Source organism: Telmatherina bonti (genome assembly GCF_933228915.1).
Source record: "Telmatherina bonti genome assembly, chromosome: 14".
NCBI lineage: Eukaryota > Metazoa > Chordata > Actinopteri > Atheriniformes > Telmatherinidae > Telmatherina > Telmatherina bonti.
Window position 1 is genome coordinate 34,437,128 of NC_136612.1, and position 142,866 is coordinate 34,579,993.

Here is a 142,866-nt window from a genome sequence, read left to right on the forward strand (position 1 = left end):
CCACTGTGAGATTAAATAAAGTCTAAGTCTACACTTTCCTTCATGCTAAGCTGCACAAGGAGACAGTGGAGAGGAAAACCTCCATCAGCATCAGGAAGGATGCCCATCTGCCTGGGCTGAATCGGCAGGGGCGGACTTAGGCAAAACTAGGTGGTTGCTGAGGGCCACCATTTCTTTAGAGCCCCATAATACTTGTCATACACTTCTGGTTATTTATTACTTACTTATTACTAACGAAAATCATGTTTTTGATTAAAATTCTTTCGCTAAACTGTCAGCTGAAAGATTATATTATGTGTGCCTCGGGGCCCCCCTTCTGGTATTTAGGGCCGTGCACTAATACCTAATGTGATCTGTGTGTGTGTGTGTGTGTGTGTGTGATGTGGTTAGTGAGTTGATCTGTAACAAAAATGACTCGTCACAATAAATGATCAGTTCGCACCATCGAGTGAAATAACCCTTCTTTGTCATTATACACGGTCCTCTGAGTCATTAAAGAGACTTTTACACTGACTGTTTGTTAGCAATGCAAATAATATACAGTAGTGGAGTAGAAAGTGCAATATTTACCCTAGGGCCCCATGCCTGCCTTTGCCTGGGGCCCCAAATCTCTTAAATCCGCCACTGTGAATCAGGGTGAGCAGGACAGTAAAGAGGGGTCAACAACCACTATAACAATGCCAGTTTCATATATTCCTACACTGACTGAAAAAGAAGAGAAAAGTGCAGGGCAAAGCTCAGTGCCTTAATTTAATTTTGTGTATATACAATAAAAAAAAAACAACAACTGGATTTTACTAGTTAGTTTTGACCAGTCAGTGTGTTTTTACATCACAGGTTAAATTCACCCACTCGCACTGCAGTTTATGTATTCAGTGCTTCTTATCTGTTAAACATGCATTGATACACACATGAACACATCAAAGTCAGTTTAGCATTTTTGTAAATACTCTTTTCACTTTTTTTTTTAATCTGGAGACATGTCAGCAGATTTTTTTTTTATAATATAAAAAACATAAAACTTTTAACATTTTTAATATGATTTAATATGGTTTTAATATGTCCTATGGTCGTGAGCTGTGGGTCGTGACCAAAAGAACAAGATCTCGTATACAGGCGGCTGAAATGAGTTTCCTCCGTAGGGTGGCCGGGCTCTCCCTTAGAGATAAGGTGAGGAGCTCGGTCGTCCGGGAGGAGATCAGAGTAGAGCCGCTGCTCCTCCACATCGAGAGGAACCAGTTGAGGTGGCTCGGGCATCTGGTCAGGATGCCTCCTGGACCCCTCCCTGGTGAGGTGTTCCAGGCACGTCCCTCTGGGAGGAGACCCCGGGGAAGAGACCCCGAGGAAGATCGAGGACACACTGGAGGGATTATATCTCTCGGCTGGCCTGGGAACGCCTTGGGATCCCCCCCGCAGAATTGGCAAATGTTGCTGGGGAGAGGGAAGTCTGGACTTTCCTGCTTAGGCTCTGCCCCCGCGACCCGACCCCGGATAAGAAGATGGATGGATGGATGGATGGATATTTTAAATAAATTTTCTTTAAACATTGTTTTTGTGTCTACTGCTTTACAATTTCAGACAAATTGATTCTTGTTGACATGGTGGAACTTAAACCGAGATCATTTTTATAGATAAAAACACATTTTAAATCGTTATATAACAAATGATGAGAGATAAGACATCAAATTTGAAAATAAATCTGTGTATTTTCCGGATTTAACCGGTTTGTTGTGAGTTTCCGGTCCGTTCCTGTCGCTTTAAATCTAAGCCCCGCCTCTTCTCTGAGCCGCGTCATCGGAAATCTCAAACAAGCATGGCGGTGCCCGGCTCAGCCGCAGCCTGCCTGGGACTTTTCTCGCTGTTTGTTCCGCTGTTAGTCGCGTATATGGCGACAGGCTCGGATGTAACGTGGCCGGTTGTCTGCCTGACTCTGGTGGCCGTGTTCGTGTCGCTGTGGTGGCGGAAGCTGCGGCACCGGGACGCGGACACGGACCGGCGGGTGTGCGTGCTGGTGCTGGGGGACATCGGTCGCAGTCCTCGGATGCAGTATCACGCCTTGTCCCTCAGCAAACACGGATATCTCGTCACGTTTGTTGGATTTTTAGGTAAAAAAAAAAGAAGCATTTTTCAGTTATTTCTCATCCTCGAAATGTGATAAATTTGTTTTTATGAAGAGTTTAATCAAAGTAAAACCTGCTTCAGAGATTCTTGTTTTGTCTGAAAAGGAGAAGAAAGATTGGAAATAACCACAAAGACTTCCTAAAAACCAGAAAGAAATGCAAATTAGCCCTCCATATACTGTACATCATTTAAGTCAAGAACCACAGAAGAAGAAGCAAAACGACCAGAGAGTTAAAAAAAAAAAATCTACCATGAAAATCTTTTTTTTTTTCCTTAAGAAAAAGGAAAACAACTGCTCGGATATGTAATGTCTCTTTGAGGTGAGACTAAAAACAGCAACAAACTGCTGCAGAATAACAGATGTAAGATGAACGCAGCGATGCTTAAAAACAAGCTAAAAAATGACCCATTTCGCCGAAGTTAAGCCAGACAGACAGAAAGTGGTTCATGCCTGACTTTATCGTATTCCGGTTGTTTATAATAATAATCATAATAATGCATTTTATTTATGCAGCACCTTTTCAGCAGCAGGTTTACAGAATGAAAGTCGGGTAAAAACAAAGCAAAAACACAACAAGCACATAAAAGAACATTGAAATAAAACACAGAATATAAAAATGATCATGTTTAAAAAGTTACGTGTTTAAAGCAGAACAGGTGAGGTTTTCAGTTCGGATCTGAAGCAGGATCTGTGGTGTCTTGTTTTGAAAGGTTGAGGCATTAACAGAAAGACAGGAACCCCCGCCCCTCTCCGCTAATCCCATGTTTGGTCCTGGATGACCAGGATGTTGCCAACGAAGGCTACATGCAGGGATGAAGGGGTAAGCATGTCTCAGGTAGATGGAAGCCTGGTTGTGGAGGCTTTATGAGTCAATAGGAGGGTTTTTGGACTTGATGCTGTATGGCACAGGGACCCAGCGGAGGTTGTGGAGGACAGGTGGGATGTAGTCCCGGGAACAGGTGTGGATGAGGAGGCGAGCGGAGGAGGTTGGTGATTGTGCCATAAAGACAGCTGTTGCAATAAGCGAAGCGAGATGTTATGAAGACATGAAGGAGGGATTCAGCTGCTGGGAGGGGGAGAGGAGCGGAAACGATGGAAAGCTGGTTCTGTGACCAGTTTAATGTGTCGCATGTTGCTGCATGTGTTCTCTGAGATAACACCAAGCCGGCAGCAGGAGGGAGAAGGTGACAGAGGGGAGTTGTCAGATGAAAGGTGGAAATCTGTGACTGGATCCGGACCAGTGATGAGAATCTCAGTTTTACTGGAGTTTAATTTGAGAAAATGGTTTTATATCCAGATCCTGAAAGCAGAGACAGTGTGATAGTAGGATTGTTTATCCTGCTGTCAGACATCGTTAGGATGGAAGGAGCAAAGATGCTCTGAAGCATGAGATGAGGGAGGATGTAGGAAGGATGCAAGGAGCAAGGAAGGATGGTCAGAAGATGGAAGGATGTAAGAATAAGGAAAGGTGGAATGAGGAAGAGTGCTTGTAAGGATGGGAGGAGGAAGGAAGTTTTATAACATCGTTTATTCATTTATAACTAATTAATTTAATTTCTTTTTTGTTTTGTTTTTTCCTTTCAGACTCCAAACCTCATCCCGACGTGCTGACGGAGGACAGAATCCGGATCGACGCCATCGCCGAGGTGAAAGGCATCAGAGGTAAAACACACCCGGCTTTCTCAGCTTCAATGTGTCTGAAAAGCAAACCGAACGTGTTTCTGTGTTCCAGCCGGACCGAAACTCCTCGCCTACGTGACGAAGACGATGGTTCAGTCGTTGCAGCTCCTCGGTGTCCTGCTGACGACGCAGCTCCAGTCAATCATCCTGATGCAGGTTGGTTCCCTCGCTGCGTTCACATCATCACGTTTCCTAACGCATGTCGGCAAGCACAGACATACAAACCTTACGTCCCCGCCCATTGCTACAACTCATCGATGTCATTTCCTTTTCTCCAGAAACTTCACAATAAAAGATTCACAAAATAAATTAAATAAAAAAACAGAAAACAAAACGGGTTTCTGTCTCTAAACACCAGCTGGAATAACGTCTGGAATAATGGCTGCGCTTCCAGCTTCAGAATATCCTTTCCTTCGCCAAATAGGTTATGTTTTTACCAGCTTTATCTGTTTGTATGTTTGTTTGTTTGTGTTCAAGATAACAACAAAAAAAAAATATGGAGTTGCTGGAAATGTGAAAAGGAAGAACTGATTTTACTCTAGATCATCGTTTGGATCCAGGAACTTTTTAAAGGCTTTGGCTTTGGTGTGCGCTCTCCGAATTAGTTTTCTAGTTTGTTTTAAACTGAATCAAATGTGGAAATGTTGGAGCTTTTATTTTGGAAAAAAATGCTTTTGTATGTTTTTCCCAAAACATCTACACAGCAGCTCATGTATGGTAAAAGCACCAAATACTATAAAGTGGGGATGTTCCGATACCATTTCTACCAGTTCTGATACCGGGGTTTCTGCTGATACAGAGTACTGAGGAATGCCTGTCTGTCTGTCTGTCAGTCTGTCTGTCTTTTAGTTAGTTAGTTAGTTAGTTAAACAAACGGGCAGATAATTGTAAATAAAATATATATAGCATACATTCAACAAATAAATTTGATATTTTTACCAGGAATGTAAAACAATTCTACTAGAAAAGCACTCAGAGAGCACAAACCTCCACCAAGAGCCACAGTTCTAAATAAAAACAAACACATAAACGCTGGTAAAAAACAAAAAAAAACAAAAACAACTTAATAATGTGAAGATGAATGAAATTAGTATGTTTAATTCTTTTCACACATGAACACATGAACAATGTTAGTAAAAATGTCATATTAAAAATGTGAATTCAACGTCATGGCTGGAAGAGAAGCTGGTTTTGGGCATGTAGAGATGATGTCACAACGGTGAACCAAATCCACCAGAAATCTCTTTTTCCTCCTAACTTATGAAGATCTGACAGTTTTCCAGCCTCACAAACTTCAATATTTTTTTTTTGTAACTTTTTATTTGTAAACATATTCATTTATGAAAAACAAAACACAGAAGAGGTCAGGGGGTATCTAATACAATAATTGGCACGTACAAAAAAAAAGTTTACATAAGATTAACCCTTTTTTTTGTTTTAGGTACTGTCACAGTTCAGCCATTTTCTCCAGCGTCTTGTTCCTAGGTCTTGTTGAAGGCGCAAAGTATAAGTCATGAGTTCCATAACTTTAATGTTTTCAATGATGGAAATAAAGAGTCATTGTAGGAGGCTGTTTCTTTAGCCAGCATTTTGTGATAGCCGCCTTTGCTGATGTGGACAGGATTTTGAGGAGATACATATCATCTGTAGTCAGCTCATCTGGACTACATCCAAGGTATAGTAGTGTGAAAGAGCAGCTGACGTTATAACCTAGCACTTTGGAGATTACATTTGTCACCTCTGCCCAGAAGGGTTGAATAACTGGACATAACCAAAATATATGCCCGTGGTCCGCTGCTGTTTCACCACATTCCCTCCAACAGTGTGCAGAGCCCATACTAAACTTAGATTTTTGTTTAGGTGTAATAAAAAAGCGAATAAGTGTTTTCCAACAAAAAACCCTCCAAGTGTTGGAGTTGGTGGATGAAAACTGAATCTCCCAAGCCCCCGTCCACATGTCCTCTGTAATTGCAGTATGCATTTCTTTTTCCCATTTTTGCTTTATGTAAGTTGTTGAATCTGTTTTAAGTATGATCAAACTACGGTATAGCTTACTAATAAGACTTTTGAGACTTGCTGATTTATATGCACTGATAAAGATGTTAACAAATAATGAAAACTCTTCAACAGTGGTATTCTGTATTCTTTTAGTAATATAATTGCGAAGCTGTAAGTATCTAAAAAAATCGTGTTTTTCCAAACCGTACAACTCACATAAAGCATCAAAAGACATCAGATTTGCTTTCTTGTATACTGTGCAAACAGCAGTTAGGCCATATAATGTCCAATGTTTAAATCTGGTATCTTGTAAAGCAGGTAAGAAGTCAGGATCGTATGCTGGCCATCTAAGAATTTTAACCTCCTCCTGGACTTTCAATTTTTTTAACCTCTGACTTCCAAATTTTAAGTGTCAAATTAATCCATTGGCTGGTTGTCAAATAGTTTCCACTTTCAGCAGTAATATGGCCTAATCTTGACTGAATTGGCACATTAGATAGAGACGACTCAATTACCTTCCATTTCGCATCATAAGATGGGTTACACCAACAGACCAGTGGCCTCAACTGTGATGATACATAATAGTCTCGTAAAGAGGGTAGGGCCTGCCCCCCTCTTTCCCTCGGCAACTGCAATGTGCAAAATTTGACTCTTGGTCTCTTTTTAAGCCAAACAAACCTTTAAATGTGTTTATTCCATTCCCTAAACTGTTTATCAGAGATGGGTATTGGCAAAGACAAAAAAAGATATAATAGTTTAGGAAGTATGTTCATCTTGACTGTCTGTATTCTGTTGCCAATGTCAAGTGGAAGCAGGCTCCAGCTGTCCAGGTCACTGGGCACCCTTGTCTACACCCGCGCTGTAGCTGTATGGGATTGGATAGGCTTCCGTTTATTTTGATTCTAGCACTGGGAGAGGTGTAAAGCACCTGAATACATTTTATAAAATCACTGCAGAATCCAAATCTTTCCATTGCTAAATATAGAAAGTCCCACCGGACCGAATCAAAAGCTTTTTCAGCGTCAAGACTAAGAACCATAGCATTTAATTTTCTGTTTTGAATCTGTTCAATAATGTGGAGAGTTCTCCTAATATTGTCCTGGGTTTGTCTGTTTTTTAGAAAACCTGTTTGGTCTTCATCAATCAGTGAGGGCATCACTGTGTCCATTCGTCTCGCCAGAATAGTTGTGTACAATTTGTAATCAGTGTTTAGAACACTTATTGGTCGATATGATTTACAGTCAGTTTTATCTTTTCCCTCTTTTGGAATCACAGATATGACGGCCTCTTTCCAAGATTGGGGGTACAGAGCCACCTTTCAAAATATAATTAAAACTGGTCTCGAGTTGGGGTATTAGGCCCTCTCTCATTTTCTTGTACCATTCAGGTGGGAACCTGTCCGTACCAGGAGATTTACTCGGTTTGAGACTTGAAATGGCTTTATCAATTTCTTGACGTGTTATTAATGACATTAATTTATTATTTGCATCTCTGCCGAGTGAGGGAAGGTCCAAAGAATCCAAAAAGGTTTTTATTATATTTTTGTCAGCCAAAACAGGTTGACTATATAAAGTTTTATAATATGTTTCAAATGATTTTTGAATACTATCTGGGTCAGTTACAATCTTACGGCTTTCAGGGTCTTTTATTTTATGAATTGAATTTTCAGCTCGTTGTTTTCTGAGCTTCCATGCTAGGAGTTTAGATGTTTTAGGCCCCACCTCGTAATATCTCTGCTTCATGTACCGTATATTTTTTTCAACTGCTTCACCTAATATTCTATCTATTTCTTGTTTAATCTGTCTCATTTGAAGTTCCACTGTGGAACTTTTTTCTTTCAGGTACCTTTCCTCCAAAAGTTTCAGTCTTTCCTGCAATTGGGACATTTCTAAAGTTTTTTGTTTTTTAAGCCTGGCAGATTTAGCAATTATTTTCCCGCGAAGAACAGCTTTAGCTGCATCCCATACAATGCTAGGGTTTGTCTCCCCATTGTTGTTGTCCTGTAGATACAGGTTTAATTCTGTTGTCATTGTCTGTATAAACGCTGGATCATTTAGCATACCAGTGCTTAATTTCCATAACGTGTTTCTATGTCTGGCATCCAAATGAAGACTTAAATAAATTCCAGAATGGTCAGAGAAGTCTCTTTGACCAAGTCTGCATTCTTTTATTCTGTTTAGATCAGTTTTATACGTTAAAATATAATCTATCCTTGAGTGGAGGGAGTGGCGTGCAGAATAAAATGTGAATCCTGGGACTGATCCATGCACAGACCTCCACACATCCATAAGGCCTAAGTCTAAAAGCATTTTGTTTACACGTTTTTCTATAGGAGTACGCTTTCTTCCTGTATTTGTAGTATCCAGTTGTGGATTTAATAACAGATTAAAATCTCCTGCACAAATCAAACACCCATGAGATTCTGTGATAATGAGATCAAACACCTTTTTGTAGAAACCCATACTGCTCCCAGGTGGTGCGTACACGTTCAACAACATAGCATCTTTTTGGTCCATTTTACATTCCACTAGTATAAATCTACCTTCATTATCCCTTAATTCAGATATGAATTCAAATTTGACTCTGTTTGAGATTAAGATAGCCACTCCTCGTTTTTTTCCACTTCTATGAGACGAGTAATAAGTATTTTTGAACCCCATTCTTTTTAGTTTGTCGTGTTCCATGTTAGACAGATGAGTTTCCTGCCAGTATGCTATATCTACTTTTTCTTTTTTCATTTTTACAACCAATTTGCTCCTTTTAAGAGGATTATTTAACCCATTAACATTTAATGACAGTACGTTATATTTCTTAAAAGACATAAGTAAACAATTGAGACCTAAATGTCACCCCTGACCTCAAAATAACAACATTAAAACGTGAACTCATTGAACAAAAAAAACAATAGAACACAGAACTGGGTTTCCACTACGGAGGATGCAATATTGTCCTACGTAGGTGAGGGGGCAGGCCACAAGGTGGGGCCCCTCATTTGGGTAAATGTCAGAGAGAAAAAAGAAAAGAAAAAAGAAAAATGGGTAAACAGGGATACAAAAAAATGGAGACCTCCAATCTGAGAATAGAGGCACGAGCCCATTAACGATGTGTAGTCTGCGTCTCCCACGGCAGGAGTTGCTTCAGCGTCTCCTCAGTCACGGCCTGTGCGGTGCTGGTCTTCGCGACGGTGATCCGGTCCACGGCGATGCCTCTTTTCTGCAGGTCATCCGCAGCTTGAGTGGCACTATTGTAGAGGATGCTTCCAGAGTCAAAGAAAACGTGCATCTTGCTGAGTGGGGTCTGGAAACGTATCCCCTTAGCCTTCAGTGCTCTTTTGATAGGGATGTATTCTTTTCTTCTCTTCTGCACATCCAATGCATAGTCATGATCGAAGTACACTTGCTTGTTGTTGATGTGTATTGGCCTCTTCCATGGTCTTTCTTTCACGGTGAAGCGGAGGAAGTAGACGACTATAGACCGAGGGGGGGCTGTCGCGGGGGGCTTCAAGCCTAACACCCGGTGGGCGCGTTCAATGCCGAGATTATAATCCTGGCCCAGGTCGTTCTCAAATTCGCTTTTAATCAGATTTTCAATAAAGGCAATCATAGATGTGCCCTCCGAGTCCTCCGCCACTCCGTAGATCCGGATATTGTTGCGCCTGGCACGCCCCTCCATCTCGGAGACCTTCTCTTGCAGTTTATGTTGGTTTTGCATCAGCTGAATAAGTGCATCCTTCACTCCAATATCCCATCGCTCAGTTTCCGCCATGTTGTTCTTGATCTGTTTCATGCGTGCCTCAGCGTGATCCACTCGCTTAGCGGACTCCTGCAACTTTAGATGTACCTCTTTAGTGAACTCGTCCATTTGTCTTTTCATATCCTCATGAAATGCTGAGCGAAAATCTTGCAAGTCAGTCTTTAACTCAGCTCGGAGAGTGGCCATTTCAGCAGTCATGACCTCGCTCATGGCACCTCGGATCAGATCTAGGCTAACCGCGTGGTCGCCATGTTGCTCTGATGTTAGCTCCGTTGTGTTAGCCGACGCTTCTTTTTCCATTTCACTGCCGGGATTGTTTCGTAGTCCGTATTTTGCTTTCTTAGTTTTATCCCCACTCATTACTGCTGCGGGTTAACACTATTTTTGCAGGATTTAATTCTCGAGTCTGGGGGAAATCGAAGGCTAGTGCCGGAGCTCAGTTCTTATGCATGCATGTCTGGGAACGGCCACCGGAAAACCACAAACTTCAATATTAACATTTATTTAGTCCATTAGGTCGTCGGTGATCCGCTGCAGCTCCACACCTGATCTGAACCAGAGCTCGGTCGTCTGCAAAATAACACAAACCTCATTATGTTCTTACTTTGGAAACGTCAGAGGACCGAAAATGGATCCCTGCGGTGCCTCACATGTTATATTAGACCTATAGATCTATGCCGGTTTATGTGTACATGTTGTTTGTATCCCAGAATCCTCCTGGGCTGCCCGGCATTGCAGTGGCGTGGCTCGTCTGCGTCCTGCGAGGGAGCAGATTCATCATCGACTGGCACAACTACGGCTACACCATCATGGCGCTGAGCCACGGAGCGTCCCATCCGGTGGTCCGTCTGGCGAAGTGGTGGGTGGTGCTGCAACAGAAATCCTCATTCTGAACTTTTTTTTGCAGCCGCCTCCAACAATCCGGCGTTTTCCGTCTCTTCCTGCAGGTACGAGCAGTTCTTCGGGCCTCTGGCGGCTCACAACCTGTGTGTCACCAACGCCATGAAGGATGACTTGCAGAAAAACTGGGGCATCAGGTGAGGTTTGACCCTCATTTCTGGTTTTGGAATCAGCATCAGATGAGCTCGACGTAAAAAGAACGGACTTAAGATACTAAAAATATCAAAGAAAGCAGAGAAACAGATTAAATGCCTGCATTTACCTGGCTTGTAATTTCTTTACCTGGCCACATGGGGGCAGTGTTGAACTGCTGGACACAGTGATGGAGGTGTGACCCATGCTGGGGCCATGAGCACCCCCTAGTGGGCTCCAAGAACATTGTGTATTATGACACTTTTAATGCTTTGACTCTTCAGGGCCACTGTACAATACATCATTCTCATCCACAAGAAGCTCAGTTCCAATGCAGCGTTTTACCAAGTCTTCATGTTCTATCCGTCCGTCTGTCCTTCTATCCATCCATCAGGTTTAATCACATAATCACAGATCAATATTTGGCCCAAAAAGCTGAATCTTTCAACAGGGATCTTGAATATCACTACTTATACCACCAAAGACACGCGTGTGAGGTCTAAAGCCATCCCTAGGAGTGAATGTGGGCATAGAGGGTTGCTTGTTTCTCTGTGTGGCCCTGCGATGGACTGGCCACCTGTCCGAGTGTTCCTGCTGTTGTGGAATTTATCTGATGAGAAATTGATCTATAGACCAACCATGCTCTGTCCAGTTTATTGACCATGTACAGATGTTGCGAGCGAGAGGTCTCCAGGTCTTCTGAACTACTCTAAACTATGCAGATAGAAAGTATCAGTGTAACATGTAAGAAGGTAAACTTTATTAAGCGTGTGAACTCAGTGTCCAGGAAGCAGAAAAGAAAATATCGTAGTCCTCATCCATCATTTCCAGACAAATAAAATCTGCTGCTGTCTTCCAGCTTCACAGCCTGCACCGCAGCCAGCAGTGGAAACGTACCAGTAGGAGGATGAAAGGTTAGAAACCTGCAGGAGCATCTTGTTGACTGTTTGATCTTTTCAGGGCAACGACGCTGTACGACCGACCCGCCTCCATCTTCAGAGAGACTCCTCTGAAGCTGCAGCACGAGCTCTTCATGAGGCTGGCAGGGACTCATCCTCAGTTCCAGCATGCAGGGTGAGAAACGACCCAGAACCGTCAGCACAGAACCCTGCAGAGGCTTTAAACCACCACGGTATTCCCACAGAGAGGCAGGACACACCTACAGGGACTCGTTAAGCAAGCAGACTTTCATATAAATACACTGTTACAACACAGGGACGCATGTTTCTGAGGTTTCTGCCTTGTTGTTCTGTTCTCACCTGTTGGTGCGTCTGCACAGGTCTCATCCACCTGCACAGGTCTCATGCACCTGAACAGGTCTCATGCTCCTGCACAGGTCTCATCCACCTGAACAGGTCTCATGCTCCTGCACAGGTCTCATCCACCTGCACAGGTCTCATGCTCCTGCACAGGTCTCATGCTCCTGCACAGGTCTCATGCACCTGCACAGGTCTCATGCACCTGCACAGGTCTCATGCACCTGCACAGGTCTCATGCTCCTGCACAGGTCTCATGCTCCTGAACAGGTCTCATGCTCCTGCACAGGTCTCATCCACCTGCACAGGTCTCATCCACCTGCACAGGTCTCATGCACCTGCACAGGTCTCATGCTCCTGAACAGGTCTCATGCTCCTGCACAGGTCTCATTCTCCTGCACAGGTCTCATGTTCCTGAACAGGTCTCATGCACCTGCACAGGTCTCATGCTCCTGCACAGGTCTCATGCTCATGAACAGGTCTCATGTTCCTGAACAGGTCTCATGCACCTGCACAGGTCTCATGCTCCTGCACAGGTCTCATGCTCCTGAACAGGTCTCATCCACCTGCACAGGTCTCATGCACCTGCACAGGTCTCATGCTCCTGAACAGGTCTCATGCTCCTGAACAGGTCTCATGCTCCTGCACAGGTCTCATGCTCCTGCACAGGTCTCATGCACCTGCACAGGTCTCATGCACCTGCACAGGTCTCATGCTCCTGAACAGGTCTCATGCACCTGCACAGGTCTCATGCACCTGCACAGGTGTCCTGCGTCTACACAGGTCTCATGCTCCTGCACAGGTCTCATGCTCCTGCACAGGTCTCATGCACCTGCACAGGTCTCATGCACCTGCACAGGTCTCGTGCTCCTGAACAGGTCTCATGCACCTGAACAGGTCTCATGCTCCTGCACAGGTCTCATCCACCTGCACAGGTCTCATGCTCCTGCACAGGTCTCATGCTCCTGCACAGGTCTCATGCACCTGCACAGGTCTCATGCACCTGCACAGGTCTCATGCACCTGCACAGGTCTCATGCTCCTGCACAGGTCTCATGCTCCTGAACAGGTCTCATGCTCCTGCACAGGTCTCATCCACCTGCACAGGTCTCATCCACCTGCACAGGTCTCATGCACCTGCACAGGTCTCATGCTCCTGAACAGGTCTCATGCTCCTGCACAGGTCTCATTCTCCTGCACAGGTCTCATGTTCCTGAACAGGTCTCATGCACCTGCACAGGTCTCATGCTCCTGCACAGGTCTCATGCTCATGAACAGGTCTCATGTTCCTGAACAGGTCTCATGCACCTGCACAGGTCTCATGCACCTGAACAGGTCTCATGCTCCTGCACAGGTCTCATGCACCTGCACAGGTCTCATGCACCTGCACAGGTCTCGTGCTCCTGAACAGGTCTCATGCACCTGCACAGGTGTCCTGCGTCTACACAGGTCTCATGCTCCTGCACAGGTCTCATGCTCCTGCACAGGTCTCATGCACCTGCACAGGTCTCATGCACCTGCACAGGTCTCGTGCTCCTGAACAGGTCTCATGCACCTGCACAGGTCTCATGCTCCTGCACAGGTGTCCTGCGTCTACACAGGTCTCATGGACCTGAACAGGTCTCATGCACCTGCACAGGTGTCCTGCGTCTGCACAGATCTCATGCACCTGCACAGGTCTCATGCTCCTGCACAGGTCTCATGCTCCTGCACAGGTCTCATGCACCTGCACAGGTGTCCTGCGTCTACACAGGTCTCATGGACCTGCACAGGTCTCATGCACCTGCACAGGTCTCATGCACCTGCACAGATCTCATGCACCTGCACAGGTCTCATGCACCTGCACAGATCTCATGCACCTGCACAGGTCTCATGCACCTGCACAGGTCTCATGCACCTGCACAGGTCTCATGCTCCTCCACAGGTCTCATGCACCTGCACAGGTCTCATGCTCTTCCACAGGTCTCATGCACCTGCATAGATCTCATGCTCCTGCACAGGTCTCATGCTCCTGCACAGGTCTCATGCACCTGCACAGGTCTCATGCACCTGCACAGGTGTCCTGCGTCTACACAGGTCTCATGGACCTGCACAGGTCTCATGCTCCTGCACAGGTCTCATGCTCCTGCACAGATCTCATGCACCTGCACAGGTCTCATGCACCTGCACAGGTCTCATGCACCTGCACAGGTCTCATGCACCTGCACAGGTGTCCTGCGTCTACACAGGTCTCATGCTCCTGCACAGGTCTCATGCTCCTGCACAGGTCTCATGCACCTGCACAGGTCTCATGCACCTGCACAGGTCTCATGCTCCTGAACAGGTCTCATGCACCTGCACAGGTCTCATGCACCTGCACAGGTCTCATGCTCCTGCACAGGTCTCATGCACCTGCACAGGTCTCATGCACCTGCACAGGTCTCATGCACCTGCACAGGTCTCATGCTCCTGCACAGGTCTCATGCTCCTGCACAGGTGTCCTGCGTCTACACAGGTCTCATGGACCTGAACAGGTCTCATGCACCTGCACAGGTCTCATGCTCCTGCACAGATCTCATGCACCTGCACAGGTCTCATGCACCTGCACAGGTCTCATGCTCCTGCACAGGTCTCATGCACCTGCACAGGTGTCCTGCGTCTACACAGGTCTCATGGACCTGCACAGGTCTCATGCACCTGCACAGGTCTCATGCACCTGCACAGGTCTCATGCACCTGCACAGATCTCATGCACCTGCACAGGTCTCATGCACCTGCACAGGTCTCATGCACCTGCACAGGTCTCATGCTCCTCCACAGGTCTCATGCACCTGCACAGGTCTCATGCTCTTCCACAGGTCTCATGCACCTGCATAGATCTCATGCTCCTGCACAGGTCTCATGCTCCTGCACAGGTCTCATGCACCTGCACAGGTCTCATGCACCTGCACAGGTGTCCTGCGTCTACACAGGTCTCATGGACCTGCACAGGTCTCATGCTCCTGCACAGGTCTCATGCTCCTGCACAGGTCTCATGCACCTGAACAGATCTCATGCTCCTGAACAGGTCTCATGCACCTGCACAGGTCTCATGCTCCTGCACAGGTGTCCTGCGTCTACACAGGTCTCATGGACCTGAACAGGTCTCATGCTCCTGCACAGATCTCATGCACCTGCACAGGTCTCATGCTCCTGCACAGGTCTCATGCTCCTGCACAGGTCTCATGCACCTGCACAGGTGTCCTGCGTCTACACAGGTCTCATGGACCTGCACAGGTCTCATGCACCTGCACAGGTCTCATGCACCTGCACAGGTCTCATGCACCTGCACAGGTCTCATGCTCCTCCACAGGTCTCATGCACCTGCACAGGTCTCATGCTCTTCCACAGGTCTCATGCACCTGCATAGATCTCATGCTCCTGCACAGGTCTCATGCTCCTGCACAGGTCTCATGCACCTGCACAGGTGTCCTGCGTCTACACAGGTCTCATGGACCTGCACAGGTCTCATGCTCCTGCACAGGTCTCATGCTCCTGCACAGGTCTCATGCACCTGCACAGGTCTCATGCACCTGCACAGGTCTCATGCTCCTGCACAGGTCTCATGCACCTGCACAGGTCTCATGCTCCTGCACAGGTCTCATGCACCTGCACAGGTCTCATGGACCTGCACAGGTCTCATGGACCTGCACAGGTCTCATGCTCCTGCACAGGTCTCATGCTCCTGCACAGGTCTCATGCTCCTGCACAGGTCTCATGCTCCTGCACAGGTCTCATGCACCTGCACAGATCTCATGCTCCTGCACAGGTCTCATGCTCCTGCACAGGTCTCATGCACCTGCACAGGTCTCATGCACCTGCACAGGTCTCATGCACCTGCACAGATCTCATGCTCCTGCACAGATCTCATGCACCTGCACAGGTCTCATGCACCTGCACAGGTCTCATGCTCCTGCACAGGTCTCATGCACCTGCACAGGTGTCCTGCGTCTGCACAGGTCTCATGCACCTGCACAGGTCTCATGCACCTGCACAGGTCTCATGCTCCTGCACAGGTCTCATGCACCTGCACAGGTCTCATGCACCTGCACAGGTCTCATGCACCTGCACAGGTCTCATGCACCTGCGCAGATCTCATGCTCCTGCACAGGTCTCATGCACCTGCACAGGTCTCATCCACCTGCACAGGTCTCATGCTCCTGCACAGGTCTCATGCTCCTGCACAGGTCTCATGCACCTGCACAGGTCTCATGCACCTGCACAGGTCTCATGCACCTGAACAGGTATCATGCACCTGCACAGGTGTCCTGCGTCTACACAGGTCTCATGCACCTGCACAGGTCTCATGCACCTGCACAGGTCTCATGCACCTGCACAGGTCTCATGCTCCTGCACAGGTCTCATGCTCCTGCACAGGTCTCATGCACCTGCACAGGTCTCATGCTCCTGCACAGGTGTCCTGCGTCTACACAGGTCTCATGGACCTGAACAGGTCTCATGCACCTGCACAGGTGTCCTGCGTCTGCACAGATCTCATGCACCTGCACAGGTCTCATGCTCCTGCACAGGTCTCATGCTCCTGCACAGGTCTCATGCACCTGCACAGGTGTCCTGCGTCTACACAGGTCTCATGGACCTGCACAGGTCTCATGCACCTGCACAGGTCTCATGCACCTGCACAGATCTCATGCACCTGCACAGGTCTCATGCACCTGCACAGGTCTCATGCACCTGCACAGGTCTCATGCTCCTCCACAGGTCTCATGCACCTGCACAGGTCTCATGCTCTTCCACAGGTCTCATGCACCTGCATAGATCTCATGCTCCTGCACAGGTCTCATGCTCCTGCACAGGTCTCATGCACCTGCACAGGTCTCATGCACCTGCACAGGTGTCCTGCGTCTACACAGGTCTCATGGACCTGCACAGGTCTCATGCTCCTGCACAGGTCTCATGCTCCTGCACAGATCTCATGCACCTGCACAGGTCTCATGCTCCTGCACAGGTCTCATGCACCTGCACAGGTGTCCTGCGTCTACACAGGTCTCATGCTCCTGCACAGGTCTCATGCTCCTGCACAGGTCTCATGCTCCTGCACAGGTCTCATGCACCTGCACAGGTCTCATGCTCCTGAACAGGTCTCATGCACCTGCACAGGTCTCATGCACCTGCACAGGTCTCATGCTCCTGCACAGGTCTCATGCACCTGCACAGGTCTCATGCACCTGCACAGGTCTCATGCACCTGCACAGGTCTCATGCACCTGCACAGGTCTCATGCTCCTGCACAGGTCTCATGCTCCTGCACAGGTGTCCTGCGTCTACACAGGTCTCATGGACCTGAACAGGTCTCATGCACCTGCACAGGTCTCATGCTCCTGCACAGATCTCATGCTCCTGCACAGATCTCATGCACCTGCACAGGTCTCATGCTCCTGCACAGGTCTCATGCACCTGCACAGGTGTCCTGCGTCTACACAGGTCTCATGGACCTGCACAGGTCTCATGCACCTGCACAGGTCTCATGCACCTGCACAGGTCTCATGCACCTGCACAGATCTCATGCACCTGCACAGGTCTCATGCACCTGCACAGGTCTCATGCACCTGCACAGGTCTCATGCTCCTCCACAGGTCTCATGCACCTGCACAGGTCTCATGCTCTTCCACAGGTCTCATGCACCTGCATAGATCTCATGCTCCTGCACAGGTCTCATGCTCCTGCACAGGTCTCATGCACCTGCACAGGTCTCATGCACCTGCACAGGTGTCCTGCGTCTACACAGGTCTCATGGACCTGCACAGGTCTCATGCTCCTGCACAGGTCTCATGCACCTGAACAGATCTCATGCTCCTGAACAGGTCTCATGCACCTGCACAGGTCTCATGCACCTGCACAGGTCTCATGCTCCTGCACAGGTGTCCTGCGTCTACACAGGTCTCATGGACCTGAACAGGTCTCATGCACCTGCACAGGTCTCATGCTCCTGCACAGATCTCATGCACCTGCACAGGTCTCATGCTCCTGCACAGGTCTCATGCTCCTGCACAGGTCTCATGCACCTGCACAGGTGTCCTGCGTCTACACAGGTCTCATGGACCTGCACAGGTCTCATGCACCTGCACAGGTCTCATGCACCTGCACAGATCTCATGCACCTGCACAGGTCTCATGCACCTGCACAGGTCTCATGCACCTGCACAGGTCTCATGCTCCTCCACAGGTCTCAAGCACCTGCACAGGTCTCATGCTCTTCCACAGGTCTCATGCACCTGCATAGATCTCATGCTCCTGCACAGGTCTCATGCTCCTGCACAGGTCTCATGCACCTGCACAGGTCTCATGCACCTGCACAGGTGTCCTGCGTCTACACAGGTCTCATGGACCTGCACAGGTCTCATGCTCCTGCACAGGTCTCATGCTCCTGCACAGGTCTCATGCTCCTGCACAGGTCTCATGCACCTGCACAGGTCTCATGCACCTGCACAGGTCTCATGCTCCTGCACAGGTCTCATGCACCTGCACAGGTCTCATGCTCCTGCACAGGTCTCATGCACCTGCACAGGTCTCATGGACCTGCACAGGTCTCATGGACCTGCACAGGTCTCATGCTCCTGCACAGGTCTCATGCTCCTGCACAGGTCTCATGCTCCTGCACAGGTCTCATGCACCTGCACAGATCTCATGCTCCTGCACAGGTCTCATGCTCCTGCACAGGTCTCATGCACCTGCACAGATCTCATGCTCCTGCACAGATCTCATGCACCTGCACAGGTCTCATGCACCTGCACAGGTCTCATGCTCCTGCACAGGTCTCATGCACCTGCACAGGTGTCCTGCGTCTGCACAGGTCTCATGCACCTGCACAGGTCTCATGCTCCTGCACAGGTCTCATGCTCCTGCACAGGTCTCATGCACCTGCACAGGTCTCATGCACCTGCACAGGTCTCATGCACCTGCGCAGATCTCATGCTCCTGCACAGGTCTCATGCACCTGCACAGGTCTCATCCACCTGCACAGGTCTCATGCTCCTGCACAGGTCTCATGCTCCTGCACAGGTCTCATGCTCCTGCACAGGTCTCATGCACCTGCACAGGTCTCATGCACCTGAACAGGTATCATGCACCTGCACAGGTGTCCTGCGTCTACACAGGTCTCATGCACCTGCACAGGTCTCATGCACCTGCACAGGTCTCATGCACCTGCACAGGTCTCATGCTCCTGCACAGGTCTCATGCTCCTGCACAGGTCTCATGCACCTGCACAGGTCTCATGCACCTGCACAGATCTCATGCACCTGCACAGGTCTCATGCTCCTGCACAGGTCTCATGCTCCTGCACAGGTCTCATGCACCTGCACAGGTCTCATGCACCTGCACAGGTCTCATGCTCCTGCACAGGTCTCATGGACCTGCACAGGTCTCATGGACCTGCACAGGTCTCATGGACCTGCACAGGTCTCATGCTCCTGCACAGATCTCATGCTCCTGCACAGGTCTCATGCTCCTGCACAGGTCTCATGCACCTGCACAGGTCTCATGCACCTGCACAGGTCTCATGCACCTGCACAGGTCTCATGCTCCTGCACAGGTCTCATGCTCCTGCACAGGTCTCATATTCCTGCACAGGTCTCATGCTCCTGCACAGGTCTCATGGACCTGCACAGGTCTCATGGACCTGCACAGGTGTCCTGCGTCTACACAGATCTCATGGACCTGCACAGGTCTCATGCACCTGCACAGATCTCATGCTCCTGCACAGATCTCATGCACCTGCACAGGTCTCATGCACCTGCACAGATCTCATGCTCCTGCACAGATCTCATGCACCTGCACAGGTCTCATGCACCTGCACAGGTCTCATGCTCCTGCACAGGTCTCATGCGTCTGTGGAAGTGTGGTGCTCCTGTGTGGGTCTTATTTGACCATGTAACCACATCTAGACTGTTGCAGCTTTGAATTATTTAAATGTTATTTAACATGATTTTATGATGATTTTTGCACCACTTCAGTGTCTTTTTGATTTTTTCTCTGCAGCCTGCTGTAATGCTGTTAATATTGTAAGTGAAGCACTTTTCTCGTACATGAAATGTGATTCGCTGATGTATTCTCAGGTCCAACGGTGTGGACGGAGACGTGGACATGGAGAGGACGGCTTTGACTGTCCGTGACCGAACTGATGGCGCTGTGACTCTGAGTGTGAAGCGACCGGCGCTGCTGCTCAGCAGTACCAGCTGGACAGGTGCATCTGTTACTATGGCAACGCGACATACACATCCTTTCGTATGATGAATGAATCTTTAACAACATTTTAACAATTCATCATTTTCTGAATAAAACCAGAGGATGAAGACTTCTCCATCCTGCTGGCGGCTCTGGAAGGTACCGAACGTCTCAGGCTGAGATTAAAACCAAACTGTTGACGTGTTTCCACGTTTACAACCGTTTGTCGTTGACAGCTTATGAAGGTTTCATCAGAGGCGGAGCTTCGTTGCCAGATTTACTCTGCGTGATCACAGGTAAACACCTGCTTTCATCTCTATCTGACCCAGTCAGCATCTGCTGAACCATCCTGAAGGACGACACGCTGGTTTTAGGTAAACACCTGGAACCGTGTCATCATCAGGAGTCAGACTTGTCTCTCTGTCCAGGTAAAGGTCCTCAGAAGGAACACTACAGGAAGCTGATCGACACTCTGCATCTGGAACACGTGAAGATCTGCACGCCCTGGCTGGAGGCCAAAGACTACCCGCTCTTATTAGGTTGGTTTTTATGTAACAGGAGAAAAAATCTAACCAATCACAGGCTGCGACAGTCATCCTGATTGGCTGCTTCGCTGCATCGAAGGAAAGGAACTGTTCCTGATGCACCGCGATGCAGGTATGTTGTCCACGGTCTGAAGGGACAGCAGTCATGTCATGGAGGACATGTCTTGTCATGGAGGACATGTCTTGGTGGAGACGGTGGACATGTCGGCGCTGCAGAACAGAGCTGTTGCCTGGAACCCGGTGAGTTTATAAAACCTCTGTGTTTGTTGCAGGTTCAGCAGATCTGGGTGTTTGTCTCCACAAGTCGTCCAGCGGTCTGGATCTGCCCATGAAGGTGGTGGACATGTTCGGCTGCTGTCTCCCCGTCTGCGCCATCCACTTCAACTGGTAAGAACCTGTTCCCAGATTTCCCCGTCCAGTTTAATCCTCCAACTGGAACCAAACCGCTGATGAATGTGTCCGATACGAGTTCACTGCCCAGCTTTCCACAGATGTGTCCATGCAGAACTATGGTGCAGCGGGACTTGGGATTCAGACCCCCGTCCTCCTGGAAAGCCAGCTTGTTGTTGCAGTAAAACCTCTTTTAACCAGAAATAGAAACTAAAACATGCAGCTGTGTTTCTTCCAGTCTGCACGAGCTGGTGAAGCACGAGGAGAACGGACTGATCTTCAGAGACTCTGCAGAGCTCGCCCAGCAGCTCCGGGTGAGACCAACAGCCAGTCAGATGCTGATCTGTCCGGGGGTGGGGGGGGGGGGGGGGGGGGGGGCAGGCTGGGAAAAGGGAGGATGGGCAAAGGAAGTTTTCTTTTTTTTGTAAATAATGAACTGATTATTAAATCTAAAATGGTCTGATGTGAAAGCAAACATTCATATATTTAATTAGAATTAACCTGCATGTAAGACTTTAATCACTGCTGCACAAACTCTTGCAATTAGTCATATATGTTCTGTATATATGTTATGTCATATGTTATGTATATATGCTCATAGTACCATTTGTAAATTACTGACATGATATTCTACTGTTGGTTAAGATCTATTTTATCTACACTTGCTGCTTTTTGCCGTTGTGGTTAGATGCTGAACTGCACTGTGTTGCCCTGTGCAGATGTAATGTTTACTTTTACCTGATGTTGTCATGGTGATGATCTAAAACATGGTGATGTAGATGTAAAACCACATGTAGAACTACATTACATGAAGCCTTCACTTGCATCCAGGTAATCGTCCATTCAGACCAAGTATGTTAGAATTTTTCATGGGTGGCGCCAGGAGGGCCAATGGGATTTTAGGCATGGTCCATAACCCCCCCACCCCCTTATTTTTATTTTAATTTGTACAGTTTTATCTCTGTTTTTTTCTTTGTTGGCTTAAATTTCTCTGAATTAGCGCCATTATTCACTTTATGTTTCTTCCTTCTGTGTTCCCAGTCCCTCCTCTCTGAGTTTCCCAGTTCAGACGGTAGACTGGGAGAGTTCAGGAAGAACCTCCGCACCAGCAGGGGGCAGCGCTGGGATGACAACTGGGACCAGAATGTTCTGCCTCTGATCGCCGCTCAATGATGAACCAAAGTGTGACGCTGCCACATTACCAGGACCTCCTGCAGTACTGCAACAAAAGCCCCCACTCAGGGTTTAAACGTCCCACAGGGACACTGATGAGCCTGAGATGTGGACTACGTAAAGCTGCAGAATAAGACACATGATTCCTGTGAAACAATCATGAAGTTACAGAAGAATAGACGTTTAATCATTGGTTTTTCCAGAGTTTTCGGAGTTAGGGGCTTCTTTCCATTCCTTGAGCCTTTCTATGTTACTTGAAGATATAAAGGACGCTTTGATACGATTTGTAAATAAAAATCTTTATTGTGCAAGTTTTGTCACCTGAACAGTTTAATGAGCTCTATAGCAGCGAGTCTGTTGTAGGGAAACACCTGGCTGACGGGTCCTGTCATCACTTCCTGCCTGATTCCTGCATTTTCTGCAAAAGCGAAAACTTTGTTTAGTCAAGGAAGGAAGTTGTTTTTATAACAGTTGACTGTGTTTTAACAGCATGTTAGCTTCATTAGCTATGTCTGATTTAAATGTCACCACCCTGATGTTAGCAGGGTTGTTAGCCAACACATCCATCAGAGGGCAGTGCAGATTTCAGTCTTCAGCTCTGGGTCTGACGTCATGTTCAGACAACAATAAACATGGTGACGACAAAGCAGATCATCATGTTCATTTGCAGAAAAAGATATAAAACAAGAGCCATATGGGCTCCTGTATTACCAGCTAATGCTAAGACTGAACTCCTCATCTGGTGAATAAAGACAGGACTATTTCAAATAGTGTATTTAAGAAGATTGTCAGATCAGATTTATCTGGTAATCTGATTACTCTTAGATATATTATGCTCATGTAAACGTGGACAGTGTTTTATAAAAGTAGTTACCTGAGAAAAAAGGTTTTGTTTAACAAACATCTGTAAAGGATTCAAATCTAATCGGATTAAATGGAAATGAATCAGGCTGCTGTGAATTAGTGATGATATCCAGCGCTGAAGCGGAGTGTTTCCTTCAGGGATTCTTACTGAGCTGCAGTTTAAAGTTGCTGTACGTCTCTGGGTTTCTCACGGTGGAGCAGATGAAGATCTCTGGTTGGACCTGGACAGAACAGCAGCTCAGGATCTTGGACAGCAGCTTCACCAGACTTTCAGCAACGTCTGGATCGTAAACCACGTCTGCAGAGCAGGAAAGAAACATCACTGATGAGCTGGTTTGCAAACTTCTACAATGTTTAATGTCATGTAACACAGGAAGCAAGACTGGACAGAGGTCACATGGTCTGTGGTGGACTTTATGGACAAACTGGTTCATTAAAAGTTTTCTGAAGGTAATTTTATTAAAAACTGAAATGATAAAAAACTGGTCTACAAAGAATATTACATACTAAACTTATAAGGTTTGTATACCTTTTTTTTTAGAAGAATTTCCAACTTAAAAAGATGGGAAATGTGCAACGACGTGTAATAAACTTTAATAGAGTAGAAATGGCAGATTGGAAGAATAACTAAGAACAAAGCTAAACATTTTCAGTTTTGTTAAATTATTTTTCCATCAGTTTGTTCGAGTTTGTCAAGCAGAAAATAGTGTAGTTGCACAGAAATGGTGTCTATTTATGATGTGTTCAGGTTAATTCCAATAATTAAAAACAAGTTTGAAACAGTATTTCATGGAATACAGACGAGGAATTAAAGATATTAACATACAAAGTGAACAGAGGAGGCTCTAAAATGGAGCCCTGGGGGACGCCATCAGTTGTGGATTGAGGTTTGTTTACGTAAAGTTACATGGATGACGATGACAAACTAATATAGTGCTACGCTGCAAATACAGTCATGTTGCTATTGATCATATATTTAACAGTCTCACGTTTATAGATCAGGTTCCATGTTCAGAACTATCTGGTCCTAAGCGGATCAGACCAGTAAAACAAGAGCTATAAATAATAACTAATAAATTATAAAACCTATAAATAATAAATTTCCCATTTTCCCTTTATTTTAGTGCAAAAATACATTATCAATATGTTTACATTTAATGATCTAAACTTGTATAAAATATTATGAACTTAAAATTTTGAGAAAATTAAACGTTTTAATTTTAATATATATATATATATATCCCCGTTTTGGGTTTTGTATGAATTTGCCATTTTATTCATTAACATATTTTATTTCATTTGAAATATTACAAACATAAATATTATCTTTATATTCAATACTAATTGGAAAATGGATCTACAAAATAAGACCAGCCCTATTCCAGGTATCTGGACCGGCTGGCGGGCCGGTTTTGGCCCCTGAACCGTATGTTTGACACCCCGAGTCTGCAAACATGTTGTCCATCTTCGTCTCTGAATCTGATCTCAGACCTGCAGCTATAACGACGTCGGGCCGGATCTCTCTGAGCTTCTCCTCCGTCGCCGTCATCCAGTCCAACTCGTCCACGGTGACCACGGGAGACGAGCCGCCGCTCAGTCCGTTCAGGTGGATGTTGTCTCGGAGCTTCTGCAGGACGGTGGAGTGGCAGTCGCTGAAGACGAATCTGTGTGGACCGCACGAGTGACAGATGGTGATGCCGGTCAGGCCCACGCCGCTGCCCAGCTCCAGAACCGACCTGCAGGCAGAAACCAGTTCATCAGAGTCCGGATGTCCAAAAAAATCCACAAGATTTCTGCAACTTCCAGTCGATAAAACGGAGACGTGGATAATCAGCTCCTCACACCAGAGGTTCAGCGTGTTTCCTGCAGACCTGATCATCATCTTCCATCTGCTGGATCATGCTGGTCAACATGGTGGACTTCCTGAGACCAGAACTGAATGCTAACCTGGAGGGTTCTCCAGAGTGACGTCTCTAAACGGAGACTTGTGGGCTGAAGCGTCTTCTGGATGTCGCAGATGTCTTGTTTATTTTTTTTAGACTGTTGTGGATTTTTCTGTCACATCTGACAGATGCAGAACCGACCAATCAGAGAAGGCGCGTTGACAGCAAGAACACGGCCGGTTGCGAGCTTTGCTAGCACTTTGTCGCTGCTGCTTCATTCAGACTTTTCATTACCATGGCAACCATGGTCAAGTGTCTTACCTTATTTTTCTCTGCTTCAGCTTCAAGATCCTGGACTAAACCAGTTCTCACCCCACTGAGTAGAACAGGAAGAACCCAGAGCCTCTTTTTTTCCTTCTCTTTTGCAGCATCAGCTCGACATCGCCATCGTTTGAGGTGAAATCCATTTTTGTTTTCACCAACTTGGAAGTTTGTTTTAAAATCTTTGATTATTTGTAGTTTTGCGTCGTGCTTGGGGTGAATGGACAAAACAGTTTATTTCATCCCTGAATTATTGGTAATTTTGTGTCGTTCCTTTGCATTGGACCTGGTGCATAAAGGCCTCATAACATATCATAACATCCAGCTTTCCTAAATAAATTACACAATCAGCCTACGAGAATTCTACATCGACTCAGCTGACGTCCAGTGAGATGCAGTAAATAAGTTCTTCTATCTTTGCTGTAAACATTTCTGCAACGTGTCGTTACCAAACAGGTAACGAAGTTTGGTAACGCCTGTTTGGAGTCCGAGGACATAAAAAATGAACCTGCTCAGAATAAATGAAAAACTCTGAACCAGTTTAGGTTCTAGGAATGAAATCCTCCTCATTTCGTTAACTTCAGCTTTGGGTGTGTGCGTGTGTGTGCGTGTGTGTTTCTCCCTAGGAAACGGGAGGGGGGAGGTCTGAGCCCACCACTAACTACGGAAGCCCAAAGAGGACATTTGAGGTGCATTTTAAAGGGGAGGAATAAATCCTAATCCAGATAGTTTGGAACCTCTCGGTACCTGCCGGTGAAGACCTGCTGGTGATCCAGAGCCCACTCGGCCAGGTGCAGAGCAGCTTCCCAGGTCACCAACCCGGTGGTTCCCTCTGAGATCAGCGCCATGTTCTCCAGCAGGCTGATGACGTCGCCGCTGGGCTGCGATGAACAACAAGACAATCTGAAGCTCATTTGTTCATCTGAACCCGCGGGAGCTTTAGCTGCGCTCTGTTTGGTACCAGTAAGTAGCTCTTGTAGCACTCTGAGGCCTCCTCGGCTCCGAGCACCTCGGCCAGGGCATCGTACAGCTCGTCCAGCGGGTCGCAGGCTGCCGCTTCCTGCTGCACAGACACAAAAACTTTATTCTGTTCCAGCTGACGCCGTCATGAAACGTTGCTTATGAAACAACCTCCTGACCCGTCTGATGAGCTCGGACAGGAACAGCCTCCTGTATCTGACCGACGGCGGAAACTTCCGGCACAGAGGATGAAGACACGTCTGTGGAAGAAATAAAAACAACCCGGTTTATTTCTGCTGAGTCGTGATCAGAGCAAGATGAGGTGTTGGGGGCGGAGCAGCTGACCTGCTGCAGCAGCTCCGACAAGAACTCTGACGACTTGTTGCTCTGCAGCTCGTTTTCCACAACCTGTCAGCCGGAGGAGATTCAGTGTTTACGCCTTCACCTGCATCTTTCCTGGTGACAAGCGTCGCGCTGGGATTGTTTGCTCTGAAACGTCGTTTCTCATCGTTTCCACTGACAAATATTTGTCCTTTTGAGTTCATCTTTTCTCTTTTAGTGAACAATATCTCAACTCGGTCTGATTTTTTGTTTGTTTTGAACAGCTATGAGAACAACTGGTTGGATATTTTTGAGATGCTTGCAAAGCCAAAATGTTTGACTTTTGGCTTTAATCTGAAACTCTAAACATGCTTCGATATCTAAAAAATTCTGCTGTTAAAGTGTAAAATAGAAAAAACCTTTTAAATTAACAGATTCTCAGAATAATCAGAACTAACACGATAATCATCATGAATATTTTTTTTTTTAATACTGTGGTTTAATTATTATTATTATTTTTTTGTTAAATTATTTTCTTATTTTTGTTGAATTTACTCATCAATATATTTTCTTCATGTTTAAAATGTTTTCTTACATGTACTGATGTTGAGTTTTACCTATGTTTTATACTGCTATTACAATAAAGATATTAACACACACTGTACTATTGTGATCTTCCTTCAAGTTGCAAGACGTATCAATAGCTGTATCAATAAAAATGTGCCATAAACTGATGGTATGGGATCAAAATGTTGGTATCGCCCAGCCCTGGTTGACAGATGGTAACTATCAGGCTCCTTAACATGACAACCTGAATCTGACGTGTCTGTTGTTGAATACTAATGATTAAACAAGATAAATATTCAACATTTAGTTGAACATGTTTGTTCAACATGCTTGCAGACATTAAACGCCATGGATCTGGAAATCCGCAGCTGTCCTGCAGGTATTTCATGTTTCCCTGCAGCAACACCTGACTCAATAAAGCAGATGTGTTTTAACAGATGTGTGCAGAACTCAAAAAGCTGTGAGGGTCCATTTTATTTTAATCAGGTGTTGAAGTAGGGAAACATCCAACACATGCAAGGCCCTGGCAAACAGCATGGATAACCATTTATTACCCCTACCACGGAGATAGTGGACGCTATGGTTTAACTGGTGTCTGGTTGTCAGCAACTTTACACACAAAAAGGTGCCTAAAGTGAGGCTTTGTAATGTATGTTTTAGTTGTAAATTCTTTCTGCGACTTCATTTTCGTGTATGGTTTTATACTCACACTCCAGGGAAACGAAGTCAGGCGGCTCATGGCGAAAAACAAGACCTGAAATTCATCTAAAATATCCGAATTATTCACTATTTTTTCCTCTGAAAGCGCCATCTTCCACGTGCATTTGTTTACTTCCTTTACTGACCCACAATCCACCGCGATTGTCTCTCGCTAGCCCTGCTGGGTAATGTAGTTTTCTTCTTAACTAATCGCTTCAAGGAAAAAATGAAATATTAAAATATTTAATGAAGAAAATAGGTAAAATAAACAAACCTTTTATACATGTTTGAGCACAAAATATTTTATAATTTAAGTGGAATCTGCTGCAGGAGAAATTTAATGATTTGTTATGAACAAAGGGGGAAAAAACTTTTTGATTTATTTTAGTCGCAGGCTTTTTCTCGCGCTATTTTCCTGCTGCGTCACTGCACGAGCAGATAAAAGTCTTTACAGTTGGGACAACTCCTCATTTACTGCTGAAGCAGGGCCTGCTGGTGAGTCACATTAATGCTACTGTAAATACTCCGTTTATCAGTTCCTTTTTCACCTTTTTGTTGCATACATTATGCACATACAGTTATGACGTTTTTGTTAATTGTAAATACAAATTTTACACACGCACACATACAAAACAAAACTTTATTTTAAGGGATACAAAGCAAAATAGCCCTGCGATGGACTGGCGAGCTGTCCAGGGTGTACCCTGCCTGTCGCCCAAAGCCAGCTGGGATAGGCTCCAGCTTCCCCGCGACCCTGAATTGGAATAAGCGGTTCGGAAAATGAATGAATGAATGAACAAAGCAAAATAAACCACAATAATATCAGTATAATTGCTGATAAAATAGCCGTGTACAACTGCGTAGAAAAGTGTTAAAAGTTATAGGTATCCAAACAGCGGTAATAAATGTTTTATTATCTTTCATTATCTTAACTGTCTACGGGAAAAAGCTTGATTCAAAGACATGATTCCATGTTTGTTGAATTGGTGGGACCCCGTCACCGGTGTTCATTTTGGGCTGTTCCATTGTCCTTCACACTGAAACGTTTTTATTTATCTTTTCTATGTATATACTGTAGTATATACTGTACTCTGAGTCCCGCGATTTATTTATTTGCTTACTTACTTACTATTTATTCAAAAGGAAAATACACAAAAATAAACATAAGTCCAAATTAACAAGCGGGAATGGACAAAGCTTATTTGCAGATAATTCACAATTAAATAATTTGATATCAAAATAATTTTAGTATTTAGTTTTATTTTAACTCTGAGTTTAATTACTTGCTGGCTTCATACAATTATATCAGAATAACCTAAATTAGAATAATCGGAGGAGAGAAGTCAGAAAGCAGACGAGACAGTCGGAACATTCCTCCGTGTGCGTTTCTCTCCGGAACGTTTAAAGAACGGACTGTCAACAAAGAAACATGGCGGCGGTCTTTGCCTAGCCGAAGTCCACTCTCCGTTTTAAATGGAAGGTGAAAAGTCGTACTAGTCTTAAACAGGTATGTTTTCTGGTATATTTTAAATCTGTTATCTCCTTTACATAATGTTGTTGTTCAGTTAAACGAAAGTGCTGCTTTAAGTCGATTCAGAGATTAAATTTAGTTACTTTTAACAAATTTAGTAAAACACCGAGGCGAACTTTAAGCAGGAGTTTGTGACATAAATAAATAAAACCTTCAAATTTCATATGAACGGTTTGATTTTCGAAGTTATTTCAGAGTTATTTCAGTCCTCAATTTTCCTCCAACCTACTTTGCAGTCCTGTCTTGTTATCTGAAATCACAGTCACTAAAATCAATGACATTCCCGCTGCGGGCTGCCCTGTTGCCATAACAACACGGCCGGACTCGATTTGTGAAGGGCATGAAAGGAGGCCAACCATGTCGTCCCGACACATCTCCAAATTCCTCTTTAAACCCGCTCAGCTTAATCTGTAGACCCGCTGCTGGAACCTGGATTTGTTTTGAAGGAAAACTTTTATACGGCAAGTTTAATTTGTCTTTTTATCATCATTCATATTTATTTTTTGGATTTCCCTCTAAATAATATACTATCATACAATATTGGTAGGTTTATTTAGAGACGTATTTTATCTTAGACATGTATATTAGTCAATAAACGTAAAAAGTAAAGAATGATAAAGGTTCAACAGCAAAACAACATTAATAGAGGCAATTCTACACATCTGGAAAACCACATGTGGATTACAGGTGGTTTTCCACATGTCAACCACATTTAATTCACATGTGGTCCATGTTCATGCCCCATGAACGCATCAGGACAACATCCTGGTCCATGAACGCATCAGGACCAACATCCTGGACTGTGAACGCATCAGGACCAACATCCTGGTCCATGAACGCATCAGGACAACATCCTGGTCCGTGAATGCATCAGGGCGTACATCTTTGTGGCGTGGAGACTAAAGGGAAAGCGCTCGCTGTACCTTCTCCGTTGGTGAAAGCCAGAATTCCCATCAACGGTCTGAGGATAAAGAACAGCTTGTTTGTGAATGAGCTTCGTTGATCTGAACGGTTGGTGGATTAATCGCCTGTATTCGTCAGAAACAACCAAAACGTGATCACAACTTCATCCTCGTTGCCCTGTCTCTGTAATCAACGTTTCTGCAGGGAAACGATGAGCAAACCAGATATTCTGTTATGATTACATAAAGCAGATTATTTAATTTGCGTTCTCCATATTTTCCTCGCAGTTGAACGTCTCACTGTGGCTGAAACAGCAACAAGGTTTCAGTCACACGTTGATTTTCATGAAGTGTCCTCGTCTTTGGTCACATGATCAGAGGTTAGAGTGATTCAGACCAGCCTGGAGACTGTAGCAGGTGTCGCAGCTCGGTGTCAAATGTCCCGTTTCCTGTTTTACGGGGAAATAGATTATTACTAATGAAAATAATGTTTAAATGTTGCTGTGTTCTAAAAACTCAGGTACTTTTTATTATGATGTTTTTCACAAAACTAGAAAATACTTCTGTAAAGAGCATTTATGAGTTGAGTTTTTAACTATTTTACAGAGTTTGTTATGGATTTAACATCCTAATCGTGACCCTGCAGGCGTCTCTGCGTTATTACGAGCAGAAAGGTTCGCTGAGAGGAGATTTCCCTCTTCAGACATAAAACTCCCGTCTGATCTCAACAAACCTGAGCTTCACAGTAAGTTTTGGTGTGTTTGTCCTCAGAGCTGCAGGCGTCATGGTGCTGAAAGTCTTCTTCCCGCAGTGCTGCAACCGGGCGGACAGCGGCCTGCTGGTAGGCCGCTGGATCTCCGAGCACGATTCGGCTGTGGTCCTGGCGGTCATCCACTACCCGTTCATCCCCGGACAAGTCAAGCAGTACATCCAGCAGGTTGGTGCAGCAGCAGAGTCCTCGTAGATCAGATCAGTCCAGACCAGCAGATGCTGCTGGACTCTGGATCAGAGACATGGCAACCTCAGTGACTTGGAGATGTTTAAGAGCAAAGGTGGCAAATCCTGGTCCAGAAAGTAGAAATCCTGCCATGTTTTTGGGTCTACCTGTACATTTAGATCAGGTGTTTTCACTAACAGGCTCTTTACCTGGAAAATAAACTCTGCTCATTAAATTCAGCTCGTTTGGTTCAATTCAATTCAACTTCATTTATATAGTGTCAGATCACGGCAATGCCATCTCAAGACGCTTTACAGACGGGAATGAAAAACATCATGAAAGCCTCTATAAGGAAACCAACAGATTTGGTCCTGTTTGGTGACCGGTCAGAACTGCTGCTGGACTGGACTTTTACTTTCTGGACCAGGAATTGCCACATCTGCTGATCAAGTTAAACTCGTAAAATCAGGTTAAAATCCGCCATCTGCCCACAGACTTGTTCTGCATCAGAACGTAGATGATTCTTCTTCTACAAACATTAAAACTCCTTGTATCGTTCCGTCGTTTCCCGGCAGATGCAGGCCCAGAGCGGGGTGGAGCTGTCGGTGCTGGGCTCCTGGAGTTTACCGAAAGAGGGGCAGGAGGGCATGGAGAGTTTCCTCAGAGACCTGAGCACCATCTTCCCTCAGCAACGCTGGCTCCAGATCAGCCGGCAGATGGGGAAGACGGGCTTCACCTGCCAAGTGCTCGACCGGGATCAGAGTAAGAACCTCGGCCTGAGAAGGAACTGGGTCTCCTGGTTCTGGAGGCAACTTCAGGACACAATCTGTTTAGTGTAACGCGGTAACGACTCCTTAAAAAGCCCAGTTCAGACCAGTTCATCTGATGTCGTAAGAGACTGGTGCATCAGCCTCATGCTGGTGTGGAGGACCACCTTCCTGCTGCAGCATCTTTACTCACATCTGGATGGAAGACGCCGTGTGAGGATCACGTTCTCTCATTTTCCCAGTGTTTCCAGTACCATCCAGCCAGCTGCAGCAGGGGGGTGTAGACACATCCACCGTCTCCATAGACCTCAGCTTGTCCAGCTGATGTGGTGTTCCCGGACTCAGAGCCCCTCAGGAGTCGGTCCTCGCTCCTCTCTCTGAGGAGAAAGGAGTTCTGACTCTAACTCTGCGCTGCTGTGATGAACGCAGGAGACGTGCGTCTATCTGCCTTTCTTCCTGTGATGGACCGAGCAGTGAGGAACAGTCAAGTCTAAAGTTAAAAAATGGGGTTTTTTATTATGACCCAAAAAAAGAAAAAGTTATTTTAACAGAAATGAATAAATCAGGCCCATAAAGAGGTCAACTTAACAAAACAGAAGTAACTCAAGCAACAAATGAAACCAACTGACCTAACAAAGGACACACAAGGGGAAACATAAATCTGATCAGCCCAAACAAAAACACACAAAGGGCATGACACACAAAAACATAACTAAATGAACAAAAGAAAACCCTAAACCCCCCCGTTTTATTGCAGCAAATGGTCTGGTGCGATTATCTGCTCCACCTGCTGGTTGACAGCCGAGGGAATGGAGCTCCTGAAACTTAAAGGGAAAACACAAATGAATAAATTCCACAACAAACTAAAATGCTCGTTATTTCAGAACTGTTGTGATGCTGAATTAAACTAGTGTAAACTAATGTCTAACAAAAGTATCTGTAAATTAAATCCTAGTTGAAAATATTAATCTAAGTGCATTTTGATATCACACATGTGTGTCTGTAGGCTGTAGGCACAACCATCTCACTTCCTGAGCAGAACCGGCTAAAAGCTGAACGGACTCAGGAAGCGGTCCAAGCAGGGACCCCTTCACCCGTGTCATGCCGGGGGTCAAGGCTCAGACAGTTTGGGAAGCACTGGTCTAGACTGCTGTGTGGAAAGAAGACGATGTGTTTTATGTTTCTGATCTGATCAGGAGTTAAAATCATCACTTTGACCCGATTCTGGGTTCAAATAACTTTATTTATAAGACAAAACGTGACGTTTGGATCTTCCTGCATTTAAAACGGCTGCTGGATCGTTTTTTATGTGTAATAGTTTAATTTCTTCCTGATTCCAGGTGGGAAAGCAGTTCAGCGAGAAGCGAAGAAGAAGAAGGAGGAGGAGAAGGAGCAGGAGGAGGAGGAGGAGGAAGGCGACGGAGAAGACGAGGATGAGGAGAAGGTGATCTTCATCCATTACGAGCAGAGGAAGGTGATGCTGTCTCAGCTTCATCCCATCGAGAGTGGAGACAACAAAGCCGAGCCTCCGTCTGAGCTGCGCCAGGTACCAGACGCCGCTGCAGGTTCGATGCCCGCCTGCAGCTGACAGATTCTCGCCTCAGTGTCTCCTCTTCTTCACGTGAAGGTGTTCCAGACGGTGGCCCGCAGCCAGCCGCTCTTCTTCCTGGACAAATATGACGATGCGCCGCTGAAGTCGACCCACTGGCAGTCTGAGGGCCGAGAGGCCAGCATCATCGTGGAGCTGCTGAAACAGGCGTCCGTGCCGCTCTGCCTCCTGGTCGCCTGGCTGCTCTCCGTGTGGACGTGGATCTGTGGCATCCGGTGAGACGAAAGACGCCACGGCCGAGCTACTTTCACTGAGATCAGTCAGCGTTTCAGACAACAGCAGGAAGTTCAGGCTGAGATTTATTTCTTTACTTTGTCAGATCCTCCCGGATGCCTTCATTACTCAGATTTACTCAGATTACTTTCACGTGTTCTCTGAGAGCCAGAACGTCATGCTTGCTAAGAAATTCTGAAAATGGTGTAAAATCTTTACAGCTCTGATAAACAGACTCATCTGTCAGAGAAGAATAAATAAATGAATAAATAATTTTCTGTTTTTTCTGCTCGACACAAACAACAAACCCGTTCGGACCTTTTTGTCCAGAAGTTCTGCAGCAGTTTGTGCAGAAAAGCTTCGTTTTTCCACTTTCCTGCAGCGCCCCCTGCTGGTTGCTGTCAGCTATGAGAAGAGGTGGAACATATTCATTTTGGATATATTGATTTATTAGAATGTACATTTATTTGTTTATGTATATGTGTTAATCCTGGCGAGTGCGTATATGTTTGTACGTATGTATGTGTGTCCATAGAGGTGTGTGTGTATATGTATGTATGTGTATATGTATATGTGTACATATGTATATATATGTGTACATATATGTGTATATGTATGTGTATGTATACGTGTGTATGTGTGTGTGTATATGTATGTGTGTGCCTGTATGTGTGTATGTATACATCTGTAGGTTGTTTTTTTCTTTTTGTTTTTGGGTTATTTTTTAGTTGTTTTCTTTCCTCTCCCTTTTCTCTCCCTTTATCTCTTTCACTTTTCTTATGAGGTGTTTTTTCTCCTTTCTCTTTCTGTCTTTCGTCTGTCCTCTCTGGTCCAGCAGTACAAACTCTACAATTCAAACAATAATACAAAATAAAAATAGAAATAAAATAAAAATTCAGAAAGTCAAGGGGATCATTATATCTATAAAGCTTCCCTTGGCAGAGAAAATTTGCTCAGCAGAACACAGCATCCAGACCATCATTCCGCTGCCTAAATGCTGCACAAGACAAAAAAAAAAAAAAAAAAAAAAGAACGTAGATTTATTTTCCTCACTGTTTGGTCCAGTTTCTGGTTTTATCCCAGAATTCAGTGGGCGAGAGGCGGGGAACACCCTGGACAGGTCGTCAGTCTCTATTGTCGTATAAAAACAAAAGAAATGCAATTAAAAAATAAAGATCAGGACAAAAACAACAAGAAAAAGGCTGATATAAGACAATACATTAAGTATTTTATAGATAATAACAATAAATAGTTTTAAAATACAGAAAAATGATGATATGAAAACTAAATAATTGTTTGGTTTCTGAACTGTTTGCTTCGGATGCTGATTCTCGTTAGCCTTTTAGCGGCGTTTCTCCCATCGTGTTGCTATGCTACATGTACACACCTGTTCTTACCTGTATACACCTGTACACACCTGCACACACCTGTACACACCTGTACTTACCTGTATACACCTGTACTTACCTGTATACACCTGTACTTACCTGTATACACCTGTACTTACTTGTACACACCTGTATGATGAGAAGGTTTGCAGCCACTTGAGCTCCTCCTGCCTGTTGACACGTCTCATCAGGTGTTTTTCTCTCTGTCCAGCGTCTTCCGCCTCTTCCCGCTGCGCTTCCTGTCCTCCAAACTGTCGACGTGCATCCAGCTCAGCTACAGAAGCGAACACATGAGAACGCTCAGCTCGCCGAAAGCAGCTGCTAATCACACAGACTTCATGAGGTGAGTTTGGGTTCTCTGTGACGATGCCGCGTGCGTTCACCGCTCCCTCACATCTCTCCGTCTCTGCTGGCAGGAAAGCCAACATCCTGGTGTCCTTCCTGGTGGACGCGGCGCTCGGCGTGCTGCTGATGTCGTGGCTCTACAGAGACGACCACATCGCCATGCTGGCCAACACTCTGGTGCCTGCAGCCGACGTAAGAGTCCGACTGAGACCACGCGGCCGAAGAACTGGAGACATGCATTTTCCTCCTCTGACTCCCCTCTCCTCTTCCTCAGCACGTGGCGAAAGAGCTGGAGGAGCTGCTGCAGTGGCTGATGGGAGCGCCCGCAGGCCTGAAGATGAACCGGGCTCTGGACCAGGTTCTGGGTCGCTTCTTCCTGTACCACATCCACCTCTGGATCAGTGAGTCGCAGCAAAACAAATCCTGCAAAACCTGCTTGTCCCTGCAGATGTTCAGAGTCCAACACGCTTCCCTCCAGGTTACATCCACCTGATGTCCCCCTTCATCGAGGGGATCCTGTGGTACGGAGGTCTGTCGGCCTGCCTCGGCCTGACCTTTGCCCTCTCTCTGCTGTCCGACATGGTGGCTCTGCTCACCTTCCACATCTACTGCTTCTACGTCTACGGCGCCAGGTAGGCCTCGCTTTTCACCGCCGTGGGGAACAGAAGAGTTTTTGCTGCTTCACACAGAAAATAAACGCAGAAAAACGTCAAGATTTTACTCAAATATTCACCTTCAACCCTGAAGATGGCATCATTTACAGGTTCAGAAAGACTCCTGCAGGTTAACCTGTGCATGTGCATTCATAACATGTGTAAACATCACGCCTGCAGACGCCTCACACTTCCACAAAAGCATGGTGTGTTTAAGTACTGGTGGAAAGCTGGGTAATTTGGATTTCAGTCTGATTGATGCAAAGTTTCTTCTCTCGTTATTTCAGAGCTGTGAAGCTGCTTTCTGTGACAGATAAATAAAGTGTTAATATGGGAGTCTATGACGTTTTACCAAGCAGCATCATCCGGCAGTTAAAAGTGAAGCCTATGTGGAAGTGCATAAAACTGCAGTTCCCCCTTCATCCACTAGGGGCTGCAAAACAGAGCAAATCCACATAGACTCCCATGTTAAAAAGACCAACTTCACAGCAGAAATAAACATGTTTACAGCAGAAATAAACATGTTTACAGCAGGAATAAACATGTTTACAGCAGAAATAAACATGTTTACAGCAGGAATAAACATGTTTACAGCAGAAATAAACATGTTTACAGCAGGAATAAACATGTTTACAGCAGGAATAAACATGTTTACAGCAGGAATAAACATGTTTACAGCAGGAATAAACATGTTTACAGCAGGAATAAACATGTTTACAGCAGAAATAAACATGTTTACAGCAGAAATAAACATGTTTACAGCAGGAATAAACATGTTTACAGCAGGAATAAACATGTTTACAGCAGGAATAAACATGTTTACAGCAGGAATAAACATGGTCAGGTTTACCTTCATGACAACTGTGGAGGGAGTGATTTTTTTTTTTTTTCTGTTTAGATGTAATTTAATCTCAAAATTTGGAAAAAATTGGGGGTGTGTTGTTTTGATTGACAGGTATTTGATGTCCCGCTGCTGGAAAACGGGGTGTTGCACAACCATAGATTCTAGCCGGGTAAACGGCGTGATTTAGCTTCAGCCCACCTATCTCTGTTAGCTCGGTTAACTCTTTGCTACAGGCAGGTTGGAGGTCGCCATATGTCAATCATCCACCCCAAAGCTCACAGCTCCCCCTCTCAGCTCCGCCTCTTTTCTCATTTCTGTATTTTCTGAGAGATGCAACGGTGGGAACGTCCACTGAGCTTCAGTTCCGCTCTTTAGAAGCATAAGCGTGTCGTCATGGAGACTACGCCCATCTTCCACATGCGTAGGCTCCACCTTCAACTTTCTGGAAGTTGCTGCTTGGTCCAGACCTGGACCGCTTTCAGGAACTTCTGCTCTGATTTGGAAATCATTATATTGTGATTTTGTTAACATTTTGAATGTTTTTGGAGCTGAAGTTGGTACCGCAGCTCGTGTCATCTCTGGGGAATCCGTTTCATCGTGCTGTGATGTGGCGTTGAGACACTTTTCAGACGTCAGACACACACATTCAGGTGCTGTTCAGCCCTGATGGGGATGAAAGGAAAAGTGTTTTGTTGCTTTTCTTAAACAACCGGCGTGTTTGCCTCCGTTGCAGTTTCTGCTCCTTCATCCCGGTTCAGTCTGGAGGAATAACGGCTGACATGAAAGCGTTGGAGAAACCATCAATTAAATTATGCATTTGCTCTAAAGATAGCGCCCCCCGCCTGTGGTGGGTAGTAAAATATTTCTTGCGTCCCTTGTTGCATATTTATGCTCCATCAGCTTCAGAAACATGGCTGTGTGTGTTTCAGATTGGCTTTGTCAGAGTGTTTTATTCAGTCTAAAAATACCTCCTGCTGCGATGGAGGAGACGGAGGAAGCATCGCTCCTCCTCGCAAATGTTCCTCCATCTGCCCCCAGGCAGCCTGCTGCAGAGAGAGCTATCAGGACTGACGCTTTCTGGTAACGGCTGGGCCTTTGAGGTGTTTGTGCACCACTCGCCCCCCAGGACAGACACAGAAATGTTCATTATTCTGATCCATCCCTGCCGCCACTTTGCCATGATCCACATATTTACTGATTAAAAATATATAAAAGGCCTCATAAGGAAATCATGAGCCTCTCCTCTCTGATCAAAGTTTAAGCAAAAACAAAACCAGCCTCGTGAGGAGGAGCTGAGGGGAGAAGAGGGGGGCGTGCAGCTTCAAGTCGGTAGAAAAGCTGTTTATTTCTGCTAATTCTGGAGAGATGGAAGAGCTGTTTGTTTTCTGTAGAACATTCTGCATCTCTTTGAGGTTTATTCACATGTTATTAACTCTGATAGTTTCAGAGATTAAAACCTTTGCTTCAGACTTTGTGCTGAAAACCTGCGGTGGAGGAAAACAGCTCAACTCTTAGAAGTTTGGTTGTTTCAAGGCTTCTCATGCAAAAAGTTTTCAAAAGGCTCCAGTTTCAGTGAAAATAAGTTAAAAAAAAATGACATAAAAGTGTTGGATAAGTGAACATATCCAGCAGATGAGATTTCAGCTGCAGCTCTGACATATTTTTATTTATTTACGCACATGGTGTGTTGATGGCTGTTTTCCATCTCTGGTCTGCAGACTGACTTCAAAACAGGCGCATATGATGACGTCATACAACATATTACACAACATGGGGACAGAAACATCGGACATAGACGGCATATGTTTTATTTCATGGCTGCAAATGAAGAAGGCGTCTCGGTAACGTCTCTGTCTGTGTGATGGTAACTGCTTCTCCTGATAGTTACGGCTGGTTTGCTGCAGGTTGTGTTCCTCTGAAGGACATCACGTCCCGCGTTGTCCACCTCAGATACATGAAGATGATTTCCTGACCTCAGATCAGATGAAATGTGAGTGTGTTTACGTGTGTGTGTGTCCGTCAGGCTGTACTGTCTGAAGATCTACGGCCTCTCGTCTCTCTGGAGGCTCTTCCGGGGGAAGAAGTGGAACGTCCTGCGGCAGAGGGTGGACTCCTGCTCCTACGACCTGGACCAGGTGAGCTGCACAGAAAACCCTTTCCTTCCCATCAGTGTGGGGCGAGGCTGAAACGTCCTCGTCTGATTGGTTGTTGGAAGGAAACTCAGTTTTCTGCTTGCGATGTTCCAGCTCTTCATCGGAACGCTGCTGTTCACCATCCTGCTGTTCCTGCTGCCCACCACCGCCCTCTACTACCTGGTCTTCACCCTGGTGCGTCCCGCCGTCTGCTCCTCTTCATCCTGGCCTCTCGGGGTTTGGTTTTAACGTTTGTGTGTTGGTTGCAGCTGCGGCTGGTGGTGGTGCTGTTCCAGGGCGTCCTCCACCTCAGCGTGGACTTCATCAACTCCTTCCCGCTGTTCGGCGTGGGGCTGCGCGTCTGTCGCTCCTACAGACTGGCAGGTAGACCACCTTTCTGTTTTAATGGGAGATCTTTTCCAGGACAATTCTTTACTACGTTGCTTAAAATCTCTTCACATGTTTAATGTTCAAACACAAAAATAAAACTATTTCATCCCCTGAGGAATGGATGGGACTGAAAAAACATTGTTGTTTTAATCTAAACAAGTGGACGGTGAACGAAGCGAGCGCCAGAGAAGCTCGCAGCTCACATACGGGAACAAGCATGGAGTGTTTCTGTGCTTTGGAGGCTTCGGGGGGGGGGGGGTCTAAGAAAGGGGTTTAGACTTCTGAATTGTGTGTTTTCAACGTGTAGCCTACTGGAACTGGTTTTCATTCATAAAAATCTCTGGTTTGGCTTTTTCTGCACACACAGGGTTCATAACAAAACCTGAGTTTTTCCATTTTTAGGGGTTCGTGGTGAAGTTGCTGCGAAGTTTCTCGGTATGACGTCGTTCTCGACATGTTGACGCCTGAAAATACACAAAAATGATCCAGAAAAATCATATCCAACCCAGAAAACTAACTTTTCTGATGTTTTTCCTGATAAAAAGGAACAACTGGAGAAGTTTTCTACATATTTTTTTAACTGAAGCGTGTGGGTTGTCATGACAACATGGAACTAAGAAAGACAAACCTTCTGAAAGCTGCAGAATTATTGTTTTTCTTTAGAAATGGAGACAATGAAGAAGTTTTAAGTGTGAATAAATTGGACGAAGCTGTTTCTGTTTGCAGAGGGTGTGAAGTTCAGGGTCCTGTGTGAAGAGCCAGGCACCGCCCTTCACCTCCTCATGGAGGTAAGCGGTCTCATCGTCTCTGCAGCGCCTCCTCTTTAAAGTTAAAAACGCGTCTGATGTAAATTTGCTCCTCCTCAGATCAACCCTCTGAAGTTCAGCAGCGTGGTTCAGACCTACCGGACCCCGACATACAGCTGCTACCCCAGAGACTCGTGGGCCGCCCTGGTGAAGAAGCTGTTTGTCGGCGAGCTGATTTACCCCTGGAGACACAAAACCACCAAGACCGACTGAGACGGAGCCAGAAATGTGGCCAGGAGGAGGAAGAGGAGCGACGAGGGAGGGAGGTGATGAATAAGGCGTGAAATGGGCGAGATGAGACGGAAAGGATGTCGGTAAATTCCATCCATCTGTCATCAGCAGCTACCTCGACCCGTTGGACAAACGTCCCGTTGGACCAACGACCCGTTGGACAAACGTCCCGTTGGACAGACGACCCATTGGACAAACGTCCCGTTGGACAAACGTCCAGTTGGACAGACGACCCATTGGACAAACGTCCCGTTGGACAGACCACCCGTTGGACAAACGTCCCGTTGGACAGACGACCCATTGGACAAACGTCCAGTTGGACAGACGACCCATTGGACAAACGTCCAGTTGGACAGACGACCCATTGGACAAACGTCCCGTTGGACAGACCACCCGTTGGACAAACGTCCAGTTGGACAGACCACCCGTTGGACAAACGACCCGTTGGACAAACGTCCAGTTGGACAGACGACCCATTGGACAAATGACCTGTTGAACCAACGACCCGTTGGACAAACGTCCCGTTGGACAAACGTCCAGTTGGACAGATGTCCCATTGGACAGGCGACCAGTTGGACAAACGTCCAGTTGGACAAACGTCCAGTTGGACAGACGACCCGTTGGACAAACGACCCGTTGGACCAACGACCCGTTGGACAGACGACCAGTTGGACAAACGTCCAGTTGGACAGACGACCCGTTGGACAGACGACCCGTTGGACAAACGACCCATTGGACAAACGTCCAGTTGGACAGACGACCAGTTGGACAGACGTCCCCTTTAAAACGCCGTCGGCTGCTTGAACAAACAGAAACGCAGAAACACAGAGAACTGTCCACCGTCTGGTTTGATTTTCACTCCTTCTAGTCAAACGTTTCAGATAATGTCTTCGAGGAGTTTCCCGTCAGACTCGAAGCAGATCGGAACTTCGATAATCTGCAGCTTTTCTTTTCCACCAGCGAGTTCGGAGTGTTGAAACTGGGAATACGGGCTACATTCCCACTGGATGTAACTGGTTTCCAACCACAGATAAAACAAGCAAGCAGACCAGAAACAGCTGCTGGTTCTTCAGGATCAGAAGTAAAAACCATCAGCGGACACACAAACTGTTTCCAACCAGCTTCTTTTACCGCGCAGCTTCCCACAACGTTCTGGTTGTTTTCTGGATTTATTCAGAAAACAACTTCCTCATGTAGCAGAACAACGACCTGATTCTCAACTTCCGACTCACCTGGGAAACTCTGACGTGGATCCATCTCTGACTGGATCATCCAGCAGCAGCAGAGGCCTCAGATGGGTCTGAAGATCAACCAGAACCAGAACCCTCATCCGCCCAAACCCTCCTCAGATACAACCAGACCGCCGGCCACACTGCAGTCAGACCTGATGGAGCCGAGTCCTGCTCCTCCAGAACCAGTCCTTCTCCTCCGTGACCAGTACTGCTCCTCTAGGATGGGTCCTACTCCTCTAGAACCAGTCCTGCTCCTCCGTGACCAGTCCTGCTCCTCTAGAACCAGTCCTGCTCCTCCAGAACCAGTCCTGCTCCTCCATGACCAGTCCTGCTCCTCCAGAACCAGTCCTGCTCCTCCAGAACCACTCCTGCTCCTCCATGACCAGTCCTGCTCCTCCAGAACCACTCCTGCTCCTCCATGACCAGTCCTGCTCCTCCATGACCAGTCCTGCTCCTCCAGAACCAGTCCTGCTCCTCTAGACTCAGTCCTGCTCCTCTAGACACAGTCCTGCTCCTCCATGACCAGTCCTGCTCCTCTAGAACCAGTCCTGCTCCTCTAGACCCAGTCCTGCTCCTCTAGAACCAGTCCTGCTCCTCTAGAACCAGTCCTGCTCCTCTAGACCCAGTCCTGCTCCTCTAGACACAGTCCTGCTCCTCCAGAACCAGTCCTCCTCCAGGACCAGTCCAGATGTTTCAGAGGCCTCCAGATGTGACCTGTGTGGTCAGGAGTTCCTGTGGACGCCACAGAGATGCAGAAGGAACCTTCTAGTGTTGTGAGCAGAGACTCTGATGAACGCGTCTCTTTTCCAGCGGTGTCCGGAGAAAACGGACGTTTATTCTGGCCTGAAGCTCTCCGCGGAGGAGCTGCTGCAAACGAGTGTGTGAGAACGAGTGAGGAATGTGATGACGGGGGTCCAGTCAGCCGACACACCATCTTTCCATCCTGCCCGACTAAAAGACAGAAGAAGAAGAAAGGAACTGGAAATCAGTCCAGTCGTGGTTTTGACGTCTGTAAGTCGGCGTCCATTCGTCTGACTGCTTCCTGTACGACAACATCAGTGTGTGTCTGGTCGTATCTGGTGGTTGTTTGATCCATCACTCTCACTGTTCTGGAAAACCAACGACGCCGCCAAACTTCTTCTTGTTTGTTGCGTCAGCAAACTAGAACTTTTTATCTGTAGAAGTCGTGTGTGTTCTCAGTCAGCTTGGCTCTTCATCCTCTCCTGGTGTTTAAAATGTCCTGTTGTTGAAGTCTTAAAGATCATTTTAGAGTTTTACATTTTCAGAAAATGGTTTTATAAAATACTGCTGAGTCATCGTGTCCAGATAGCAAAACTATTAAACCAGATCCGTCCCACTCTACCTGCACAAGCGATCTGCCATGAGGAAGGCTTCCTGTATGAGCACGCCTTCTGGCCCACAACGTACGAGCCCTAATCCACATCCAGGCCAACATCTGGACCACATGTGGGCCACATGGGACTTCCCATGAGGTCTTGGTGACATAATCAGACGCATTTCATCTTTAATTTCCGTTACAATTTCCAGCACTTATTTTACGATTTTACTTTCAGGCCTCATCGCCAGCAGAGGCTTGTTGCTGCGAATATATTCATAATAAAAGTGCAAATATTGATTTTAAAATAAAGTTTTACGCATACTTTAACTTTAAAACAAGTGAAAGGAAGCAAACATAGTTCCTGTTTGTGGCCATTTAATGCGTGTTATTATATATATATGTACGAGAAATTATTGACATGAGCAGGATTTTTATCTATTATTGGTTCTAAATTTGGTTTCATTTTCCATGAATTCCTCTGCCTTACATCCCATAATCTGAGCCCAGCTGGGAACTGACATCTGGGTCACATCTGGCCCAGATCACACTGATTCCAGGTTCAGACCAAACATGTCTGCTTTCTGGGTTGGACTTGGGGGTGTGTCCTAACTTTACATCCAATGAAAAACTTTCCCACCTTGAAAGGCACCTAAATCCTTGAGATGGTCTTGGCTGCAGCCTGGAGAATGAGGCGGGGTTGGACGTCCAACTCAACATTTTAATCGGATCAACCCTAACTCTAACCCTAACCCCGCCCATTTAACACCCCCAATACCCAGGCCCGCCCCATTCTCCAGGCTGCAGCTGGGGATTATTGAAATCTTCTGGGAATGTGGGCGGGGCCTCGTAAGCCTGCAACAGCCGGCTAATCAGAGCAGACTTGAAATAGAGGAAGCCTCAGTAAATTTAGTTAAAAAAAATTTTTTATTTATATAATCTTCTAAGTTAAATCCATGTACTAATATATTATTTATTTGTTTAGATTTTTAACAAAGATTTTTTTATTGTTTATTTTAAAAACAAAGTTTAATGAAATTATAGTCAGAATGAAATAATTAGTCTTTTGTTTCCATGTTTTCCTGAATCAATTGAAATATTTACTGTTACCGCCTGAATGGAAAATATTGATGACTCATTTTGGACTTGGTGGGCGTGTCCCAACCGCATCCAACCACTTTGGGCTGGGAAAAGTGGGCGGGGCCTAGTAATGTAGCTGACCAATCAGAACAAACTTGTTTTATGTAGACTTTAACTTTAGGTCAGTAAATTAAACCAGATTTTATTAATCATTAATAAATAATAAAACCAACTTTGCCTTTTTTTAAAATGCAAAGTTTAATCTTGATAAATTAATAAAATTAGTTTTCTGTTTTATGTTGCCATGTTTCTCTGAATCACTGGAAGTATTTACACTGATAGACGAGTCTGTTACTGAATGATATGAAAGATATTGATGAACCATCCTGCAAGGGGTCGTGTCCTAACTTAACAACCAATTAAATGGTTCCATTCGCTGAATCTGTCACAGAAGAAGCTACCTCTTCCGACTGTTTGTGCCAATTCATGTCATCTTTAAATGACTTACTAAAAAGTGATTTTTTTTTCTTTTTATTCATATTTTTTACCTCCAACTGTTGAAGATTCAAGTGATTTTTTTTTTCATAAATATGTACTTTTCTGATATTTTGCTCCCATTTTTTTTTATTATTACCTACAAATAAAACTAATCATGAAAACATTACGTGTTATAAATGTTTTTTTAATGAGGTCTTTGGGATTTTTACATGTATTATGGGACCAAAACCTGGTTTCAGTAAATCTGTTCTCACCATCAAAGACATTGTTTTCACTAAATTACATCATAGATTATGAGAATAAAAGCCTTAAAGTTTGCAGACTTGTGTTAAGCATTTACTTCAGCACTCAGAAAGTAAATCACCTGTCAGGAAATTTTATTTATTGCTGCTTTTTCACTTGATAGGAGGATGATAAGTCTTGCTTTTTTTCTTTACAAACTAGCTTTTCTATATCTTTCAGAGAAAAGTTGCATTTGCACCTTGGATCCTCCTCATTTCAGACATTTTGTTTTATCCTCTGAGCATATTTTAGAACTGTGACAATATTAGCTGTACTTTGCCCCAATATTTTCCTTAATGATCCTGTTCAAGCTGTTGCTGTCGGTCCAGGTCTGTATCTTTTATGCAATGTGTGTGTAGGTGCTTTGGCAAAGCTGAAGGGAGAGATGAGTCATGATGTGTTATAAAAACAGATTTCACACTGATACAGACACACAGCACATTACTGCACATCCACTTTAATAGTTTTATTCATGTAGCAGTTATGCAATCTAGACAGAAGGGCCTGCATGCATGTTTTTGTTTATTTTGTTTGTCAGCTTCTAAAAATCAGACTTATTTTTGAGGTCTGATGTAATAACACTTTTCAGAAACCTGCTGTTTAGTGATTTAGTTAGTAGGTTTAGAGCATTTTTTAAAAAAAATCTTTCATCCCTGTCCAGCCTGTTTATGCACTGATTTTCACACCAAACCCATTGGATGCTCCTTTATGGGTTTTAAGAAATAATTAAGATTTACGTCTAAAAGGGAGGTTTTTAAGTTAAAATAAAGACCTCTTAGAGGATCTAAATGAAATTTCCAAATCGATTCTTTAATCCCATTTCCCCACATGGACCAGTCTCCTTATTTCGGTGAGGTCTGCTGGGACTTTAAGTAGTTTTAAATCTCTTTTGAAAACTGATCTTTTTATGTTGGCTTTTAACTCCGGAGAGCAGGATCACTAGGTCTTTTCTGTCTTATTTTGTCTTTTTAACTATTTTGTTGTCTTTAGTGCTTTTAATGTTGATTTATTTTATTTTACCTGTGCAGCACTTTGGTTATTTTGAGGTATGTGAAAGTGTTTTACAAATAAAGTTTCGATTGATTTGATTGATTGATTGATGAGGTATTTTTTGCCTTTTGTTCTGGGGGAATTCAGCGAGGAAAGGATCATCTTTGTTGTCCACATTTCCCTCGCCATCTGCTCATTGTTGACAGAGAGCTGTGATGAACATTTGGCGCAGCCAATAGAAGCGGCTTTCTTTTCAGTGTGTCCAATAATATAGGAGGATAGGCGGGCTTTGTATGGGAGTAGGCGGGGCTTAGACGACACCGGGAGGGGGGGCGCCGCGGATCTGTCAGTGTTGTTGTGCGCGGCTGAAGAGACACAGCTGAGGTTATGACCGTATAATGGAGAACCATGGAAACATCACGAGCTGAAATCACGGAAAACAGCCACCGAGATTCGGACTGGACGTAAAAAAAAGCCAATAATTTCCCTGCAGATGTCGGAACATTCTGGATCATCTACAAGGCAGAGAAGTGGCGGAAATCTTTGACTAAATGAAGACGAGCGGCCTGAAATTACTCAGACGTTTGTTGGAAGTTAAGCTAGCTGGAACAGCTTTCCGTCACACAACGCTGCTTTTTTACTCTAAATGGGCTGTGAAGCCACAACGCGGGGGGGTTTTACGGCTCGTTTTGGCCTGACAGTATTTTACTAAGTAGTTTTAACAGCTCTGGGAGCAGCTAAGCTAGCTGGCTAGCTCCAGGCAGGACTAGCTTCATGTTGCTAAACTAACCAGAGAGCCTCACTTGGATGGGAACAAGAATCCACTCCGCAGCTTTTCAGCTGACTCCACAACGTGTGTCATTAAGTATTAAAGCTAAACATTTGTGCAAAGTGGCACCAGTTGTATTATATTAGTAATTTCACACTAAACGCATGTTTTTGCTTCTTATTTAGTTTTACTTCTCAGTCCAGCTGTGGATTTACTCTGTTATCTTTGCTTTTAATCTTTATTTAAACTTACTTTACTAAGACAAACAAGGCAGATTTATATGTTGTTTTTAAAGGGTTTTTTTTCTTGCTGGTGTGCTCAACCTTTCCTCCATCTATCTTTAACTTGAGCTGTAAAAATGCTTTGCTTTCCAGCTCATTCTTGGCACCCGCATTGTTTTTCAACTAGGACACTCCCTTGAGACTGTGGCCCGTTTTTCCCTTCTTTTTTAAAAGTCTGAAACACTTATTTAAAGAGGCAAAAAAAAAAAAAAAAATACTGAAGCAGTGGATCCACTTCATGGCATAACAGACTGTGTTGGGATCAAGAGGGACAACACATCAGGGTGCAGGTGAAGTAACCCATCCACGTTTCCAGCCGCTCATCTTCAGCCTCCTGGGTTCAGAGAGGAGATGGGCAGTCAGGGCAGCCCGGTGAAAAGCTACGACTACCTGCTCAAGTTCCTCCTGGTGGGCGACAGTGACGTGGGAAAAGGCGAGATCCTGGACAGCCTGCAGGATGGATCTGCAGAGTCTCCGTACGCTTACAGTAGCGGTGAGTCACGGTGTCTCAGCTGATCTTTTATTTTACCCCCCTCTCATGCTGTGAACGTTCTGGCTGTGTGTGTTGCATACACAGCCCGACAGAAGACAAAGCACTCATATGGAAATGAGTCAGACGTTGCTGGAGAATGGTCCTCTATAAACAAAGCTTTTCATTGACCTCTGAGTCAAACACGTGACACTCATGTTGGATGTTTTTTTATTTTCTATAAGTGTTGAGCTTAACATGACAGCTCATCTCACCGTGTACAGCAGGAGGGTTGGATCACCTTCATGTGACGCTGCAGTGGAGTTGCCGGTGTCTGTTGCCGCTGTAACGTGCGGGAAAAGCAGGAGAGTGCTGCAGAGATTTGTCCAAACATGCAAAATAAAAGTTGACCTTTGGTCTGAGCTGCTTTATTCTTCCTCAGTCTGGACACTTTTTAGAGAAACTTTCTGGTAATTCCTTTAAGGAACAGTTTTCCAGGATCCTTGAAGGCCTGATCTTCAGGCATGTGACAAGGTAACTGGTAACATTTACCTGTCCAGAGACTGCAGGTGGAACTTTTCAGCTATGCTGAAGGCCAAGGTAAAAGTCAGGTTGTTAACGCACCGGTTAATTTTCAGACTTTGTCGTGTTTAATCCAGAATGTGATCTGGTGAATGAGTCACCTGCTGCGGTGGTAAACAGGTCATGTCTGACAGCATCAACACGTCTGCAGGATCAGCAGCTTCAGGCTTAGATCACAGTTTTTATGTTGCAAAGGTCATTTATTACACCGTCAAGTAGGCGGCAGAGGATGTCTGTTTCTGTTTGTCTGTCTGTTCGCAGCTTTGTGCAAAAACTCCTGGAGGAATCTTCATGATGAGTTTCTAAGAGCGGGTCCTGGTCTAACTTAGACTCTGATCCGGATCAGCATCTGGATGCAGGAATGATGTGAAGGAATCGTCCTCATTGTGAGATCAGACCGTTTTCAGTATATCTGCAGAGAACTCAATAAATGGTGAAAAAATCCAGGAGAAGTTCCCAACAGGTTTTATAGGATATCAAAGATAGACGTGGATCCTGGAAACATTCTGGATACTACGATCCAGAACAGGAACGACATTCCGGATACTACCGTCCAGAACAGGAACGACGTTCCGGATACTACCATCCAGAATAGGAACGACTTTTCATCACTGCAAGAGAACAAACTTGCATTAAACTCAACGATACAGCCGAGACACTGTGGATTCAGGATCATTGGATCTGGGAATTATTTGTTTTTTGGACCAAATTCCCAGTGTGGCATCATATAAACTACAATGAAGAATCTCTAATCCAGCTTGGAAAGTTTGTAGTTCCAGATCCGATCAGACCTATTGCTGTTAGCAGGGTCGGACCGAACCGCGGTCCACGTCTTCTTTTGTGGTGGATAGCGACATTTTTCTGCCCACCAATCAGCTGACTGTCTCGTGTGCTGCCACTAGCTCCGCCCTAACTGTACCAAACCAGTTTCATGTAGACCTGCAGGTGAAATGGTGCGGTTTGGTTTGATATAAAGGTTTTATCATGGGAACACATAAAACAGCGTACGGTGCCGGTCCGAACTGAACCGCTCAGACTAGGCGGAGAGAATGTAGAGTATAACGGGCCGGAAATGGGCTGCTTGGTGGAGGTCTGGAGGACTGGAGGTCTCTCACTCTGCTTTTCTAGTCCTAATAAGACCCGTCCAGTCAGGGACGTCTCTGCAACTCACCTGGATGATTTTAAGTTTTTGTTTCGGTTAGAACATTTCTTACTTATTTAATGTCCTGCATCCGGTTCAGTCCTCCTCCGTCCCGTCACCGTGTCTCTACGCGTCCTCCGTCCCGTCACCGTGTCTCTACGCGTCCTCCGTCCCGTCACCGTGTCTCTACATGTCCTCTGTCCCGTCTCTACGCGTCCTCCGTCCTGTCACCGTGTCCCTACGTGTCCTCCGTCCCATCACCGTGTCCCTACGTGTCCTCCGTCCCGTCACCGTGTCCCTACGCGTCCTCCGTCCCGTCCCTGTGTCCCTACGCGTCCTCCGTCCCGTCCCTGTGTCTCTACGCGTCCTCCGTCCCGTCCCTGTGTCTCTACGCGTCCTCCGTCCCGTCCCTGTGTCTCTACATGTCCTCCGTCCCGTCTCTACGCGTCCTCCGTCTCGTCACCGTGTCTCTACGCGTCCTCCGTCCCGTCCCTGTGTCTCTACGCGTCCTCCGTCCCGTCCCTGTGTCTCTACGCGTCCTCCGTCCCGTCACCGTGTCTCTACATGTCCTCTGTCCCGTCCCTACGTGTCCTCTGTCCCGTCACCGTGTCCCTACGTGTCCTCCGTCCCGTCACCGTGTCCCTACGTGTCCTCCGTCCCGTCACCGTGTCCCTACGTGTCCTCTGTCCCGTCACCGTGTCCCTACGTGTCCTCCGTCCCGTCACCGTGTCCCTACGTGTCCTCTGTCCCGTCACCGTGTCCCTACGTGTCCTCCGTCCCGTCACCGTGTCCCTACGTGTCCTCCGTCCCGTCACCGTGTCCCTACGTGTCCTCCGTCCCGTCACCGTGTCCCTACGTGTCCTCCGTCCCGTCACCGTGTCCCTACGTGTCCTCTGTCCCGTCACCGTGTCCCTACGCGTCCTCTGTCCCGTCACCGTGTCCCTACGCGTCCTCTGTCCCGTCACCGTGTCCCTACGCGTCCCTCGTCCCGTCACTGAGGTCATGCAGGTCATCCATATAGGTCAGTATTTTCATCATTAATCATGAGGCTGGAAGTGAAGATGATGATGATGATGATGATGAAGGACGGGAAGGGACGAGCAGCAGGTGTGTTTACAAGCAGCACAGCTGGAACAAAACGCTAATTGCTTCCATTTCTGCATCTTTAAACCCAGATGTTGGATCCTCAGATGATCCCTGAAAGGTAAACTGTGCAGATGTGGAGAGATGAGTGGTTTTCAGAGGAAGACGACCCCCCCCCCCCTCCCCCATCATCCTCCCCCCAGCAACAACAGCACGTGTTTATAAAAAATACATCAGTCAGCAGAATGGCCCATTTTTTTCTCCAGCTCGAGCGCCGCCTGAGGCTGATGCTGCCTGCCAGCATGGCAACCCCCCCACCACCACCACCAGCATGCGTCCCCCTCCCTCAGCTCCTGTCTCGCGTTGCCTGCAGCTGCTGAAGGTGTGAAGCCGAAGCAGAAGAGCTGACGGAGCTGAGAAGGAAACCCACTTCCAGTCGCTCCACTGTTTCCAGTGCGTTGGGCAGCAATGGCGGTTCATGCCGCTCCGCTCGGTAAGCGCCAGTACTCGTTACTGGATGCAGGCCGCCTCAAAAAACCAGCTACACCTCCTCCTGGAGAGCAGCAGGAGGAGGAAGAGTCCTGCCACAGGACTCCCATCCCAAAGCTTCTCCTCCTTTTCTACCTGCTGTTTCTTCACTCTACATCCTACAAGTTCTTCTGGGTTCTGATCCAGGTTTCCAGTCAGCTGCAGGAGGCATAAAACACCCGTCTGTTCTGGACCGCCGTTAGACCTGAACGTCTCGTAGAACCGCCTGAAATGTGCGGTTTTCAGACCAGGTCGTCAGCGGATACATCACCACTGCTCGTTTTCTCCCAGATATCATCATGATGAGTACGAACATTTAATCACATGTACGGTGGTTGACCTGCGCGCATCGTGTCCCAACAAAGCCCAACATATCAGAAACTTCACGCCGTGTAAGAAGACACAAAGTCGTCCAACTCCCAGAATAGACCCAGCATTTTCCGCTAAGACATCAGAGAAGCGTTATTGATTATATGGGATGTCTAAGTGAGCCGTGGCAACAGGAGGAAGCGCAGCACTCTCTGCAATTCAATTAGACCGGCCTGAGCTCAGCACTTGGGCTCTGCAGCAGCTTTACGCTGCCTGGAAATTGGAAGATATTGCTAATGCTGTTAGCCAGCAGCTGCTACCATCACAGCCAGCAGTCAGGTTTCCAGCCGTTACTGTCAGGGAGGAAAGAGAGGTCAACCTTTTAGCCTCCTCTGCTGCTGCCACTTCCTTTTACTACTTTTAAAAAGGCTTTCTTTTTGCCAGCTGCTTTGTCTTGCCTGGGACTAATATTTATTCATCTCAGACTAGTTTTTGATTTGTAAACATTGAAGAAACTCATCAGCCGCATAGTGAAACAGGCAGATTGAAGCGAGGGTGGACAGGTGAGTGCTTGTTCAGCGTTTCATCTGTTTGGCCTCAGGTGACGCCAGACGTAGTAAAAACATGTCCGGACATGGAGCAGGTGGCAGCACGGCGGTCGGACCCGTTCGCCTTCATCCTGATGGTTGAACTGCTAACACAGTTTGGATCATTTGTTTTGGAAACAAGTGTTTTAGCTGATTCCGTGTGACTTTAAGGGCACTGACGGATGAACTCCTGTAAGTTTTTGTGGTTCGAAGCTCTGAAAGGATCAGAGGAACATGAACACAGACAGGTCTAAACTTTCAGTAGAAAACCAGAAGATGAATCCTCCTGATTTAGGCTAATTTGTGTTTTTATGCAACAAATATAAACCTGTGCTTGTATTTAGAGGGAAACTCAGACGTTTAAACTATTTTCAGCGGTGTCCAACATACGGCTCAGGGGCCAGTGGACCACCAGAGGGTCCAGTCTGACCCATGTTACTCCAGTTCCTGATTGGTCTTTTTCAGATCCACTCAAGTCCTTCATCATCTGTTTCTCAGGAACGGTAGCATAAAACTTTGAGAGATAAATGGATGTCTGTCCCTTCAGGTGATCTACAGAAGTTTTCCAGGCATTTACATCCCAGCAAAGAATCCAGACACGACATGTAGTGTTCATTCAGACTATAGCTGCGTTTCCGTCACACCTGGCATCACACAAAAACGTAATGTCACTATAAAACCGCCAATGGGAACACCTACATTTTGAAATAAGTTTCAGATTTCATTAAAACGTTTTTATTCTCTCAGGTGTTTTTTCCAGACATTTCAATATAGAAACATATCACAAGCACTTTTTTTTTTTTTTTTCATTTACCTGCATTTTTCTGCCTGTGAACATCAGACAAACCACTTCAGTGCAGCTTTTAAATCCTCTCTTAAAACTCATCTTTTCTCTTTGGCTTTCAAACCAGTTTGAGAAGCTGGTTATTTTATTTTATTGTTTCTGCTCTTAATGTTTTATATTTTGTCTTTAATTTACTGATTCTACGCATTTTAAATTGTCCTGTGTTTTAACTATTTTATGTGGCTGTGTGTGTGTGTGTGTGTGTGTGTGTGTGTGTGTGTGTGTGTGTGTGTGTGTGTGTGTCTTCAATCTTCAACAATTTTGATTCCTTTAAAAGTGCTCTATAAATGAAGATGAGTTGAGTTGATTAACGTTCGGGGTCATGACCAGTTTATTTCCGGTAAAGATGTAGCAGCGTTTTGGAGTGGTATTAATTCAGCCTTTTCCAATACATTTTAAACAGAAAATCCAATATAAAAGTGTGTGTATAATGTTGTGTCAGTCATCAGTTATGTATCAGATGTTGCTAGGCAACAGCAGCAGTGATCTCCTTCCATCTGGGGGAACTATGGCCGTAAAGGTAAATACCTGTTGCAGCGTTTGCATCTGGAGTTTATTATGAGCTTTCGACTCCACTTGACGCTGCTTTTGCTGCTTTTACTCGTTGACTCTATTCTTTATTCTGTATTCTTTATCCTGATTCCTGCGCAGGTGATAAAATGAGTTAGTTGTGTCGGAGTCCGTTGTTGGGACTGTGAGCTAGTCTGTTGTCGGTTCCACGTCGATCTTTTTATATCCAAACTGCATCCATGCAACAGAAATTTCCCCTCTTTTAGGAACAAGCTCCTTGGTTTGGGTCGGCTGGTCATCTTTTAGTGAATTATCCTGCTCTGAAACACGTCTGCTACCGTCTTCCTCCATGTTTGTTTATGTATTGCTGCATGCATGCTGTAAAGCGCATCTTGACGTAAAATACTGCTGTAGAAGCAGCTTATCATGGCGTAAACCATACATGAAACGATACATTTTTTATCATACAGACGATATATGTCGTCGTATCGCCCAGCCCTACTTCTAGCTGCCCGTTTTTACCTGTTTTTTTTAATTAAATATATGAAGTTATTGACAGTCTGATGTTGTATTTTAAAGCAGATGTATTGATTTTTCTGATTAAATCACAAGAAATGAATCAACAATGGAAATGAAGTTATTGAGGGTAAATAAATAAGCAGATAGATGAAATAAAGATGAAAATATAAGAATGAATAAAAGCTGATAGACTTGCAGAGACTTAAAGATATGATCAGCATGGGTTTGCAGATTAACATGGATGAAGCTGACGGCCAGCGGTTTTCTCCTTGGCTCTTATCACTGTCTGCAGCCTTGCAGAAAGTCGTTTTAACGGGGAATATTTCTGCAGCCATGTCTCTGTTAAAGGCATTAAGCTGCACCACCAACACTCCCCACATGCCCTCATCACCGCTCCACGCCTGACCACTTTATTGATTAGTGATATCAAATTACCTTTGACTAAGGGCAGAAATATTTTCAACTTTCTCCTCCTTACTCTCCGTTTTACTCCTGTTCTGCATCCCAGAGATCAGAGATCCTTGTCAGTGTTGGAGGAGGAGTAAAGGCAGTTTAGCAGCTCCTTTTGCAGCATGTTTAAACGGTAACTATGGAGACATGTACCAGAGACAACGGAGTATAATTCATATGAGGATATAATACGATATGTTCTGCAGATGAAGAACAGAGTGAATGTTTCTCTGAGGGGGGGGGGGGGGGTGTTGCTGTGTATTCAGTCGGTGTGTGGGTAGGAGGGTTGGTTTGTGTGTGTTTTGATGGGGGAGGGATACAGTTAGCAGCTTGGGGGTAGAAGCTGTCCTTGAGTCTGTTTTTACTCTGAGGCAGTGTTTACAAGACGTTTCCCTGCAAATCACCAACATTTTCTCTTTGTTTATTCGACATTTACTCAACAGGACAGGAAACGAGTGCATCACAAGCTACTTTATCCTCATTATTCATGACGATTTCACAAATGTAAACGACGTTATCTTAGTGGCTGAGAAACTTTGGAACTTTTGATCGATCGAGCGCAAGAAGTCTGTGCGTCTTTACTGAGGCAGAAATGTTACACAGAAAGCAGGTTTTGCTTTAAGAGGCCAAAATAACTTAAAACCTTCAGCAGCACAAACTGAACATAGAGGTCGGCCGTTGTTGTTGTTGTTGTTGTTGTGTTTGTGAGTGTAAACTGGACCCGAGTTTAAATATGACCGTCGTCACCAGTAGATTCCAGGTCATGTTCACACGGCCAGCGTTTCACTCTGGAGTCCGTTCTCGGATCTTTGCGGCTTTGTCCACTGAGAACTGTGTTACCGTGGAAACGACAGGCCAAAACTTTTGCGTTTGAAGCCTGTTACATACTCCACGACAAATGAGAACGTTTTTCCTGTTCTTTTTCGAGGCGGCTTGTTGTCGACACATCAAGTGAGCATTACTTTCTTCCCATGGGGGTCCAAGAAGCGTTGTGTGATTGGCCAGACATTTGAGGGGGGCGTGGTTAACATGGAAAAGCGGGAAATAAAAATTGTCGCTTCCATATTTTGCTGATGTAGGTTGAACAGAGAGTTTTGTTAAACAGCTGATGGAGGTGGCAAGAAGGGAAAATGTCACTAATATGAGTGGTTTTCTATGACACGGAGATGGCGCGGGCACAACCCGCCCTGCCTGATGAGGTTTCATATTCAGTGCGAAGTCATCCGTGATCTCCGCCACGTCGCAGATGAAGTGTCTGGTGGAGACTGGATAGACTTTTTTCTTTATCTTGTTCTTGCTGCATCGAGAGCATAGTTTTTACTTCTCATGGAGGATGTAAAAAGCTCTCAAACTATTTAATTCCTCTGTCACATAAACCTTCATTCCGCTCTAAGTTAATTCCAGTCGTTCTGAGCATGCTCATTACCTTGTCCTGTCCCGATGACGCGCGTTGTTTTTCCTCCCGTGTTCGGTGGTCTATCTTTCTTCTCCTTCTCAGTTGCTGCAGAAAGTGAAGTAGTATGCTGGTGTTGAGCTGCTACGTCACATTTATAATAGAAATAGCAGAAAAACTTGTACTTATGTAGTTTTTGCAAGTTACGATTGAAAAGGCGAGAAGCACGGAGCGAACTTTTATTTCAGGTGTACGTCATACGTCACGTGCACCCTGTCCAATCAGAACCCTTCCCAACCCGCCGCTCTGAAGAGGAAATAAGTAAGAACGTGTTTCATGTAAATCTCCATTCAGAATTATTTTCATGTAAACTCGTAGAATGTTATTTAAGAATTATATAATTCCAAATGATTTAATTCCGAGTTAAAAAAAACAACTTGTAAATGTAGCCTATGTCTCTAACGGGCCATTTCCGTTCTCTTTTGTCTGTAAATGAGTGTCTTTTTCAAATGTTGTCACATTCACATTTTTATACTGGTTTTATACTGGTTAGTCGCTACAAAGTAACTTAACCGTCCAAAAACATCAGAAGAATCAGAAAAACTTCTATCTTCAACTTCTTCCTCTTCTTCAGGTGGTTTTTATTTGGCAGTTGCTGCATCACCATCTTCCTGTTCCTCCTCTTCTTCTCTGGTTTGTTTCTTTCTCTGGTTTCATGTCAGCTACACAACTCAACGCCCCCTAGTGGTTTCCGGTGTTATTGCTCTGTTTTCTGTGTGAGGTGGCGGGTGGTTAAGCCTCCTGAAAACACACTAAATTAGGCATTTAACTGACGCAGGACACGGATGAAGCTGTCTGTCAGAAATCAGTGTTGTGTCAAGTGTAAATTAGCCTCCAGGGAGTGTGGTCGCTTCCTGTCCTCTGCAGTGCAGCAGAAGGTTAGACGTCTCCTCTTCAGCTTGTCTGAATGTGGCGCCTGATGACTCAGACCTCTGTGATGTGTTTTATCTGAGTTTACACTCACTTTTGGCTTGAAGACTGTTATTATTGTGTTCCTGGCTGATGCCCTGGATCTTGATGCATCATTGACTACGCTGTTTTCATCTAATGGCTGCTTCTGTCTGGTTGCTTTCTTTGTGCAGGTATCGACTATAAAACCACTACGATCCTTTTGGATGGGAGGAGAGTGAAGCTGGAGCTTTGGTAAGAACACATTAACATCACTGCAAGTCAGAAGGGATGCTCTTTAGGATATCTTTAACATGAATGATTCACTTCTTATTCTGATTCTGTTAGATGCATTCCTTTACAGTGGTGGTAAAAACTCTGACAGTGCTGCCCGGCATCGGTGAAAGACTCTACATGTGTTTGCACATATTTGATTTAATCACAACCATCTTGTGTAGGGGAAGGGGTTAAAGGTGCCCGATGAAAATGTTGCTGATTGCAAATCCATTTTGATGGGAAAATGTGCACATTCTTCATCAAAATACAGAAAAAATTAACCTGTTATACAGTTTTATTCAACAAAACTGAGTCAGAGTGAAAACGGTCAACTCTTACTGTCTCTGTAGGGAAAGTCTGTTTTCGTCTTTGCAGCATTTAGAGGTTCTTAAAAAGTTTCAAATCTGATTTTCTAAAATTAAAACGTCAAAAAGTTTAAAAAGTTATAAGCAGTTCTCAAATCCAGAGTCTAAAGGTCCAAACAGCTCCCATTTCTCAGGTCAGTTTGGTTTTATCAGTACAGCTCCATCTCTGATCCCAGCAGCCACTGCAGCGGCTCTAACAGACCTCACGGTGACCTTTGGGTCCACCGCTGCCCTTCAGGCCGACGTACTGAAGTACCTGCAGTGTAATTTAACACCAATCCTGCAGCAGTCATGAAGGACAAGAAACATTTGTAAGCTTTGTTTTCAGATTCTGAAATCACAAATAATTAGACATAAGAGAAAACAGCCAACGTGTCAACAAAGGAAATCTATCATGGTTTGTGTTATTTCTCAGCACTCTTACTTCCAGCTGGTGTTTGGAATGAGCTTATTGTCCGGTGGTTCCGTGTCTTTTGATATTTCTTTTATGTAAAGTCTCATATTTGATCAAAGTAGTCTTACATTTTGCTGCTTTAAACCTGAAGACATTCAGTTGTGTTAACATGATGCCAAGGAGGAAAGGCATCAGCCACCTGTCAGTCAGACAGAACGATTCTTCACAAAACAGCTGCCAGTCGTCAGGAGTGGACATCCCAGTTGGTTCGGAGCAGCAGGTCTACATCTTCAGTTAGCAGGTTAAAAGTCCCAGTCCAGTTAGAGGAAGCCTGAACCAGTTTGGCTTGTTGGGAATGGTTTCAGGAGAGAAAAGAACATGGCAGCACAGTGCAGGTTGGTAAAGCTGCATCTAAACAAACCACAAGCAAGACTTCTGGAACCAAAGTGGACAAGTTTGGTCCGAATTCACTAAAAACCAAACGGGCATGTCAGCACAAAGTCCTCGCGCCAAGTTTCCAGCACGGTGGGGGCGGCGTCATGATCTGGGCTGCAAGTCGTTGAGTCCTTCCCGTACTAAAGTATTCCAGTGTCCAGAGTGAGATCACCTGCTGATGCCCAAACTCGCAGCAGATCTAGAACAGAATGAAGTAGAAAAGGATCAACGGTCCAGTTCAGGTCCAGACTTCAGGAAGCTGCGCATGAATTCTTGATGCAAACTTCACTCAACTCAAACGTGAAGAAAGATGAAGCAGAATCCCTCAACAGCCCTCTGATAGCATCAAACAGAAACCATGGCAACCAGTACAACGTCATGGAGAATCAGGTATCTCGGTTGTAGATCTATCACTTCTGTTTCCTCTGCATTTTTTACATCAAAAGGTAGAAAGTGAAAAGGATGTGCAGCCGTGACAGAAACAGAAACCTCAGGCGGCGACGGGGAGGAGTTTTTTTTTGCTTCGTTGCCGTTGGAGATGCAGCAGGTCTGCGCGCTCGTCAGTAAAGACCCTGCAGTGTGAGGCGAGGCCCGTTTGGTGGAAGTAGGCCAAGGAATTCAGCTCCTTGGGGGAACCGACGCCTCGTCTTCCCTGTGGAGAGCCGAGTTTGATGCAGAATCCTCCTGATTTCTGCTGCCTCAGCGTTTCTCTCAGCCAGTTAACATGATCTCTGATCATCTGCAGCTTCCTGTCTCATGACTCGCTCTGCTGGTCTCTGAGGTGACAGACTAACCCCAGGATGACACGCTGGCACTTATTCCAGCACAATCCCAGTAAGAAGGGCTGGAAATGAAGAGACTTTGTGCACATCAGAGGGAATGGAAACGAGTATGAACCATGTTGATCTGCGAGCGCTTCCCGGATATGTTACCCTCTGGAATCCCAGTTATGATTGGATGTTTCTTCGCTGCTCTTGTTTTTACCTCTTATAAGTCACCTTTAAAACGTTTCAGCTGCCTTGTTGGGTGATTCTTCCAGTCCGTCTTTCATTCTGGCATCCTGTAACAACACACTGGACCTGAAATCACACCAAACCCAGAGAGTCCAAGCAGGAAAAAGTTGCATCTGTCAGTGTGAAAACCACAAACGCATCAAACAAACTGTTTTTATTACCTGGAATGAAAGCACTTTGACTGTCCTGCAGGTTGTCTACGTATCCCCGCTCCAACACACCTGGTTTACATTAAATGGATCCAACATCGATGAAGTTCTGCCTACTGATTTATTCATTTGAGCCAGTTGTGTTGGAGCAGGTAAACATGGAAAACCTGCAGGGTTGTGGACCTCCAGGACTGGAGCTGGACAAGAGAAGTAAAATAATCACAGAACGGTTGCTTCTTGCTGGAAAATGAAGCAGAACTCTTTATTTCATTACTATTTTTCCACTTTCAGATAATAAGCAGCATGTTGGAAGCAACAGACCGGCTCTTATTGGACTTCCAGTGAATCGGTCAGCTTGTTATCAGACACGTAAAGGACAGAATTTCCAGATATTTAGATGTAAATGAGCCACAGTTGCAGGAGCTTCCAGAAGTTGCAGCTGTGTAGTTTCATTCCCAGAAACGGGGACATAACCGAGCTGCTGCGATCGCAGCGCCTCCCCGAGAAAAGCTTTTATCTTTCACAAGTGGAGTATTGATCTCTGCTGCTCTCCACAGGGACACCTCGGGTCAGGGACGGTTCTGCACCATCTTTCGCTCGTATTCCCGCGGCGCTCAGGTGAGAAAGCAACAGTTTTAAACACGCTGCAGTGGAAACGGCTGCAGGAATCAAACCCACAACCTGCATGTTTCTGTGTTGATCTGGTTCATCTCTTCTCAGGGGATCCTGCTGGTTTACGACATCACCAACCGCTGGTCCTTCGACGGCATCGACAGGTGGATCAGGGAGATTGATGAGGTGAGGCTTTTTTAGGGCGCCTTGATCCGAATCCTCTGTTTGCTCAGAAAGTCCGCTTCGTTGTGAATGTGCCAGACGAACTCTGGCTTGGACCAAAGAAGTGGACTCGGCCTGCTTCATGCGGACCAAATACAGGAAGCGGACTACAAAAAAAAGTCACTTCCTGCATGTGGCGTAGCATTGCATTGTGGGTAAATCCATAGCGATGGCGTTAAGGGTCCTCTGCCTCGTCTGGTGTTCATACTGCGTCCATTGTTGCAGTGGATTTCTGCAGTATACTTGCATAAGACACAAGAAAAACCCAGAACAGCCATAGTTTGGTCTCCATGTTTAACTGGCAGGTGGAGGAAACAGTTTTCTTCTTCATGCGGGTCTTATCTTTTTCTAAATACCAGTGCAGCGCCACCTCTGGTGGGAATGGGGATATGTTATTCTAATGGTTTGACTGGTTTGACCAAAGTGCAGCGTGAAAACGATGTCACTCCGTATGGATACACCCCCCTACAGCTTAGCCGAGTCCCCAATCGGACCGAGTCTAGCGGACTATCTTGATGGAAATACACCCTCAGACTGATAAAGTCTCCTCCATTTATTATTCAGCCCAAATGTCAAGTTTTTGAATAAGTACTTTATATATCTGCAGTAGGTGTGTGTAGGTGTGTGTGCAGCGCAGTCAGCTAACCCTCTTTCCATCCACGACCCCACTAAGAGAAAGAAATCTCTACCGCTGGACTTCCTGCTGGTTACTTTACCTACAAGCCGGCAGAACCTTCTTTGCTCTGCGAGCTTGAATCCGTACAGCCTGCTTTTTAATAAAAGTTTAGGACATTCAGTCACTTCAGACACAAACACCATCACTTTGCAGTGTCTTCCCTCCATCTCAGGTGGTTAAAACCAAACGGTCACATTAAGCTGTCCTGTCCTGCAGGTTTTAGATGTTTCCCTGCTTCAACACACCTGACTCTAACAGGTCGTTAGAACGTGGAAGGCTGGTTTGGTCCTTCCAGCTGGAGCAGGGAAGCATGGTGGACCCTGCGTCGACCCGACAACCTGCGGTTCTTTTCTGACGTCTTTAGACATGAATCGGCTGTGAATCCCAACCTGAGTCTGAGAGCAGACCTCCTTCCTGCTGACACGGAAACACAGAGGATGTCTGCTCTGTCTGTCTGCATGTGTGTGTTTTTGTGTGGTATTTTTGTCCTGTGGAATGCGCGTCCCAGTTTGGCCTTTCCTGCTCCATCTCCACAGGATGGCTGCAAGTTTTAAAGAGCAGAAAGCGAGTGGTGTATCTACGGATGTGTAGATGCCGTCCATCCTGCATTATTTAGTTGTTTCCTCAGTAAAAGCTTCTTCCTCTTTAGTTTAATCCTCTTCCCATTTAGCTCAACTTGTGGTCTCGTTTTTATTTCTGTTCTGCAGATTAAAGGACATTTTAGTCAAATTGCTGTTTGCAAGTGTTTCCATTGAAGGTGTTTAACATATAAGCTGTTAGAGATTTTACCAGAATTACGGCTAATGCCAGGTAGCCTTGTTTCAGGTTGGGTTCTCCGCGGCTCTTCGAAGCCCTTCTCCCTCGTTTCTCTTTCTAACTCCTTGTAAAACTCCATTTCGCTTTTCACTGTTGTTTGCTATCAAGAATGGAGGTTGTTTTTTTCTCTTTAATGATTTGTGATGGTGTCCGTCTCTCTGCGATGGAATGGCGCCCCGTCCAGGTGTACCTGCCTCTTGCTCATTGCTGGGATGAACTCCAGCTTCCCGCGACCCTGAGTTGGACTAAGCGGTTAAGAAAAATGGATGGTTATCTTGAGCACAAAGACGCCAGGAAAAACATAACCTGGAGGAGGTAACAACCGGGTTCATTGCACATAAAAGCAGACATCGGCCCCCGCAGTGACCCCTCCCTGCTGCCATTGTGCTCATTGTGCAGTATGGAACAAGCTTAATAGTTGTGTAAATGTGCGGCAACCAATCGGTGTTCCTTTAGGAAACTCAGGGCTACTGACAAAGAACGGTGACCGAGACGAGTGCAGTCAGTTAGAAGACTAAAACCCCTTTCTGCTCCTTTATGTACGTAAGTGGAGAAGTCTGTTTAAATGTTGGTTTAGTCAGAATCATCCACCAGTGTGCAGAGCGGCGTTTAGAGGTCACCTCCACATTCTGACCTCAGTTGGTGGTGGTAACGCATCGCCATAAAGCTGTTCACAGCCATCCTAAGGCACCAGGAGTAGAAGAAGAAATTTGTTGCCGTTCTTTAACTTCTTGTATGGCTTCTTCTGGAGCTTCCTGCTTGGCAGTTTCTGCATCTTCTTCTTCCTATTCCTTTTCTTCTTCTCTGTTTTTTATCCTTTCAGCAGTTGTGTGTCAGCTATACAACTCAACACCGCCCGACCTCTCTGGAGGTATTACGGTACTGTCTCTGCGTCCAGCGTTAATGGGGCTTTAAACTTGTGGCGCAGGTTGTGGCATCAATCAGAATCCTCACAGCCGTCTCTGTTTTCATGCTGGAAGTGAAGCGATGAAGTGATGCTGAAGTAAAACCATAAAATGAGTTTTTTCTGACCTCAACATGCTGAATGCATGACTGTGGAAAAGCTGCAGGGACGGTTTCATAGCTGGCAGATCCCCGCGCCAGGCTGGAATAAACCGGAATGATGGCTCAATATGGATAAATGATCAATGAGGCGACAGCTGGTGCGCCATGCGGATCCACCCACGGCTTTCACAGAGCGGTCACATTACAATGAAATATTGATCTGGAGCTTCATCTCTGCCTGGTTTTTAATGTTTGACGTGATTGGACATGTTCGGGTCATGTCACTGGGGCTGCCGCGGTTCTTAAAGTTTTCCAAGAGTCCTTCAGGTTGAGGATTGGTTTTAAACGCAGCCTTTGCTCAGTAAGTTCACATCAGTGGAAACCAGATGATATGGATGTGATGAGGCGACCTGGGTGTCGCCGACATGTTGACGCTCTGCAACGTTTTACTGTACCGGAGCTGCCAAGTAAAAAAAACCCGAGCAGTGGGAATGTTTCTAGCTCGTCTTTTTGTTTGGCTGCTGCACCACATGATGAGGAGGAGGAAGGCTCGAGCAGAGAAACTGTTTATTGACTTCATACCAGTGAGAGAGAAGGCGATGTGTGGAAGGAAGACCGACCGATTGTGTGTGACGGAGAGGTTAATGAAAGCTCCTGGTGCCTTCAGGCTTTTATTGGTTGCAGTTTGATGTAAAACCAACAAACACGTTGCGTTTAGGTGTGTTTATGTCTGTTAGGGGTCGTACAGGAGGTTTCTACCATTTTAAAGGCTTGTGATCTGAACAGAGAGGTTTTTCTCTCGGGCCCGACCTCGACGGAGGGAATCGGAGCAGGAAAAGGCAGCGAGGAGGAAACTCTGCGAAGAGGCTGATGGATGGTGACAGTCAGGAGGAGTGAAGGAGGATGGAGGTCGTCTTGGCACTGCCATCATGTTTCATTTAGTTTGTCAGGACAGACGGGGGGGAATTAGAGAGATCAGCTGCCGCCAGCCAACTTCTGCTGGTCTCTTTACATGAATTTCCAAACCGATTCTCCGTCCGACGTGTTTAATCAACTCAACTTTATTTAGAAAGCCCTTTAAAAGAACCAAAGTTGGGACAAAGTGCTGAACATCAGCCAAAACAACCAGAGTAAAACAGTTAAGAGATAAATAACACAATAAAACAATAAATCATACAAGGAATTAAAAATAAATAAATAGTAAATAAACCCAATAAAATCAAACTATAACAGGGCTGCTCGATTGTGGCAAAAATAATAATCACAATTATTTTGACAGAAATTGAGATTGTGATTATTGAACACAATTATCTTTTTATCTTTAACATGTTTTTTTTTTTTTTACATTAAACTGTGACTTTAAAAAAATGTCTTTAAGATTCCACATATTTTAGAAAACAAACAAATAACATGAAGCTTTGTCTTGACTAATGTAAACTGAATAGATAAATATAAATAAGGATTAAACAACGCTGCGCGTCGTGGTGTTCTCGACTCGGCGTTGGGCATTATAACCGTCTAACACGCGGTTATGAGTTGTTTAATCTGCTTATACCACGGTCCCACACTGTAAATATTTCATAACAAATTTGTATTTCTTTTCTACAACATTTGCTGAAGTATAGGAACTATTTCATGTTGGCCTGGATGTACGTTTTATGCCAAACAACCGCTGTCAGGCTGCAGCGCGTTTCTCTCATTCACCTGTTAAAAGACGGCTGATCTGAACCAGCTGGTTAACGCGTTGCTATGGTAACGCCCCGTAACGGAGGGATATTACAGTGTTTAACTGGCTGAACTATGTATAGGAAAATAATGCAGCCAGTTGTCAGTGACAATGGTATAAACTATGTTTAGGTGAACTTCCACAACCTACTGCAGTTATTCTACATGGACCTGCAGCCGGAGCCGACTGAGACTGGCCGCCTGGGAGTGCTTTAGGACGGGAGACGCTCCCGCTGCTCCTTCCTTACAGTAACTGCAGAACAATATGTGCCTTCAAGTCAGTCGCCAAAACACCAGAAAAGTCTCTAATAACTCCAGTAAAAGCTGCTAGATTTGTCGCTTTTAACAAAAAAAGTCTCCAGATTTAGAGAGAAAGTCTCCAAGTTGGCAACAGTGTCTGAATGAAAGCAAAGCGGCTGTGGGAGGAGTTTACAGCACAGCGCTGCAACGCCAGAGACGCTCGATTAGCAGCTGAAGACAGCAGGAGAGGAAACTGCAGAGAGAAAAATAATCACACCTTTTTATTTTTATCATGGTTGAAAAACCAGATTGTACTGAGAATAAAATCCGATTAATCGCCCAGCTCTACAACACACTGACCAGAAGCGGACTCTCACTGTGTTAAAAGCCAAGGAATAAAAGTGGGTCTGAAGATGAGTTTTAAAAATAAACAGTGAGGAAACTTGTCTAACGTGTTTCATCTACAGAAAGTCTTATTTTTCTATCTACTGAATCATTCCTGGGTTTCAGTCTCGTGTGTAAAAGACAAGGGAAGTCTTGTTGACGTTTTACCGGCATCTGTCGTCGCTGGTTGATGTCCGTCCGTACACTGACTCCGCTGTCCCTTCTCGTCTTGTCCTGCATGTTAATAAAAAAAACAAACATCTGAACAAAAACAAACTCGTCTCTCTTCTTTTCTCCCAGCATGCACCAGGCGTGCCTCGAATCCTCGTTGGCAACCGCCTCCATCTGGCCTTCAAGCGGCAGGTTCCCACGGAGCAGGCGCGCGCATACGCCGAGAAGAACGGCATGACCTTCTTCGAAGTGAGCCCGCTGTGCAACTTCAACGTCATCGAGTCCTTCACGGAGCTGTCGCGCATCGTCCTGATGAGGCACGGCATGGAGAAGTTCTGGAGACCCAACAGAGGTGGGTGGACGTTTCAGAGCGCTGCAGAGGAAACGGCGTGATGTCTGCATGGGAAAACGAGCTAATGGACCGCAGCTCGGCTGATTCAGGTCACATCTTTACATAAAGTCGCCTCTAATTAATCCTCCGTCCCTCCTGAGGGCTCTCCCAGCCCCACATGTGTAATTACAGATTAGCGAGGTGGGGCGTGACGCCCTCGGAGAGTTAGCTGTGAACAGAGTCTAGCTTGATGTTCTAAAACTCATCTGGACTCTTTTAGCTGTATTAAAGCAGCACTGTGCAACTTTCTGAGCTTTAAAACCTGCTTCTGGTTTGTTGTGATGCCACGGTGACATCGGGACGCTCTGCAGGTTTCTTCTTCTGCAACTTCACATTCCAGCTCAGTTTTATGGATCCACATCACGCTAACAGCATGTCAACACACTGACTGAGCTGATTAATCGAAGATTTACAACAGAGCCTGGAATCAGACAAGAGTCATTGTCAGACTGACTTTTACTGACTGGAGGGAGCTCAGAGAAGAGACAGGACTAAGAAGATGCTGGATCAGCTGTCGTTTTGGGGCGTCTTACTGATTAAATGAGCAAAAGTTCGATCTTTAAGGCAGCATCATTTCAATTCGTAGATTTTATTTTATCTTTGTTAACAGTCAGACTAGCAAAGTGTTTCTCAGTTTCAGTCCTCAGGCCCTCATGTCCTGCATGTTAAGACAACCCTACTTTAACACATCTGAATGAAATAAAGGGTTTGTTAACAGGCTGCAAAGACCTTGGTAAGGAAGTTCAATGATCTGACTCGGGTGCTCGGGAGGAGGAACGTCTCTAAAACCTGCAGGGCAGGGTCTGAGGACTGGACTTTAGAAACACTGGACTAGTGGAAAGAAAATAGCAAAAATACACATTTGTGGTGTTTTCTTCCTGATACCTTGTGTGCATTCTCAGTCAAATCTCCCGAAGCGACATGATGGTTGTCTGCAGGGTTGGGACTGTTTCCCTTCAGTTCATTTTAGATTTATTTTTATAAAGAAAATTTACATACACGATCAGTTCAAGTCATGTTATGCCAAGCGTGAACTCTTCTGTTCAGAAAATATTTTTGATTAAGTTATCCACGAGGAGCCGCCGTAGATTCCCTGCCGTTATTCCCATCGTCACCACTAGATGTCAGTAACTCTGCACACATTCCCCCTTTAAGGCAGAAACCCACCGAGTTGTTTTGTTTTCTGAAACATCTCTCCTCTCTGCTGCAGTCTTCAGCCTCCAGGACCTCTGCTGCAGAGCCATCGTCTCGTGCACGCCGGTGCACCTCATCGACAAGCTCCCGCTTCCTGTCGCCATCAAGTCCCACCTCAAGTCCTTCTCCATGGCCAACGGCATGAACGCCGTCATGATGCACGGACGCTCCTACTCGCTGGCCAACCCGGCCGGTGGCTCCAAAGGCAACAGCCTGAAGCGTCCCAAGTCCATCCGCCCGCCGCAGAGCCCGCCTCAGAACTGCACCCGCAGCAACTGTAAGATCTCCTAACTGAGCCTGGACATGGAGGAGGTGGACGCCCCGCCCTCCCAGAGAGTGCTACAGACAGTCGGGCACTTTCCAGGTGAGGGTGGGGTAACAGACGGGATTTTCACTACATGTGTGATGGAAGCACAGACTCTCAGCTCCAGTGTACAGAAACGTTCCACAGACTGATGACGGAGCTCCATGTCGCACAGACGTCTCTCTGTCTCCGTCCATGTTTCTCTGACCGATAAGCTACAATCACACACTAAGAACACGTTTCTCCCTCCCATAAAAACCCGGACCCCATCCTGGACCCGACCAGGTCTCAGGTCCAGACTCGTTAGCGTGCCTTGAGTCCAGTTCAGGAGCAGAAAGATTCAGGAAGCACCAAACCCAGAAAACCTGCAGATGTTTAGCTTCTCTTGTCCTGCTGTCTGCAGGGGAGCCAGTGATGCTTGTTGCTATGGAGACCATGTAAAAATAGACAACCTATTTAAGGTTCTTTTATCTTTAATGAATTTTATTTCTAATTTAATCCCAAAAAACCAAACTTGAACAAACGATGAAGATGGATTATTTTTTAGCAGCGGATTAATTGTGATGATGATGATGATGGTGATGATGATAATGTTTGTGGCACCGAGGTGCAGATTATCACCAGACTTCTCCTTTAAATAGACTCCTCCATCTGTGTTTGGGTAAATCTGACTCCGGAGCTTCTGGTAGTTTGGAGAAGAGATGAAAAATGGCGGATTCATAAATTAGCTTCATTCTGCCTGTCCTCCTCTTCCTCCTCCTCCTTCTTTTGTTGTCGCTGCCGACTGTCTGGGGACTCCTCAGATTTCTCAGCTCACCTGTCAGGCGCAGCAGAAAGCCTCCTGGCTGCGATGCGTGTGCTCAGCGGTGTGATGGAGGAGCCGTTTGGGTCCCAGTCTGGTTTTTAATCCCGTCTTCTTTCAGACCGCTTTCACCCCGATAGTTTTTCCTACTAAACATTCAAGCTGTTGCTGGTTTATGGAGGATTTTTAAGTCTAAAACTGAAATGTAGCAGAAAAAATCCCTTTTAACTGAAGTTTGCAGTCAGCTTAAGTATATTTAACCCAGCTTGGTCACACGAGGAGGAGTGGACCGTCGCGTCAGACCCCCATGTCCAGGGGAGCGGTCGGAGAGCAGGGGGCCACACATCCCTGTCCCTGTAACCACTAGGCTGCCACAACACTGAAGTCTTTGTGCTTGTATCCCCGCACGTCTCATTTATTTAGTTCTTCTTCCATGTGCACGTGGAGAAAACCGTGTTGCGATGCGTTCGAGAGCAGAACGAAAAGGAAGAACATGGAGGACGGCGCAGCAGCAGGAAACACTAATTCACCATCCTCCTAAAACTGCTCAAAAATAAATACAAAACAATTTTTTCTCACTTTTATACTCACATCTTTTAATCATCTGCAGGTGTAATTTTAAAAAAAAAAAAAACAAATTTGCAGCCATCCGAGGTAGTTTTAACCCTTTAAACGCTGCTTTCCAAACACTAAGTCACTATTTTTATAAAACAAACACAAACTGAGTTTTTTCTGTATGCTTGAATTTGTGAAATAGGGTCTAAGAATGATCAGTAATATTAATATTGTTTTTTGGCCGGGTAGTAAATCATGAATCTGACTGGCAAAAGTCCAACAGTGCAACAAAATAAATTTTATTCGTTTTTAGTTTGTCTAAAACGGATCTTTAAACTGAATCCCAACCAACCAAAGTCAGTTATACGGGAAAAACGCCTTTTCTGGGTTTTTACTATTAATAATAATGATAATAGTATCTTTGTTTTTATTTTTTTTTATTTATTTTTTTTTTTAAAAAAAGCCATTTAAAAGTTACAAATTATTGCAGCGGCCATGTTTGTCCCTCTGCTGCCTTCAGGTCCAGCGGGACAAACGGCCTTCTCTTGTAGCTCAGCACCAGCTCGGCGTGATCAGGCGGAGCCGCCACTCGGGCAGAAACGAGTCTGAACACGTGAACCCTTCCGAGTCGCTGCTGGATCTCCGCGGAGACCGAATGCAGCCTGTCGTCGCCCTCTTCTTCTTCTTCTCTGCCTCTGATGCACCTCGCCGCCTCCGCATGCCGTCCCATGATTCATAGCTGCTGAATAATAGATGCTCCTTTCATGGATCTCTGGAGGGCTTCCTCTACGTTCCTCCTCGCTGCTCTTTCATCCTCCAATCAGCTCGCTGTGGGCTTTATTCCTCGCCGTGTGTCTTCGTCCCGTCTGACAACAGGAATACCGGCGACTGTTCGGCTTCATTGGGTTGTTTCCTGTTGGATTCTGGTCCCCCTCAGCTCAGTCTCCTGTCCTCCTGTCTTCATGTCCTCCTGTCTTCCTGTCCTCCTGTCCTCCTGTCCTCCTTTCTTCATGTCCTCCTGTCTTCCTATCCTCCTGTCCTCCTGTCCTCCTTTCTTCATGTCCTCCTGTCTTCCTATCCTCCTGTCTTCCTGTCTTCCTGTCCTCCTTTCTTCATGTCTTCATATCTTCCTGTCCTCGTGTCAGATTAGAGCAGTATGAAGACAGCAGACATGTCCTCCCAGCCGGCTGTGCTGCACGAGGACATCACACATCCATCTGCAGCTTTTCATCGCTGCTTGTTTCATTATTACTTTTCATGCAGATTTAATGACTTTTAAAAGCTGGAACAGTTAAATGCTTAGAATAATATTCACAATGATTTCACATCCCTTTTCTAATTAGCATTTATAATATCTAGAAATATTTTATATTTCTATTTAATAATAGAAATTAATATTTTTCTATTTCCCCATGCACAACCTTAGCAACAAATAATTTGTTCTACAACTGTATGAAGGCTAAATACAGTAAAATATTGTGGGGGAAATATCAAAAGAAAAATATGAATAAAATGCTGTTAAATATTAAACAATTGCATTATTTATAAATGCATTTATGGATTTAGCAAATAAATGCATAAATAATATTAAATAAAATAAACAAAATGAATAAATTTGATTAAAAAGAAATAAAATCCAAGGGGAAAAAAATTGGCTTTTTTTTTTTTTTTAAATCTGTTTTTATTTGGTCTTCCCACGAAATAACTTTAAAACCAACAAAAAGAATATTTGTATGTTTATGGTTTATTAACATAATGTCATGTGTTGCAAGTGTTGTAGTGTAAAGGGTCTCCACCAGGGGGCAGAGTATTCTATCAGATTGTGTTTTAACAGAGTTTTGAGCCACTTTTTTACTATAAAATGATGCAAAATGCATCAGAAACTGTTGCACAAGTCTGGACTGTAATCTGAATCCTCTAGCCCACCTCTGCAACCACAGCGCTACCAATCCCCCATTTTTTCAGTCTTTATAACCACGTTTTCCACTGATTGACAGATTTACTGCAGTAAATGTTCAGGCTGCTGATCTTTATTTATTCATTCGGCATCGTATCGGTATCAAACAAAAAGGTAGAAAAAATTAAAACACTGAAAGCATGTCGGAGGAAACTCGAGCTCATACAGCGCCGACTCAGAAATGCAACTTAGAAACTAAAACAAAACCCTTTGGATTTTCTTCTTGATACATAATTATGTGAACTCTTGTAGCAACTTTTGCAAAAAATCTTCATTAACCAGTAATTTGCTCCACGGCCGACATCGTAAAACTGAAAAATCCCCAGACAACAGATGTTGTCATGTTCAACCTCGTCGTCTGCTGCAGCTTAACCTTCTGAGCGTTCTCCGTCCATTTTTATCACACAATGTTTCTGAGAACACAGCTTCCTGCTGCAGGTTTAGTGGTGCAGCAGTGAAAAAGGTCCCCCTCCAACAGTTTCCTGCTGCAGGTTTAGTGGTGCAGCAGTGAAAAAGGTCCCCCTCCAACAGTTTCCTGCTGCAGGTTTAGTGGTGCAGCAGTGAAAAAGGTCCCCCTCCAACAGTTTCCTGCTGCAGGTTTAGTGGTGCAGCAGTGAAAAAGGTCCCCCTCCAACAGCTTCCTGCTGCAGGTTTAGTGGTGCAGCAGTGAAAAGGGTCCCCCTCGGACAATGTCACATGTTGTTCCAGCTGTTTAAAACGGGTTTGTGGTATAAAACAAATTAAGGAAACAAAAATAAAAACTATCAGCTGGAACCAATAAACTGAACCAGGAATTAAACCAGCAGTATAAAAGCAAACAGGTTAGAAGATTCTATCAGAGCTTGTTGTTTTTTCTGAGCGGCATCCATCACCGGCTCTTCAGCTGTCTGGTTACATATGAGCAGGAAGCGGCAACATCTGGGTTGGTTGTAGCTCCATCCACCTGACGCCATCATGGCTCCTCCCCACTGACGATGAACCCTGATGATCCGAGTTCAGTCTGAACAAACTGCTCTCAGGATGAATGAGGGAAAATCTGCAGAAACACTAACTCTGTTCCAGATGTTGACCAACAAACCCAAACAGAGATGATAATCTGAAGAGGAGGTTTTGAAGTGTTTCTCCTCTTGAAGGAGGAACGATCGACTCCTGAGCTTGTTGCCAAGATGAATTTGTACCTCTTGTCTCCATGGTGATGGGTGTAATGACGCCTTCTAGGTTTGAAGCAGTGAAACATGTCCTTCATGTTTTGCTTTTCCTTTCTGTCACCTGGGCCCCGTTTAAAAAAAAAAAAAAAAAAAAAAGAAATATTTGCAAGGGATTGTGGGAAGTTTGGGCTCCGGGCTGCCCTCTGTATTTAATCCTGTAAAACACTATTCCTGTTTTCTGATTTTTGGCTGAAGCTGCTGAGTAACATGAAATGTGTGTGAGTGTGAGTGTGTGTGTGTGTGTGACAATGTTCTTCAAACACCAGGCTTAACATTGTTCTCTTTTTAAATTATTGATTGTACAGTTCAAGGCGACGTGTATGAAGAAACTTTTTCACAATTAAAATGAATGTTGAAGTCAGGATGTCCATGTCTGGTTGTGGATCAGCTGAGCGGTGGAAGAGGCCGCCATCTGCTGGACGTGTTTCAGAAATAAGCAGACAAGCCAGCAGGACACAGTCCTCAATTGTTTAGTTTTCCAGTGAAGAGACTGAACATGGCAAAGTTGTTGGTCTCAGTATTTAGAGATTTTTACACACAACCATCTCTAGGATTGACAATATTCAGAAGAAATATGCAGCAGAAGACACACCGCGTGCCAGAACAGGAAACCGAGACTTCAGTTCACACAGACTAACCAATCGAAGATGGAAAACTGTTGCCGGATCTGATGAGTCTCCATCGAGGCTTCAGATACCCACCACAGCCTCCAGGAGTACAGACGGTTTTTCGAATTTATGTACACGTCTCATTGCAACGCAAGGTCAGAAAGCCTGGATGTCCATGTTGCGTCTGTAGCGGATAGAAGTCGCGTAAACGTGAAGAAACACCAGCGATCTGCTAAGTTTTATCAACCAGCGAGACATAAATACACTGTTGGTACCAGAAACCATTAGGCCACTGGGTAAAGGGCCGCTTTACCAGGTGTCCAGTCTGTCCTGTGCATGGCTTTAATGGGACGTTCCATAAGCAGAACACGACAAATACATGTTTTCCTCCGTCCGCATCAACGGAATAGAAAAGGTTTTTTAGCGTGTTGATCAGAAAAAAAACACAGCTAACAGGTTTCAAACTCCAGTCCTCGAGTGCCGGTACCCTGCAGGTGTTTGTCTCCATGTTCCAACGCGCCTGACCAAAATGAATAAGTTGTTACGAAGCTGCTGGATCCGTGTCCCAGGTCCAAGACGTCCCCACTGAGGCCTGTTGGACAGCTCCATCCTAAACCTGAAAGGTTCCCGTGACCTGCTCGTTTCCATGGAAACAGTTGTATATTTGTAGAAATGTGGAGATTGTCTGAAATACCAAAACAGGATCTTTGAAACCCACCTGAAGATGGCCAAAGCTAGATCTGTGTGTACTGAGAACCCTGAAGACCTGGAAAATCCGCCTCACACAGGTGGAAATGTTTTAACGAAGGGATTTATTGAAGGCTGGAGGTTGCGAGTGAGAGCTTGGAGCCATCTGGTGGTTTGGGGCAGAGCTGCAGTCCAAGGCAACGCGACTCTGGAATCTGAACACGTCCAACATCCAATTGCATAGTCAAGGAGACGGGCAATGCTCATACACAGAGGCAGATAGCAAAGTACGTATCCAAGAAGATCAGAGGCCGTTGTCCAGGTAAACACAGGGCGAGAGAGATCCAACGTGCACAAGACAGAGATAATCCAGAGATGAGACTTTGTCGTTGGCTAGAGCAGTGTTTTTCAACCACTGTGCCGTGACACACTAATGCGAGATAATCAGGTGTGCCCTGAGAAATTACCCAATTTCACCTAATTGGTCTAAAAAGCAGCTCTGTGTTCATCCAAACAGGTCCCAATGAAAGACAATAATATTCCTTCTTGTGTTTATCTGCTTTCTATTCAAGAGGCTTTGACGAGATGGACTTTATATAATTATATGGACTGTAAAAAACAAACAGACATTTCGGTTTGTGGTGTGCCTTGTGATTTTTCAGTGAAAAAAGTGTGCTGTGGGCCAAAAAAAAGGTTGAAAAACACTAGGCTAGAGAACATGGAAAAGATGCTGGACCTCAACAAGACCAGATCTGCTGACCATCTAAAAGGGGAAACAGAACCTGGAGAGGGTTTGAGTAGAACAGGTGAAGATGATGAGCAGTCAGGGAGTGAAGGTGAAGCAGATGAGCTTGATGAGGTGGTGAAACCTCCAGCAGAGAAGCGATCATGACAAGGTGGGACAGTTTAGCCAAAACTGCCATTAAAGATGTTTTGGAGGCTTCTTGGGAAGATTAGAGGAACTTTTACCAATTTCTAATAATTCTCTTCAGCTTCTTCAAATTTGCCTCTTAAGACATTTTACCGGTATTTTAAAATAAGCTGCGTTTAATAGGAAAATATAACATGAACTATTCTGATCACCTTGGATAGTTGTATGCAAGAGTGATGTGTGCATAAATTATGTGAAGGATTTATTGTTGCTGACCAGCTCCATCCCTCACCTTGGCGTTTTCAGATGGATACTTCCAACAGGTTGGTGTTATTTTGACATAATTTTCTGTAATCAACAAAACATAAAACAAACTAAATATAACCTACTTGTCACATGTTGGAAGATGATTTATTGGCTCATAAGTTCGTACATTTTCCAAAGTAAATAATAAATGTGTTGAAACAGACTCACGTCCATAAAAGAACACACAGAAGACAATGAAGACGCATAAACTCATAAAAAATCATCAAAATCTGGTAACAAATACATTTCAATGAGTGCATCCTGAGCCTGGATAAGTACCAGGAGCAACTCTCAGAAAGCTTCAGCGAGCTTTAATTATGTTGTTTGTAGAGTTGTCCAGACGTTGCTTAAATTTAAACATCAAATTTCTTAAAAGTGCTCTGAGTGTGCTCGCTCCTCCTTAAGATTATTCTCATAGCATCATTATAGGCAACTTGTAACTTTTCCATGGTTGATTTTTATTTTATAAGAAGACCACAAATGAGTTGTATAAAAATGGAGTGCAATAAGCTTCAACAAGCAAAATTTAACTTTAGTCGAACAAAAAACAAATTTATGTGTGCTGGTGTTTGCTTGTATTGCTTATACACATCGTCATCACTAGTATCTCTTAGAAAATGACCAAAAGTATTTAACCTTTTGGCAGACCTCAAGTTGTGTATTAGCAAGTTTAAACACTTGGAACTTAAGCCATTTGTCCTGTTTGGTTCTACATATTAACACAGCACTCTTACTGGTATTATACTTCATATAATATTCAACACCATATTCAGTACATATATTGAGGAGCTGCTGCAGCCCAGCACTACTGGAACTGAATGCAACAAGATCATCTGTGTACATCAGATGGTTCACCAACAGTCCACCAATCAAACAGCCAGTGTTACATGGCGTTAGTCGCATAGAAAGCTCATTTATGTACAAGTTAAGTAACAGGAGGGGACAAGATTCTGCCTAACGTCATTGGACACTGTAAATGAGGCAGAAATATCTCACATCTCACACATTTTCTGGAGGGCATACCGGTACGCAAGAACCCTCACTATGTACCCTGTTGTTTTAACTTAATAAACAGTTTTCTGATGACTGAGTTTTAAGATTCAAAGATTATTCTGTTTAAATGCTGAACAGCTGTGTTTTATTTTTTTCATTTTATTTTCTTTTTATTAGAATACAAGTTAAATATTGCTGCTTTGAACCTTTTTAATACCTCCGGCCGCTAGAGGACGGGAAGTGACGTCTTGTACATTTAATTTAACATCCGGGTCACACAAGAACGTGAACCCTGCTTGAAACAAACAAGTTTTCTTTAAAAAAAAAAAAAAAAAAAAAAAAAAACATCTGTGAGCGCTACGTGGTTTTCTGTTATGTAAGCAGATAATGCTTATTTTATTAGCTTATTATTAACTATTATGTAGGACAAAAACAAAAACTAAATCAGCCTTTATTTTGAAGGTTGGGCTAACAGGAAGCATTCCAGCGCAGGTTTAGAGCCATTTTCGGGATTTGTCGTACCAAAATTTTATCGTAAAAAAACCAAGAAACGTTAATTTGTTGACTCGTCGTCTCGCGCGCATCATGTCCCGCATACAGCTGCTCGGAGCGCTCGTGAACGAGCGTCTGTCCACCGCCGCGGAGGCGATCCTGGAGGCGGTGAAGAAGACCCTCTCGGACTACGAGCAGGAGATCCAGGCGTCCCGACAGGAGATCCACCGGCAGCGCAGCTTGCTGCAGAAAGTGTCCGGAGGAGGAATAAAGTCCGACGGGGACTCAGGTATGGAGCCGCCGCTGTGGTTTTTCTCTGTGGAAGAGCGTGGCTCCGACTACTTCCTGGATCATTTCATTATTATTACAATCCCGTTTTTCTGAAACACTTTGGTTGGTTTTGTTTTTAACTGTAACAAAGATCAATAGTAAACAAGGGTCTTATTTTATATATATATATATATATGTATGTGTGTATATATATATATATATATATATATATATATATATATATATATATATATATATATATATATATATATATATATATATATTCACATTTTTATTTAGCAATGTCTATTTAGCCAATTTCATTATTTTATTTATAGCTTCAAATAATAGGTAGTTTTACTTTAACTCCTAAATTAAAAAAAAAAAAAAAGGATTTTGTGTGAAGTTATATATTATTTTAGTTTTAGCTCAGTAGCAAGTTTCAATGTGAAGCATGTAACTAGAGAGATCAGACAAATATCAGCAAATATATTATAAAAACTGCTCATGTGTTTGGTATCCTATCACTTTACAAAAATAACTTTTTATTTTCTTAGATTGAAGCATTTATTTTACCAGCTGTTATTCCATATACAGAACTGATGCGGCTATTTTTACTGAATGGACAAACAACTATGTGTGAAGTTTTAAGACTGCAGTAGCAACTTTTTTTTTTTTCTTAAAATGGGGCTAGAGCACCATTTGGGATTAATAACTGAAAAAGCACCATAGAAGAAGAGATGGAGTCCATCGTTTGGGATAAGTAACCGGAAAAGCACCATAGAAGAAGAGATGGAGTCCACCTGTATTGGAGGTGTAGTGGTTCATCCACTCACACATGAAAACATCTTTATATCAGGCAGGATTTTGGCCCCTGTTGCACACCGTACGGCGTACACTCGCTGCTGTGGAACGGCCGTCTTTTCCACTAGAAAACTGTAATTCTACACACTGGACTTTTTCAATGTAAGATTAAAGAGTTTGCAGTTGCCATCTGCTTGGGTGTTTTATGACTGAATCGTTGGGTGTTAGTAGATAAGTAATGGATGAGACTTGTCCCTAAGTGGGACAGTAGAAACCATTCTGCATGTTATATTAATAAAATGGGAATGAACAAGTTCCTGATGTGGTAACAGTGCAGGTGAATAGTCTAGGTGTGGGAATGAAGGAGCGATGGACACTATTACTGCATCGTGCATGTGGCTGCATGTTTCACTGGTCTCCTGATGTTCCTGTTTCCTCCTGTAGCTGTGTTCCAGTTCCTCTCTCTCAGCTCTTCCTTCGCCTCCTCCTTGTCTCCTGATCTAGAAGTCCTCTTCTTCCGGTTCAGCAGCCCTGTAGTCATCCGTGGCTTGTTGCAAGAGAAACTGACTCTGTGAAGACGTTGCTGCAGGTAGTTAGGCCTCATGCTGACTGCTGATGACTCGTGTACGGGGGGGTCGTTCATGTTGATCACTAGACCCCCTCGTTGCCATCGGGTCTGCTTGCACCGGGTGAAATCCATCCAGGATGCAGGGTGAGATTGTTCAACCATGTCTTGGTGAGAAACGTGAGGAGGAAGTACTTGTACTCCCGCTGCAGCTGTTTGTGAGGAGCTGACAGGCGGTACGCTGGGTCTGTACCACCTTTTACTCTGCGTTTCAGTCCAGCTCAGCATCTCTGTCTTCCTCTTTATTTTGTGTTAAAGTGGGAGCTCTCATCGTTAGCTGCTGGTGTGAGAGGTAATAAGCTGCTGAATGACTGGTAAAAATAAGCAGATTTTGTTTATAAGACGGTTTTATGGGTTAAACGGGGTAAACTCATGCAAGTCTTATTTAATTTTTATTGTATTTTCTCTGTTTTATTGTCTTTCTAACCAGTTGATTGTTTATATATCCGTACTAAACTTCTCTGGAAACCCTGGAGAGGTTGTGTGAAAATCCCGGTAAATACCATCAGACCATCAGCGTTATATCTCCTTTCTTCCTCATTCTGATCTCAGTTTGAGCTTCAGAGAGTCGTCTTCATCGCCTCTACATGGCTACATGCTGCCATGTGATTGGCTGACTGGGTATTTACGTTAACAGGAAGCTGAAGAGGTTGTTTGACCTCTTTGTTGCTCCGTATTCTGACTGATATTCCTGTTTTTGTCTTGCAGACCAACCCCAGCTGACCTTGTCTGTGTGGGAGGAGGAGTTCATCACTGATCAGCAGCACTTGGGCTCTGGTCTGGGTCAGGATCCACAGACCAGCTCAGGCCAGAAGGAGGAGCCAGTTCCAGACCTTCTCTTCATACCTCAGTATGTGAAGAGCAACCTCGGCCGCCTTCAGTCCAGCTGTGAAGCCGCTGTTGGAGGAGATCCTCCACCGAGCATGCTGGCTAAGCAGGAGGGGAGTGAGGATGATGATGATGAAGAGTGGAGGGCCAGCTCTGAATCGCACAGCGACCGGGCTCACAAGAAGAAGAGGGGGTCTTCTTTAAAGCAGACCCTGAACAAGAGGAGGCCTCGCATCTGTTGCAAAGTCTGCGGTAAGGGTTTCCATGCCAACGTCTCTCTGGTCAACCACATGGAAGTTCATCCCAAAGACGTCTGCGGCGTGTGTGGGGAGCGCTTCGACAGCGACGAGGCCTTCGAGGCTCACATGAAAACACACGTGAAGGCGGGGGTCTGCAGCATTTGCGGGAAATGTTTTGGGGGGTCCAGGTCTTTGGAGATCCATATGAGGGTCCACACGGGCGAGAAGCCGTTCCAGTGCGGCATCTGCGGGAAGTCGTTCAACTGCCGGCACAACATGCTCCGACACATCAGGATCCACACGGGCGAGAAGCCGTTTGCCTGCAGCGTCTGCGGAAAATCCTTCGGTGACCTCTCCACCCTGAAACGCCACCTGGTGGTCCACGCCAACGAGCCGGAAAAGACCTCTGAAACGGAAAACTGCGTCGGCAAGACGTTCAAGTCGCAAGCTGTCTGCGCCGTGTGCGGTCAGATGTTCCACTCCACCGTTTCCCTGGTGAATCACGCCAAACATCACACCGCCAACGTCTGTGGCGTCTGTGGGACGCGCTTCGACTCGGAGGAAATCCTGAAAACTCACCTGAAAACGCATGAGAACGGGAAGGTGTGCGACGTGTGCGGGAAGTGCTTCGACAGCCGGAGGAGCCTGCAGATGCACGCCAGGATCCACACGGGGGAGAAGCCGTACGAGTGCAGCGTCTGCGGGAAGTCCTTCAACATCCGGCACAACATGCTGCGACACCTCCGGATCCACACCGGCGAGAAGCCGTTCTCCTGCAGCGTCTGCGATAGATCCTTCAACGACCTCTCCGCCCTGAAACGCCACGTAACCATCCACAGCAGCGGCGGGGATGCAACGCCCGGAAACTGCAGCGGCAACGAGAAGACCTCAGCGGTGAAAAAGTCCCAAGTGATCTGCGAGGTTTGCGGTCAGATGTTCCACTCCACCGTTTCCCTGGTGAATCACGCTAAGAGTCACGCCTCGGATGTCTGCGGCGTCTGCGGGACGCGCTTCGACTCGGAGGAAGACCTGAAGGCTCACCTGAAAACGCACAAGAACGGGAAGGTGTGCGACGTGTGCGGGAAGTGCTTCGACAGCCGGAGGAGCCTGCAGATGCACGCCAGGATCCACACGGGGGAGAAGCCGTACGAGTGCAGCGTCTGCGGGAAGTCCTTCAACATCCAGCACAACATGCTGCGACACCTCCGGATCCACACCGGCGAGAAGCCGTTCTCCTGCAGCGTCTGCGGCCACGACTTCAGCGACCAGACGGCTCTGAAGCGCCACAGCGCCGTGCACGTGGCGGTGAAACCGTACCGCTGCGACGTGTGCGGTAAGAGCTTCCACAGGAAGACGTACCTGATGCTGCACATGAAGAGACACGCCCTTAAGCAGGACACACATGAGTGAAAATGTTGCCGTGGAGACCAGCGATGGATCTTACCGTCCTGCTGATATGCGATCAGATTCCTCCTGATCTTCGGGCCAGATGTGAAACCAGTTGGTGGTGATTTATCCTGGTTTCAGAAGCCAGCCAGCCAACTAACTGCTGCATCCTCATGTCCACATTCATCAGAGTTACCATGGAAACAGAGGAGCCGTATTGTGATGCTGCTAACTAAAGACGTCGTTATCGTCTCCAGTTACCTGGAACTGCTGCACAGAAAATATGTTTGTCTAAATCAGTGGTCCTGTAGATCCTGCAGCTTTCAGGTGCTTCTCTTCCCCAACACACCGGAGCGAGGCGAATGTCTCGTTACCAGGTGTCTGCAGAGCTGCAGACATGCAGGCGGGAACGCAGCTGTCTCATTACTAGGCGACTGCAGAGCTGCAGACGTGCACGCAGCTGTTGGGTTGAGGCGTGTTGGAGAAGGGAAGCATCGAAAAGCTGCAGTGACTGATCTCCAGGACCGAACCTGGATATGGGCACGGTCTGAAATATACTCATTAAAAACTCAATATAACATGAAATATATCTGGTTTTACAGCTGATTTTTTTTTTTTTTTTTTTTTTAAGAAATAAAATGTGTTGATGAAGTTTACAAGTTTGCATCCTGGATTTATCTCCATACCTTAAACTCTGCTGACTGGTGCATCATTTTGGGATGTGTTTTTGTTTTCCCTCGTTGCATCTTCCTCTCACATCTGCAGATGTAATGATGGGTCGAATGTCTAAAGTCTCATTTATGTCTGTAAAGGTAGGTTTATCGGCCTTATGGTTAGGTTTCATTGTTAGCCCACACGTCCACCAGAGGGCAGTGCAGAGTTCACCTCTGATGCAGCTCCACAGACAGACGTTATGATGGAGGAGGGTCGTCATGGTGATGTTCATGCTGATGCAGCTCAGCAGACAGACGTTATGATGGAGGAGGGTCGTCATGGTGGTCGTCATGGTGATGTTCATCCTGATGCAGCTCAGCAGACTGGTAGTCTGAGCATGAACGTAAAACAATTCATGGTGACTCATGATGTGTCACATTTGGTGAATTTGCAGATGAATGAGCAGAAACTGATGATCATCAGTTAACGTGGTGAAAGAAGAGGGATGATTTCATGCTCAGTTTCCATGAGTTTTACGTGCACTGATCCGGTTTACGCTGGGTTTACTGGTGGGCTCGTACAGGAAGCAAAGCAAAGGGATTTTCTTCTCTGGAAGAGCGGTTATGTAAACCAGCTATGTGTCTGACGCACGTTTTCTGTTTAATACAGAGCTGCTTGTAGCTTTAGGAGGGGAACCCGGTTTCTTCATCATCGTCATAGCTCTTTTTGAATGAGTGAGGAAAACGTCCCCCTGAACGTCTCCTGTAGACACGCTGACCTCCATCTGACTGGTGTTTACCTCAGATCATTGTGATGGAGGAAATTCTGCTTCACTGGACCAGAACCAAACTTCCTACATTGTCTCGTCCAATCAGATTGAGTCATCTCTAATCATGTACGTCAAATCAAACTTTTATTTATTTATAAAGCACCTCCCGTAAAAAGCAATGTTGTGGGAATCATTCAATCCCCGCTGCCAAGGTCCTGATGAGGATGTGCAACCACGAGCACATCCGGTCCATCCTCCACTCTGCACTTGCTCCCAGTTCACTTCCGTACGAAGTCCTCCTGCACACCCATCACTGTCTGCACAGTGCGGCTTCCACTTACCTCACCAAACTACTGACACCCTTTACCTCAACCCGGACCCGGTCAGGTCAACAGCACCGCCCAGAACACGGCTGAAAACAATATGAGATGGAGCCTTTGAAGCCACTGCTCCCTGTCTGTGGAACGCCCTCCTGGACCACCTTACGGCCCCACAGCCGGTGGATCTTAAAAAAGGACTAAAACCTTCCTTTTTAGAAAAGCTTTTAATTGTTGATTTATTCTGTCGATTTATTATGTTTTTACTCTTTTTACTGCAGCACTTTGGGGTTTGGTGTCAAATGTAAAGAATGTTATAAATAAAATTAAAACTATTACCTCCACCAAGGAGGTTGTTTTTACCATAAACTGTGTTTAAGGAGATGGACGGAGCCTCCGTGACGTCACCCGTAGGTTTCTGAAGAGCTGAATTGAAGCTTGGTGGGCGGTTCCTACCATCGCCATCTTGGCAGGAGCATGCGTGTCGTCTCGCCTGGAAAATATAAATATGGGCAAAGAGTTGGAGCTGAGAGAGGGGGCTGTGAGCGTCATGGTGGATGATTGACATCGAGCGAACCTAACTGAGCTAACCAGCTAATGGAGGTAAGTGGGCTAAAGCTAAGTCACGTTGTTAACTGGCTAAAAACTGTGGTTTTTTTTTCTTACTTGAAGCAGGAGACCAAGTACCTGTCAATCAAAAGGACACGCCCCCTAAAGATGCCAAATTTCAAGATTAAATTACATTTAAATGGGCGAGTTAGAAAAAATTCACTCCCCCCACAGTTGTCATGAAGGTAAACCTGACCTATTAAACCTAAAATGGATTATTGTACCAGGCTGTAAATATGTTTTTCTGCTGTAAACATGTATATTTCTACTGGAAACATGTTTATTTCTGCTGTGAAGTTGGTCTTTTTAACATTGGAGTCTATGGGGATTTGCTCTGTTTTGCAGCCCCTAGTGGATGTAAGGGGAACTGCAGTTTTATGCACTTCTGCATAGGCTTTACTTTTAACCACCGTAGGTTGCCGCTTGGTTTTTACCGGCGTTTGTTTGTGTTCAAGATGACGTAAAAAGTTCTGGATGGATTTTCAAAAACTTTTAAGGAGTTATTTGAAATGTGAAAAATAAGATCTGATTTCACTTTGGTGATTTCGGATCACTCTTTGGATCCAGGAACTTTTTCAGTATGGGGAGAACTGGGGCGGAGCTTTGTGATCTCCAAGTGCTTTTCTAGTTGTTATTATCATCCACACCAGGAGGACCGCACCAAGGACCAGAGGGCATCAGCATGGGAGCCATCAATCCCCCTCAACCAGATCTGTCTCCACATCAAAGACCCTGCTGGATAGTAAGCAAAACAAAAGAATAAATACTTAAAGATTTATAAAAAAAAAATAAAAAAAATGGATACAAACAAAATAAAATTCAGCTAAAAGCTAGACTGAAAGGGCATTTAGCTTCTTTAAAAACCTTTCCGTTTTAAGTTAATTGAACATTATTCCTGCTAGAAAAACTAACTGGACGGTGTTTAAACAGCAGCTGAATCTTCCATCTGGACGGGACGAGTTCATGTGACTCGTAGCAGAACTAGTGAAACATAAATGAGCTGATCCTCGCTGATGTGAAAAGCAGGATGAGTCAGGAACTGGTCACGTCACCATGCTGCAGAGAATCAATACTAAACATCTAAAAGCATCAAGTCACTATAAAGATGTAGAAAATAAAGGGCAAATTAAACCAAACATACTGCAGATATTTCGGTGTGCTGTCTCATTTACGTTTTCTGTTCCTTTAAAGTTATTTTAAATTCTGCATATGATGATTGTTTTAATTTCTCTGATCTAATCAGCATGGATGTGGCTTTTAATCAGTAGAAACTGGTTGGGTTGAATAACAATCTGGATGTGATTGGGAAGAAAGAAAAAACATGAAAACATCACTTAAAATTCAGTTTGTAAAGAACTGAAAATGTTCACTTTGTATTTTTCCTTATAGACATCGTTTCTCTACAAGATCCGGGTCATTGGACCTGGATAGTTTCTGGATCTGACTGAGACCATAATGTCCTAAAGGTTCCTTCTGAAGGTCTCCTACCCAGAGCGGCAGGTGAGGTTTGGTTTCCTCTAATTGATTCATTAAAATGTGATTAAACTCATGAGTCCTACAGCCGACTCAGGAAGCAGGAGACATTATTACAACACACGGATCAGATGGAAAAAGTTTATTTTTAGTTGTTGCTGAACTTCCTTCATGCAAATCATAAAGCAGAGTTTGTTTTTTATGTTTTACTTTTTATTTCCATTTGAACAAACTTGTGAATTTCAATCATGACAAAGTATAAAATCAAATCAGATCCATTTTTATTGCCTTTAATCGACCCAAACACACATCGTAAACCTCGGATCGATCAGTTTTCAGCTCACAGTGACACAGTTACTAAATGCATTTGTATCCAAATGTGTAAAAATAGATTTGAACATACAAAAGAAACCAGTAACTGCTGGTTACATGTAGCTGTGTGAACCACATCCATACTGGCTCCTAGAAGTAGGAGTGATGAGCTGAAGGATCTGGATTCGACTGGGATCGAAGATGCAGTTTTCCTCCAGGCCGCTCTTCACCATCCCGCAGTTGGGCGGCACCCAGGCCGTATTGTATCCGTGCTGACTCCAGGTCTTCTGAAGTGGGTGATTCTGGTGATTGATGACAATCACTTTTCCCACGTTGACTTTAACTCTGATGACAACCTTGTCGTGTTCTGGGTGATCGATGGGATAACGGCTGGCTTTCTGCAGGTCTCTGCTGAGGTAGACACCGGGGCCGAGCATCCCATCGGAGGATTGGCGAAAGCCTGAAGCCTTGATGCTTTGAGCACTTCTCCGGGTGGTGCCATGATACATGACGTAGGTTTTACCGTCATCTGGTTGTGGGGCAGTGAGTCGAGTCACCCCCGGTGGAAGGAAGTCATCTTCAGCCCACTGGTAACTATACCTACTCATGTTGTCCGGCTTCCTGCAGGAAACATGACGCAGAAGTCATCATGAAGTCATCGTCATGTGAAAGAAGTCTCAAAAAACTAACTGGTAAACTGCTGGTAAACTAACTAGTATTAGCCCTTTAAAGCCCAATCTAATGACAGCTGGGCGCTGTTCTTTAATCTGGAGTCTTTCGGCCTTTTAGTTAAATCTGAAAATCAAAGATTTCCGCATTACATTTAGCTATTTTACCATTAACATGTGAGACGTAAAAAATATTGTGAACTAAAAATAAGTCTAAAAACTTTCTTGACAACCATTTTGTGCGGTAAAATGTAAAAAAAACAAACAAAAAAAAACAAAACAAAAACTTCGTTCAACCCCATAAAGCCCATCTTGGCTCATCATCAGTTTTGCATCACATTATGGTAAAAACCGCTCAAAATCCTGTTTGACACAATCTGACACATCTGTGTGGTGCCCCAACAGATACTAGGGTGCAGAAATCACTCTAAATGATAAATATTCCCCCCAAAGTATGTTAAATCTTTTGTTACATTTTGTTAAAGGGCCAAATAGAAATCCTCATGTTGAACAAATATGACTTTTCTGGTCATTTTTTCATGTGTCGGGCTGTAAAGGGTTAAACAGAAGTTATGGAGGCTTCTTCTCCAACAGACTGATGAGGAAAACCTCCTCCAGTCAACATTTCACTGGCTGCAGGATGCAGGAGGAGTCATGAGAGCCGAGCATCAGGAAACGCCTCCCAGAACAACCGGAAATGTGTCATTCCAGAGTTTATGGAACATAGGTGTCAGAAAGTCATTTTTTAGTCTTTATTCACAAATGAATGAAAAAAACAAAAAGCCTGGATCGTACTCATGTATGTAATGAAACCGTCCGAGTCCAGTTTGAGGTGACTGGGAGTTTAAACTGCAGCTGGAATAAAAAAGTTCATGGCTGAAGCAGAAAGGGAAAGTGATTCTTGCATCAGCTGGGTGTAAAACGGTTGATTTGTAAAAGACAGGCTGAAGCTTTAAAAAGTTTCAGCAGGATCAAATGTTGAGACATTCTGGTCAAAGTGGAACAACAGCTGATGGTTTCCAGCAGATCGGATTGGCTGCATGTGAGAAAGTCTAGATTTGGTCTGAAATCTGTCAGATTCCGATGGATGACACAGATTTCCTCCTGCAGACGTCTTCATCAGCTGAAAGTTCTTTCTTCCCACACACACATACACCATCCCTCACTTTTCAGCTTGACATTCAGTGATGCAGTGTGTGTTTGTGATGCAGTGTGTGTTTGTGATGCAGTGTGTGTTGCGTTAACGTACCTGTGTCTGTTGACGTACCTGTGTCCGTGTCTACCTCAGAGTGCGGCAGCGTCTTGCTCTGCCTGAGTAAAAACCTCCAGGCTGCAGGAGGAAGCTCTATTTATGTTCACCCTCCTTTCACTTTCGTTTCACCGCAGCTGATCTTCGTAGCTTTCGTTTGCTGTCAGGACAACGGTTATTACAAGGTGTGGCTGCAGCAGCCGCAGGTTTGATTCCTGGCCGTTGTTTCTGGGACTTTCCACGTTCTCTGCCAGACCAGATGTATCAGTTGTGACGGATGCAAACAAAGCGGATCAACACGTTCCTGTCGGCTTTGTTTCATATAAACCACCTGATTCATTTCTTTCACTGGTGACTCTGAAGGCTCCTGGAGGGTCTTCGGGGCCCTCATCCGTCCATCCAGGACAGACTCTTCACACTGTCTGTGTGTCATTTCACAGTTTTGTAGTTTGTTATGGTTTTGGGGTGCTTTATGGTCGTCTTTCTGTCACTTTATGCATCTTTCTGCTTTATTTAGCTTCTTTTTCATGTCGTTTCTACATTCTGGGTGGTGCTTGATGTTTTCTCCACATTTTGATGCATATTTCTGATTTGTAAAATGAAATTCAGGAGGGAATTGAGAGTGCAGAGAGCTCCGACTGCCTGAAGGAAGCTGAAGGAGAACAGCGGGGGTGCTATGGGGGGGGGGGTGATCCTGAGTCATCAGTCAGGACAACAAGTGTCTGCCAATACTAAACTATCCTGCTCCAGAATGTTACAGGAGTGACTAAGAATAAACATAGAACTCAGTGTTTAAACAAACAAGCAATTTTATTAACAAAGACCTGAGAGAAATCCCACCTCAATTTAACCCAGACTGGTCAGACACTTCCAAATAACCCCAGCATACCCAGAACCCTGAAGAACAAACCAATAGTGGCACCACAAAGCACATCAGTCAGCTAACACCGTAAGTCTCACTCGTGAAGACCAACCCTCAGAAGTCAGGGTTCAGGAGCCAGGGAAATCAAGGCCTATTTGACCACTGGGTAAATTTGGTGGGGGGGGAAGAGTACTCCAAATAAACAAAAGAAAATTAAATAAAAATAAACAAAAATAGTTAGTTCGCCTCACAGCTGATAATCCAATACCATTCAGTGTGCCCTGCAAGGCCAGGCGGACTAACTACTATAAGAAAACTAAAACCTAAACCAAAATCTTAAGACAGCAGGAAACAGCAATGAAAACCATTCAGCAACTGTAAAATATAAAAACAATTAACTAAACATTTCAGAATACAAACCATTTTAGTACTTCACAATTACAAGTAATCAAATTATGGAAATCACCTGCCATGTCGTTGCCCCCCACACAACGAAGACATAAACAGGTTTAACCTTCTTTAAAATCTTGTGTGGCCACACTGCAGCATCAAAAATTATAATAAAAGTAACCACATTCAAATATTACTAAAAACAACCAACCAAGTTACAAACAAATTGCTTACCAAGCTCATCTCCACATGAGGCTCACCTCATCACCAGTCTCAGGTGGCACTGGTTACAAGTAGGAGGAAGCGGGTCTCCCCAGACTCTCTTCTCTAGCCAGATGTTCATCCTCCATCTTGGACACCAAGTTTCCTCACATCACTGCGCAGCAGAGGGTAAATGTGAGCCGGGCGGCTGATCTGGACGGGGTGTGTTCCAGGCTGCTCAGGACATCCTGCATCATCTGTGTCCCCCAGAACAGACAGAACTGAATGAGTCGTCCCGTGGCCTGACGTCACAAGTCCTCACATCTTTGGAGAGAAAAGTTCAGCAAGTGCAGGAAAATCTAACCAACACGACGCCGCAGCTGGTCACCTGGTAACCTTCTGCTGAGTGACTCCATGCAGGTGTGGGAGAAGCAAGCTACATCTCATCACCTGTCTGTCCGCCTGTAATCAATCTTTTTTTTTTATCTGTCATGACATCAAAAAGAAAAACATCCATTTTATTAGCTTTCAGAGACAAATGGACACAAATAGCTTTTTTTTCTTTGTGTGTCGGTCTTGTCCAGTATTTAAGCAGAATGATGGTCTGGATGCTGTTCTGCTGAGCAAAGCTTTACTAGTATGACGCTCCCCTTGATTTTCTGGATTCTTACTTTATTTCTCTATTTATTTTGCATAATTGTTTGTGATACAGAATTTGTACTGCTGGACTGGAGAGGATAGAAGAGAGACAGAAAGAGAAAGAAGAGAAAACACCTCATACAGAAAGAGAAAAACATACATTTGCATTCGCTTATACAAACACATGTAAATACACAAACAAGCCAACCTGAGATTCATATTCGCCCTGCGGAGGACTTAGCTATCAACTGTTAGTGAATAAACCTGCAGGACAAGTCAGTGACTGTCTCACATGCAGAACAACAGAGTGGAACATGTTCAGAGAAGAGTGATCATGCTAATGTGACCCCGCCCACACAAAGGCAAGAGGGAGGCCAGGAGAACCCCGAAACCCGGGCAACCGGCAGCCGCCCCCACGCACAGGCCCCAACCGCCCCACCCCATGGCCAGTCATGCATCCACATAGGAGGGCCAGAACCCCCAGACAGCCACCTACACACACACACACACACACACTCCCTCCCTTCACATACCCCCCCCCTCCTTACACACATTTATAACCCATAATACAACTCCCCTCACAAGGTCCCCCACTCATCACCTCAACATGCACCCCCTACTCACCCCCCATTCACACACTCCTTTATCCACACACACACATCCCCACCCCACCTCCAATTTCCCACTCCTTCCTCCATGCATGTGCCCCAACACACCTTTCCGCCTCCACTCATAAACTCCCCCGGCAAAGCCCGGAAATAGGGGCTTGGGAGGACCCCATTGCCCCTGCGTCCCTCCCCACTAATGATTAAGTGTGTGTTATTTGCAATAAAAATTGAGAGGAAGTAACTACTCCGTGTTGGGAGAGGGACCGCCTAAGCAGCCCCGCCCATTGTACACTGCATGGCCCGCCCCCCAAAACGTGTCCATGAGTTGTCAGTGTGTTTTCTCTGTTATGGTGACTAAGTGTAAATAAAACTGGGAGGTGAGCAGATACTGGGTACAGCAATCAAGACCACCTTCATGGCCTTTATCACCACCCAGCACAACGTGCACACCTCCCAACACCCTGCCTGTGTGTGATGGAGAATGGGAAGGAGAGGGGTCTGGGGATTTATGTCCGGAGGTAAGCAAGCTTCCCTCTAGAAGGTGAACCCCCATTGGCACTAGGTACACCCCCCATTCCTGGTCCCTGAAGGCCAGGACAAGCCAGGGGTCGCCGCCCCAATAGTCAGAGCCCTTGGTGCCGCCGCTGGCCGCAGAAGGCACCAGCTGACCACATGCAAAGGGGAGTAGGAAACAACGAAGGGGAGGGGCGGCATAAGGAGACCCCAGACCAAAGGTCCACTGACCCCACCCCCATAAGACACCCCCCCCCCCCCTATATCTGGAGACATGTTGCAGTCCCTCCTCGCCTACATACCAATAAATTTGCACACACCTCTCTCACCTCCTATCCCCTTTGTAACCACTACCCTTCCACTCTCCCGATACATATGCCACTAAACCCCCATGCAGCTCCACACTCTTCTAAATACACACCCATATCCCCCCACACATATACCATCCCACTCCCCCATACACACCCCTCTATACCCCCACATACTCATTCCCCATCACACTCCCTCTTACCCACACCCCTACACTCGGCACACGTGCCCCACAACAGTCCTCCATCCACACTTTTCTTTTTTTTTATTCTTATTTAATTTTTATTTATTTCATTTTTACGACTGATTTCTGTTCTGATGAGATATTATTAACACACCATGTTATGTTGAACATGTTTCTAAACATATTTTGGTTGTTTTCTTCTTGTCTGCTGCTTTTTAATAATTTTCTTTTTTCATTTACTTTCCTTTTGCAGTTTTGTTTAATTACAGACCGAAACAAATATTCAAACTCAGGAACTGACAGTGTTTAAACATTTTTCTGGTAAGATTTCTTCCGTCACCATCTTTCTACACAGTGTGAATCGTGTCTTCATTTGAACACTAGGGGGCGCTGGAGGCCTGTGTTTAATTTTGGTGGTGATTCGGATCACTGTTTGGATCCAGGAACTTTTTCAAAATGAGGAGTACTGTGGCGGAGCTTTGCGCTCTCCGAGTGCTTTTCTAGTTATTATCATCCACACCAGGAGGACCGCACCAAGGACCAGAGGGCATCACCATGGGAACAATAAACCCCGCTCAACCAGAGCGGTCTCCACACCGACGACCCTTCTGACAGTAAGAACAATAAAAGTAAACTAAAGAATAAATACTTAAAGAGGGTTTATATAAAAATAAACACAAACACAATTAAATTCAGGTAAAAGCCAATCTAAAAAGGCATTAAGTTTCTTTAAAAACCTTCCTGTTTTGATTTAAATGAACATTATCTCTTCTAGAAAAACTAACTGGACGGTGTTTAAACAGCAGCTGAATCTTCCATCTGGACGGGACGAGTTCATGTGACTCGTAGCAGAACTAGTGAAACATAAATGAGCTGATCCTCGCTGATGTGAAAAGCAGGATGAGTCAGGAACTGGTCACGTCACCATGCTGCAGAGAATCAATACTAAACATCTAAAAGCATCAAGTCACTATAAAGATGTAGAAAATAAAGGGCAAATTAAACCAAACATACTGCAGATATTTCGATGTGCTGTCTCATTTACGTTTTCTGTTCCTTTAAAGTTATTTTAAATTCTGCATATGATGATTGTTTTAATTTCTCTGATCTAATCAGCATGGATGTGGCTTTTAATCAGTAGAAACTGGTTGGGTTGAATAACAATCTGGATGTGATTGGGAAGAAAGAAAAAACATGAAAACATCACTTAAAATTCAGTTTGTAAAGAACTGAAAATGTTCACTGTATTTTTCCTTATAGACATCGTTTCTCTACAAGATCCGGGTCATTGGACCTGGATAGTTTCTGGATCTGACTGAGACCATAATGTCCTAAAGGTTCCTTCTGAAGGTCTCCTACCCAGAGCGGCAGGTGAGGTTTGGTTTCCTCTAATTGATTCATTAAAATGTGATTAAACTCATGAGTCCTACAGCCGACTCAGGAAGCAGGAGACATTATTACAACACACGGATCAGATGGAAAAAGTTTATTTTTAGTTGTTGCTGAACTTCCTTCATGCAAATCATAAAGCAGAGTTTGTTTTTTATGTTTTACTTTTTATTTCCATTTGAACAAACTTGTGAATTTCAATCATGACAAAGTATAAAATCAAATCAGATCCATTTTTATTGCCTTTAATCGACCCAAACACACGTCGTAAACCTCGGATCGATCAGTTTTCAGCTCACAGTGACACAGTTACTAAATGCATTTGTATCCAAATGTGTAAAAATAGATTTGAACATACAAAAGAAACCAGTAACTGCTGGTTACATGTAGCTGTGTGAACCACATCCATACTGGCTCCTAGAAGTAGGAGTGATGAGCTGAAGGATCTGGATTCGACTGGGATCGAAGATGCAGTTTTCCTCCAGGCCGCTCTTCACCATCCCGCAGTTGGGCGGCACCCAGGCCGTATTGTATCCGTGCTGACTCCAGGTCTTCTGGCGCGGGTGATTCTGGCAATTGATGACAATCACTTTTCCCACGTTGACTTTAACTCTGATGACAACCTTGTCGTGTTCTGGGTGATCAATGGGATAACGGCTGGCTTTCTGCAGGTCTCTGCTGAGGTAGACACCGGGGCCGAGCATCCCATCGGAGGATTGGCGAAAGCCTGAAGCCTTGATGCTTTGAGCACTTCTCCGGGTGGTGCCATGATACATGACGTAGGTTTTACCGTCATCTGGTTGTGGGGCAGTGAGTCGAGTCACCCCCGGTGGAAGGAAGTCATCTTCAGCCCACTGGTAACAATATGATGTCCGGCTTCCTGCAGGAAACATGACGCAGAAACTTTGATAGAAGTCAAACGATTCACAACAAATTCACTGATAAACGGCTGGTAAACTAACTAGTATTAGCCCTTTAAAGCCCAATCTAATGACAGCTGAGCACAGTTCTTTAATCTGGAGTCTTTAGGCCCTTTAATTAAATCTGAAAAACAAAGATTTCCACATTATATGTGGTTATTTTACCAATAACATATGAGAAGTCAAATACATTGTGAACTGAAAATAAGTCTAAAAACTTTCTTGACAACCATTTTGTGCTGTTAGTGTATAATTTTTTTTTTTTTTTAACTTCTGCATGTTTTAGCACATAAAGCCCAGCAGGACATGTATGATAGAATCAGTTTGGCATCTTTTTATGGTAAAAACTGCTGTTGGACACAATCTGACACGTCTCTTTGGTGCCCTAATAGATACCAGGATGCAGAAATCGCTGTAAATGGCATTCACCCCAAAGTATGTTAAATCTTTTGTTACATTTTGTTAAATGGCCAAATAGCAGTCCTCATGTTGAACAAATGTGACTTTTCTTGTCATTTTTTCATGTGTCGGGCTGTAAAGGGTTAAACAGAAGTTATGGAGGCTTCTTCTCCAACAGACTGATGAGGAAAACCTCCTCCAGTCAACATTTCACTGGCTGCAGGATGCAGGAGGAGTCATGAGAGCCGAGCATCAGGAAACGCCTCCCAGAACAACCGGAAATGTGTCATTCCAGAGTTTATGGAACATAGGTGTCAGAAAGTAATTTTTTAGTCTTTATTCACAAATGAATGAAAAAAACAAAAAGCCTTGGATCGTACTCATGTATATAATGAAACCGTCCGAGTCCAGTTTGAGGTGACTGGGGGTTTAAACTGCGACTGGGATAAAAAGTTTCTGACTGATGCAGAAAGTGAAATTGATTCTTACGTCAGCTGGGTGTAAAAAGGCTGATTCGTCAGTAAAAGACGGGCTGAAGCTTTAAAACGTTCAAGCAGGATCAAATGTTGAGACATTCTGGTCAAACTGGAAGAACAGCGGATGGTTTCCAGCAGATCTATTGGCTGCATGTGAGAAATCTTCCTGTTTCAGTCACAAGTCTGATGGAGCGACAAGATTCGTTTGAAAGTCTGTCAGATTCGTCTGACCATCCCTTACACATGCGCCTTTTTCTATCCTGCAAACACCTTCATCAGCTGGAAGTTCTGCCCCCCCCAACACACACACACACACACTTTCAGTGTTTGTGATGCAGTGCATCGACTTACCCATGTCCGTTGACGTGTCTGGTGACATACCCGTGTCCGGTGACGTGTTTGTATACCTGTCCGGTGATATACCCGTGTCCGTTTCCAATTCTCTGTCCGTGTCCGATGACGTGTCCGTGTCTGGTGACATACCCGTGTCCGTTTCCGTGTCCGGTGATGTGTTCGTGTACGTGTCCCATTCTGTGTCCGTGTCCGGTGACATACCCCTGTCCGTGTCCGTTTCCGTGTCCGGTGACGTGTTTGTATACCTGTCCGGTGATATACCCGTGTCCGTTTCCGATTCTCTGTCCGTGTCCGATGACGTGTCCGTGTCTGGTGACATACCCGTGTCCGTTTCCGTGTCCGGTGATGTGTTCGTGTACGTGTCCCATTCTGTGTCCGTGTCCGGTGACATACCCCTGTCCGTGTCCGTTTCCGTGTCCGTTGACATACCCGGGTCTGTTTCCGTGTCCGTGTCTACCTCAGAGTGCGGCAGCGTCTTGCTCTGCTTGAGTAAAAACCTCCAGGCTGCAGGAGGAAGCTCTATTTTTGTTCATCATCCTCTCACTTTTGTTTCGCCGCAGCAGATCTTCGTAGCTTTTGTTTGCTGTCAGGGCGGCAGTTTTAATGAGTTGTGGCTGCAGCAGCCGCAGGTTTGATTCCTGGCAGTTGTTTCTGGGACTTTACGCATTCTCTGCCAGACCAGATGTATCAGTTGTGATGGATGCAAACAAAGCGGATCAACACGTTCCTGTCGGCTTTGTGTTTCGTATAAACCACCTGATTCATTTCTTTCACTGGTGACTCTGAAGGCTCCTGGAGGGTCTTCGGGGCCCTCATCCGTCCATCCAGGACAGACTCTTCACACTGTCTGTGTCATTTCACAGTTTTGTAGTTTGTCATCGTTTTGGGATGTTTTGGGATGTCACCATCCATCCATCCATCCATCTTCTGCCGCTTATCTGGGGTCGGGTCGCGGGGGCAGCAGCCTAAGCAGGGAAGCCCAGATTTCCCTCTCCCCAGCCACATTTGCCAACTCTGCAGGAGGGATCCCAAGGCGTTCCCAGGCCAGCTGAGAGATATAATCCCTCCAGCGTGTCCTGGGTCTTCCCCGGGGTCTCCTCCCAGAGGGACGTGCCCGGAACACCTCACCAGGGAGGCGTCCAGGAGGCATCCTCACCAAATGCCCGAGCCACCTCAACTGGTTCCTCTCGGTGTGGAGGAGCAGCGGCTCTACTCTGAGCCCCTCCCGGATGACCGAGCTCCTCACCCTATCTCTAAGGGAGAGCCCGGCCACCCTGCGGAGGGAAACTCATTTCAGCCGCCTGTATACGAGATCTCGTTCTTTCGGTCACGACCCACAGCTCATGACCATAGGTGAGGGTAGGAACATAGATTGACTGGTAAATTGAGAGCTTCGCCTTCTGGCTCAGCTCCTTCTTCACCACGACAGACCGGCGCAGAGTCCGGATTTCTGCAGACGCCGCACCAATCTGTCTGTCAATCTCAAGCTCCATCCTTCCCTCACTCGTGAACAAGACCCTGAGATATTTAAACTCCTCTACTTGAGGCAGGACCTCATTCCCGACCAGGAGAGGGCAATCCACCCTATTCCGGCTGAGGACCATGGTCTCAGATTTGGAGGTGCTGATTCCCATCCCTGCCACTTCACACTCTGCTGTGAATCGCTCAAGTGAGAGCTGGAGATCACGGCCAGATGAAGCCAACAGGACTGCATCTTCTGCAAAAAGCAGGGACCCAATCCTGAGGCCACCAAGCTGGATCCCCTCAACACTTAGGCTGCGCCTCGAAATTCTGTCCATATAAGTTATGAACAGAATTGGTGATAAAGGGCAGCCTTGGCGGAGTCCAACCCTCATTGGAAACGAATCCGACTTACTGCCGGGGGGACACCTGTCGTACAGGGACTGGACAGCTCGTTCAAGGGGGTCTGGTACCCCGTACTCCTGGAGTACCCCCCACAGGACCCCCCGGGGGACACGGTCGAATGCCTTCTCCAGGTCCACAAAGCACATGTAGACTGGTTGGGCAAACTCCTATGCCCCCTCCAGGACCCCAAAGAGGGTATAGAGCTGGTCCACTGTTCCATGACCAGGACGAAAACCACACTGCTCCTCCTCAATCAGAGATTCGACTCCTCTCCATGACCCCTGACCGGACCTTACCAGGAAGGCTGAGGAGTGTGATTCCCCTGTAATTGGAACACACTCTCCAGTCCCCCTTCTCTAAAAAGGGGGACCACCACCCCAGTCTGTCAGTCCAGCGGCACTGTCCCCGATGTCCACGCGATGCTGCAGAGGCGTGTCAGCCAGGACAGCCCCACAGCATCCAGAGCCTTGAGGAACTCCGGGCAGATCTCATCCACCTCCGAGGCCTTGCCGCCAAGGAGCTTTTTAACCACCTCCGCGACTTCAGCCCCAGAGATAGGAGAGTCCACCCCTGAGTCCCCCAGCTCTGCTTCCTCAACGGAAGACGTGTTGGTAGGATTGAGGAGGTCTTCGAAGTGTTCCCTCCACCGACCCACAACGTCTCGAGTTGAGGTCAGCAGCTCCCCATCTCCGCTGTACACTGTATTGACGGAGCACTGCTTCCCCCTCCTGAGCCACCGGATGGTGGACTAGATTTGCCCTAAGCTGTCTGGAAGTCTTTCTCCATGGCCTCGCCGAACTCCTCCTACGCCCTAGTTTTTGCCTTGGCGACAGCCGAAGCCGCATCCCGCTTAGCCTGTCTGTACCTATCAGCTGCCTCCAGAGTCCCACAGGCCAAGAAGGCCCATTTGGACTCCTCCTTCAGCTTGACGGCATCCCTCACTGATGGTGTCCACCAACAAGTCCTGGGATTACCACCACGACAGGCACCAAAGAGCTTACGGCCACAGCTCCGGCTGGCCGCCTCAACAATAGAGGCACAGAACACAGCCCATTCGGACTCGATGTCCCCTGCTTCACTCGGGACATGTTCGAAGCTCTGCTGAAGGTGGGAGTTGAAGCTCGCTCTGACAGGGGACTCAGCCAGACGTTCCCAGCAGACCCTCATAACACGTTTGGGCCTGCCAGCTCTGACCAGCTTCCTCCCCCACCATCTGAGCCAACTCACCACCAGGTGGTGATCAGTTGACAGCTCCGCCCCCCTCTTCACCCGAGTGTCCAAGGCATGTGGCCCCAGCAGGCCTGGACCGGCAAGGACCGGCCCCGCCAGGCACCGGCTGCCCAGGGCAGACAGAGTGCAGGCACCTGAGCCCGAAAGAAACCCCTCCCTCTCGCAGGCAGAGGGCCCAGCCCACACCAACGAAGGGCCAGGACCCCAAGACTGCCACCGAGCGGCAGCCAGGCCACACCTACAAGACCACACCCCAAAGGTCCACCGCCCCCACGCCCACAGACGACGCACCCCACCTGGAGACATGTTCCAGTCCCTCCTCACCTACATACCTATAAATTCACACACACACACACACACACACACACACACACACACACACACACACACACACACACACCTCTTACCTCTGTCCTATCCCCTTCGTAACTGCTACCCTTCCACCCACCCATACACACGACACTATACTCCCATACCCATGCACCCCCACACCTCTCTATATACACACCTACCCCCCACACATATAGCACCCCACTCCCCCAAACACAACCCTTCAAACCCCCACCCACTCATTCACCCTCACACTCCGCCATACAAACACCCCTACCCCATCACACATATACCCCCCCACACCCATACACACCCCTCTATACTCCCACATATTCATTCACCCTACACTCCCCCACACAAACACCCTGCATATGTGCTCCACAACATTCCCCCTTACACACCTCCTTCAGCCCAACCACTTGCACCACTACATTCCACCACCAATCTCCCCTATACACACTTTTGTCTTTTTTTTATATATATATATTCTTCTTGTTAATATTTATATTTTGTAACTGATTTCTGTTCCAATGAGATAATTTGTATCATTCTTCCAAATGTAAAATGACTGTTATGAGATGATAGCATATAAGAGAATGTTTATTACTATTATTATTGACACCACCATGTCATGTTGAACATGTTTTGGTTGTTTTTTTTTCTCGTCTGCAGCTTTTTAATCATTTTCTTTCTTCATTTACTTTCCTTTTGCAGTTTACAATATTTTGTTTAAACACAAAACGAAACAAACATTCAAACTCATGAACTGACAGCTTTCAAGCATTTTTCTGGTAAAATGTCTTACCGTCACCGTCTTTCTACACAGTGTGAATCGTGTCTTCATTTGAACACTAGGGGGCGCTGGAGGCCTGTAAGTGAACTGTAGACAGGTGTGCTAACAGGAAAGAGAAGCACACGGTTTTTAATTAAAAGATAAAGATTAATGATAAGATTTAAGATAAATAATCTTGTAAGAGTGTATTCTGAGTGGGAACCAGACTGGTATTTGTGGCCAGACTGAGTTTTATTATTAGATGTTTGCAGAAGAAAATAAATTATTGACCATAAAGTATTTTTCCTCCATCTGGTGTCTGGTCTTCAACAAAGTTGCTGTGTGAGAACATAAGAAGAAAAGGTTATATCCTGAAATGCGCATCAGTTGTTTTCATTAGTATAGATGATAAATGATAAACTTCTATCCAAGACTGTTTCTGTTCTCTCTGCATGAGAGGAAAATGCCATAATAGACTCGTAAACTAAATGTAATAACCTTGTAGCCTGTAATCGTATGTACAGATAACGCTGTGCTCTTCCAATCTGCTGCAACCAGAAAAAAAAGACCCGTTCTACGTGGACTGATGAATCAGTCTGGAATTAGTTGCTGCAATGTGTTTTTATGACCCTGAAGACAAGAAATCTTTTCCCATCATTTTACCTCCTGTTTCACCTAAGTTGGATCTAAACCAGCTGGACCAGTAAAATTACAGCATAATAACCTGTGAATAATTAAAAATAATAACTTCACATGTTGTTTTAGTGCAAAGATCACAAGTACATTGTCAAAATGTAAATATTTCATTTTAGGAAAACACAAACCTGAAATTTCTGCAGGAAAATTATGTAAGCACACACACATTTATATAATTTTATTTTTTAAAAATTTCATACATTTCATTTTTAAAAATATTTTTAAAATCATATATTAATAACAACATACATAGTTGTAATAGATATATATAAACAGATTAACGAAAGAAAGTTGATAGTTTTCTATTTAAAATATATCAAATTTGATCAAAAAAATATATTTTTCCAACAAATTTGATCTTTTTTTTTATTTAGAAATTTATATTTAGGATTTTTTTAAAAATATATTTATATAAATATTTCCCTATTTATATGTTTACTTATTCACACATTCATTTCAACTTCCATATCACAATAGATTCTGTGTTTGGGGGGGAGGTCAGTGGGGCCCAACAGTACATTTTGCCCCCGGGAGGTCCATAGAAACAGCTCCGGCCCTGCAGGACGTCATTTAAATGAGAATATAAACGCTTTCCTCTCCTGTTGACTCGTTAATAGCCACATGAGGGCCTCTGCGTCCTCCCCGCAGCCTCCAAACCTCTATCCTCATTCCAAGCTTGTGCCAAATTCCCTCCTCCTCTTCCTCCTCCTCCTCCTCCTTCTCCTGTCTGCTTGCCTGTAGCCCTCTCAGGCCGCGGTGGGGAGCATTCACACCCCGCTGGCTGCGTTTAGCGGACGGGGCTCTCGGTGTCAGTGAGAACCGGAGGGAGCGGGAGGAGGAGAGATGAACGGGAACCCGTGCGCCCGCAGACTGGCCCGGCGCTCCCGGTCTGCGCTGCTGGTCGCCGCTCTGGCCGTCCTGCTGGTCCAGACTCTCATCGTGTGGAACTTCAGCAGCCTGGATTCTGGAGGCGGAGACGGGGGCGCCAGGAGCCGGGAGAAGAGAGAGGAGCGAAGCGGGGGGCTCAACAAAGCCGACAAGGAGCCCCCGCGGAAGGGGCTGCAGAAGAAGGGCGACCCGCCGGCGCCGCTGCACGGAAAAGCGGCTGTCCGTCACAGGATGCAGGCGGTGGGTTGGAATGATGTACTGCTGTGTTAATGCATGATTTTACACGCGTGCTTCGAGTGGAAATGTGTCGGGGAGAGGAGCCGCATGGCAGCGGAGGAGATGCTGCTGCTGCGCGGCAGCTGCTGCCTGTTGTTGAGGCATTTCTGCGCGCTGTCGGTAGGCCAGACTTCATTACAAAATCAGCTTATTTATGGTGTTGATGAGCGGCCAGTCTGGCAGGAAAAACACCAGCCTGACTCATGTGTCTGCAGCGTAACATCAGCAGATTAAACCACAGCAAAATGAGACGATAGCTGCAGATTAACAGATTAAAAACGCACGTTTTCCCTCATGATATCCGCATTAATGAGGGAATGGTGCTAATTTCAAACAAATCTGGCGCATGAATTAAACCTCAACATCAATTTTACCCCTCCAATTCTCTTCAAAATGTTCTAAGCTTTGTAATTTAAATGGTTTTCTTGGTTAAACCATAAACAAATCCAGGACAGAAACTGGTCCATGGTGGTGTTGGATTAAATGGGAAAAAATATTTTTACTGTCTTCCATCTTCCACGTTGTCATTCAGTCATGTTTTCCCATCTGTCGCCAGGCTCAGCCGGTCTGTAATCATCACTGTGGTGATCAGGTATGAAAAGATGAAGATTCCTTTGTTTTATGTAAAGAAAACTCCTTTTGATCCAGGTGTTCTTGTGTTGTTCTGACATGAACTTACTGTACGTGAGAGAATGAGGGGAAAGGGTGAGGTGTGTTGCAGGGATCTTCTTGTGTATCCTTTCATTAGAGTTTAGTAGAGACTCTGTGATCTTCCCTCTGTGCGTCCTGACAGTTACAACCATGGAGATTCATGCCGGAGCTTATTATAGGACAAGAGTTTTAGGAGGCGTGAAGAGCACAAAGTTAGAGGTGAATATGGGAAGTGATGGGAAAGGGGAAACTATGGGAGGTTCAGCTCTTTTCAAAGATTCGGTTGTTTTGACTCAGTTCTCTTAAAAGAGTCAGTTCTCAGATGGAGCTTCATTTAGTTTCACACAGAGCTTCTATTTGAGTCTTACTAGGTAAATAATGGTTTGTTAGTTGGTAATCATTGTATTTTCTGTTGTCTTATAAGAACCAGAATTTTTTGCCTTTTTTTTCATTAGAAAATTGTGTTTAAAATTTTAATCAAACTCTTGAACAACTGAACACAGATCCAAATCTAGCAAATAAAGGTCAAATTCTGACCATTATGACACTTTAAATGTATTATTTTCTTCATTTTTCTGGACACATTTCTAATTTTAACCTGGCTTCCAGTTCTCTCTGTGAACCTGGTCTGTTCCACTACACTTCATGTCTACTAAGAGCTCCTTTCTTATTTACATAGTGGTAGTGTATCCCACAAGGCTTCAACGATATATCAACAAAGTTGACAATGAAAATTCATTGACGCAAAATTTCCTTGTCAACGTGCTGCGTTATAAACACCCGTAACGGCTTTGCTAATAAAACGCTGCGCCAGCCAACTTGACGCCATTTACCAACCACGGCTTTTCAGACAGTATAAGAACTCCAAACACCAAGCAAACGACACAAAGCACCACAGGAAGTGCTGGGGGCAGCATTGTCCTACAGCGTCTTTGTTTAAACAATGAAGAAGAAACTGATGGCGGCGCAACCTGTTTCCAAAGTTTGGGGATATTTCACGCTAAAAGTTTCAAACAGGTCAAATGTGTCGTTTGCCATGCAGAGTTGGCGTACCACTGCAGCACGACAGTCATGCATGAGCATCTGGAAGGAAAGCTCCCCGGAGTCATGGTTCCCAGCGTTCCTGATGGCAAAGTTAGCATTAGCGAGTAGCGATGTGCTGCTGTTACCTCTGCCAAAGAGCTTCTGCTTTTTACTGCCGTTTATCTGTTTGTGTTCAAGATAACTCAGAAAGTTCTGGATAGATTTTCATGAAATCTTCAGGAGTTGTTGGAAATGTGAAAAGGAAGAAGTGATTTAATTTTGGTGGTGAGCCGGATCACCGTTTGGATTCAGGAATGTTTTTTCAAAGATTCTGGCCCTTGTTTACCTACAAAAGAGGCTTTTCAAGATGTAAATAATCATTTCAATACAATTCTACGAAAACTATGAGGTTTTTCCTTTTGAGGTAAATTCTGTACAGCTTGAATATGACACTATAGCTAAGTTTGAATGTTTCAAAATAAATTAGTAGTAAGCTGTTAAGCTTAATATTCAACTGGTTCAGGAGTCGTTCTTTTAACTTCCTAAAGGACATTATGTTGTGACTGACTGGGAATCAGGGGGACATTCATATGATGCAGATGGGGAGAGTGGGCTAAAACATACTGGAACCAGTAAAAAGAGTCAACTGGAAGCACAAATGGTGGGCGGGACAGAAATAATCGTGACAAATGGAAAAAATTATCTATAGATTAGTCGACTATTAAAATAATCGTTAGTTGTAGCCCCAGTATCCTAGTCCATAGACAGAGAAGAGTTGATGTGTTTGGTGTCATCATACGACCAATCAGACGAAATGAGCTGCATTACCGGTGCCAGGACATACGGTTCCAGTTCGTGTGAATCCCGGCTGCCAGCTGGTGTTTTTTCCTCGGAAAACAGTGAAAAGTTATTCTGTTTACTTCACTTTTCTCCTTTTTGACTGGAACAAACAAGTCCTGTCTGGCATTGTTCTCATTTTCCTGCTAAAACAACCTTCTGTAGAGATTTACATGGACATCCAAGTCTATCACCATCGCTGTGTCAGAAGCGCTAGTGTGTAATTATGGGATGGATATCTGAACCTTCAGCATTTCTATCCCATCCAGGATGTTTACAATCCAACCACAACATGTAGTGTTTATTCTATATGGTATATCCACAATGATCCATGATGACATCATTATTTGTTACTATCACTACTGTGTTGCTAAGAGACCTCTCCTCGCCACTTCCTGTCAGACTTTCCACCAATCAGACAGCTTAAATTGACAGTAATTTCCAATCAGGAGCAGAAAGTGTCTCAAAGTTTTAGGGTTAAAGTCTTGAAAACGTAAAATAATCTACAATAACAGAATCACTTTTATTTCAGTTATTAATATGAAATAAATGAGAAATCCATGTTTCCAGACGACTCGTTCACTCTCGGCGTTGGACGTATTCATTGGACTAATGTGACATTTTCAGCGGTGTGTTTATTGATCTGAGGTTTGGTGCAAGGGAGAGTGGAGCAACATCAACACTGATTATTGATTAAACATGTTTCTCCGTTTCTCAGGATAATATCAGGTTAAAAAAACCCTAATTCCTTCCTAGGACAGATCATGTGAGTAATCTGATTACTTTATTTGCCAGACAGATAACCTGGGGCGCTCATGGCCGCCTGAAGGTCTGCTGTCATAAACTGCATGTGTGTGGGTGTGTTTATTGGCAGGAAGAAGCGTCCTGTTTCCAATAAACAGCCAGTTGAAGGAGCTCAATAAAAAGTGGAACGCCCCCCCCACATGAACGCTGCATGTGTGGACTTGTGAGGAGCTGTTTGACTGGACAACATGTCCCCTCCTCCGTGTTCAGGGTTGAAACCTGGTCTTAGTTAAATTCCTTCTCACTCTTATTGATTTATTTGAACTACTGATGAACGTACGTGTGCACACATGTAGGTGTGCTACAGAGTTAGCCTAGCAGCTGATTTACATCTGATTGTCCCCAGGAAGGTCGAAGCATACGCAGAACAACGAAGTACGAACGGGAGCAGAGGATTCGGCGTCTCCTGGTCTCAGTAAATTCAGCCTCGGACGACAACAGATCGCACGGTCTCCTTTTCTTCTTCACTACAACTTACATAAAATGCAGAAAATCTGCTTCCTTCTGGTGATCCGGAAGGTTCTAGAAGCTGCTTCAGCAGCAGGAGGTTTAAGTCATGCTTTTCTGGTCCCAGAGGCCTGGACCACACCGAGACCTGGTCTTCTTCCAGCCCGTCTGGTTCTTGCAGTCAGGACGAGGTCTGGACTCTGGACCAGACTGAGACCTGGTCTCCCTGCAGCCCGTCTGGGTCCTGCAGTCAGGACGAGGTCTGGACTCTGACTGGACCACATTGCGACCTGGTCCCCCTCCAGTCTGTCAGGTGAACAAGCGAGACTGAACCAGAACCGACTGCAGGTCCAGATGTCTGTAGACTTTTACTAGACCAGGTCTACATCTTGATCCTGTTGATCTATAAACCAAAGCTGCCTTGAATGATTTCTAGATGCTTAAAGTCGTCCCATTGTGCCCATCAGAGATCCAGATTCACACCTGTCTGGACAGAACATGCGGGACGAGCTGCTTGTGGATCTAAACAACCAGATTCCTGCTCGATGACTAATTTGCATAAATAGTAATAAACCCAGTAAGACAGTAACGCGACCTGACTGTGTAGGTGGAAATGATGGTGTTTTTACTCGCTGCAGGGCAGCTGGTTTGTGCCTGGAAGATGACGTAAGAATTTGATGCTTTAAATAAAATTCAGTCTAAAATCCAGCTGTAGTCAGTGGCTTGACAGCTGAACAGGCCTACTAGGTATTAAACCTCAGAAATTAGCCTAAAATACCCAAAGTAACTGGTCCATCTTCTACCCTTAATAGGAAATTTAATATCATTCATTCTTTAAACTTTTATTTAGAGAAAATAGGACTTTAACATCTTTTGGCATGAAAATCCAGAGAAACCTCTTAATCTCTTCATGATGTTCTGAGGCATTTCTCCACAATTACAAGGGCTGAATCTTACATCCTGATGTCTACAGGAAGCTGAGACGTGAGATTACTACAGACGTGTCAGAATCAACATGTGTGTTACTGTCAGAATAAATTCACCTGGAACACAGCAGAACATGTAATTATATCTCCTTCTAAAAAGAAAACATTACTTTCAGTGGAAACCACAAGATAGCATCTCAGTTCATCTAGGGATGAATAAGTAGTCCGAGGATTGAGCCAAGTATAGAATAGAATAAAACAGAACAAAGTAGAATAGTCCTAGGAATGCAGAAAGTAATTTTAGGAATAAGTAAAGGAAGAAGTTTAAACTGGTTTGGATGCTGAAGCAGGTAGACTCTTAGCAGTTTCTCCCTGTCATGCTGCTATGCTACATGTTAGCATGGCTGCTATGCTACATTTTAGCATGGCTGCTACGCAACGTGTTGCATTGCTGTTATGCTAAATATTAGCACTGCTGCTACACAATCTGTTGCATTGCTGTTCTGCTAAATGTTAGCACTGCTGCGATGCTATATGTTACATTGCTGCTATGCCACATGTTAGCATTGCTTTCATGCTACATGTTAGCATTGCTACTATGCTTCATGTTAGCATTACTGCTACGCTACATGTTGGCATTGCTGCTCTGCTATATGATATATATAATTGCTGCCACGTTACAGATTACTTTGCTGCTATGCTAAATGTTAGCATTGCTTCTAAGCGACATGTTAGCATTGCTGCTATGCAACATGTTACATTGTAGCTGCGCTACATGTTAGCATTGCTGCTTCCTGCAGTTTTCTGTGCAGATCTCGTGGTTAAGCTTAACTCAGCGATGGTCGTCACAAGTATTCATGACATCCGTAAACACACTAAACTAGACACACACACACACACACACACACGCACACACACATCTGTAAACACTCCTCCAGTTGTCTCATTGGTTGTAATCTGAGTACTGCTGGTTTGCTATGAGGTGAAGGTAACAACTGAGGACGATGAGGCTCCTTGATGCTTGTGTTTGTGCTGTGTTTGTGGGGACTCTTAAAAAATGGTCTGAACCCTCAAACTGCTCCTCAAATCTCATCCACACAAGCCTGAAGCTGAATGTGCACCAACATCAGCTCAGCCTGGTCAGATCATCCCAGAGGATCCGTTCAGATCCGGGTTCTCTGGTGGGATTGAGACTTTTAGTCTCATTTGCAACTTTGTTGCAACTCTTTGTTTTTCTGTAACAGATTTATTGGCATGAAAAGGTGAGCTTAAACACTGATTACCCACATTGCCGAGGGGCTTTGAATGCACCTGGAACTGAAACCAGAAGAAACTCCTGACTGAAAACACACCAGAGTTTCTAAAGTTTCTCTTTTTCAGTCTCACATGAAATGTTTGTTGCTTCGTATGAATCTTCATGCCTGATGCAAGAAACTGGACTGTTTTCTCAGACTGGTTTTGGTTCTGGTTGAAACTGGTTTTAAAGTGGTGTCCGGTAGATTTCAGTCTTTGTTTTTATGGCCATCATTTCAAAGTTTGACTGTTTTGACTTAGTTTGATGAGGATTTAGACTCCATTTGGACAGTTATTTTTAATGAGGTATAAGGTTGGTTTAGAGATCCAGACTTTGTGTTTTTGGATAAAATGAGTTTTTATAAATCTGTCTGGAGGTTTTGGCTGTTTGTTCTGCTGTTGGCGGAGTTTCAGTCTAGATCCTCCTGATTGTAAAAAGATTTGTATGTTATAAGAGGGAAGACCACCAACAGACCTGGAACAGCCTTAAAAAACAAGATACGCTGAGACAGAAGTAGAAAACTTTTAGAATGTAACAAAAAAACTAAAACCTAATGTCCAATAACAGAATATTTGTGTGCAGCAGTTTGCTATTTACAACAATAGAATAAAAAACATCCCAGATTAAAGGGATTTGTAAAAACATACACTGGTAGACACGACTAATTTAGTCATATAAGTACAATAAAACTAGTTCAACTAAGGATTTCTCTGTGGAATATAGTTCGTGTGTTATTTATCTCCACCTACTGTTATTAGACGAAGCAGAAAGCTGCTTTATGTCTATTTTCTTTGAAATAATTCTCACTAAATCTGGCATAGATGAGGGTGAAATCCCTGCTGTAATCCCTGCTTGTTTCAGGCAGGTTTCACAGTCACATCCTGACCTTCATGATAGTCCATTTAGCTTACTCTGTGTCCATCTGGCTCTGTTTTCCTTTTGTCTCCCCAGCCTGTCTTCAGCTTTCTGCTTTTGTGTTGCTGGACTCGTTGTCCTGATGAAACTGTCCTGCTGTTGTTTTCTTATCTTCAGTAAGAACCATCAGGGAGACGGAGGATGTGATGACGCCAGCAGTGAGATTCGTTATGTAACATTTTGACAGACTGAATGGTGAAGATGTTTGTTAGACTGAACCATGAAGTCTGTGTTCAGAAGGATAGACCATAACAATACTTATACCAATATCAATACATCTTGCCCCTTACTGAAACACCACCTGCTCCAGATGTTTCTGGGACATTTACATGTTATTGTAACGTCTTTATGTGATACACATGTAAGCAACTGGATGCAAATCACGTGGTTCACATGCAAATAGCATGTAATTCCCATGTAAATCAGATGTGTCACATGTAATTATGAAAAACCAAATGTGAAAAACCACATTTAATTTCCATGTGATCACATGAAAATGTTCCAATAAACCACATGTTTTTTTTCTGTAAGGGACCCTTAAAGTAAAATCCAGATTGTACAGTTGTGCATTAATAATTATATTAAAAGGCAATATGGAATAAAACAAAATTTAAGAATATGAATACTAGAAATAAATTCTTTTAAGACAGTAAAATAATAAACTGATAAGTAAATTAAACAAAAAATAGATTAAATATATTAATTTGTAGTTAATTTATTTAAGATTATTCACATTTATTAAATGGGAAATAAAAATGAGATGTAAAAGTGATATAATAAATATAATAACATTATGCTCGATAACCTGCAATAAATGAGTAAAATGTTCAAATAAATCTTCGTCATCATTAACAGAAGCAGCATCATCATCATGACATCTGATTGGCTGCCATGATCATGTGACACAAGAAAAAAAACACTTTTTTGGCTTCACACGATTTTATTTCATTAAACTCTCAGAAGTGAGAACAAAAACATGTTTTGTATCAGTAGAGCTGTATCTCCAGACTTAAAGTATTAAATGCAGTATTTTTACGAGCTGATATCGTGGTATTGACCGCAGTATCAATGGGCTGATCCTTAACTGAGATCTGACGGTTAAAACTCCTCAGGTACCACACCTTTTCCCGGAGGTGGGTTCACGTCGCCAAAGGAGGCTGAAAGCAAACAAACCTCCCCAGGAGTTTTCGTAAAGCGCGATGAATGAAGCCCTTATTTCTGTAAATGCACGTGTGTTTTTCTCTCATGTTGCTTGTAACATTTTTTCTGGCTTCTGCCAGAAGACGACAACCTCTCCTCTCTCTCTCTGTTAGCTTATCCGATCATTTACGTCCCGTAAACACACTTAGTTCCTCTCAGCAGGTCGGTTTATTTACAAGGCTCACTTACAAACAACAGGAATGGTGAACAAACTGATTCACATGAATGTTTACTCTCTTCCTCTGAACTCATTTTAAAAGCGGTTTCACTTTGACTTTCTGGATAACTGGTGGGTTGTGGACTGTGTGTGGCGGTGTACTGGTTTCTTTTATACAGTAAACCCTGTATAAATGGGCCTCGTTCATCAATTTCTTCTTCATATTTCTCATCTTAGATTGGTGAAACCATTTGCTGGTAAACACTTGAAAATACCATAAAAAGGTGTCCATAAAGCTGACAAGACTGAACTATGGCGTGCAGAGAGACGGATGTCTCTCTAAAACTAATCATTATGATAAAAAGACATGGTTGTAGTAAATCTTGATAATTAAATACATTCAGGTGGATCCGGAGTCTCAGGTAATTTGGACATTAATGGAGTGAAACCAATCTGGTGCGTTCAGTCTACAGCACCGATAGGTTTAGCAAAGATATGCAATGGAATAAAGTCCTGTCTTGAAGTAAAGTAGTTGTTGAATGAATAAAATAAATAGTTTAATTTTCCCCTGAGTGTAATCACAATGTTGGGACAACATCTGCAAAATTTAGGCTTTTTAATTAAAATAAAATGTTTGGTACAGACTAAAACATGACTTTGTTTAAACATGTCTGAACTCACTTCATCTAAGTTCTACGGGTTAGAAAGAAAAAATCCAAGATACAAACGGCAATCTTAGCTGAAATTTTGGAAGAGGGACTTGAGAAAAAACTGTTTGTTAGTGATGCCGAAGTTGTTTTAGGAGGACCTTTTTCACTGCTACACCAAGGCCTGTCGCAATAGGTCAATTAATCACATAAGAAAAAATGTGCACAATAAGTTCTGTCTCGCTCACTGAGAGCGAGCGCTGCATTTGTTTTAAGACAGTATTAACTAAACACAGTTAACGCAACAAGTTTTCATCTGCACTTAAAACACAATCATCTGCAGTTTTACCAGCTGGGAAAAAAAGACCCGAACAAACTGCAATTTCACAACTTTACAATGACATGAAAAATGACATGCTGACCGCGAAGACATTAAATGTTACCATTCCACCTCTGGTCGAGTCCAAATGATGTCCATTTATATGAGCTTTACCATAGACTGTCACTGTGCTACATCATGTTTAGAGACCATATGTTTCAGAAAACCACGTTGCCAAACCCCCAGGAGAAATCCTGATCTGTTTCAGCAGACTGGGGACTGGATGAGTCTATTCTGCACATCAAGCTAAATGTTCTGTAGAAATTAAAGGATGTTAATTTTTGAAAGGGTGAACTTTCATTATTATGGCATTATTATTTTAATTGAAAATGGTCTTAAAATGGCAACAATAATTGCTTTGCACAATATTAATAATCACCTATCGCAATCATTTTTGAGACAATTAATTGCATGGCAAAATTTGTTATCGTGACAGGCTTAGTTATACCACTAAATTTGCAACAGAGCAGCTGTTTCGGGAGGACTTTTTTCACTGCTGCGCCACTAAACCCGCAGCACAGCGGTTTCATTTGTGTAAGGGGAGGAAATGTTCAGAAAGTGAAGCTATAGCGGATGTTAAAGTAACAGATTTATGACTGAGCTTTTTGTCACTGCTGGGTGACAGAGGACAAACAATGGAGCCGTCCTCTTAGGCATTAGCATAAGCAATGCTAATGTTAGCATGAGCAATGCTAACGTTAGCATCAGCAGTGGGACACAACTCAGCGGTCCAGCCAGTATGTTTGAGTCACAACTAGCGTGTCTTTCAATGAGTTTGCCCTGAAATCAGCAGCAGTCCCATGAACAGGAGGTTGTGTATCCGTCACACCTCCATGTCCGTCTCTGCCTGAGAGGACGCCTCCATTGTTTGTCCTCTGTCGCCTTTATGATGGCGCCGCAGGAGGTCTGAAGGCAGAAAGACGGCTTCAATAAGAACCTGCTGGGGAGGAGACTGGAACAAGAAGCCTGCAGGACAGCGGTGACTCAGTCTGAGTGTGCATGAAGAATGGTGTCTTTGTAGGTGAGCGCTGGTATTTTAGCTGTGGCCCGTCTCCATGGAATGCACGGCCTTCTGGGAAAAAACGCACAGCTTTTCTCTGTTCAGAGATCAGTGAAGGAGAGAGGAACCGGTGGGAAATGAAAGCCAGACTTTCCGCAGAACTTCACGCCTTCAGCACCAAATCAGGTGTTAAACGTCTCATCATCAGACATGTTTCGGATTCAGATGCTGTCATCCAGTCCTCTGTCCTACTGGGAGACAGAGACAGTAGTTATACAAGGTATTGATCTTTAGAAAGTTTTTTTTATTGGTTTATCCATCCATTGCTCTCCTATAGAACAGGACAGTTCCCATTGGCCAGATTGTGGCCAGTAATGGTAGGTGGATTGATCCAAACACAGATAGTATCGATATCAACTCTGGTATCTCCATTGATCGATACTTACGTGATAACATTGATACTCTAATGTAAGGCTTGAAAATGGTAGGTTCAGATTTTTAACTGCTTGACATCTGTTGTCGCATTTGCTACAAATACTTTCAGCATTTCTTTTTTTTACTTTTATGTATTTTTTATGAAATGAATATGATTAGTATAGGTGTTAAACTGATAACACCAGTAGTAATTATGTGTCTAGGCACCTGCTGATAAAATTTCTAAATGTAAGGCTGATAAAACAGTCAAAACCGTCGGAGATACAGTGATAAAGGTTTTTTGTGGATCCGGTTTACCTCAGTGACAAAACCAGTTTCTCTCACCATGATGACCAAATTTAAATTTTTAAAAGTGATACAACTTAGTTGTTTATGTGTTTAGAAATTAACAAGTTAATTCTACAAATAAATCTCTTTTCATTAAGGTTTTTATTTTGACAGCGCTTTAAACTGTCAGTATCAATGTCAGTATTGATATTGATAATACTAACCCTTAATTTACTTGGTATCAGAACGATACAGGTATATTTTGTGTCCCAACTTTTAGCATCTTTTAGTACTGGGTTTGGCCACCTTTCCCTCCAGAACTACCTGAATTTATAGTGTCATAAATTTAACAAGGTGGAAAGATTCCTCAGGAATTTTGCTCCATGTTCACATGAAGCATAACACAGTTGCTGCACATCACCATGAGAATCTCCCGTTCCACCTCATCATGATGAGAATCTCCTGTTCCACCACATCATGATGAGAATCTCCCGTTCCACCTCATCATGAGAATCTCCCGTTCCACCTCATCATGATGAGAATCTCCCGTTCCACCTCATCATGAGAATCTCCCGTTCCACCTCATCACCATGAGAATCTCCCGTTCCACCTCATCATGATGAGAATCTCCCGTTCCACCTCATCACCATGAGAATCTCCCGTTCCACCTCATCACCATGAGAATCTCCCATTCCACCTCATCACCATGAGAATCTCCCGTTCCACCACATCAAGATGAGAATCTCCCGTTCCACCTCACCATGAGAATCTCCCGTTCCACCTCATCACCATGAGAATCTCCCATTCCACCTCATCACCATGAGAATCTCCCGTTCCACCACATCACCATGAGAATCTCCCGTTCCACCTCATCACCATGAGAATCTCCCGTTCCACCACATCAAGATGAGAATCTCCCGTTCCACCTCATCATGATGAGAATCTCCCGTTCCACCTCATCACCATGAGAATCTCCCGTTCCACCTCATCACCATGAGAATCTCCCGTTCCACCTCATCATGATGAGAATCTCCCGTTCCACCTCATCACCATGAGAATCTCCCGTTCCACCTCATCACCATGAGAATCTCCCGTTCCACCTCATCATGATGAGAATCTCCCGTTCCACCTCATCACCATGAGAATCTCCCGTTCCACCTCATCACCATGAGAATCTCCCGTTCCACCTCATCATGATGAGAATCTCCCGTTCCACCTCATCACCATGAGAATCTCCCGTTCCACCTCATCATGATGAGAATCTCCCGTTCCACCACATCATGATGAGAATCTCCCGTTCCACCTCATCATGAGAATCTCCCGTTCCACCTCATCATGATGAGAATCTCCCATTCCACCACATCACGATGAGAATCTCCCTTTCCACCACATCACGATGAGAATCTCCCGTTCCACCACATCACGATGAGAATCTCCCGTTCCACCTCATCACCATGAGAATCTCCCGTTCCACCTCATCATGATGAGAATCTCCCGTTCCACCACATCATGAGAATCTCCCGTTCCACTTCATCATGATGAGAATCTCCCATTCCACCACATCATGAGAATCTCCCGTTCCACCTCATCATGATGAGAATCTCCCATTCCACCACATCACGATGAGAATCTCCCGTTCCACCACATCACCATGAGAATCTCCCGTTCCACCACATCACCATGAGAATCTCCCGTTCCACCTCATCACCATGAGAATCTCCCGTTCCACCACATCATGATGAGACCCTCCCGTTCGACCTAATCACCATGAGAATCTCCCATTCCACCTCATCATGATGAGAATCTCCCGTTCCACCTCATCACCATGAGAATCTCCCGTTCCACCTCATCACCATGAGAATCTCCCGTTCCACCACATCAAGATGAGAATCTCCCGTTCCACCTGATCATGATGAGAATCTCCCGTTCCACCTCATCATGATGAGAATCTCCCGTTCCACCACATCAAGATGAGAATCTCCCGTTCCACCTCATCACCATGAGAATCTCCCATTCCACCACATCAAGATGAGAATCTCCCGTTCCACCTCATCACCATGAGAATCTCCCGTTCCACCACATCAAGATGAGAATCTCCCGTTCCACCTCATCACCATGAGAATCTCCCGTTCCACCTCATCACCATGAGAATCTCCCGTTCCACCACATCAAGATGAGAATCTCCCGTTCCACCTGATCATGATGAGAATCTCCCGTTCCACCTCATCATGATGAGAATCTCCCGTTCCACCACATCAAGATGAGAATCTCCCGTTCCACCTCATCACCATGAGAATCTCCCATTCCACCACATCAAGATGAGAATCTCCCGTTCCACCTCATCACCATGAGAATCTCCCGTTCCACCACATCACCATGAGAATCTCCCGTTCCACCACATCACGATGAGAATCTCCCGTTCCACCTCATCACCATGAGAATCTCCCGTTCCACCTCATCACCATGAGAATCTCCCGTTCCACCACATCAAGATGAGAATCTCCCGTTCCACCACATCACCATGAGAACCTCCCGTTCCACCACATCAAGATGAGAACCTCCCGTTCCACCACATCAAGATGAGAATCTCCCGTTCCACCTCATCACCATGAGAATCTCCCATTCCACCACATCAAGATGAGAATCTCCCGTTCCACCTCATCACCATGAGAATCTCCCGTTCCACCACATCAAGATGATAATCTCCCGTTCCACCTGATCATGATGAGAATCTCCCGTTCCACCTCATCATGATGAGAATCTCCCGTTCCACCACATCAAAATGAGAATCTCCCGTTCCACCTCATCACCATGAGAATCTCCCGTTCCATCTCATCATGATGAGAATCTCCCGTCCCATCTCATCATGATGAGAATCTCCCGTTCCACCTCATCATGATGAGAATCTCCCGTTCCATCTCATCATGATGAGAATCTCCCGTTCCACCTCATCACCATGAGAATCTCCCGTTCCACCACATCAAGATGAGAATCTCCCGTTCCACCTCATCAAGATGAGAATCTCCCGTTCCACCTCATCACCATGAGAATCTCCCGTTCCACCTCATCAAGATGAGAATCTCCCGTTCCACCTCATCACCATGAGAATCTCCCGTTCCACCTCATCACCATGAGAATCTCCCGTTCCACCTCATCACCATGAGAATCTCCCGTTCCACCACATCACCATGAGAATCTCCCGTTCCACCACATCATGATGAGAACTTCCCGTTCTCCATGTTGTCATGATTTTTCCAGCAGATTCTGATCCTACCATGTGAATGTGGAGCTGAAATGGAGACTCATCAGACCAGCAATGTTTCTCCATCTTCTATTGTCTACTTGGACTTCAGCACCTCTGCGTGTGATTGGCTGGTTGGATGTCAGTGTTTTTTCTTCATCATGTTTGGTTCTTTTCTGAGCATCTTTGGCTCTTTTTGAACGTTTGTCTGGGTTGTTTCATGTGCTGACATTGCCTCATTCTGTTTGTGGTTCTGTCTTCACGCTCTTTTGTCTTGCTGGCTTTTGTTAACAGAAGTTCCCAGCCTGTTTCTGCGGCGGCAGCGTTTCACATGGAAATGTGTGTGTAGTGTGACGGAGAAGCAGCTTTCTCAGCTCAGACATTCAGCGTTTAACGCTCCAGAAGAACAAACCTTCACTGTGTTAACTCGTGTGTGAGCTGTTCGTCTCTTTCTGTTACGTTCACAGAGATGGCAGCACACACTCACATTCCTCCAAGCTGATATTCCAGATGAGATAATAACAGGTTGTCTGTGGAGCAGGTGGCACAGCTGATATTACTGCTTTCTGTGTGTGTGTGTGTGTGTGGGGGGGGGGGGGGGGTGTTGACGATGTATAAACACAGAAACACATTGTTTATCTCTGGAAACGACAGAAATGGGGCGATATGTGGGATTAGAATACCTATTGAGGTCATGTGGCTTTAGTGCAGACACACACACTCACACACACACACACACACACACACACACACACACACATGCTCTGATAGGGGCCTATAACAAACGAGGGCCCCTGGCTCTTCATCCAAAGAGGAAGACTCACAATGGACAATTTAAATAATTTATGCATATGCTGCTAGCGCATGCTCGTAACGACCCAAGCGGGTCAGAAAGCCTGGATGTGCATGGAAATGGTCTTTAGCTGGAAAAGGAGAGAGTCGCGTGTTTGACAGTTTTCATCAGTTTCCTGTGAAGAAACGGCATCTATCCACCGAGTTCAGTACATAAACTGCAGGTCCCAGAACCCCGTCAAACCAGCAGGAAGATGTCCAGTCTGTCGCTGTGTTTGGCTTTGACGCTTTTCGTCTGTACGAGTCGCCATCGGACGTTTCATAAGCAGAACACGATGAATAAATCTGTATTTGTATATAAATATGTGTATCCTGGAGAATTGTTTTAATTCTGACTTTCAAACAGATGATGATTTTTCTTCCTCCCTCTCAGGATGGGTACCACTCCCACCGGCCCAAAGAGAAACTCCATCCAGACAGCAACAATAACGAGAACTCGGTCCCTAAAGACTTCGACTCCATCGACAGCAACAGCAACCTGGGAGCGCAGTCCCAGCGCCAGCGACTCCCCGCCGCAAACGCCAAACGCAAGCCGGACAAAGCCCCGAGCATGCTGGGAAACGACATCCTCAAACACCTGCCCGCCCAACCCAGAGGCCACAGTTACAACCGCACCCACCTCCGCAAGGCCCACCCCCAGCTGCCCACCCTCCCCGCACCTGCCCAGGGGTCCAATCAGGATCCTCAGTTCTACCAGACAAAGAGGCCGCCCTCGCCTCAGCTGCCCGCTGGCCCGGAGCCGAGGAAGGAGCAGCCGCAGTGTGAGATCAGCGGGAAGGAGGCCATCTCAGCTCTGTCCCGAGCCAAGAGCCGGGAATGCCGGCAGCAGATCGTGGAGGTGTACTGCAAGCACAAAGACAAGACGCTGATGCCTGACAAGGTTCCTCGTTTCTGCCCCATAGAAGGTGAGATGAGCCGGTTCAACCGCTCCCGAAAAGCCACTCAAAACAAGTTAATTTCCTTGTAATTCACTCTGGATTTTATTAGAAGATCTTTTTTAACAGAGATAAATTATAAACCAAACGGATTTGGATGCAATATTAGTCTTCTCCCAAAACTGCTGTAAAACGTTTCAAATTGATATTTTTCCACCTATTTTGCACTCAAATCACTCAATCAATTTTCCTCCAACTAAAAATGAGCAAATATAAAATTATTCAAATTATTAACCCTTTATAGGCCTGTTTGGTGGCATAATGTCACTGTTTTATGTCAATACTATATAATATGTATGTATATGTACATATGGACTGGATATGTATGGACTGGCGAGCTGTCCAGGGTGTACCCTGCCTTTCGCCCAAAGACTGCTGGATAGGCTCCAGCTTCCCTGCGACCCTGATTTGGATTAGGCAGTTAGGATAATGAATTAATGAATGAATGAATATAATATTATTTTTTATATATGTATATGTGTATATGTATATATGTATGTGTGTATATATATGTGTATATGTATATATGTATGTGTGTATATATATGTGTATATGTATATATATATGTATATGTATATATATGTATATGTGTATATGTATATATATATGTATATGTGTATATGTATATATGTATGTATATGTGTATATGTATATATGTATGTATATGTATATATGTATATGTATATATGTGTATATGTGTATATGTATATGTATGTGTATATATATATATATATATATATGTATATGTGTATATATATGTAAATGTGTATGTGTGTATGTGTATATGTATGTGTATATGTATGTGTATATGTATATATATATGTGTATATGTATATGTGTATATGTATATATGTATATGTGTATATGTATATATGTATATGTGTATATATATATATATATATATATGTATATGTGTGTATATATATATATATATATATATATATATATATATATATATATATATATATATATATATATATATACACACAAACGCAAGCCGGACAAACAAAGGAACAAACAGCGAGGAGCCGTGCATGCAACTGTTATATAATGCACAACGTGGAGTCTAGAACACACTAGAATGTTCCTCCGCAAAGTGCATTTTTTGCATTTAACACACGAATCTGAGTTGTTTCCTGTTGTTCCCACACAGTAAACATTTTATTTCTTTTTTCAAAACCTGCTAAATATGCTAAAGTACAGGAACTATTTAATGTTGGCTTCTATGTAGTTTTCATGCTAAACTGATGTCAAGCTACAGCATGTTTCTCTCATTCACATGTCAAAAGGAACTGATCTGAATCAGTCGATTAATGCATTGCTACGGTGACGCCTCTAATGTCTAAGTACTATTACAGCGATTTAACTCGCCAAACTAAGAAAATATTGCAGCCAGTTAGCATTAGAATTGTCACTGACCGTGGTATAAATATATATAACTATGACATTATGTAATAACTGGGACTTAAAGGGTTACAATTAGAATAAAGCAAATTGTTTAATCTTTTTTTGTGCATTTACAACACATATATAAAAAAAAAAAGGAAATTAAGTAATTTTTGTTTGTGACTTTATGACATTTTATTGGCATATAAAGCTTTTAATAATATGAATAATTACATGTTGGTGATTTGGATTAAAACTGAAGATTTTAGGGATAAAACAAGTTTTTATAGCAGTTTTTTGTCCTCTAAGGGCCTGAAAAGGCAACCATTGAGGGTTAAACTGCTAAATCAGGACCTGTGGGAAAATTAAGGGATGACAGACGGAAAGACGGGAAGATTTGTGAAGCTGCAGCTTCAGAGTGGCAGATTGTAGTTTTCTTTCTTCTAAATTTACCCTCTGAGGGACATTTTTAGCAGAGTGCGCTCTAGAAGGAAAGAGGCATCCCTGTGGTCACCGGCTGTAATTTCAGGGATGTTCAGCATGAATGGACGAGCGAGGATGCTGCTTTCCAGAGTAATTACCCCTTCTTTAAAGCAGCCGTTTGTAGGCCTTTTCTGGAAAGGCTGACTAATGACTTAACTGTGCTCGCGCAGCCACCCAGGCCCACTTGAGGTTTAATTTATATGATTACAGGCTGCTTTGATGATACAGTAGTCATTACGGTTTGTCTCCAGGAGAAGCAGTTTGATGTTTCGGTGCACATCCCTGGGCGTGCACAGCGCACATCGCTCCCTCTCTGCTCAGCTGAGACGCCTGATTACAGTTATTTCTCCTCCAACTTCAATCCCAGCATGCCCCACAGCCCGGGGAGGTCACTAATTAGCTGAGCAGGCCTCCACCAGCGCCATCTTTAGCGCGGTGATGGCGAAGCGTCGCGAGGCTCGTGTGCTCGCTGCATGAGGCAGATGGAAGTTAAACGCCTGCAGATGTACGGGTCACCCCCCCTCACGTCAGCCTTCAGTTAATCCATGTGGATGATCTGTTCCGATCACCAGAACGGACAGATTTCCATGTTCGTGTTGATGTCTGATTCATGACATCGCTCTTGTTGGAACACGTATGAAAGTCAGAATAAAACTGTTAATTCGTCTGCAGGGTCTCTGCTTCACTAATTAATGAACATTTCTTACATTTTGTCCTGAATCTTCAGAGATTTAGTGAGCAGGTCCCTCATTGATCATATTAAATGCCACTGTAGGATGTGGAATTGATCACGTAGTTTTACATCAGAACAGCTCTGAGCTGCCTGATCTTGTTATATGCAGTAAAATCGCAGGACAACCTTTATACCATCTACTGGACACCATGGAAACGTGTGGAAACATCTTACTGGCGTGATGCAAAACAAATTTCAAACTCAACCTGAAGATAAAAATGTAATGTTTCGCATCGTGACATCTCTTATCATATAATTTATCGCACTTTATTGTGTTGTATCATGTAGTGCCATGTCATACCATGTCGTATGATGTGGTACCATGCAGCCTCATGTCGTATCACGTCGTATCACGTTGTATCACGTCGTACCATGTCATACCACGTCGTATCACGTCGTATCACGTCGTATCACGTCGTATCACGTCGTACCACGTCGTACCACGTCGTACCACGTCGTACCACGTCGTATCACGTCGTATCACGTCGTATCACGTCGTATCACGTCGTACCACGTCGTACCACGTCGTACCACGTCGTACCACGTCGTATCACGTCGTACCACGTCGTACCACGTCGTACCATGTCGTATTATGTGGTGCCATTAGGGCTGGGCGATATGACTTTTTAGTAATATTCCAATATTTTTATGGCATGTCACGATATACGATATATATCTCGATATTTACCTTAGCCTTGAATGAATGCTTTGGTGCATACAATCACATCAGTAAGATGATTTTGTGTCTCCATTAAAACATAAATTGTTCATACTGCATTAAGATATGCTGATTTTAAACATTTATGCCAAAAGGATGAAATTGTAACGAAGCAAACTGATCAAAACGGTATTTATTGAACAGTTAAAGCAGTGGCAGAAACATGTCATTTTAAAACAAAATAAAGTGCCTTTGCATGATGTAATAAATGCAACGTATGAAAATAGGTGCTCTGGGGGGGACTTTTCAAATGATGAACTATTATAAGGCTTTGCTTTATGGATACGATTTTGAGTTGTCGTGTATGTTTTTTTAATCGCAGAGTTTAGCGTAGAAATCAGTCTTATAATCCAGGCAGAATGTCCTCGTATCGTCTCCAATAAACGGCTTCAGCCAGCTTTTAATTCAGGGTTTGATTCCCACTGCTTTCTGTACTTTCTAGAGACATGACGAGCTAGATAAATATGCTTGTGTCACACACACAGTGGATGAGGTGAGTAAGGGACAGAGGTTGTGAATGTAATCAAATAGAATTAATTATTTTTGCGTGACGTGAAAAACTTTGTAATTTACGTCCCACTCTGTAATCCAGAGCGGGATCAGTGGCGGATTTGGCTGTTCATTGTGACTGTAGGTGGAGTCGTGCAGGTGTCCTCTCTGCTCCTCTGACTGGCTGCAGCTGCAGCCGGAGCGACTGAGTGCTTTAGGACGGGGAGAGACTCTCCTTCTGACAATAACTTTACAATATGCGCTTTAAAGTCAGTCGCCAAAACACCAGGAAAGTCTCCAATAACTCCAGTAAAAGTTGCTAGATTTGTCGCTTTTCACAAGAAGTCGCCAAATTTAGCGAAAAAGTCACCAAGTTGGCAACAGTGGCTCCACGCTGCCTCTCATGACGTAGCACGTAGCTCACGTTATGTACGTAACAAGGTGCGCTTGCTTTAACTCTCTGTGCAAAGCGGTGCAGAGAGTCGAGGAGGAGGGAGGAAACCCCGCCCACAGCTAAAAACAACAGGATACTCGAATATGACGAATATAGACATTTTCTATATCGCACAGAGGACTAGCCACGATATCTCGAGTATATTCGATATATCGCCCAGCCCTAGGTGCCATGCTGCTTTTTCTTGTCATATCATGTGGTCCCATGTTGCATCGTGTTGTTTTGTGTCGTATCATGTTGTGGATGTTTAGTTTTATTGGTTTAAAAACTTCAGGTGAGGGCTGATCATTGATCGAAGTGATCAGAACATATTTAAACTGTGTTCATCATTAGACCGATAATCTGATCGGTGAGATGACGTCTGATCAGATGCGCTTCCCAAAAGATCCTGAAATCCCGTTCCTGGATGGAATTCATCAGGAACTCCTGCAGGGACTGAAATCCAGTTCTAGACACATCCAGATGTTTTCTCTGGTAGTTTTTTTAGCTGAGATGTTTCTGTAATGTAAATAAAAATCTGTTTTTCTCAACAAAATGACATTGATGCAACATTTTTACGCAGCCTTGTAACTTCTGTTATCTGACCTCTGTGGGGGGGGTTGTGGAGTTTGCATGTTCTGCCTGTGTTTACTTCTCCAGGAACTCTACGTTTCTTTCCCAGTCCACACCGCCATGTGTGTTGGGCTAACTGGTGATTTTAACTGGACTGTTAGCTCTCATGTATGGGAAAAAAAGTATAAAAAACATTTTAAAGTCACGTTCATGTTTTCTGTCCTCGAGCTCGTAGAGATACCGACAAACAAAATCTGCAAAAAAACGTTTTTTTAATGATTATTTTCAGGGTTCAGATCATCTAAAAGTGATTAATAAAAGTTCTTTTGACAGAATAATTATCATGTTTCTGTAGCAAAATAAATAAAAAATGCTTAAAAGCTGAATTTTCCTCCTGAACTTAAAAGCATCATGACTGCGGTGATGTTAACGTCAGACTGAACCGGCTGATCTCCTCTCTGTCCAGGTAAAGCCAACGTAAATGCACAGTGGGACGATGGCGCCGCCTCTGACGCCGCTTCGCCCGTACGCATCGCCTTCGTCCTGGTCGTCCACGGACGAGCTGCACGGCAGTTCCAGCGGCTCTTCAAAGCCATCTACCACACCTCGCACTACTACTACATCCACGTAGACCAGGTGGGACGCTGCTCAAGCTCCATTCATCAGTTTGAGCAGCTGCTAATCTTAACCTGGTTCCTCTCGCCCTCTCAGAGGTCCGACTACCTCCACAGAGAGGTGCTGTTTCTGGCCGACAAATATCCCAACGTGCGTGTTACTCCCTGGAGGATGGCCACCATCTGGGGCGGAGCCAGCCTCCTGACCATGTACCTGCGCAGCATGGAGGACCTCCTGAAAATGGCCGACTGGTCATGGGACTTCTTCATCAACCTCAGCGCTGCCGACTACCCCATCAGGTGGGAGAGGTCTCTCTGTTCTGACTGTGTGTACGGTGCATCAACATGTTGCAGGATGTAAATTACTTCCTGATTGATTGATTTTCATTGCACCTGCAGCTGCTATTGGTTTGCTTGAGTTGAAGTTTTTTCTCTTAAATAATTTAGTTTTTCCTTTAACAAAGATTCAGATCAACTTGAATCAGAATCTTACTGCTGAGTACTTGAATCAAAGCGAGTTGCGGCCACTCTGCCTGGGTTTATTTGATTTCTGCCTGGTTCCTCTCCTCTGTAAAGCTTGTGAAAGGTTTCTCCTCTGGCAGCAGGTGTGGTGTGTAAACAGAAACGTGATCCAGGTAAAGCAGCGTTGTGAGGCTGCAGCTGAAACACACAACCAGGCTACAAACAGCCAGTCAGATACAGATTCTGATGTTGGCTTCGAAAGCAGGAAATTGGAGTTCAATGAAGGTTATTAAAGCACTGCTGATGTCACCGTTTGGCTCCTGCGCTCTGATTTAACCTCTGTTCTAGACATGGTTCCCTGAAGTCCTGAACCGGAGTGAAGCATCTTTACGAGGACCAATCAGAGAACATGATCATCCTTTTCTTCTGTTAATTATTTCATCCCAGTGGGGTTCCTCACGAGGACACGCAGCGATCTGTCCTCCCATCAGAGTGACAGGTTGAACACGCTTCCAGCTAAAATCCATAACGCGGCTGCAGCAGTAGCTCCACAGCATCCGTCAATAGCTGGAAGGTTACCGGGGTTCATGCTGCGGGAGTCGATGGAGCGGCTTGTGATATTGTGACCTTCTGTGGACTAAAATAAACTCTTAGTTACGGGAGAAGGAAAAGTTGGATTTTAGCTGTGAGCTGGTGTGTTTCAGACGGAGACTGGCAAGTTTATGTCTACGTCACATTTCATAAAACATTCAGAGCATTACAGATGGACGCATTAAAGACAACTGATTGCAAAAATCACAGACACTCGGGCCTGGACTTGCTGACCTGAGTCTTCGGATATAGGAGCGCTGCTTGATATATGTTCTCCAAACATATCATGGATGAAAAATGGAGAATTTCTGAGAATCATCATTAAAACATAAACATATGTTGAATGGAGAGAGACAATTTTTATTCAAACAAAACAAAATAATATAAATTAAATAAAATTTTCGAAACAATAAAATATCTTAAATAAATAAAATTGTTAAAATAATTAAAACATCAAAATAAAATCATTGAAATAATATGGTTAACTAAATGTTTAAAATAAAATAATTTAATTAACAAAATAAAATTATTTTAATAAAATTATCAAAATGAAATAAAATCAAAATATGTTAAAATATTAAATTCATTAAAATAAAAAATTTTTAAATAAAAAATTAAAATAATTGAAGTAAAAATCAATATAATTAAATAAAATAATATAATTGAAAAAATCAAATATGTTAAATTAATTCAATAATTAAAATTAATAAAATAAAAATATATCAAATAAAATAAAATCACAGTGCACTACATTGGTGCAGCTCATTGACCTTCCTGTCACTGACTATGTAAAGTTAGAACTATTTATGTTTGCCATTTCCTGCTAATCATCCTGGTAGTTGCTTGGTTGTTTTGTATAAAACAATCAACATCAGTAAAGCGTTTGGCGGCAGAGCAGCTGAGAGGCAGAGGAAGAGGTGACGCAGCAGCAGGCTCACTCGTTGGCTTTCTCCGTGTTCCGTTTATGTGGCTGTAAAACGATCCTGGTAACGTTGGTTTGTAGCGAAGCTGAAGCAGCAGGCGTTCAGAGTTCCGACGTTCATCCATATCACAGTAAAGATAACACAAGAAGTCACATCAGGATAAATAAAATTAATACATGAAAAGCATGAAATAGAAATAAAATAAACCTCGTAGATAAAAAGCAGGATTAGAACGTAGAATAAACAGAGTTAAAGAATAAAGTCAAATAAAATGTCCAGCTGTAGAAAAAGCTGCAACATGAACATAAAAAACGCCGTTTGCCTGTTTGTCTCGTACGCAGAGGGACGTCAGGGTGGCGTTGTGGCTCCGCAGCCGGTCCAGCTGGTCCCGTTATTCCAGCTGGTCCCGTTGTTCCAGCTGGTCCCGTTGTTCCAGCTGGTCCCGTTGTTCCAGCTGGTCCAGCCGGTCCAGTTGTTCCAGCCGGTCCAGCCGGTCCAGTTGTTCCAGCTGCAGCCGGTCCAGTTGTTCCAGCTGCAGCTGGTCCAGTTGTTCCAGCTGGTCCAGTTGTTCCAGCTGCAGCTGGTCCAGTTGTTCCAGCTGGTCCAGTTGTTCCAGCCGGTCCAGCTGGTCCAGTTGTTCCAGCCGGTCCAGCTGGTCCAGTTGTTCCAGCCGGTCCAGTTGTTCCAGCTGCAGCTGGTCCAGTTGTTCCAGCCGGTCCAGTTGTTCCAGCCGGTCCAGCCGGTCCAGTTGTTCCAGCCGGTCCAGCCGGTCCAGTTGTTCCAGCCGGTCCAGCTAGTCCAGTTCTTCCGACCGGTCCAGTTGTTCCAGCTGGTCCAGCCGGTCCAGTTGTTCCAGCCGGTCCAGCTAGTCCAGTTCTTCCGACTGGTCCAGTTGTTCCAGCTGGTCCAGTTGTTCCAGCTGGTCCAGTTGTTCCAGCCGGTCCAGCTGGTCCAGTTGTTCCAGCCGGTCCAGTTGTTCCAGCTGCAGCTGGTCCAGTTGTTCCAGCCGGTCCAGTTGTTCCAGCCGGTCCAGCTAGTCCAGTTCTTCCGACCGGTCCAGTTCTTCCAGCCGGTCCAGTTGTTCCAGCTGCAGCTGGTCCAGTTGTTCCAGCCGGTCCAGTTGTTCCAGCTGCAGCTGGTCCAGTTGTTCCAGCCGGTCCAGTTGTTCCAGCCGGTCCAGCTGGTCCAGTTGTTCCAGCCGGTCCAGCTGGTCCAGTTGTTCCAGCCGGTCCAGTTGTTCCAGCTGCAGCTGGTCCAGTTGTTCCAGCTGCAGCTGGTCCAGTTGTTCCAGCTGGTCCAGTTGTTCCAGCCGGTCCAGTTGTTCCAGCTGCAGCTGGTCCAGTTGTTCCAGCTGGTCCAGTTGTTCCAGCCGGTCCAGCTGGTCCAGTTGTTCCAGCCGGTCCAGCTGGTCCAGTTGTTCCAGCCGGTCCAGTTGTTCCAGCTGCAGCCGGTCCAGTTGTTCCAGCTGCAGCTGGTCCAGTTGTTCCAGCCGGTCCAGCTGGTCCAGTTGTTCCAGCCGGTCCAGTTGTTCCAGCTGCAACTGGTCCAGTTGTTCCAGCCGGTCCAGCTGGTCCAGTTGTTCCAGCTGCAGCCGGTCCAGTTGTTCCAGCCGGTCCAGCTGGTCCAGTTGTTCCAGCCGGTCCAGCTGGTCCAGTTGTTCCAGCTGCAGCCGGTCCAGTTGTTCCAGCCGGTCCAGCTGGTCCAGTTGTTCCAGCCGGTCCAGCTGGTCCAGTTGTTCCAGCTGGTCCAGTTGTTCCAGCTGCAGCTGGTCCAGTTGTTCCAGCTGGTCCAGCTGGTCCAGTTGTTCCAGCTGGTCCAGCTGGTCCAGTTGTTCCAGCCGGTCCAGCTGGTCCAGTTGTTCCAGCCGGTCCAGTTGTTCCAGCCGGTCCAGCTGGTCCAGTTGGTCCAGTTGTTCCAGCCGGTCCAGTTGTTCCAGCCGGTCCAGTTGTTCCAGCCGGTCCAGCTGGTCCAGTTGTTCCAGCCGGTCCAGCTGGTCCAGTTGTTCCAGCCGGTCCAGTTGTTCCAGCCGGTCCAGCCGGTCCAGCTGGTCCAGTTGTTCCAGCCGGTCCAGCTGGTCCAGTTGTTCCAGTTGGTCCAGCTGGTCCAGTTGTTCCAGCCGGTCCAGTTGTTCCAGCTGGTCCAGTTGTTCCAGCCGGTCCAGCTGGTCCAGTTGTTCCAGCCGGTCCAGTTGTTCCAGCCGGTCCAGCTGGTCCAGTTGTTCCAGCCGGTCCAGTTGTTCCAGCCGGTCCAGCCGGTCCAGCCGGTCCAGTTGTTCCAGCCGGTCCAGTTGTTCCAGCTGCAGCCGGTCCAGTTGTTCCAGCTGCAGCTGGTCCAGTTGTTCCAGCCGGTCCAGCTGGTCCAGTTGTTCCAGCCGGTCCAGTTGTTCCAGCTGCAACTGGTCCAGTTGTTCCAGCCGGTCCAGCTGGTCCAGTTGTTCCAGCTGCAGCCGGTCCAGTTGTTCCAGCCGGTCCAGCTGGTCCAGTTGTTCCAGCCGGTCCAGCTGGTCCAGTTGTTCCAGCTGCAGCCGGTCCAGTTGTTCCAGCCGGTCCAGCTGGTCCAGTTGTTCCAGCCGGTCCAGCTGGTCCAGTTGTTCCAGCTGGTCCAGTTGTTCCAGCTGCAGCTGGTCCAGTTGTTCCAGCTGGTCCAGCTGGTCCAGTTGTTCCAGCTGGTCCAGCTGGTCCAGTTGTTCCAGCCGGTCCAGCTGGTCCAGTTGTTCCAGCCGGTCCAGTTGTTCCAGCCGGTCCAGCTGGTCCAGTTGGTCCAGTTGTTCCAGCCGGTCCAGTTGTTCCAGCCGGTCCAGTTGTTCCAGCCGGTCCAGCTGGTCCAGTTGTTCCAGCCGGTCCAGCTGGTCCAGTTGTTCCAGCCGGTCCAGTTGTTCCAGCCGGTCCAGCCGGTCCAGCTGGTCCAGTTGTTCCAGCCGGTCCAGCTGGTCCAGTTGTTCCAGTTGGTCCAGCTGGTCCAGTTGTTCCAGCCGGTCCAGTTGTTCCAGCTGGTCCAGTTGTTCCAGCCGGTCCAGCTGGTCCAGTTGTTCCAGCCGGTCCAGTTGTTCCAGCCGGTCCAGCTGGTCCAGTTGTTCCAGCCGGTCCAGTTGTTCCAGCTGGTCCAGTTGTTCCAGCCGGTCCAGCTGGTCCAGTTGTTCCAGCCGGTCCAGTTGTTCCAGCTGCAACTGGTCCAGTTGTTCCAGCCGGTCCAGCTGGTCCAGTTGTTCCAGCCGGTCCAGTTGTTCCAGCCGGTCCAGCTGGTCCAGTTGTTCCAGCCGGTCCAGCTGGTCCAGTTGTTCCAGCCGGTCCAGTTGTTCCAGCTGCAGCTGGTCCAGTTGTTCCAGCCGGTCCAGCCGGTCCAGTTGTTCCAGCTGGTCCAGTTGTTCCAGCTGCAGCTGGTCCAGTTGTTCCAGCTGGTCCAGTTGTTCCAGCTGCAGCTGGTCCAGTTGTTCCAGCTGGTCCAGTTGTTCCAGCCGGTCCAGCTGGTCCAGTTGTTCCAGCCGGTCCAGTTGTTCCAGCTGCAGCTGGTCCAGTTGTTCCAGCCGGTCCAGTTGTTCCAGCCGGTCCAGCCGGTCCAGTTGTTCCAGCCGGTCCAGCCGGTCCAGTTGTTCCAGCCGGTCCAGCTAGTCCAGTTCTTCCGACCGGTCCAGTTGTTCCAGCTGGTCCAGCCGGTCCAGTTGTTCCAGCCGGTCCAGCTAGTCCAGTTCTTCCGACCGGTCCAGTTGTTCCAGCTGGTCCAGTTGTTCCAGCTGGTCCAGTTGTTCCAGCTGGTCCAGTTGTTCCAGCTGGTCCAGTTGTTCCAGCCGGTCCAGCTGGTCCAGTTGTTCCAGCCGGTCCAGTTGTTCCAGCTGCAGCTGGTCCAGTTGTTCCAGCCGGTCCAGTTGTTCCAGCCGGTCCAGCTAGTCCAGTTCTTCCGACCGGTCCAGTTCTTCCAGCCGGTCCAGTTGTTCCAGCTGCAGCTGGTCCAGTTGTTCCAGCCGGTCCAGTTGTTCCAGCTGCAGCTGGTCCAGTTGTTCCAGCCGGTCCAGTTGTTCCAGCCGGTCCAGCTGGTCCAGTTGTTCCAGCCGGTCCAGTTGTTCCAGCTGCAGCTGGTCCAGTTGTTCCAGCTGCAGCTGGTCCAGTTGTTCCAGCTGGTCCAGTTGTTCCAGCCGGTCCAGTTGTTCCAGCTGCAGCTGGTCCAGTTGTTCCAGCTGGTCCAGTTGTTCCAGCCGGTCCAGCTGGTCCAGTTGTTCCAGCCGGTCCAGCTGGTCCAGTTGTTCCAGCCGGTCCAGCTGGTCCAGTTGTTCCAGCTGGTCCAGTTGTTCCAGCTGCAGCTGGTCCAGTTGTTCCAGCTGGTCCAGTTGTTCCAGCCGGTCCAGCTGGTCCAGTTGTTCCAGCCGGTCCAGTTGTTCCAGCTGCAACTGGTCCAGTTGTTCCAGCCGGTCCAGCTGGTCCAGTTGTTCCAGCTGCAGCCGGTCCAGTTGTTCCAGCCGGTCCAGCTGGTCCAGTTGTTCCAGCTGCAGCCGGTCCAGTTGTTCCAGCCGGTCCAGCTGGTCCAGTTGTTCCAGCCGGTCCAGCTGGTCCAGTTGTTCCAGCTGGTCCAGTTGTTCCAGCTGCAGCTGGTCCAGTTGTTCCAGCTGGTCCAGCTGGTCCAGTTGTTCCAGCTGGTCCAGCTGGTCCAGCTGGTCCAGCCGGTCCAGCCGGTCCAGTTGTTCCAGCCGGTCCAGTTGTTCCAGCCGGTCCAGCTGGTCCAGCTGGTCCAGTTGTTCCAGCCGGTCCAGTTGTTCCAGCCGGTCCAGCTGGTCCAGTTGTTCCAGCCGGTCCAGTTGTTCCAGCCGGTCCAGCCGGTCCAGTTGTTCCAGCCGGTCCAGCCGGTCCAGCTGGTCCAGTTGTTCCAGCCGGTCCAGCTGGTCCAGTTGTTCCAGTTGGTCCAGCTGGTCCAGTTGTTCCAGCCGGTCCAGTTGTTCCAGCTGGTCCAGTTGTTCCAGCCGGTCCAGCTGGTCCAGTTGTTCCAGCCGGTCCAGTTGTTCCAGCCGGTCCAGCTGGTCCAGTTGTTCCAGCCGGTCCAGCTGGTCCAGTTGTTCCAGCCGGTCCAGCTGGTCCAGTTGTTCCAGCCGGTCCAGTTGTTCCAGCTGGTCCAGTTGTTCCAGCCGGTCCAGCTGGTCCAGTTGTTCCAGCCGGTCCAGTTGTTCCAGCTGCAACTGGTCCAGTTGTTCCAGCCGGTCCAGCTGGTCCAGTTGTTCCAGCCGGTCCAGTTGTTCCAGCCGGTCCAGCTGGTCCAGTTGTTCCAGCCGGTCCAGCTGGTCCAGTTGTTCCAGCCGGTCCAGTTGTTCCAGCTGCAGCTGGTCCAGTTGTTCCAGCCGGTCCAGTTGTTCCAGCCGGTCCAGCTGCAGCCGGTCCAGTTGTTCCAGCCGGTCCAGCTGGTCCAGTTGTTCCAGCCGGTCCAGCTGGTCCAGTTGTTCCAGCCGGTCCAGCTGGTCCAGTTGTTCCAGCTGCAGCCGGTCCAGTTGTTCCAGCCGGTCCAGCTGGTCCAGTTGTTCCAGCTGCAGCCGGTCCAGTTGTTCCAGCCGGTCCAGCTGGTCCAGTTGTTCCAGCCGGTCCAGCTGGTCCAGTTGTTCCAGCTGCAGCCGGTCCAGTTGTTCCAGCTGGTCCAGCTGGTCCAGTTGTTCCAGCTGGTCCAGTTGTTCCAGCCGGTCCAGTTGTTCCAGCCGGTCCAGCTGGTCCAGCTGGTCCAGTTGTTCCAGCCGGTCCAGTTGTTCCAGCCGGTCCAGCTGGTCCAGTTGTTCCAGCCGGTCCAGTTGTTCCAGCCGGTCCAGCTGGTCCAGTTGTTCCAGCCGGTCCAGTTCTTCCAGCCGGTCCAGCTGGTCCAGTTGTTCCAGCCGGTCCAGTTGTTCCAGCCGGTCCAGCCGGTCCAGCTGGTCCAGTTGTTCCAGCCGGTCCAGCTGGTCCAGTTGGTCCAGCCGGTCCAGCCGGTCCAGCTGGTCCAGTTGTTCCAGCCGGTCCAGCTGGTCCAGTTGTTCCAGCCGGTCCAGCTGGTCCAGTTGTTCCAGCCGGTCCAGTTGTTCCAGCCGGTCCAGCCGGTCCAGTTGTTCCAGCCGGTCCAGCCGGTCCAGTTGTTCCAGCCGGTCCAGCCGGTCCAGTTGTTCCAGCCGGTCCAGCTGGTCCAGTTGTTCCAGCTGATCTAAACACTCACAGAGATTCTAACAGACGACTGTTTTGCTTTGTTTAAAATCAGAGACGCATCCAGCCTCTAATGAGTCCATTAGAGGCCGAAATCCTCTTCAACCTGCACGCCAAAAGGAAAGAAAACAGCTGTGTGTGTGTGTGTGTGTGTGTGTGTGTGTGTGTGTGTGTGTGTGTGTGTGTGTGTGTGTGTGTGTGTGTGTGTGTGAGAGAGAGTGATGATGGCCTTTTCCTCTGATGTTAGACAGAAAGACAACACACGGAAGGAAACAGGAAGTTCAGACGTGTGTGATGACGGAACCGAACCTCAGATCGCCCAAAATAACATGAAGAATTCCACATCAGTCTGAGGTCCACACGGGTTAAAGACCGGTTCAGATCCAGTTCAGGAACTGGGTTCAGATCCGGTTCTGCAACTGGGTTCAGAACTGGTTAAAGACTGGTTCAGATCCGGTTCTGGAACTGGGTTCAGAACGGGTTAAAAACCGGTTCAGATCCAGTTCAGGACCTGGGTTCAGAACGGGTTAAAAACCGGTTCAGATCCAGTTCAGCAACTGGGTTCAGAACGGGTTAAAAACCGGTTCAGATCCGGTTCAGGAACTGGGTTCAGATCTGGTTCTGGAACTGGGTTCAGAACCGGTTCTGGAACTGGGTTCAGACCTGGTTAAAGACTGGTTCAGATCCGGTTCAGGAACTGGGTTCAGAACCGGTTCTGGAACTGGGTTCAGACCTGGTTAAAGACTGGTTCAGATCCGGTTCAGGAACTGGGTTCAGATCCGGTTCTGGAACTGGGTTCAGAACTGGTTAAAGACTGGTTCAGATCCGGTTCAGATCCGGTTCAAGAACTGGGTTCAGATCCGGTTCTGGAACTGGGTTCAGAACTGGTTAAAGACTGGTTCAGATCCGGTTCAGATCCGGTTCAAGAACTGGGTTCAGATCCGGTTCTGGAACTGGGTTCAGACCTGGTTAAAGACTGGTTCAGATCCGGTTCTGGAACTGGGTTCAGAACTGGTTAAAGACTGGTTCAGATCCGGTTCAGATCCGGTTCTGGAACTGGGTTCAGAACTGGTTCAGATCCGGTTCAGGAACTGGGTTCAGATCCGGTTCTGGAACTGGGTTCAGAATTGGTTAAAGACTGGTTCAGATCCAGTTCAGGAACTGGGTTCAGAACGGGTTAAAGGCCGGTTCAGATTCGGTTTAGGAACTGGGTTCAGATCCGGTTCAGGAACTGGGTTCAGATCCGGTTCTGGAACTGGGTTCAGAATTGGTTAAAGACTGGTTCAGATCCAGTTCAGGAACTGGGTTCAGAACGGGTTAAAGGCCGGTTCAGATTCGGTTTAGGAACTGGGTTCAGATCCGGTTCAGGAACTGGTTTTAGAGAACTTCGACAGTAGTTTTGTTTTCGTGGGTTTTGTCTGGGGGTCTTGCTGGTATTTCGTGGGGATTCTGGGTTTGGACTGGTTTCTACTAAAGAAACTGGTTCATTGGGTCAGTTTGAAGCAGCTGGAGACTGGTGGATCTGTGCTGCGTGCTCATTGGCTGACTGGATGATTGACAGCTGCCGTCTCTCCTCAGGACCAATGAGCAGCTGGTGTCCTTCCTGTCCAAATATCGCAACATGAACTTCATCAAATCTCACGGCAGAGACAACGCTCGGTAAGAAAGCTGAACTTTTGTTCTCGTCTGTTGGGAAAAAAAGCAGTTTAAGCAAAATATTTAACATATTATTTTTATTTATTATTTTCAGCCAAAAACAAAATAACTTTTATTTTATTGTATTTATTTTTCATTTTATTTAAATTGTGCTGAATTTTATTCTTTTTATTTTATTGCTTACCATTTTAATTTATTTGATTTTACTTAAATCTTAAATTTATTTATGTATATTTTATTTAGGTTTCGCTATTTATTATTTCTTTATGATTTTATTCTAATAATTTTGTTCATTGCGTTTATTCTGTTTGATTTTATTTTGATTAATTTTCTTTTATCTACATTTAACTTTTATCATTTAGATTTTCTTTATCCTATTTTAATTGGTCTTCATTGTATTTACCTGTAAATATTCAATTTTATTATGTTAAATAATTTAATTTTATTAAATTTTATATTTTATTATTTCATTCTATTTCTGTTTTTTTACATAATCAACAATGTCATATCATTTAAATAAATATTAAGTAGATAAACTGTGATGTAAAGAAATTACAAGAAATTTCTGGTTAAAACTTTTAGAAGTAAAAAAAAAAAAAAAAAAGACTGAATTGGTCAAAATAATGAGAACAGAATATGAGAATCTTCCCCATCTGGACTAAAACACACATAAAGTCAAAGAAAATTCAGTCCATCATCAGTTTAAACTGGTTTCTGCTGGAACAGGGACTGGATGAATGTCCGTGTTGTGGAGGGTTAATCTGTTAGACCAACCAAAGCTTGTCCTTAAGAAGCCGTTTGAGTCCAGAGGTTTTAATCCTCAGTGGGATTAAAACAAAGCAGCTGCAGCTCAGAAACAGCGAATCTTAGAGAGCTGGAGGCTTTTTTTGGGACAGAAAGATAAAAAGAAAAGTTGTTAAGAACAAAGTTGACATCAGGTGTTTTAACTCCGGCTGCTCTGTGTGGTTTCAGCTTCATCCGTAAACAGGGTCTGGACCGTCTCTTCTACGAGTGCGACACCCACATGTGGCGACTTGGAGACCGCAAAATCCCCGAGGGCATCGCCGTGGACGGCGGCTCCGATTGGTTCCTGCTGAACCAGCCGTTTGTGGACTACGTGGTGAACTCCAGGGACGAGCTGGTCGGCGGCATGAAGCGCTTCTACACGTACACGCTGCTGCCCGCCGAGGTAACGCACGACTCAACCTTCACCAGGCGTCGTGAAAAGGAAAACCTCAGACTGACTTTGTTCTTCTTGCAGTCGTTTTTCCACACTGTGCTGGAGAACAGCGTCCACTGTGAGACCATGGTGGACAACAACCTGCGGCTCACCAACTGGAACCGTAAACTGGGATGTAAGTGCCAGTACAAGCACATCGTGGACTGGTGCGGCTGCTCGCCAAATGACTTCAAGCCCTCGGACCTGCCGCGCTTCCAGGTGAGAACCGACCTCTCTCCGTGGAACAGGAGTGTGACATCACAGCTCAGAGCCAATCAGCAGCCAGGATAAAACTTAGCGGCAATGCCGTGGTTTGCAAATCTCAGAAACACTGGTTTTACTCCAGTAGGAACATAAACAACAAAGACAAAACCAGTGGAGGAGCATTTGACCACTAACTGGGTTAACTGGCAACAGGCCAGTAACATGACTGGGTTTAGAAGGAACATTTCAGAGTCTCTCAGAAGGAGAGACTGTTCATCAAATTTAAGAAAAATTGCCCTTTAATGTAAATATATGAATATTTTAAAGATCTTACCACCAATATGAAAAAATCCAGAAGGAATCCCTGTGTGCCTGGTATAGATCAAAGATCAGAACTGTTGGGTGGTGATCTTTAGATGGTAAACTTACAGAAATCATTAACTGTTATCACAGTTCACAATGAAATCTATATGTTTAAACTAATATTGGGCGTTTTGATACTCTGAAATTGATTCTTTAATATCTGCTATTAAAAAAAAATAGATTTGATCCTCTTAAATATCCCAAGAAGATTGTACTGAAACAAAACATGCAATTTGCTTTAACTTCTGAGTTTTATTCAGAAAAATGACGTTCTAAATAAACAGCCCCGTCGCATCCCTTCTGTCTTCCAAAAATTGCACTTTTCTTACCATTTTTTCATTAAAGAACATTGAAAAGTATGAAAAAAGTTTATTCTTATTCATTTATATATTCTCTTATCATTTTATTAATTAAAATAAAGTATTTTATCTTTATTTGTATTTTAAATTGGGTAAAAAAATATCTTTCAATAAGATGCAAAAAATATTTATCAGTATCAATATCTATATCAGTGTCAGTATTGATATCAGTATCTGTATCGGTATCAGTACTGGTATCAGTGTCAATAACGTAGAACTACTACAAATAATTATAATATTATAATGGCTCATCCCAAATTTTCATTATAGTAATATTTTTTATGTTATTTATTTATTTGCTGCAAATCTTTTGGATAAAACTTTTTTGTTTATGACTGATATGCAGTACTGTGTGTGTGTGTGTGTGTGTGTGTGTGTGTGTGTGGGGACGGAGGTGGGGGTCTATTGAAAGGTGGAAGAAACAAATAGAGCTGATTAAAAAGAAAACTTTCCAGGTTTCTGTGTAACAAGCTGTTTATGGTCATGTTTACATTAAACGTTGGAGTCGTAGGATACTTTCCCTTCTTCTTCTGGGGCAGGTTTTAGTTTTTACTGCAGAAATAATAATACTGATATTTCTCTACTGGATCAGAATACGCTGTAAAAAAAAAAAAAAAAAAGCTTCTTTTTACAGCAAATGGTTAAAAACATTTTGTTTTTCTGTCTTTGAGAGAAGATGAGCTGAATATTTCTGCATTGTTCAGTTCTGGACATGGCTTTAAATCCCATCAGACCACTCTTAAAGACATTTTACACCTCATATCAGTGCTTTTATGTCTTTATTTTAATGCTTCAGCTCAGAGGAGAACTCCCCTCTGAACACAACTGTCTGTTTGTCCCTCAAACCCCCGTTTGATTCATGTTTGTCATGTTAAATCTGAAGCTTTAAAGTGAACGTGATGCAGTTGTCGGGTTTTATAGGGTCAAACCGAAGGACGACCCGTCTTGCCAAACCTGCAGCTGTGATGACTATAAGCCACAGAGCCCATTAACACTTTAAAAATATAATTACACCACCCCCCCTTCCAAACAAATAAACCCCTGAATAAAGACGGAGAACAGAGCAAATCCTCATATCTCAGATGCTTCAGGAAACTTCAAAAACCTTTTGTGTTATTTAAGATTTCCTGAATATTAAAGACAAAAGAAATAGTTATTTTCTGTATTATAACCCAGATAAAATGACATTTTAAGAATTTTTCCAGTAAAAATCAAACAATCTGAATGTTTATTATTTTAAAAGCCACAGAAAATACGTCGCATTTCTTCTAAACTTCAGAGAAGTTGCACAACTTTTCAATTTTGCTTTCATTTGTACGAAACGTGATATTTCTGCAGACGTGTACCGTCTGACGAGCTTTTCTTTTTCTCCTCATGGCTGCCAGGGGGCCCAGAATAGCTCCACATTCACAAATTAGCAGTGCTGGTTTCACCTCCAGCAGGCGGTGGTGTAACGACAGATCTGAGGTCGGCGCTGGCGGCGGGCTGCTGATGGTTTCTATAAGAGGAGCTGATCCTGGATGCAGCTGGACTCCGAGCCAGGACGTATTTTTAGAGCTTTGTAGCGCTGAGGTTTCAGGGTTCTCATTATTATAATGTCGGGTTCGACAGAGAGGCGGCTGAAGGTCAGAGACTCACGTCCGCAGTATAACACACACTTTTTCATTAAAAGGTCGTAAAACGGTGGCATTAAATTCATCATTAAACAGACAACAGTCAGAAAGCAGAAAACTTTTCATGAATATAGAACTAATGAAGAAAAATGTTTTCTCTGTTTGCATTAACCCTGCAAGGCCTGACACATGAAAAGTTCCCTTCATATGAGCTCTTCAACAAAATATCAACAAAAATAAACACTTTTTTTTTTTAGGAATATTTACCTTTTTTTGTCTTGAGCTTTCTGGTATTTATTACAGGCCTGAAGGCAAGTGTCACTTTGTGTTCAAGTTTTTATCATAAAGTGATGCAAAATGTCTTAGAAACTGTATAAATCGTGTGTCCTGTACTGTTTTTTATTCCTGAAGCACTTTAAAAACAACAAACAGGTGACCAGAGTGCTGTACAGTAACAGTATATATATCACGTTGGACTGGTAAAGATAGAAATAAACACAGTTAATCTTATAGAATATTCATAAATTATATACAAGTAATTTGTTCTCAAAATTCATCATAATTGGGGTCCTTTTAAATGACAGATTCTCAATATCCAGCTGGAAGAAAGCAGAGTGTAGAAAAAGCAGGTTTAGCAGGTTAACAGCGTAATTTAGCTTTACCTGCCTACCTCCGTTAGCTTGTTAGCGCCCGTTAGCTCCCGTTAGCACCAGGTTAGCTCACTTAGCTTTTAGCTGCAGGCAGGTTGGAGTATGATAGATGTCAATCATCCACCCCCACCATCACAGCCCCCCTCTCAGCTCCACCTCTTTGCCCCTTTTTGTATTTTCCGGGAGAGACGACACGCATGACGCTGCCAAGATGAAGATGATGGGAACCGTCCAATTAGCTTCATTTCAGCTCTTCAGAAACCTTCTGGTGACGTCACGGCGGCTCCACCCATCTCTCATAGAGTTTATGGTCTGTACTCTTGGTGTTTAACCTCTGGACAATGGATTTGGGGTGGAACTCTCCGTTCACAGTGAACAGCTTCCATGTGGCCTGGGATCAGCTGAACTTCCTCTTTTGTCCAGATTATTATCCCAGCAGGGCATCTGGAAAACCCGAATAAGCATAAAGATGCGTGAATCTGTGGTCTCTGGGTTTTCTTGTGGCTTGTCTCAGATATCTTCTGGTATTTTTAATAAATACTAAAATTAAATTTGTTCTAATTTTCCCTCTTTGTGTCTGTATTTTCTCACAGCAAGCAGCCCGTCCCACCTTCTTCGCCCGGAAGTTCGAGGCCAGCGTCAGCCAGGAGATCATCAGCCAGCTGGACGCCTTCCTGTTCGGGGCGTACCCCTCCGGGACCCCAGGCCTCCAGACCTACTGGGAGAACATCTTTGAGCAGGAGACAGACGGACTGGGCAGCCTTTCGGACTCCTCGCTCAGCCACTACCACGCCTTCGCTCGCATGGGTCTGTCCCGCGCCGCCAGCTCGCTGCAGGGACATCCCAACGACAACAGCTGCAGGTACCATCACGTGATCCATGCTTCATTCTCATACATGCAGTTTCTGTACAGCATACAGGCGTGTGCATCATCACTGCAACGACATACATACAGTTTACATACAGTTCACATGGACTGTAAAAATATCTCTCATTTATACTAAATATTGTAAGTTTTATGATTCTTTTCCATTTGATTTAATGGAAAAATGTTCTCAAACTGGAAAGATTTTAAGCTTATCAGTGTTTAACTTAAATCTCATCAAATTTAAAGTAGAGTTATGCAACTTTACACACGAATGATCATAAGTTTTGGGACATATTCAAATTGAATTTAATGAAAAAGTGTCAAAAAAACCTATGATAAACGGTGTATAAAAACTAAATACCAGCAATTTTATTAAAACTGCATTTATACCAACAATGGATAAAGTCATTTTTAGACTAATTCTTTTATATTTTTGCAGTTTTGACCATATTTATAGGTAAATTAATTTCTTTACATTCCGTCTTTCACTAAATATTAAAAAGCCAAGTTATGGAAAAAGATACCATTTTAAAAGGAATTTTCAATTCAGTTTTATTATTCCTTCTATGTTTTCCTGTTATTTCAAAGTAAGTAAAATGCATTGCTAAAGGGCCCACAGTCCAGGGACTTGAACCTGTGTCCTGCAGCCATGCATCCACCTCTTTAACATATGTTATGTGTACACATAGCATATCATGTAACAAATTACCAGTATAATAAGATTCATGGTGAATAAATTCATGGAATTAACTGTTTTAATCTTGAATTCAGCAGTTTAACAACCCCTTTTCGTTGGAGACACTTTCACAACACATCCAGTGGAAAAGTGTCCCAAAACTTCTGAGTAGTAGAGTATTTTTATTAGTCATGTGACAAAAGGACTAAAATTTGCTTTGAGCAGGAAATCTAAAAGTTAAAACATTCAGATGCAACATAAACCTTTGCGTCTAACATGCAGCTAACAGCATCACACAGACACGAAGTTTGGAAAACGTTTGGGACCACCTCAGCGAGCACCTTTGGGATGAGTTTCTCCCGACTTTCCAAGTCGCACATCCGATTTCAAGCTGCGTTCTTTTCACATTTTCCTTTGGGAACGGGGAAAATCATACTTGCAAGTACAAACATCATACACCATAAATCTATATGTAACACTGAAACCTCACGATGAAGGACGCATTATGTTCGATGTGTTGGCGTGAAGTCGTTGGCTAGCTTTAATGGAGTAGCAGACTCATCCAGAAGAAAAGGGTTCTGCAGTAACATGTAGGAAGGAAGACGTGTCAGGAAGTCACGCTGCAAGAATCAACCGCTTCCAGCTGCTTGGATGATTCCAGCAAAGTGACGTAACCATAGCAACCACAGGCGCACGAGTTCCTCCTCGTCGTCTGCTGCTGGATTAAACTCAGCATGTTGGGTTTTTACCCGCTGCAGGTGTTTCCTGATGTTTTACTGAGTTGCAGGATATTAACCATCTGGTCCACTTCCCGTAGTTTTTTTCTCTAACATGAACCCATAAAACACCTGCACAGGTGAGTTACTGAGCGGTCGGTTCCTCTCTGACTGGATGTAGAAGTGTGTTGAGTGGTAACATGATGAAAATATCTGCACTGAACGTCTGGGTTCTGAACGTATTTAGAATATCTGATCTTGACTCAGTCATTTAATTGTGAACTCTGACTGATTATTGGTTGAGTTTATTCTTTATGAATAAAATGTTCAATGCCACAGCTGATGGATGGATCACATTTTAGGTAAAGTGTTGCAAAAGTTGTTTTTTTTTTTTGCAGGAGAAAATATTTTGTCAGTATTCTATACTTAATCTGCTTCAGTATGGCTCAAATATTGAATTATTAATGCAGATTTTTTTTGTCTCATAAATTAAAATTCATAAATGCGATAATTTACATCCGGTTATGATGTCCTGGCGCCAGGACTGTATCATACCATGAATTAAAACGGGTCTGACCTGTTAGTAGAAACCATTTTATGGAGACTTAAACAGAAACAAAGTAAAAATGAGATCGTGTAGCTGTGTTTCTGTCACACCTAGAACTACGCAACACCAGAATATCACAATAAAAAACCGCTAATGGAAACGCCGACATTTAAAAAAAAACCAACTCAGTTATCATTAAAAAAATGTTTGCACTCTCACGAGGAGGTTTTCCAGAGGTTTCTATATAGAAGTATGTTGCAAAAGTGTAATGGAAACACTCTTTCAGTATGTGGCGTAGCAGGTCACATGACTAATTTATTTCAGGTAAAGATGGCACAATGTGTGTTGACCAATCAGCAACCTCCAGCGGTTAAAGTTAAGCCGAAATCTGCAGTTCCCCCTTCATCCACTAGGGGCTCCAAAACAGAGCAAATCCCCATAGACTCCCATGTTAAAAAGACCAACTTCACAGCAGAAATAAACATGTTTACAGCCTGGTACAAGAATCCATTTTCGGATTAATTGGTCAGGTTTACCTTCATGACAACTTTGGGACAAATTAATTTTTTGCTAACTTCTCTGTTTAGACATAATGTCATCTCAAAATTGGGCATAATTAGGTTGTTGTCGTTTGATTGACAGGTACCCGATATCCTGCTACAAGAAGGAGGAATGTAGAACAACTGCAGGTTTTAGCCAGGTAACAACGTGACTTAGCTTTAGTCCGCTAACCTCGGTTAGCTGGTTAGCTCTTGTTAGCTCCAGATTAGCTCAGATAGCTCTTAGCTACAGGCAGGTCAGAGTTTGATAGACTCTGGCGATGGAAGAAGCCAACCAATGAGCTTCATTTCAGCTCTTCAGTAACCTACATCACAAAGGCTCCATCCATCTTTTACATACAGCCTTTGGTCTGGACGGAGGACACAGAAATGTTTTAAATAACAAATAATTAAAGAGAAATATATAACCACCATCCTTGCTAGCAAACAACAGCAAAATGCAGAGTTTTACAAGGAATTATAAAGAGAAATGAGGAAGAAGAACATTGAAAAGCCACGGAGAATCCTCCACAGTGAGTTAGAGACCCTGAAACAACACAACTTGGACACCCCTAAAAGCCACAGCTCTTTTAAAATCTCATCTGCGAGACGAGATGTTGGCTTGTTTTTATTCAGCAACAACCTGTAATGGAAATGCAGCTTGTGTTTACACCAAAAGCAGAACCCCCAGAGGTTTACAGGCTGTTTCCTGTCCAGGTATCTCAGGAATAAGGCCGCTTTGTTTCAGAGAGAGAAACTCTGTCACCGTCTGAACGGAGCAGGACGCTCCATGAAATCTTTCCAGCTAACGCACCACTGCTGGAGTTTCTGCTCTCCAACTTAAACATGAAGATAAGGCCAGCCTGTCCGGAGGTACAATCAGGCTTCAGTTTCTGCACAGGCTGGATTTTTCCAGCTGTACGTGTGTGTGTGTGTGTGTGTGTGTGTGTGTGTGTGTGTGTGTGGTGAGTGGGGACCCACAGTAGGTACAAGGAGGTTCTTGTTGCTGGTTTTCGGGTGGGGATTGGTGGTTAGCATGGGTGGAGGCCGGATTATGGAGGGGAGGGTGTGAGTGTGGAGCAGTCTGTCCAGCGTCTGAAAGCACGTCGTCTACAGTGATGTGGACACATTTAGTCACTTTCATGCTTCGATCTACATCAGTGCAGGTTTCTCTTTGCTTTGTTTCCGTCTTTGTTCCTCGTTAATGTGTCTGCTGCAGGTCTTCAGGGTTTATGATCATTTCATACCTAACTTCTGCTCCACAGACTCGGTTAAATAAATGTGTGTCTGTATAAGTCCATCCATTTTCTACACCGCTTTGCCCAGTTAAGGCTCAAACTGGAACCTATCCCAGCAATCACTGGTATAAGTATATATGTATATTTGTTTGTTGTTGATATTATTATTGCTCTTTTAGCCAGGGTTCATTCTCAATGCCCGTCCCTGGTTGGGTTTTTACACTCAACAGAGATGATAGTAATTCTGCACAATACATTACAATGCAAGATATAAAAAGTATACATACATATTTATACACACACACACACACACGCACATATACAAACACAGATGTATGTAAAACACAACCAAACAACATAAAAAATGCTATCAGTAGAAAAGTCATTATTGATTCAATAAAACTTAATAAATAAAACATGGTGTTCACATATCTAAGTGCTCATGAAAAAATTATCCAGAGCAAATAAATGATCAGTGCATATAAACAATCACACCCCTGTAACACCCACATGGAAAATTACATGTAAATTATATGTACACACACACAAAAAAAAAGCATAAAACCCTTCCTCCGTCGGGAAAGTGTGCCCTGACGCAGTGTTAAAATAAAAATCAGAAAAAACTTCAGATTTTTTTGTTTTTTATAGAAATGAAGGTGCTTTGCTGAAAAACTTTGCCCACTTTGTAGCCGTAAACTCAGACGTACATTTACTTTGAAACTTTGTTTGAAGTTTAAATTATCATGAAAAGTAAAACTTTTTGTGTCTCAAAGATCATTTTTATATTTTTTTTTTTCTGATTTTGACGCAGTCACATTTGAAGTTTTAATAAATTTACTAAATTGCAACAGTGTTCAGGGCAATGTCATACTCTCTTATTTTGTCCTTCAAAAATGTTGAGAAAACCTCTGAAACAAACTTCTTTCAGACCTACAACTGCTCCTGTGCGTGTACCAATTATACATGAAAACGTAGACATTTTCCTCATCTATCATCCAACGTGACCAGCATTATGATGGGCATTATGGTTTTCTCTCATATCCACTGGGAGTGCAGACTGCACCCTCTGCTGGCTCCATCGCTTCCATTCATTCGACTCTTTTAGCAGAAAGTCATGGTTTCACCGCCGCTCAGGCTGAATGTTTGGTGGAAAACGTCTCTGGGAGAAACCGGCTGGCGGTTTGACGTAAGCTCTGTTTCTCAGGTACGTGGCCATGAGCCACCCGGTGTCGGTGCACCTCTACTTCCTGTCGGACCAGTTCCAGGGCTACCTGGTGCGTCATGTGGCCACTAACCGAGCCTCCACCCAGCTGGAGAACCTGGAGACATGGGTGACACCCAGAGATCACTTCACCCTGACCAACTCGCTCCACGCCAACAACAGACTGCAGCACATCCAGGTCAGATGGCTTCTGATGTCTCCAGCTGCAAGCCGGACACAAACATGCTGGTTTCGCTGCAGGATTTGTGAATACGTCGGAATAAAAGCATGAAAATACAGATGCAAACTGATGCTTTCAGGTCGGGTCAGACTGGGATCCGAAGGAGCGTCTCTTCAGGAACTGGGGGTGCCTGCTGGGGCCCGAGGACGAGCCGGTGGCCGTGCAGCGCTGGAGCCGAAGCCAGAGCAACCTGACGGCCACCGTGGTGTGGATCGACCCCACCAACGTCATCGCAGCCACCTACGACATCCTGGTGGACGCCTCTGCCGAGGTCACCCACTACCGGCCGCCGTTCACCTCCCCGCTGAGGCCGGGCGTCTGGACGCTGAGGGTCCTGCATCACTGGAGCCTGCTGGGCCAGACCAGCTTCATCGTCGCCCCTCTGGAGTTTCACCGTAAGGAGCCCATTCAGAAAGGTGGGTCTGTTTCTGTTTTCCTGATTCTGTACGAATGTTTCTGCAACATCGCCGCTGCGGCGACAAACTCCGCCGCTTAGGGAAACGCTTTGCTGCCATTTGCACAATCAGGCTTTCCAACTTTTAAAATAATTTCAGAGGAAGAGTATTTTATTTTATTTTTTAAGTTTCACTTTTTATTTTATTCAAGTTTTATAGTTATTTATTCTGTTTTTATCTTAATTTCAATGCTTTATTTAACTCATTTGATTTTATTTAAGTTTTACATTTTTATTACTTTTACTTTTATTATTTCAATGATGAAATCAGATCGTTCACCTGCTAATGCATATTTCTGAAGTTTTGTCCTATTTGGAGGTGAACACTCAGAAATCCCAGCTTCTTGAATGCAGCATCATGTCTGTAACGTTGTTCAGCTACGGGACGAAGCAAAAAGTCTGACAAATAAAACACAGTGATGGTTGTTTATTCGTGCTTTATTTGTACTTGTAAATGTGTTGATTTCAACTTTTCACTTAAAGTTTTTGTGCTTAAAGTTTGGTGTTAATCACCAGATTTTATAGGATAAGTAGGAATTTCCAGGTGACGTCGCCAGGTGTAATGTTTCATGGGTCTCTGCAGACCCCAGCAGTCAGCAGCTCAGAGCGGTGGTCCTCCAGCTGTCAGCAGCAAGCACACGTATATTTATAGTGTCACACTCACACAGGTCACCTCTGTCTGAAATACCCTCCTCTTCCTCAGTGTTTGGTTTATTTGTGTTATATTATGTCGACATGTAAGAGAGAATATTCTAATTATTGGAAAAAAGGCATTACAGGTTCATGGAATGTTCTGTGTGGCATTATGAGAAAAGAAACCAAAAATATAAATTACCCAGAATACTTCATGGAAAATGACTATTAATAATACGGAGGATGTGGTGAACGGTTTTAACAGATCCTTTGTCAATGTGGGACCAGAATTAGCATAAAAAATAAAGGAACCCAAAGCAACTGAATATGGAGATGTAGAAGATTTGGTGGACAGAAACCAAAGTACAATCTTTCTAAGAGCAGTGGATGAAAAAGAAATGATGGAGATAGTAAGAAGTTGTGAAAGTAAAACCTGTACAGACTGGTATGGTACCAACATGACAACAGTGAAGAACGTTATGGAAGAAATCGTAAAACCATTGACCCACATCTGCAACTTGTCTCTGCAGTCAGGTACATTTCCAGACAAAATTAAATCTGGGAATTTTAATCTGGGCACGAACCACAGGCCTGTTTCTTTACTCCCACAATTCTCCAAAATACTGGAGAAAATATTTGCAGAGAGATAAACAAGTTTATTGACAAACATAACTTATTTACAGAAAGCCAGAACGGATTTAGAGCAGACTGATCAACTTCTATGGCATTGATGGAAGGAATTACAGATTGTATAGACAGTAAAAAAAAAAAATATAGCAGTAGGACTATTCTTAGATCTCAAAGCCTTTGACACCATTGATCACCATATATTAATAACTAAACTGGAAAGGTATGGGATAAGGGGAGGGGGTTTGAACTGGCTGAAAAGCTCTTTAAAGAACAGGAAACAGTTCATACAAATGGATAAATACAGATCAGGATACATGGAAATCTCATGTGGAGTGCCACAGGGGTCAGTATTGGGTCCCAAGTTATTTATAATATACATCAGTGACATATGCTGAGTATCACAACTATAGAAATTTTTTTTTTTTTTTTTTGCTGATGACACAAACATTTTCTGTTCTGGAGAGAATTTGCAGCAGGTTTTGGAGAGGATTACAAGACAAATGGCAAAACTAAAACCATGGTTTGACAGAAATAAATTATCATTAAACTTAAGTAAAAAAAAGATTATGTTGTTTGGGAGGAATAACAAAGACACACATGTTGAACTGGTAATTGATAATACACAACTAGAGAGAGTAAATAAAATTAAATTTCTTGGTCTGAAAAATCTGGTAGAAACCTGAAATAAGAAATATCAGAGTGAAACTTGCAAAAATCATTTCATTTATCGGCAAAATTAGTCACATTATTGACACTAAATCACTGTAGATTCTACATTCTTCACTGATTTTACCGTATTTATCAAAC

The 142,866-nt window shown here is 44.9% G+C and overlaps 6 protein-coding genes across 7 annotated transcripts; 4 read left to right on the forward strand and 2 right to left on the reverse strand.

The window, feature by feature from the left end:
- The first annotated feature begins 1,806 nt into the window (after nucleotides 1-1,806).
- alg1 (ALG1 chitobiosyldiphosphodolichol beta-mannosyltransferase) lies at nucleotides 1,807-22,159 on the forward strand. The gene is made up of 13 exons (XM_079252425.1): nucleotides 1,807-2,105; nucleotides 3,707-3,784; nucleotides 3,855-3,958; nucleotides 10,264-10,412; nucleotides 10,501-10,590; nucleotides 11,546-11,659; nucleotides 19,931-20,058; nucleotides 20,160-20,198; nucleotides 20,276-20,335; nucleotides 20,468-20,578; nucleotides 20,857-20,971; nucleotides 21,213-21,288; nucleotides 22,016-22,159. Exons 1-13 carry the CDS (start codon nucleotides 1,814-1,816, stop codon nucleotides 22,145-22,147), a joined length of 1,488 nt encoding a protein of 495 aa, XP_079108551.1. The 5' UTR covers nucleotides 1,807-1,813; the 3' UTR covers nucleotides 22,148-22,159.
- A 291-nt stretch (nucleotides 22,160-22,450) lies between these two features.
- Nucleotides 22,451-27,904, reverse strand: eef2kmt (eukaryotic elongation factor 2 lysine methyltransferase). 2 transcript variants are annotated; one of them, XM_079252429.1, is made up of 8 exons: nucleotides 27,773-27,904; nucleotides 26,521-26,583; nucleotides 26,355-26,435; nucleotides 26,177-26,275; nucleotides 25,963-26,096; nucleotides 24,503-24,747; nucleotides 23,160-23,309; nucleotides 22,451-22,565 (listed from the first exon to the last, which is right to left on the reverse strand). In XM_079252429.1, exons 1-8 carry the CDS (start codon nucleotides 27,872-27,874, stop codon nucleotides 22,465-22,467), a joined length of 975 nt encoding a protein of 324 aa, XP_079108555.1. In that variant the 5' UTR covers nucleotides 27,875-27,904; the 3' UTR covers nucleotides 22,451-22,464. The 2 variants fall into 2 exon arrangements, with proteins under 2 accessions (XP_079108555.1, XP_079108554.1); XM_079252428.1 differs by having other exon boundaries at nucleotides 26,177-26,278.
- Nucleotides 27,905-30,967: 3,063 nt separating this feature from the next.
- On the forward strand, nucleotides 30,968-40,494 carry pigq (phosphatidylinositol glycan anchor biosynthesis, class Q). Its single transcript, XM_079252426.1, has 13 exons — nucleotides 30,968-31,132; nucleotides 31,708-31,894; nucleotides 33,240-33,445; nucleotides 33,527-33,723; nucleotides 35,321-35,452; nucleotides 35,526-35,646; nucleotides 35,729-35,855; nucleotides 35,933-36,086; nucleotides 38,975-39,086; nucleotides 39,198-39,278; nucleotides 39,353-39,467; nucleotides 40,200-40,261; nucleotides 40,340-40,494. The coding sequence occupies exons 1-13, from the start codon at nucleotides 30,980-30,982 to the stop codon at nucleotides 40,490-40,492; spliced, it is 1,800 nt and encodes a 599-aa protein (XP_079108552.1). The 5' UTR covers nucleotides 30,968-30,979; the 3' UTR covers nucleotides 40,493-40,494.
- A 5,876-nt stretch (nucleotides 40,495-46,370) lies between these two features.
- Nucleotides 46,371-69,083, forward strand: rab40c (RAB40c, member RAS oncogene family). The gene is made up of 6 exons (XM_079252435.1): nucleotides 46,371-47,471; nucleotides 56,536-56,596; nucleotides 59,531-59,591; nucleotides 59,694-59,771; nucleotides 64,954-65,176; nucleotides 66,426-69,083. The coding sequence occupies exons 1-6, from the start codon at nucleotides 47,330-47,332 to the stop codon at nucleotides 66,698-66,700; spliced, it is 840 nt and encodes a 279-aa protein (XP_079108561.1). The 5' UTR covers nucleotides 46,371-47,329; the 3' UTR covers nucleotides 66,701-69,083.
- Nucleotides 69,084-83,591: 14,508 nt separating this feature from the next.
- Nucleotides 83,592-92,640, reverse strand: LOC306765660 (uncharacterized protein; the record flags this gene model as incomplete). The annotated part of the gene is made up of 5 exons (XM_079253144.1): nucleotides 83,592-84,099; nucleotides 85,528-85,642; nucleotides 88,546-88,739; nucleotides 90,902-91,370; nucleotides 92,637-92,640. 5 exons carry the CDS (start codon nucleotides 92,638-92,640, stop codon nucleotides 83,592-83,594), a joined length of 1,290 nt encoding a protein of 429 aa, XP_079109270.1.
- Nucleotides 92,641-98,376: 5,736 nt separating this feature from the next.
- Nucleotides 98,377-140,838, forward strand: LOC306765661 (xylosyltransferase 1-like; the record flags this gene model as incomplete). Its single annotated transcript, XM_079253145.1, has 10 exons — nucleotides 98,377-98,661; nucleotides 114,146-114,677; nucleotides 119,989-120,158; nucleotides 120,234-120,436; nucleotides 129,831-129,911; nucleotides 130,881-131,097; nucleotides 131,170-131,346; nucleotides 134,910-135,178; nucleotides 140,105-140,300; nucleotides 140,422-140,838. 10 exons carry the CDS (start codon nucleotides 98,377-98,379, stop codon nucleotides 140,836-140,838), a joined length of 2,547 nt encoding a protein of 848 aa, XP_079109271.1.
- Nucleotides 140,839-142,866: the final 2,028 nt, after the last annotated feature.

Bases quoted from the DNA above. Each gene is read 5' to 3' on its own strand.
- alg1 (XM_079252425.1), top strand. From the start codon at position 1,814: ATGGCGGTGCCCGGCTCAGCCGCAGCCTGCCTGGGACTTTTCTCGCTG. The intron at 3,959-10,263 runs GTTGGTTCCCTC...TTTGTATCCCAG, and splicing joins AGTCAATCATCCTGATGCAG to AATCCTCCTGGGCTGCCCGG. The intron at 10,413-10,500 runs GTGGGTGGTGCT...CTCTTCCTGCAG, and splicing joins GTGGTCCGTCTGGCGAAGTG to GTACGAGCAGTTCTTCGGGC.
- rab40c (XM_079252435.1), top strand. From the start codon at position 47,330: ATGGGCAGTCAGGGCAGCCCGGTGAAAAGCTACGACTACCTGCTCAAG. The intron at 47,472-56,535 runs GTGAGTCACGGT...TTCTTTGTGCAG, and splicing joins TCCGTACGCTTACAGTAGCG to GTATCGACTATAAAACCACT. The intron at 56,597-59,530 runs GTAAGAACACAT...TGCTCTCCACAG, and splicing joins AGAGTGAAGCTGGAGCTTTG to GGACACCTCGGGTCAGGGAC.
- pigq (XM_079252426.1), top strand. From the start codon at position 30,980: ATGGTGCTGAAAGTCTTCTTCCCGCAGTGCTGCAACCGGGCGGACAGC. The intron at 33,724-35,320 runs GTGAGACGAAAG...CTCTCTGTCCAG, and splicing joins ACGTGGATCTGTGGCATCCG to CGTCTTCCGCCTCTTCCCGC. The intron at 39,468-40,199 runs GTAGACCACCTT...TTCTGTTTGCAG, and splicing joins TCGCTCCTACAGACTGGCAG to AGGGTGTGAAGTTCAGGGTC.
- eef2kmt (XM_079252428.1), bottom strand. From the start codon at position 27,874: ATGGCGCTTTCAGAGGAAAAAATAGTGAATAATTCGGATATTTTAGAT. The intron at 26,584-27,772 runs GTGAGTATAAAA...TCCGGCTGACAG, and splicing joins TGACTTCGTTTCCCTGGAGT to GTTGTGGAAAACGAGCTGCA. The intron at 26,097-26,176 runs GTACCAAACAGA...TGTTCATCGCAG, and splicing joins GCTACAAGAGCTACTTACTG to CCCAGCGGCGACGTCATCAG.